This window comes from Musca vetustissima, unplaced genomic scaffold, assembly GCF_032173495.1.
Source record: "Musca vetustissima isolate MV318-11 ecotype Yass unplaced genomic scaffold, APGP_CSIRO_Mvet_v1 utg3682, whole genome shotgun sequence".
NCBI classification, from domain to species: Eukaryota; Metazoa; Arthropoda; class Insecta; order Diptera; family Muscidae; genus Musca; species Musca vetustissima.
In genome coordinates, this window is record NW_026879861.1 from 165,524 (window position 1) to 290,989 (window position 125,466).

Here is a 125,466-nt window from a genome sequence, read left to right on the forward strand (position 1 = left end):
AGGTTTTTGACAAAATAGCTATTTCCATTAATCAATTTGGGAATTACGCATGATTCACTCAAATCGATAAAAAATTTCAAAATGTTCTTCTCAAAAAAATTGAGAAATTTTTATCAGTTCTAGTAAGGAATAGTCAGATATATGTAAAAATAATATATATTCTTGAAAATAACTGTATATGCTGATAATATTGATATAAATAACGTTTACTACGGGTATTATAGCTTTGTGCAGCCCCACCTTTAAGTATACCGATCGTCATATCTCGAACAGATGTGTGCCCGTCCGTCCGTCTGTCTGTCCATTATAATTTAAAAACACGATACAGGCTACAGTTATGGACCAATCTTCACGAAATTTTGCATCTAGGATGGGTTCTGGCCAATGAATACCCATATTTTTGAAAAGATCGGTTAATATTTAGGGGATGAAATGGACCAAAAACTTTATTTTTGTCGGTTTTTCTGGTCGCTCGAGAGGCCGCAATTATGACCCAAACGCGAGTTTTTGCATGGAGAAGGGGATCGGGCCAGAGAATAAGCATGCATGTTTTGATAACGATCGGTCAATATTTAGCCGGTCAAACGGACCCTGACTTTTGTGTGAAAAATGACAAAATTTGTATTCTATTGCGTATATATTTACCCCGGAAGAACAAATACACAAGAAGTTGATAGTTTATCCAAGAGGAGTGGTTGGCCTTTAAATTGATATCAAATATAGTGATGTATCTACTCAGATGTGGGAGTTACACTCAAATATTTACAGGTGCTTACGTATTCAGATATTATTTAGTAACCCATTACCACATTAGAGGGCGGAAATATCTCGCTGATCGCTTTGAAATTTTCCATGAAATTCCAGTTATGGTCAGGGACAACGCCAACAATTTTCGGTGATGATCAAATTAAAATATTGGGATGAAATGGACCGAAAACTTATTTTTTTGTGTGCGTTTCGAGTCGACTATAATCCGAACATTACAAACAAACTGTAATTTTATATTTGAAAATCTTCCTACCAAAAATGATCAATATTGACCCATAGGCATATTTTCAACCGAATTCGCTTTAATTTGATACCCTACACAACTTCCACAAAAAATTAGTTTCTGTAGTTCTATATTCTGAACATGAGCAATATTTCGCAATATTTGCATCCTCTTGACCGACTAGAGGTCAACAAATATTACTATTCAGTACAGCCCTTCTAATTACTTGCCCAGGGACGAACACACATGTCTAGATCGACTCAGCTAGTCGAGATATGACGATTGGTATACTTAAAGGTGGGTCTAATATTTTGCGGCGTTACAAACTCTTGGGACTGCACAAAGCTATAATACCCTGACAACATAGTTGTGTAGGGTATAAAAACAAAAGAAAACATTAATATATACCGCTTGAAAATATATCAACAACAATCTGATAAGCTGTATGCCAGAGATCTAACTCTGATCCTTCAATTGTAGAAGAATATCCAGCCAGCAGATCGTTACCATCAACATTTTACGCACCTTATGGTGAGGGGTAAAAAAGCCCGGTCCGTTTTGTTTTATGTTTTTCATATAATTGGTGCATTTAAGACCCTAGGTTCAATTTTTTCATATTTATGTATTTACACAGCTATACAATAAGATTCCTAGGATTATACCTTGTATATACCTTAAACTGTCTAATGTATCATAAGTAAAGTGCCTTTCGACTTTGGACCATTTCTTCGAGGTCTATTATACAAGACTTTAAAAATACCTTATGTAAAATAGCTGTAGAATATATTTTAGTCTATGGAATACATTTATTAGGTCTTATCTACTTTCGTCGAATTTTGAAGATAGTCTCTTCTATATAGAAAACGTTCTTTACAAAATGTTCTTATGAGTTTTAGATTGTCTTCTATTCTATAAAAGACCTTTAAAGAGTGTTCTATTATGTTGAAGATTTTAAAGACATATATTGTATAAAAGTTCTGTATAAGTTCAATATTACATGGAATTTATGTTTTAATTTATGGTTTTATCTTTAGAATGTCTTCCGTTTTAAAAAAAGTTTGAAAAGTATATTTTTGTAGAATAAATTTAAAATTCGTATATTCTATAGACAACCTTTGGATGGTATTATATTCTAGATTTTATAGCAGAGCTTCTCTTCTATGGAAATTCTTTAGAAACTCTTCTATTATATAAAATACTTTCGGAAGGTGTTCTATTCTATAGATAAGCATAAAAAAGTTTTTTAGTATATAGAATACCTTTTGAAGTCTTTTATAGGGTATTAAAGGACTTACTATAAAGTCTTGCATTATATGGAATACGATAAAATAATTGCCTTTATATATAAGTTCTTGTTTTTTATGCGAAATTATAATAGTCCTTCAAAGCGTTCTTTTCAGTAGCAAATAATATCTTCAACTCTGTATACAGTTTTTAAAAATGCCTTTACTTTTCTATGGAATTCTCTTCTGTTCCATTGAAGGAATTTTTCAATAGTACAAATAATTCAATTAAATCTCGGTCAAATATCACAAAAATATTGTTATTTATCTCTCTGCCTCGTTCTCTCTCTCTCTCTCACTCGTTTGCTCTTTGGAACATTGAGTAATCCATTAGAAGACATTTGTAAACACAATTATTGTCTTAACTCAGCTCAAAATGTAAATGTATGCGTATAGCTGTGTAGATGTGCTAAATATCATAGTCGTCTGGACTCTGTTATTATACCGACATAGGTAAGTAATGCTAGTAGGTGTGTTTGTATGTATATAAAAATTAGCTTCGTTGTTTAATCTTATCACATTTTGTGCTCTTGTTGTTGTTGCTGTTGTTATTATTTTTTTTTCTGCCTGTTCGGTAATGGCTGTTGTTCACTTTTGTTGTTATTCGATATTTGTATAGGTGCTGATATTTTGCTGGTGTTGTTTTTGTTATAGAAATAATTGATCGACTCTTTGGCTAGGAGAAGAAGAAGCAGCCACAACAGCAGAATACTCTGTGCTATACCGACACACAAACAAAAAAAAAAAAAAAACACAATCGAACAAATACAAATACCATTTTACCTAGTCAGCCTGCCACACAGCCGAACATACGAACGAGCGAGCGAGCATTATCGTTATTTGGCCAATTCATTTATAAACGATTGCAGGCAGAAAAATTACTTTCAGTCGTGTCAGCTATTAACTATCAAACAGACGTTACGGATTAACGGAACCGCAAGTGAAACACGGAAAAATATTTATAAATTTGCAGAGCAAAGAAAAAAGTGCCTGAAATAAAAGCTATTATTAAAATTGATATTAATCATACGCATGAGATAGCGAATGAGATAAATTGCCGCAATTAAACCGTAAATCTGAAACAAAAGAAAAAAATATAGAGCAGCCAGTAATAAATCACGCAAACCTCCTATAAACAAAAACAACAGTGATTTTGCTTACAAGTGCCCGGTTTGAAATCCCATAAAAAAAATACAAAAAAAAAGAAAACAACAAAACCGCAAAAAATTAATAGGCACACATCACGCAAAAACCTAAATTTAGTAATGAAAACAAAATATCATTGGGAAAATATTTTCATTTCAAGTGTTATTTGACAAAGAGCGACCATAGTACCCAGCAACACAAAAACAACAGCAGTAAAAAAGAACAGAAAATAAAACACTACCCATTTTATCTGTGTGAAACTCTTGAAAAGCAACAACAGGAAATCCTTTTTTTTAATATATATTACAAACAATAACAGCAACAACAACAAAATCATAAAAAGAAAACAATAGAAACCAGTAAAACGTACCACTTGAAAATATAACAACAACCAAAAAAAAAAAAAACAATAACAATCTGATAAACTGTGTAGCAGAGTTCCAACTCTGATCCCTGGATATTCTTCTACAATCGGAGCAGATCATCACCATCAACATTTTCATCAAAATGAAGTTAGTGTAAGTTCTAATGGGTGGGTTTAACGAAAAAAATATATATTTTGAAGTTTCCTTTATCAAAAAAGAAAATATGAATAGGGATAAATATAGCAATAATAAATTTGAAAGGCATTTTGAAAATTAAATATCCAGTTATGAAAAAATTCTTATCACATTATAATCAGCATAAAAATCCTGCATCATGTTCGACCAATAAATTAGTCACTGCTGCTCTAAACTGCAAAAGCTTGTGATCTTTCAGAATTCTGTTATGACTAAATAAAGAGTAGGAGCCAGATTCTTGAGTTTTTTTTTATAATGTTTTGAAGAAATCATATAAAAATCAAGATCTAATACCCTATAAATATTTAGATTGAATAATTTTAAGAATAATTGACTGACTGCTGAACTAACTCTACATGGCCCTTTACCGCCGAGAAAATCTTGAGATTGTCTTCTTCAAAAGCCTACTTGATTGTCTACTATCCTAAGAAGAACTTTGCCCTATAGGAGATCTCTATAATTATTCTATCCTTGAGCGGACTTCTTTAAATATATTGTTTATGAAATATTATTAAAGACGAAATTTAGAAAGAGTTCTATTTTATGGAAGATCTTTAAAAAACCTCAACGAACTTAGAATGTTTTCGATTCTTTAGAAAACTTTTATGAGAACATCAATTTTATAGACGATTTTTTAGAAGGTCTTCAATTTAGAAGATATTTTATTCAATAGAAAACCTTTGGAAGGCCTTATATTCAAGCGGGTATTCTATTTGATAGTAGACCTTCTATTCTATGGAATATCTTTGGGAACAAAATATCTTTGGAAGGTTTTAATTCTCATAAATACATTTTTTTATGAAATATTTTCAAAGACGAAAAAACCGCTCCTCAAAGAATTTAGAATGTTTTCTATTATATATTCTATAGAAACCCTTTATGAGATCATAAATTTTATAGAAGATTTTTAGAAGGTCTTCAATTTAGAAGATATTTTATTCAATAGAAACCCTTTGGAAGGCCTTATATTCAAACGGGTATTCTATTTGATAGTAGACCTTCTATTCTATGGAATATCTTTGGAAGGTTTTATATCTTATAAATAAATTTTTTATGAAATATGTTTAAAGACGAAATTTGGAAAAGGTTCTATTATATAGAAGATCTTTAAAAATCCTCTCCTCAACGGATTTAGAATGTTTTCTATACTATATTCTATAGAAAACCTTTATGAGATCATAAATTTTATAGAAGATTTTTAGAAGGTCTTCAATTTAGAAGATATGTTATTCAATAGAAAACCTTTGGAAGGCCTTATATTCAAGCGGGTATTCTATCTGATAGTAGACCTTCTATTCTATGGAATATCTTTGCGTACTCTTTTATTCTATAAAATACCTTTGGAAGGTTTTAAATTTCATAAAAATCATATGAAGGTATTCTATAGAAGGACTTCTATCCTGTAGACGATCTTGATATAGTCTATAGGATCCCACATTTCTATAAACACACCTTTGAAGACCTCTCTAGGTCTAGGTCTTCTAGCATACATCAGACCTCTACTGACCTTTCGTTATGAATAATATGTCATCATTTTCGCAAATGCATAAATTGTGAAGAGAGTACGCAAATAGGGTCTCAAAATGTCCATATATTAGCATACAACAGACCTCTGTATTTTTTTTACGTAGAAGAAGGTAACCAATTTCGAAAATTCATAAATTGTGAAGAAAGTCTCCAAATATGCTCCACAAACATAGACAATATCGGATCTTAACATTTAGAAGGTATACAATTTTGAAAATCCCAAATTTGTAGATTTCAATATATACATGAAATCAGAATGTACTGATGATGTAACGGCTTTATTCTAATAGGCGAACATTTAAAGATATTCTATAGAATATTTTGTTCGATTAGTTCATCTACTGGCTTAGAATCCAATTTACAGACGATTCTGAAACACGCAGAGTACAAAATGAGCAAATTACAGCGATTCACTGAAGATAGTAGATCCATAAAATCAGGAGGAACTGTTACTGTAAGTCCATGTCAGTCTATGTCAAAAAATTCTTAAATCAGGATATATCTAAGAACCCAGAATATTTAAATTTATGGTCAATAGGTCTTAGAAAATTATAAATGTACATTAAAAAGCAGACAATAGGGCCTAAATATGGACCTATTCTAAGATTATTCTAAAAGGAGTTGGCCGACACTCCTAAGATATGAAATTCGAATTCAAAATCAATTTGTTGGGAAACGTTGTCAACAATTTGAAAGCGTAAATGCAGGTCTTGAACATCTTCTTTTAAAAAATCCACGGTTAGGCCCTTCGCATATCATGAACAATATTAATAATTTAATAAATCCACGCTTACGGCTGTGGCAGATCTTGACCAACTTCATTTGACAATTAAAAACAATTCACGATTAGTGCTTCGGAAGGTCTTGAACATCTTCATTTAAAAAATCCATGTTAAGGGCTCTGGCAGGTCTATAAATTTATTAATTAAAAATCCAAAAGTCTCATCTGAGGTCTTGAAAATATTCAAAAATCATCCCTTATCCTCAGATGGGTCTTGAAAAATATTAATATAAAATTTTCTGTTTTGGCTCTGATAATCTATGAAAACTCGTATAAAATATCGACACTTTTGACTTAGATAGAAAGGCCTTAAGACTCTCATAGACCACGAAAAACTCGTTTTAAAAATCGATGTCAATGACTCTGAAATGCATTGAAAATAATCTATTTAAAAATCCACTCCTGTAAGTCTTATGAACCATGAAAACCCAAAATTTAAAAATCTACACTTATGACTCTGATAGGTGTAGAAAAAATTTTTAATAAAAAAATCCAGGCTCATTACTAAAATAGGTTTTGAAAAATATAATAATTAAAAGTCGGCAGTAAACCCTATTCAAAAATTTGGACCAATAATGGCAACTATGGTCATACTATACGAAAATGGATGGTGGATATAAAAAAACGGGAAATTTAATTTGAGAATTTTTAGCAAAGAAGCTTTTCAAATCATTTAGAATCCGAAATACCAAATTTCAGCCAATTTGGAAATGTTTCTGAAATGTATGAAAAATATCTGCCATAGCCAAATTTAAGCAATTTAAAAAGCGTTTGAAACTTGCTGGATGTTTCGCTATGCGGAGGGTATAACTAGGATGTACTGTAAATTTATACACACAATGCCCGCAATGACATTTAAGCAATGGGAGTCATGGGCTCTCCATCACGCTGAAGTTCCCATTTATTTTCTTGTATCAATAATTAGGAACACGATTTCAAATTTCGATTTGCATCATATATTTATGAAATATTTTGTACTAGAAAAAATATCGTTCTGTATATGATCAATTTATCTGATTATGATCGAATTCTGTATAATCGAATGTGTCCGATAAATTGCAAAAATACAAAAAATATATTTAAGTGAAAATCAAATTAATACCATTTTACAACAAATATATGGGGATCCAGGTGGTACCATAAGGTATTGTGGGTGTTATTAATTGTTCAAACAAATTCTATAAATACATATATTCTCTTTTTTCAAAATTATCATATATTGTAATGCTAATGTAAAATACCCCATCTCCCCTCCTCCCTAAGACTCTTACACGTGAATATACCCGATTAGTACGAACATTGCTAATTTGGTTCTTTGACACCCACCCACAACTTGTTAATAAGTCATTGGCAATCGAAAAAAAAAACAGAAAAAACACAACAAAAACTAATAGCAATGGAGAATCAAAATTAAAAACTAAATCGAATGATTTCTATAACATTTTGTTGCCAAGTTGTAAAAATTCATAGACATTGGCTACTAGCACCTAATAGTCTACCCTCTTCCGCAACACACTCACACCCCTTTTTCTTCTCCTTCGCATGTAAGTTCATTATTAATAAAATTACGATTTATAACCGGTATTAGGCGATAAAAAATACATCAGCAGAGCAAAGCAGCATTACTATTGAAAAACTATTTTCGTATTGAAGATAGTATTATTTTAATAAAACTAAATAAAAAATGGAAAAAACTAGTAGTTGGTCTAGTTATACTGATAATAATAGGAGATCATATGGAATATTGTTATCTCCAAGGGTGGTGAACAAAAAAGTGCACAGAAATAGACAACTATCATTGACTGCAAATATGAAATAAATCATTGCGAAGAGATTTGAAATTAGTCTATAAGAATAAAATAAATGGAAAAATAATTATCATTGGGGGAAAATATATTTATAATTGGAGCAAAAAAAAAAATGGGCACTGAGGTAAGAAATTGCAAACTATTTCAAGGCAGTTTTCTGAAATTCAATCGAATATAAAATTATTTTATAAGTCAACTATAGATTACCTTCTCAAGGTCATTTATATATAAACGAAATAATCGAAGTCTTCTGCGGTATCTATATAGAACATATAAAAAGAAATGGATAGTACCACATTGGAAATTATTCCTTTAATAATATACGTCTAAAGGTTCCGCAATGTGTCCTGAAAAAATAGGCCATAATTTGAAAAAAAAATTAAGCAATTAAGGTGATAGATCTTAAACCTTGTTTTATATATTGATGTGCCTAAACAAAATCTTCAAAAATTATTTTTAAAATCGAAACATGGCCTACCATTGTAACTCCGCAATACCTTGAAAAATATTCCTTTAAAAAATTCACGCTAACAATTATGATAAGTCATGAAAGTGCTCTTGAAGAACTCCATTTAATAAATTCTCGCTTGAGGCTCTTAAAGTTATGCCTAAACAAAATCTTCAAAAATTATTTTTAAAATCCAAAAACGGGTTAGCCTTTGTAAAACTTTGAAAAATATTCTTTTAAAAACTTCACCCTTGCGGTTGTGATAAGTCATGATATGGCGCTTGAAGAACCCCATTTAATAAATTATCGCTTTATGCTCTTGAATGTCATGAAAAAAACTCTATTTAATAAATCCACACTTAGGGCTCTTGGAGGTCGTGAACAAGTATATTTCAAAAATCCAGGCTTAGGGCTCTTGGAGGTCATGAACAAGTTTATTTCAAAAATCCACGATTAAGGCTCTGACAGGTCTTAAACATCTTAATTCAAAAACTCCAGGCTTAGGGCTCTTGGAGGTCATGAACAAGTTTATTTCAAAAATCCACGATTAAGGCTCTGACAGGTCTTAAACATCTTCATTTAAAAACTCCACGATTAAGGCTCTGGCAGGTCTTAAACATCTTCATTTAAAAAATCCACGCCTGGGCCTCTGGAGGGTCTTGAGCGACATCATTTAAGAAATCCACGTTTTTGGGCTCTTGGAGGTCATGAACAAGCTTCTTTAATAAATCCACGATTAAGGCTCTGACAGGTCTTAAAGATCTTCAGGTCTTAAACATCTTCCTCTGGAGGGTCTTGAGCGACATCATTTGTGAAATCCACGCTTTGGGCTCTGGAGGGTCTTGAGCGACATCATTTGTGAAATCCACGCTTAGGGTTCTGGCAGGTCATGAACAACTTCATTTAAAAAATCCACGCTTAGGGCTATGGCAGATCTTGAAAAACTTTATTTAATAAATACACGCCTTGGGCTCTGGCAGCATTTAAAAATCCACGCTTTGGGATCTAGCAGGTCTTGAAATTTATTAATTAAAAATCCAATCGCATAAATAAAATATACCATGAAAAATATTTATTTAAAAATCTCCTCTTAGGTCTTGAAAATATTCAAATATTATAACTCAGATAGGTCTTGAAAAAAAAATTATCGGGTTTGGCTCTGATAATCCATGAAAACTCATTAAAATTGTTCACGCTCTTGACTCAGATAGAATCTTTAAAAAAAATTCACTTTTATAGCTTTTTTAATTTAAAGCCCATCGCAAATGGCTCTGATGATACTTAAAAATCCATGCTAATGGATTCGATAAGCCTTGCAAAGTATTTATTTAAAAATCGACGCTTATGGATCAGATAGGTCTTACATTTTGTTTTAATCCACATTTGTAACTCAGATATGCCTTAAAAAATAGTACTTTAAAAATCCAGTCTTGCGGCTCTGATGGGCCTAGCAAAATATTACTTAAAAATTCACGCAAATGGATCCAAAAGACCTTGCATTTTTTTTAATATTCAATTTCTGTCTTCGATAAGCCTTAAAAATATTCATTTATAATAGGTCAATAGGTGATGTCATATAATAATATTGCTATAAAAGTCCACTTAAATGACTCTTGGGACCTCTTTCATTTCAAAATCATTCTATAGCTGCGATATAGAATTTTAAATTATTGGACAACAGGACATTATTTTAAATATTTGTGTTCGTAAAATGCGTTCAAATTAATTCTGGTAATTTTCCTCTCTCAATTTCTCTATCTTTCTTCATTGCGTTTGTTTTTTTTTTCTACTCCTAAATAAATTAAAAAAAAAGAATTTAAATGCGATAACTTTATCGAACATATGTTTAGACTAAACACTTAACAAAAAAAAACGATCCCGCTACTTTGATAATAAATTTCTTCGTTTGACAGGGGCTAATCAGAAAAAGATTAACTTTCGTCGGAATGTGCGACGCCGGAGGATAGATTTTTTATTTTCATTTTGAACTTTTCACCCAAAATGCAGTGGAAACGAAAAAAAACACAAAAATCGATGACAGGCAAATCGATTTTTGTTATGATTGATGACAATAATTTGTTATCAAAATGGGAAAAATAATTACATTCAATGTTAAATTTGTTTGTTAATTTTTTTATTAAAAAAATATAGAATTATATTTGTGCAATGATTCACAATATTTTACGCCTTCTTTGGGCTCCTGGGGTCATAAATCAAACCATGAAGTTGGGAAATTTTTTTCTTCAAACTTCCTAAGTCTCTAACTCTTAGAACATATATTAGTGACTCTCTCTCTCTCTCTCTTAAAAAAACAATAATCTTTATGACAGCTAATACATACATATATATAGACAAAGTATAATATTTGGCAATACAAGCTTATTGTTGGTAATGCCTTCCAACAACAACAACCACAATAATAGCACAAACAACACACGAAAATGTCAAAAGAAAAGAATTTATAAGACACACTATTTCTTTGAAACAAAAATTATATACATATATTTTACCGATAGAAGTCCGTATGGGTGTTATCTTTATGACATCGGTAGTTATTGGTTGTGAATATATATGTATGAACAAATATATGTGCCTTGTATATATTGCCACCATATGTGATTAAGAAAAATCACGTGAGAAACTATATACATGGCAGGGGTTATAAAAAAAAATAAAATTGAATATAATTTTGAAATTAATGTAATTTACACGTTTTGTGTATAAACTGATGGGAGGTAATTGGGTTAAATTTAGTTATCGTTGATAAGATCGACAACAGCAGAAAAAATGACCCACTGTGTCTATACACTGAAAAAAAAAAATAATTATGTGTTTCTGTTTCTTACAAAAAAATATATAAACTATGATAGTATTTAAAAAATATATTTTTATGTATCTATATCTTTAAAAAAATATATAAAAATAAATAAAAAAACAGTGAGCAGAGCAGTATAGTCGGACGGGGCCGACCATATGATACCCTACACAACTACCATGAAAAGCACACTTTCGGCGGTTCTATTTTTTATTTTTATTTTACCTATTATAGATCAACAACTCATCTTTCTAAGTCTTGCATATTTTCCAAAATGTTTTTTCTTGAAGTGAATTTTTACGCCATAAAATAAAAAATTGGTCACTTTAGGTTTTGGTTGATTTGACCCTCGCAAAATTGACCGATCATCATCTAAACAGCCGCTCTAAGTATTTGGTCAGATCCCCTTCACCTTGTAAAATATGTGATGTTCTACATATAATAATTGCCTCTAGAGCGACTAGAAAATCTGACAAAAGTAAAGTTTTCGGTTCATTGCACCCCCTGAATGAAATCTCAACTTCACCGAAAACTATAGGCGTCGTCCTTGACCATAATCGGAAGTTCCTGTACAATTTCAAAGCTATCAGCGCGACATTTCCGTCCTCTAATGGAGTTATAGTAATACTATGCACATAGTCACCTTTACTTAATTACGTATAACTCCCACATCAGGGTACATACAGCCATATAATTGGTATCAATTTGAAGGTCAACAACTCCTCTTCGATATACTATCAACTTCTCGGATATATGTCCTTCAGGATTAAATATATACGTCATAAAATACAAATTTTGCAATTTTTCACACAAAAGTCAGGGTCCATTTGAACCGCTAAGTATTGTCCGATCTTTATCAAAACCGGCATGCTTATTCTTAGGCCCGATCCCGATGTTCGGACCATAACTGCGGCCTCTGGAGCGACCAGAAAACTCGACAAAAATGTTAACTAAATATTAACCAAACTTTACCAAAAACAATAGGGGTCTTCATTGGGCCGAAACTATCCTCCATGCAAAATTTGGTGAAAATTGGTCCATAACTGTGGCCTGTATCGTGTTTACAAATTATAATGGACAGGCGGACGGACACACATCTCGGACGGACACACATCTCGATCGACTCAGCTAGTCGAGATATGACGATCGGTATACCTTTAAGTCTAGGACCAATATTTCGCGGCGTTACAAACTCTTGCGGCTGCACAAAGCTATAATACCCTGACAACATAGTTGTGTAGGGTATAAATATAAATTTGGTTTCTGAAAAAAATGTATTTTTTGAAAAAATATTTTTTTAAACATACAAGACTAAATATTCTTAAAAAACCACGACTATATAGGCCTTTGAAAAAATATATTCATTAAAAATACATGTCTAAAATCTTGAAAAAAAAATCTTTAAAAAACATTTTTTTTAAGAAATCCGCGCCTTAATTATCCTGGGAAAAATAGTTTTTTTTTGAGAAATCCACGCCTTAATTGTCCTGGTAAAAAAATATTTTTTTAAGAAATCCACGCCTTAATTGTCCTGGCAAAAAATATTTTTTTAAGAAATACAAACCTTAATTGTCCTGACAAAAAAATATTTTTTTAGGAAATCCACGCCTTAATTGTCCTGGCAAAAAATACTTTTTAAGAAATCCACGCCTTAATTGTCCTGGGAAACAAATATTTTTTTTGAGAAATCCACGCTTTAATTGTCCTGGCAAAAATATTTTTTTAAGAAATCCACGTCTTAATTGTCCTGGCAAAAAAATATTTTTTTAGGAAATCCACGTCTTAATTGTCCTGGCAAAAAATATTTTTTTATGAAATCCACGCCTTAATTGTCCTGGCAAAAAATATTTTTTTTAGGAAATCCACGTCTTAATTGTCCTGGCAAAAAATATTTTTTTAAGAAATCCACAATATTAATATCATGGCCTCAACTATCCTGTGAAAAATATTTTTAAGAAATCCAAGCCTAAATAGTCTTGAAAAAATATATATTTTTTTAAGAAATCCACTCCCCTAAAATAATATTCTTCAAAAAATTGAACCCAATTTTCCCCCTGAAAAATTAAAAAAAAATGCACACAAACAAATTCAAGAAATATAAATTTAACCTTTACAAAAAATTCCGCTTAGATTCCTATTGAAAAAATTATTATTTTGGAAAATTCCGGCTTAAAGAAAATTTATTTAAAAATTCAATGTCCTTAAAAACTGGTATTGGAAAAAATGTTTTTAGAATATCTCTGGTCCTTGAAATAATTTTCTTAAATTCCTCAAAAAATTTGTCTTTAAAAATCAACGATTCGAATTTCCTTTGTAAAATTATCATATCATGTGACAATCTAATGATACATTCTTTTTTATTCCGACTTAAGATCTAAATTCCTAAGTTTGCATTTTTCTAGTTCTTGTTGTTATCATTAAATAAACACGTGTATGCGGTTCAATTACTTCGGCGAAACCATTGGAGAAAAAAAAAAAACAAAAAAGTATTTTTTCTTCTTTTTGAAAAGTCATTGTAATATAATTACATTCCGGTTAAGAATCTCGTTTGCACACACACAATCGCACATTTGCAAAATTACAATAGTTAATTGAGCAAAAAAACCAAAAAAAGAACAAAAACAAATAGTCCAAGATAAATAACAATCGTTTATGAGAAATACGATATCCAAGTCACTGAGCCCCCCGATTCATTATTACAGACAATCGGTTATTGTACTCCTTATTTTCCATATACATACATATGTAGGTATGTATGCGTTTTTTTTTTTCTCCAGATAAGATATCGAACATAGCAATGACTTGCGGAACTTTAAAAATTCCTTTGATTTATTCAAAAGAAGTGCTGTTGTGTAAATGCGACCGCCTTTTTGTTGTCTTTGTAACGGTTATTCTCTTCATTCACTTCGTTGCTAATTGCAAATGCTTCTGGAGGTTATCTTGCGGATCGAGATGATATCACGCCGCTAAATGAATTTCATAACAAAAGCGAAATAATTCACAATTATTTATTGTATAAGGGTTTGTGTTTTTTTGGTTTATTTATTTAGCTTAGATTTATAAACAAGAAAATGCTTGCAAATTTAAAATACGAACAATGACTACAATATTTTGGTTAGCCTTCGACAGAATTAAAGAAATTTCTGTAAATTTTAGAAATAAGAATATTTTTACAAGTCATCCCAAAAAATCCGCGGCATTTTTAAGTCTGCCGGGACAATATAAAAAAATTAAATTAAAATTAAAAAAAATGAAAATATAAAATTAAATTAAAAAATAAATAATTGGATCATCTAATTGTTTATTTTTAAATTTAATTTTTATTGGATCATCCAATTATTTATTTTTAAATTTAATTTTTATATTTTCAATTTTTTTTATTTTCCCTTCGCTCCATCCCAATATATTCTGCATCATATTTTTGCCAGATTACCTTTCCATTCTATTAATAACTACAAATAATACAAAAATATTTAAATTAATCCCACCCCCAACATAAAAAAACCAACGTCAATGATTGCCTGATAAATTGCAGGTCAAAATAATTATCTTTCGTTTTTGTTTTGGGAAGGTTTGAAAATCCAACAACAACACAAAAAATTCAACTAGTCATTGTTTATAAATAATAAATATGACGTGGTTTTTGTAGTTGGTATGTTTAAATATTTTGGCAAAAAAAAAATTTTTTTTTTGAATGAAATTTTCCACTGCCAGAAAAGCATTTACTTTCAATTCAATTTCAAAAACAAAATTAACGAAATGTGTAATAACCCTCATTAAATAAATAAAAACAACAACATTGTTTTTTTTTTTTTTTTGTTTCTGGTTTATGACCATAAAAATGCAATAAATACTTTTTGGGGGTAGGTTTGTGTGTGTGTGTATTGCCAAAAGAACATTCACGATACAAAAAGAGATAAATGAAATATTTATGGAAATTTGCGTAGGGTTTGGGAAAAAGAAAATTTTGAAAGAAAGGCAGTCAATCATTTGAGGCTCACAAGTCATTGGAAATCCATCACAAAATGATGCCAATTTTTTTTTTCTTAGCAAAAGTCAAGGCCATTGAAAAAAATTATGCTTGAAAAAAAAATTAATTGAAAAATTACCTCTTTCACTTTGGGTATATTCAACAGATGAATCCTAACAAAGGACCAGTAAAATGAATTTGAATCATTAAACATGTCATTCAGCAACCTATCTAAACCACTTTGGGTATATTCAACAGATGAATCCTAACAAAGGACCAGTAAAATGAAATTGAATCCATAAACATGTCATTCTGCAACCTATACTAAATTTTTCATTTGGTCAGATATAGAAGCTATATCTAAATCTGAACCGATTTCAACGATTTAGGAAACTTAACACACACCATTCAAGACCTAATTCATTACGCTGTGCCAAATTTCGTGCAAATCGAATCATATGTAGGGGCTTTGGTAGACCATTTACATTAAATCGGACGAAACTATATAGGGGAGCTATATCTAGATCTGAACCGATTTTTTAGGAAACTTAACACACATCATCCTATACCTAATTCATTACGCTGTGCCAAATTTCGCGCAAATCGAAAGATATATAGGGACTTTGGTGCTCCATTTACATTAAATCGGACGAAAATTTATATAGGAGCTATATCTAGATCTGAACCGATGTTCAGGAAACTTAACACACATCATTCTATACCTAATTCATTACCCTGGGCCGAATTTCGTGCTAATCGGAAGATATATAGGGACTTTAGTGCACCATTTACATTAAATCGGACGAAAATTTATATAGGAGCTATATCTAGATCTGAACCGATTTTCAGGAAACTTAACACACATTATTCTGGACCTAATTCAGTGCTCTATACCAAATTTCGTGCAAATCGAAAGATATATAGGGACTTTGGTGCTTCAGCTATATCTAAATCTGATCCGATTTACTTGAAACTTAACACACATCATTCTGGACCTAATATAGTACTCTATGCCAAATTTCGTGCAACTAGAGATATATATAAAGACTTTGGTGCCTATATCGGACGAAAATATATATGGGAGCTATATCTAAATCTGAACAGATTTTCACCAATTTCAATAGCGTTCGTCCTTGGGCCAAATTAGAAATTTGTGCCAAAATTCATCCAAATCGGATCATGAATGCGGCCTGTAATTTATTTACAATTTAACATCTACAGACGGACAGACGGACGGACATGCATAAATCGACTCAGAAAGTAATTCTATGCATATTCTCAAAAGGAACCATGTGTCTATCGCGTTTCCTTTTGCCTGCTACAAACATATGTACAAAGACATAATACCCTGAACCACATTGTGGTGGAGGGTATAAATACGTTGAAAATTACTCTTAAACCCCTTTCTGGTTTTAACTAAAATTATATATAAATATATAATATATTTTTTCAAATTCAGGTTCTACAATTTTTTATACCCTACACAACTATGTTGTCAGGGTATTATAGCTTTGTGCAGCCCCAAAAGTTTGTAACGCCGCGAAATATTGGTAGTAAACCACCTTTAAGTCATAACTCGACTAGCTGAGTCGATCTAGACATGTGTTATGGTCTAATCTTCACGGAATTTTGCATGTAGGATGGCTTCTGGCCAATGAAGACCCCTATTGTTTTTGGAAAAGATCGGTTAATATTTAGGGGATGATATGGACCAAAAACTTTATTTTTGTCGGTTTTTCAGCACACTCCAGAGGCCGCAATTATGGCACAAACACCGCGAATTTTTGCATGGAGAAGGGGATCGGACCAAAGAATAAGTATGCCTGTTTTGATAAAGATCGGTCAATATTTAGCTGGTCAAATAAACCCTGACTTTTGTGTGAAAAATTACAAAATGTGTATTCTATGGGGTATATATTTGCACCTGAAGGTCCAAGACCCGAGAAGTTGATATTATGTTCAAGAGGAGTGGTTGACCTTGAAATTGATACCAATTATATTGTCGTATGTACTCGGATGCAGGACTTACACATAAATATTTACAGGTTCTTACGTATTCATATATTATTTAGTAACCCATTACCATACTAGAGGGTGGAAATATAGCGCTGATCGCTTTGAAATTTTCCATGAGGTTCAAGTTATGGTCACCGACAATGCCTATAATGTTCGGTGATGATCAGATAATAATTTTGGGATGAACCGAAAACTTATTTTTTGATGTTTTGGTGTTTTTTTTTTTTTTTTTTGAGTCGATCTAAAGGCCAAAATTGAAAGCCGAACATCACAACACAACCCACGGTGAAGGGAATCTGGACAAGTGATTAGAAGGGCTGTACTGAATATTTTTAATATTTCTTCACCTCTAGTCTGTCAAGAGGGTGCAAATATCGCGAAATATTTCCCAAGCTCAGAATATAGAACCACAGAAAGTAATAGTTTCGTGGAAGTTGTGTAGGGTATCATATGGTCGGCCCTGTCCGACTATACTGCTCTGCTCACTGGTTTTAATTTGTCGTTAATTATAAACACTTTTGAAAAGATCCACATTTTTTTATTCAGAGATACTGCGGATCCTTGAAATAATAATAATATTTTTTTAACAAAAAATTATCTTTAATAAATCCTGGTTAAAACTACAATTTAACCATGTCGTATACGTTTTGACAATATTTTACGTATTTATCATACGTTACATTGCCCAAATAAATTAATATTACTTATACGCCTCAACGAATTATAATTAAATCACTGTCTACAGGTATTTAAATATTATTATTTAAAAAATCCAAGCTCTGGTTTGGATTTAGAAATATATCTCCAGATTTTGTTAGTCCTAAAAACTTACTTTCAAAAAGACCTGTAAAGACTTTTGATAATCCTTATAATATATATATATCCTCTCTTAACATCTCTAAAAGATTTTGACAAAAAAAAACTCCTTCAAACCCCCACCATTATATTTCCAATAATACAGATAATAAAAATCTGCTTCTGAGCAGATAGAACCAATCACAAAATATCGAGACACAACGTTTCACACGTTTCTTGCATTTAACGATAAATTGTTGTTCTAATAATTGTTCTATTATCGCTCTATCGTAAATAATATTGTAGATAAAAATGACAAAAACATGTTCTATATAGCAAAAGAATATAAAAAAACATTGCAACCTAAAAGGGAAATCACAACAATTCCAAGAAATTTGCCATTTGTCATGCAGCTATTTTCTATACCAAAGATAAAGATTTTGATTTGGAGACTTAAAACAATTTCACAATAGAAGAAGTGCGATAATATTTGAAAAATTCTCTTCCGGAAACCCTAAAACATTTTTGAAATCTCTTTATTTGATTTATCTAAACAAAAAATCACATACAAAAAAAAATCGAATCACACACTTTGTCAAAAGCACGCGCTCGCTGCCTCTCACCAATAGTGTGAATTAATTTCATTCAATTCATATTTTTTTCCAATTCAATGCATACCAATTGAAATCGGATTTTATTAGCAATTCATCAAAAAGCTAAGCATTCTCTGGTAATTTCGTCTTTAAACGTGAACAAATCTTTAGCCAAGCGTAATAATCCAATATATTTTGTTTGTATTTAATATTGCTGCTGTGGTTAATAGCGATTTAACACATTTTTTGCTTGGTTTTATTTGTTTTTTTTTTTTTATTGTTGAAATCACTTTGTTAGGAGTTTGAATTAGTTATTCTGAAAATAAAATAACTTAACTATTTTTTTTTATTTAACTGCATTTAATTGAAATGTGATTGCCATTAGCTGTCACGTTGCGGCGAGATTTCAAATAAAATGTCATATTAAAACACGTTCATTATAAATTAGTTAAGATTTATTCAACCTTTTCGATTTGAAATTCAATTATTTTAATTGCAATTGAAAATAAAAAGTAAAACCCCGTTATGGTAATTTAGTTTAAATTCATCGGGGGTTTCCCAAGGGCTTTTCATTAGAAACTTGAGATAATTGTATTACAAAACATTAATACTAATTCATAAAAGTAGGCATATATATATAATATATAATGTAGGCATATATATATATATATATATATATAATATATATGTATATAATAATAATATGTTTAAGCTTCTACGAATCATTAAAAATACTTTTTTTATTAAGTCCGGTCCAGTATACGTTTTGGCACCATATTCCATATTACTTATACGTCACATTGTCCAAATAATTTAATATCACTTATACGCCTCAATTTAAAAATAATTAAAAAAAATCTCACTGTTCTGACCAATTGTTAAAAAAAAACTTCACTCTTCTGGCCATAGAAAAAAATAAATTTGAAAAAAAAATACTCATTGAAAAAAATATATATAAAAAACGACACCATTGTTTGCAGTTCCTTGAAATAAAAAAACAATATTTAATAAATCCACATGAAGATTAAAATTTGACTATGTCGTATACGTTTTGACAATACTTTACGTATTTCTCATACGTCACCTTGTCCAAATAACTTAATAAAATTTTAAAATTTCCTTAAAAATTTAAAATTTCCTTAAAAATAAAAAATTTCCTTAAAAATAAAAAATATGTTTTAAAATTCAGAGTTTGTCGATCCTTGAAAAAAAAAAAATTGATTAAAAATATAAGCTTTACATGACTTTGAAAAAAATATAGGTCCACAATATGCTGATTATTGTTATATAACATTTTTAATAAATATAAACTCTAATGACTCATTAAAGGGATACTTCCTAAAGAAATCCAAACTCATCTGATTTTTTTAAAAAACGCCTCTCCTTGGATCCTTAAAAATACTTTGTTGATCCTTGCAGTGAAATAAAAAAATATAAGCAGAAAATAATATTCGAGTTTTGAGTTTTATGCCTTTTAGGGCGAAGGATCATTCATGTAAATGTACTTTATTAATTTCTCGAGATGAGCTACATGATCGGCTTTCATTTTCTTTGCAATTCCGATCATGTAGTTCATCTCGAAAGAGAAATTAATAAAAAAAAAAAACATCTACATGAACGATCATTCGCCCTAAAAGGCATAAAACTTAAAACTCAAAAATTCAGCTTGAGCCCGGCTGGGATTTTAACCCTGGTTCCCATGACATATATTGATTGTTGTCCGGCGCCTTAGCGTTCAAAGTCACCACCTTATCTTCCTAAGGTTGCACAATATGCAGCATAGCATTGAAGGAAAAAAATTGTGTTCTGTATGGAAAAAAAAGTCCGTCACTACAAGAAAAATCTGCTCTGAAAAGGAATGTTCTGGTGTGATGCCAAATGTCCGAACCTTGACACGGTTGAATTTAATTCGTAAATGCAATTTCCCAACAATAGTCGACATAAATACAACTTATCAAGTAAAGACATTTGTAAGTCACATTGCCCAATATGCCTGATGAGCCGCTTAACCAACGGCGAAACGCGTCGCATAATGGTGGGAATGTTGTATCTCTCTGGTTTTCCGTTTCATTGCAACTCCGATCATGTAATTCATCTCGAAAGAGAAATTAATGAAAAAAATATTCTTTTATTAATTTTCATTCAGCACGTTCACGGAAAAAAATTATATTTGAAAAATTCTGTGGGTCCTTCAAACAGTTATTTATAAGAAATATTCACTGAAAATATAAAAAATAATATAATAAAATATCTCTATGCCGTATACGTTGTTTCGTATTTATCGTATATATCATACGTCACCTTGTACAAATTCCTATTAGTATTACTTATACGCCACAATAGCTAATAATAAAGCAGTGAGAGGAGCAGTATACTCGTACGGGGCCGACACACAACCTCCACGAAAATCTAACTTTCCGTGGTTCTACTACTCTTGACCGACTAAAGGTCAACAAACATTACTAATATTCAGTACAGTCCTTCAAATTACTTGTCCAGATTCCCTTCACCCCTTGGGTTGTGTTGTGATGTTCGGCTTTCAATTTGGAAAAAAAAAACACAAAAATTTTGTTTTCGCTTCACTTCATCCCAATATTATTACTTGATCATCACCGAAAATTATAGGAGTTGTCCTTGGCCATAACTGGAACATCACGGAACATTTCAAAACGATCATTGCTATATTTCCTCCATTTCCTCCACTGTGGTAATGGGTTACTAAATAATATCTGAATACGTAAGCACCTGTAAATATTTAAGTGTAACTCCCATCTCCGAGTACATACGACAATATAATTGGTATCAATTTAAAGGTCAACCACTCCTCTTGGATCAACAATCAACTTCTCCAGTCTATGTCCTTCAGGAGTAAATATATACGCCATATAATACAAAATTTGTAATTTTTCACACAAAAATCAAATTTGACCGCTAAATATTGACCGATCTTTATCATGCTCATTCTTTGGCCCAATTCCCCTTTCCACGTAAAATTTCACGATGTTCGGGCCATAATTGCGGGCTTTGGAGCGACCAGAAAAACCAAAAAAAATTGTGTATTTGGTCCATTTCATCGCCTAAATATTAAGCGATCTTTTCCAAACACAATAGGGGTCTTCATTGGGCCGAACCCATCCTACATGCAAAATTTCGTGAAGATTGGACCATAACTGTGGCCTGTATCGTTTTTTAAAAATTATAATGGACAGACGGACGGACACACATGTCTAGATCGACTCAGCTAGTCGAGAGATGACGATCGGTATACTTAAAGGTTGGTCTAAGACCAATATTTCGCGGCGTTACAAACTCTTGCGGCTGCACTAAAGCTATAATACCCTGACAACATAGTTGTGTAGGGTATAACAAACTCTTGGGGATGTACAAAGCTATAATACCCTGACAACATAGTTGTGTAGGGTATAAAAAAAACAAGTCCTGCTAGAAAATTCACATCCGAATGTTTCTTTAATTTTTTTTCCTTAAAAAATGCGATTATTTGATGAAAGATGACAATTATTTAAAGGGATAAACATCAGATAGTCCCCGAAAGAATTTCTTTTAAAGATTTCCAAAAATCCATGCTCTTCTAATTATTAAAAAAATATTCTTAAAAAAAATCCACATCTGATGGACCTTAAAAAACTATTCTTTAGAAAACCCAATTTGTGGGATCTTAAAACATATTATTTAATAAAATAAAGCCTCTGCCTTGAAAGAATATTTTCCAAAACAAATGAACACAATTTTGGTGCTTCTGACAGCTGTTTTTGTTTTTCAATAATCATTCGCCATGTTGTCTAAATTAAAATCATGCATACGCCGCAAATGGATTCCATATTAACATTTCGATTTTAAATATATTATTTATTTATTTAAAATTTTTTAATACAAAAAAAATACTCATTAAAATGTATAGGCTAGGCATTTGGCTTTTGAAAAAATAATTCATATTTTAAGAAATCCATGCTCAGTTTGTCCTTGAGAGAATATTCTTTGAAATATTGGCGTATACGTTTTGATAGTTTTTTTAATAATAATTATACGCCACATGGCTTAAATTAATATTATGTATACGCCCTAATGGATTTGTAGTTTAATATTTCGAATTTAAATATATATTTTTTAATTATTAAAATTTTTTAACAATTTATTTTCTTTTTTTTCTGTACTTGCAGAATATTTCGTTGTTTAAGACAATCAAAAAATCATGCAAATGAAAAAAGTGCCACCGACAAGGAGCTGCAACGAAAAATAAGTGCACTTCCAAAAAATTTCCCCGAAGCTGTAAAAATACTCCTTTTGGGGACGGCCGAATCGGGAAAGACGACAATAATTAAACAGATGCGTATCTTACACATCAATGGCTATACAGATGAGTATGTAAAAAAGGAAACACCTACCATAAAAAAATGAAATCGAATTCAATTTTTTATTTTACCTTTTTCCACAGTGAACGCCGTGATAACATACCGGAAATCTATCAGAATATACACGAATCCATCTATCAATTGGTACAACATATGTCCATATTGGGTCTAGAATATCAAAGCTGTGCCAGTAAACACAGTGCCGCCTATATTCTGTCAATGGGCGAAACAGCTCCCGAATATATGAATGAGGTAAGTAAAGTCCATAGACCGGCATATATTTTTTTTTTTTTTGATAAATAATGAGATCATAAAGATAAGCGAGAAATTGAAAAGAATTTTTATTATCTTTGCCAATGAAACAGAAGTAATCTTGAAACACAATGAGATAAAATGTGTGCGTTTGGAAATTCCACATAACGTAAAATAATTTTTCTCAATTAAATAAATTAAATTTAACATATTTCTAAAAATAGAAATTAATTGGCTAGTTATATCTTTTTGTCGGGACATTTCATTCGTTCTTCACATAAATAAGATCTTTTTATATTTCATTAAAAAAATAACTACAAAAAAATAATGTTAACACATTTGAAAACATGCCAGCCTGCAAAATAGATTAAATGTACCGAAACTCTTAAAGTGCGAAAATATGTCAGATATCTGTTATTTTGTTTTTTAAGATTGCTTCTGATATATCTCAAATACAAAAACATCAAATATCATTTATTAAAAAACAAGTTGTCGAAAATAATAGAAAAAAAAATAATTCAATTATATTAATGAAAAGAAGTACTCTCCCCCGTGCCCGAAGCACTTGCCATTGACACTCCCGACAATAAGTACATTGTCAACGATGACATTTGCGTCATACATTGAGCACACGTTCTACACACATTTAAAAACATTTTTTTTTTTTTTTTTTTTTGACAATTGCCCGATCAATTGGTATTTGTTCACCCCCTATTGTTGTGCGATATAGTATCGGGAATAGAAAAATAAAATAACTAAAAAAATAATAAAGGTCGTCATAGACTAGTCTTATCATCAAAGAATATTCCTGTCACACTCAGGCAGAGAGCGAGACCGATGAGAAGCGCCACATAGATAGCCAGCACGTTTGCTGTCGTCATTAAATTTTAGATAATTTCCATAAAATATATTTTTCCACTCACATATGACGATGTTCGTACGATACCGGGGTTCTACTTTTTTATTTTATTTTGCGTTTTTTTTATATTAAAGTCGGTTTGTTTATTCAATACACGTCTCTGTTGGTTTGGTATGCGGATAACTTGGCAGGGGTGCGCAAAAACGTCATCAACATCATTATTGGGATTTTTTGCTGAAAAAAAAAATTAATCAAATTCAAAATTTCTTGTATAAAAAAATTCTGCAGTCCTAAGAAAAAAAGGTTTGATAAACCAAAGCCATGCCTATTCGTTGATCAGATGCTCTTCCCCTACTAAATATTAACCGATCTTGGTGACGTCTTTGGTCAGAAAAGAGCCTACATGAGAAACCATTGTGGCAATTGGTCCATAACTGCAACCTGTACATTTTTATGGCGGAAATACGGACGGACGAATACACATAGCTCGATTTATTCAGCTAGTTGAGATATGGCGATCAGCATAATTAAAAGTGGGTTTAGGACGAATATTTCGTGACGTTACCACACAAACGAGTACTACTCGTACAATAAAAAAAAATTTAAAGGTCTTAGAAAAAATATGAATTAAAAAATCAGAACATGGATAGTTAAAAATAGAATCTGCAAGTCATTTGTTGAGAATTTTTGTTTTTTTTTTTTTTTTTTTTTGTAAAAAATATGGCGTTAAACATTTTTTTTTTTTTCATAAAATTCCAAATTTCCTGCTTTTAAGAAAATTTAAAAATATATATGTATATGTCCTGTAAAAATAAATAATATTTAGAAAATTTCCACACTGCTCGCTGGTCTCTGAAAAAAATGAATTTTTTAAAATTCTGCACGCAATAAAAATATATTTTAAACCAGTAAGGAAAGTAGTAAAGTCGGACGGAGCCAACTATATGATACCCTTCACCACTATGCGTATATTAAACGAATGTATCCTAACAGAAAAAAAACTATATCCAAATATGAACCGATTTATACGAAACTTGTCAAAGATTAGGTTATACTAATTTCGTAATGGCCATATTTTGGGTCCTACTTAAAATCGATCAAACATACATATATAAGAGCTATATCTAAATCTGGACCGATTTTCAAGAAATTTTACACACATCATTCTAGACTCAATCCAGTATGCTATGCCAAAAATCGTGCAAATCAAAAGATATATAGTGAATTTGGCATACCATAAATCGAATGATTTTCAGGGTCTTTGGTGCCCCATTTAGCTAAAATCGGGCGAAACTATATATGGGAGCTATATCTAAATCTGAACCAATTTTCAAGAAATTTTACACACATCATTCCAGACTCAGTTGTGTATAAGCTGCCAAATTTCGTGCAAATCGGAAGATATTTAGAGACTTCAACATACCATTTACCTAAAATCGAGCGAAGCTATATATGTGAGCTATATCTGAACCGATTCCAACAAAATTTCGCATTCATCAGTTCGAACCTAATTCAGTACTCCGTGCAAAATTTTGCTTCAATCGGACCAATATTGGGAGTTTGGTGAACTATTTACATTAAATCGAACGAAACTATATATCTAAATCTGAACCGATTTTCTCCAATTTCAAGTGGGTTCGTCTTTGGGCCAAATAAGTGACATGTGCTAAATTTCATCCAAATCGGATCATAAATGCGATTTGGACGGACGGACATGCATAAACTAAACAACTATGTTGTCAGGGTATTATAGCTTTGTGCAGCTCCAAAAGTTTGTAACGCCGCGAAATATTGGTCCGATCGTCATATCTTGACTAGCTGAGTCGATCTAGACATGTATGTCCGTCTGACCATTATAATTTGTAAACACGATACAGGCCACAGTTATGGACCAATCTTCACGAAATTTTGCCTGTAGAATGGGTTCTGGCCAATGAAGACCCCTATTGTTTTCGGAAAAGATCGGTTAATATTTAGGGGATAAAATGGACCAAAAACTTTATTTTTGTCGGTTTTCCTGGTCGCTCCTGAGGCCGCAATTATGGCCCACACACCGCGAATTTTTACATGGAGAAGGGGATCGGGCCAAAGGATAAGCATGCCTGTTTAGATAAAGATCGGCCAATATTTAGCGGGTCAAATGAACCCTGACTTTTGTGTGAAAAAATTACAAAATGTATATTCTATGGCGTATATATTTGCCCCTGAAGGACCAAGACCCGAGAAGTTTATAGTGTGTTCAAGAGGAGTGGTTGACCTTTAAATTGATACCAATTATGTGGTCATATGTACTCAGATGTGGGAGTTACACTTAAATATTTACAGGTGCTTACGTATTCAGACATTATTTAGTAACCCAATACCACACTAGAGGGCGGAAATATAACTCTGAACGCTTTGAAATTGTCCATGAGGTTCCAGTTATGGCCAAGGACAACGTCTACAATTTTCGGTGATGATTAGTGATGATCAATTCAGATTGAAGTGGACCGAAAACTTTTTAATCGGACAAGAGGATGTAAATATCAAGAAATATTGCCCAAGCTCGGAATAAAAATCCACAGAAAGTTAGAGTAACGTGATAATTGTGTAGGGTATCGTATGGTAGACCTCGTCCGACTATACTGCTCCGCTCACTGGTTATTTAATTATTGTTTATTTACTATATTATTTATTTATTATTATTATTATTTTTTTTTTTTTTTTTGAAAAATGCATGCCCTTGAAAAACACCATTTAAGATTTTACGACTTTCTAAACCTTAAATAAATTGTCTTTAAAAAATCCTCAAGTTCTCTTTATGTACCGCTATGAACTGATAAACATTTAATAATATTAAAATATAAAAATATACATTTTTTTATTTTATGCAGAAAAAAGTCCACCTAGTAATTCTTAAGAATAGAATATCACGTTAATTACACAATGGCTATGATAATAATAAAAAAATATATTAAACCCCCAAGAAATCCTTGACTTCGAAATAGGGATTTTTTTCAATTTGTATAAGATAATACGATTACATAGAACAACGGAATACAGGTTATTGGACAAAAGAAAACATACTGATCATCGTTGCCAAACACTCTCTACAATCGGTTCGATGAACCATAGCCAACCCACTCAAAACAATGAGGGTCACTGGTTAGAAAACTATCAGAAATTATCGGTACTCGATATGTTTAATTGGCCAACAAAATTGTTTATATGCGGATTACCGATCTACAAACAGATAAACGCGTTTTTGGTTTGGTTTACTTTTATTTTTGTTTAATTACGATTTTTATTGCTGTCTATGTTTAGATTTGTTCTGATGCATGTTTTGTTTTTAATTTCAAATGTTTTTATTTTTTTTTAATTAGCCGATAAACAGCAACACATTTTCACTTGTTTAAATTTGTTTAGAATTTATTTTTGTTTTCTTTTGAGTAAATTATACACCAAGTTCTACGTAGAATGCAAATTTTCGGTTGAAGAAAATGTCTTTTTCTTTTGCGTAAATATTTGTTTAAATAAAGGTGGTAAGTTTTTTTTTTGGGGGGGTTTATTACGTTTGAAAGTTTCTAAAAAAAGAAAAGGCCTGTTTAAACAACCTAATTAGGAATAGTTTGGTGTTTGATGTTGAATAACAATGTTGAAATACGTATGCAAAAATATTAAATAACTTTAAATGGTATTGAGGTATAGTATATGGTAAATGTTGTTTTGTCGTGTTGGCTAAGGTGGAGTATTCATATTAAAAAAAAATACCTTTTTGACTTAAGATTCAAAATTATAATAATGCAAACTTTCTGGTCCTTGAACAAATTATCAAAGTCCTTAAAAAAGTATTTCTTAAAAATTCACACAGCTAAAGTCCTTTGAAATATTATTCTTTAAAAAATCAGCATTATATTCATCCGCATTCATTCTGCAACCTATACTAAATTTTTGTCAGATATATTGTTGCTACTTTAAAGTAAAAAATATCGAAATCCACACCGATTTCATCGAAACTTGTCACATGTTAGGTTACACTTATTTCGGCATGTTTTGTGAATTCGGCCACATTTTGAGTTCTTCATTTACTTATAAATCCAAATTTCCTGGAAATCGAAGCATATTTACCTAAATCGGACGAATATATATATATATATATATATATATATATATCTTAACAGATTTTTACGAAATTCAACACACATTTTTCTAGACTTAATTCAGTACGCTATGCCAAATTTCGTGCAAATCGAAGGATTTATAAGGACTTTGGTGCACCATTAACATAAAATCGGAAGAATATATATATATGAGCTATCTCTAAATCTTAACCGATTTTTACGAAATTTAACACACATCTTTCTAGACTTAATTCAGTACGCTATGCCAAATTTCGTGCAAATCGAAGCATATGTAGGGACTTTAATGCGTAATTTACCTAAAATCGGACGAAAATATATATGGGAGCTATATCTAAATCCGAACCGATTTTTATGAAATTTAACATGCATATTTCTAGACTTAATTCAGTACGCTATGCCAAATTTCGTGCCAATCGAAGCATATGTAGAGACTTTAGTGCGCCTTTTACCTAAAATCGGATGAAAATATATATGGGAGCTATATCCAAATCTTAACCGATTTTTACGAAATTTAACACACATCTTTCTAGACTTAATTCAGTACGCTATGCCAAATTTCGTGCAAATCGAAGTATCTACGGGACTTTGGTGTACCATTTACCTAAAATCGGACGAAAATATATGTGGGAGCTATATATAAATCTGAACCGATTTTTATGAAATTTACAACACATCTTTCTAGACTTATTTCAGTACGCTATGCCAAATTTCGTGCAAATCGAAGCATCTACGGGACTTTAGTGCACCATTTACCTAAAATCGGACGAAAATATATATGGGAGCTATATCTAAATCTTAACCGATTTTTATGAAATTTAACATGCATCTTTCTAGACTTAATTCAGTACCCTATGCCAAATTTCGTGCAAATCGAAGTATATATAGAGACTGTGGTGCACCATTTACCTAAAATCGGACGAAAATATATATGGAAGCTATATCTAAATGTGAACCGATTTTTACGAAATTTAACACACATCTTTCTAGACTTAATTCAGTACGCTATGCCAAATTTCGTTCAAATCGAAGGATATATAGGGACTTTGGTGCACCATTTACATAAAATCGGACGAGCAATATCTAAATCTGAACCGTTTTTACGAAATTTAACACACATCTTTCTAGATTTAATTCAGTAGGCTATGCCAAATTTCGTGCAAATCGAAGCATATATAGGGACTTTGGTGCACCACTTATCTAAAATAGGACGAAAATATATGTGGGAGCTATATACAGTATTTTTCGGTTAATTGACCCTACGGTTAATTGGTTTCCACGCTTAATTGAACCACATGATGGGTCAAAAATATTTCATTTCATAGTAAGGGGGTTCGGATAATTGGTTCCTCGGTTACTTGAACAAAAATTTGTGCAAATTTTGATGTGCAATTAACCGAAAAATACTGTATAAATCTGAACCAACTTTTTCCCAATTTCAATAGGGTTTGTCCTTGGACCAAACAAGTGAACTGCGCCATATTTCATGCAAATCAGATCATAAATGCGACTTGTACTTTGTTTACAATTTAACACCAACAGACGGACTGACGGACGGGCGGACATGCATAAATCGACTTAAGAAGTGATTCTATGCATATTCTCAAAAGGAACCATGTGGCTATCTCGTTTTTGCCTGTTATAAACATGTGCACAACGACAATACCCTGTACCACAGTGTGGTGAAGGCTATAAAAATTACGCAGTCAACAGACGTCATAGTCTTTGAAAAAATCTTAAAAAAATCGTACTTTAAAATCCCTTGAAAAAATTATTTTGAGAAAATGTACGTTCTGAGAGTCCTTGGCTATAAGTCAGTGTCAACATTTTTAATATAGGTCCCATAGTCCGTTTTTAGGTATTATATTGTCCGAGGAGTATTTTCCAACCAGCTGGGTCATAAAAAGATATTTCGAGTTTTTCGATGCTAAAATCCCTATTGGCAAAAACTTTTGAATGTATGTTCTGTCATATTAGGTCCCTACTGGTTTTAGGTATCTAGAAAAACAGACCTAATTTAATGGCGTTTTTACATATTTTTAGTAGGGCGATTGGCTACCTAATCAGAAATTCACAATTTAATCTGTAAAAAATGTTGCCTGGTCTTTGACAAAAAAAAAATATTTTTTATAAAAAGAACAAACTGGCATTCAGCCTGACTATTTTGCAAAAACAAAATACAAATGGTATCCCAAATAAACCTGCCAACACTACTGAAAAATATTTTCTTTACAACATCCGCGCTATGATAGACCTTGGAATGTTTTAATCTACGTTTTGATTGACCTGGAAAATGTATTTTACAAAATTGCATGCTCTTAAACCTCTATGAGTCAGTGTCGTCAAACTGGCCGCAACTTTTTTTCCATCGATCCAAATTCGTATTTCGAACATTCTTTATAAAATATGCCAAAATTTTTAATTTAAAACCTGTGAGTCAAATAATTTGACTATGAGTCACCGAATCGGTGTGTAACATATTAATTATTTTTTAAATGGCCCTCATAATTGTATATCCTATGTATATTTACAACTTTAGATTAGATCTACGAATAATTTATTAGGCGTGTCTACACCCACATTACACTAACATGTGTCCTTTACCAAAAATTAACATGGAAATTTGTCAAAGGAATTTCCATATTAAACACACATAATATATGGTGATATTATTGAAAGAAAAAAAAAAAGAAAAAATATCGTTTTTATGTGGCTAAATTCAGGCAGATAAGATTAAAAACAATCATTTTAATGTATATTGGAATGTTATTTTGATTTTGGAAATCAAACAACAAAAACAAGAACATACACAAATACAAGGTTATTATGAATATTCATTATTACAAAGTCAAAAAAAAAAATAATAAAATTAATAGATTACAGTATTTTTCGGTTAATTGACCCTACGGTTAATTGGTTTCCACGCTTAATATGATGGGTCATAGTATCATTTTTAAAAATTGAACAAAAATTTGTGCAAATTTTGATGTGCAATTAACCGAAAAATACTGTATATATTTTTAAAAATTATACTTATATTTTTTCAAATTATTTTATTTTTTATTTTATTATTATTTCAAAAAAAATATTTGTTTTATAGATTATATATTTCTAAAAAGTAAACATATTTTTTTATTTATATTATTATTTTTATTTTATTATAATTATTTATTTTTATATTTTGTATTCTAATTTTATTTATATTTTTATGATTTTGTGTATGATTTATTATTTTATTGTCTATGAAAGCATTATTAATTTCTTTTTTTTTTAATATTTTTCTTCAGGAATATTGCGATCACGTTATGACCTTGTGGAATGATTTTGGCATAAGAACTTGTTATGAACGCTCGAATGAATTTCCATTATCGGATAGTACAAAATAGTAAGTATCTACATAATTTTATATAAATTAATTTAATGTAGCTTTTATTAGAATACGAATAACAATAAATAAACACTCGAAACCGTTCCAGAACTTAACAAAATTAGTAAAACTTTTAAATTGGTAACCAGGTAAATGCCAACTTCTGATTCATGGTACAATAAATAGGTATCCATTTAGCCCAGCTGACTATTCGATTAACTGTCAACTTGAATTCGATGTGCAATGTTGCCAACCATATGAAATATTGCAAGAAAACAAATTGGCAGATGTTCGAGACATAAACCAAAACATCTGTTTTTTATTCGATCATCTGTCAAATTTTATGAATAATTGGCAACATTGTTCATGGAATTCAAGTAGAAACCCATGGTACAATGAATAGGTAGTCCATTTAGCGCAGCTGATGTCTAGATTAACTGTCAAAGTGGGTAATTTCTACTTGAATTCGATGTGCAGTGTTGCCAAGCATTTGAAATATTATATGGAAACATTTGACAGATAATCGAGACAAAAACAAAGGTTTTTGTTTTGATACATTACCTCATTATTGCACGATGTAGAAACCATTATGCAATTATTAGGTGATGTATCAAAACAAAGGTTTTTGTTTTTGTCTCGATTATTTGTCAAATTTTTTCTTATAATATTTCGAATGGTTGGCAACACTGTACATCGAATTCAAGTATAAATTACCCACATTGACAGTTAATCGAGTAGCCAGCTGCCCTAAATTGATTACTTATTTATTGTGCCATGGTTTCTACCAAGGTGTATTTATATAAGGTTAATAGACAATCAGGCTATGTTTTTAATCTTTTGTGAAATAAATTGTCAGAATATATTAGGGTCTCTGCATCAAATAATATTTTCAATAAACTTTTTCCAAATTCGTCCCAAGACATACCAGAAAAATAAGGGATGCATTTCAAATTGTGTCATTTTACCATATGTTTATTTGCGGGGTTTGTGGATATTTTCAAAGAAAAAAATATACGACCAACCCTAATATTCAATTTTAGGCATTGAACATTTATTTTCTATAACAATAATTTTGTTTTTGTAATATAATTGATTTCTACTTGAATTCGACGTGCAATGTTGACAACCATAGAAAATATTACTAAATAAAATTTGACAGATGGTCGAATAAAAAACAGATGTTTTTTTTTGGTTTTGACAACACACCTTATTGTTGCATCATTGCTGTTGACCTGCATTTGAAGTACTGCCATCTAGTTTTGACTTTCACCAGTAAGCCGCTCAAGAACATTTTGTATTATCTTTTACTCTCAAAGTGATTTTGAAAATGTTCTCTTTTACTAACTGTAATATAAAACCAGTGAGCGGAGCAGTATAGTCGGACGGGGCCGACCATATGATACCCTACACAACTTACACCAAAATCTAACATTCTGGGGTTCTATATTCTTATCTTGATAATATTTCGCAATATTTGCACCCTCTTGACCGACTAGAGGTCAACAAATGTTACTAATATTGAGTACAGATTCCCTTGAGTACAGATTCCCTTAGTATCTGATCATCACCGACAATTATAGCCGTAGTAGTTAACCATACCGGAATCCTCGTGGAAAATTTAAAAACGATCAGCGCTATATATCTGCCCTCCAGTGTGGTAATGGGTTACTGAATACTATATCAATACGTAAGCACCTGTAAATATTTAAGTGTATCTCCCACATCCGAGTACATAGGACAATATAATTGGTATCAATTTAAAGGTCAACCACTCCTCTCGGATGTACTATCAACATCTCGGGTCTATGTCCTTCAGGAGTCAAAAAATATGCGCCATAGAATACAAATTTTGTAATTTTTCACACAAAAGTCGGGGTCCATTTGACCCGCTAAATAATAACAGATCTTTATCAAAAACAGGCATGCTTATTCTTTGGCCCGATCCCTTCTCCATGTAAAATTTCGCGATGTTCGGACCATAATTGCGGCCTCTAGAGCGACCAGAAAAACCGACAAAAATTAAGTATTTGGTCCATTTCATCCCCTAAATATTAACCGGTCTTTGCCAAAAACAATAGGGGTCTTCATTGGCCAGAACCCATCCTACATTTCGTGAAAATTGGTGCATAACTGTGGCCTGTATCGTGTTTACAAATTATAATGGACAGACGGGCAGACCGGCGGACGGACGGACACACTTGTCTAGATCGACTCAGCTAGTCGAGATATGATCGGTATACTTAAAGGTGGGTCTAGGACCAATATTTCGCGGTGTTACAAACTTTTGGGACTGCACAAAGCTATAATACCCTGACAACGTAGTTGTGTAGGGTATATCTAAGAACTGGAAGAGAACAATATAATACATTTGAATTTCATGGTCCTACCTCTCCCTCCCTCTCTCTCCCCTCTCTCTCTTTCTTTTTAATATTTTATAATATTTATAAAAAATTTCTGTATAATATTTAACTAACCAATTTTCTCTCTTCTCCTCTTTTTAGTTTCCTCGATAATTTCGAACGGATTTGTCAAGATGATTATATACCCACCACCGAGGATATCCTTCACAGTCGCAAAGTAACTACCGGCATTCACAACATCTCCTTCCGTGTCCAAATACCCAAATATTTGGGTGGTGGTGAACAGATCTTTCACATGTACGATGTTGGTGGTCAACGAGATCAACGCAATAAATGGATACAAGTTTTCGAAGGCATACAAGCGGTACTTTTCCTCATCTCCTGCAGTGATTTCGATCAGACGTTACGGGAAGATCCCACCCAGAATCGCTTGATTGAGGCCCTTAATCTATTTCGTGGCGTTTGGCAAAATCGTTTCCTCTCGTCGGCCGGATTCATTGTCTTCCTCAATAAACAGGATATACTGCGTAGGAAAATTGCTGCCGGCAAGCATATTGTTGATTATTTCCCCGAATTTGAGGATTTCTGTAACAGTCCACAGGCTGAGAGCTGTTTCGATGAATGCGATTGGACGAAGAAATTTATCAAACAAAAACTTATCGATATCACCGAAGAGCCCGTCAAGCGACCATCACGCAATCTCATGAATCACAATGCCAAACGGGAGTGCTACTATCATTTTACCGTGGCCACCGATACCAGTTGCATTCGCAAGGTGTTCAACGATGTCCATCAGATGATATTGCACGACAATATGGCCCAAATGAATCTATTTTGAGGTGACTCAAAGCACAAAACAAAACAGCACCAAAGCTCCATCTCTGTGATGGTTCCTTTCTCACTCCAATAAAATACATGGGACATGGAGAAGGAACTGTCACTCCCATAGACTGTGATGTATTCTTTAAGTTTCTCTTCTGTTTTTTTAAGTTAACCCAAATAGGCCTCGTATCATTTGATAGGGAACGTATTCAATATTCAATTTTTCTACCTAGAATTAGAATTCCAAGTGTCCTCGTTTAATTTAGAATTAAAATTCTAGTTGTAGCCAATCACCATTTGTAATTTATACCAATTAATAACGATTAAGATAGCACGTTTATATGTATTCTAAGTTTCATTTTTATAGATTTTGTATTGGAAATTAAGATATTTGATAACTGATTATGTGCATATGTATGTACGAATATACGCATATGTATTTTAAAGCAATACATTATTAATTTATTCATTTCAATAACATATACAAAATAAAATACATACAAACAATACAAAGAAGAAGACAAAACAAATGTGAAGGAATTTATTATTACGAATGCTAGCGAAAACTGCACATGTCGATAATAATTAAAATGTGAGTACGATTTGGTACCATTGTTCTCTTATATTAAGTATTTATACCCTACACAACTATGTTGTCAGGGTATTATAGCTTTGTGCAGCCCCCAAAGTTTGTAACGCCGCGAAATATTGGTACTAGACCCACCTTTAAGTATACCGATCGTCATATCTCGACTTGCTGAGTCGATCTAGACATGTGTGTCCGTCCGTCCGTCTGTCCATATAATTTAAAAACACGATACAGGCCACAGTTATGGACCAATCTTCACGAAATTTTGCATGTCGGATGGATTCTGGCCAATGAAGATCGGTTAATATTTAGGGGATGAAATGGACCAAATACTATTTTTTTCGGTTTTTCTGGTCGCTCCAGAGGCCGAAATAATGACCCGAACTTCGTGAAATTTTGCATGGAGAAAGGGATCGGGCCAAAGAATAAGTATGCCTGTTTTGATAAACATCGGTCAACATTTAGAGGGTCATATGGACCCTGACTTTTGTGTGAAAAATGACAAAATTTGTATTATTTGGGGTATATATTTGCACCTGATCGTCTTAGACCCGAGAAGTTGATAGTATGTTGTTGAGTTGTTGACCTTTAAATTGATACCAATTATATTATCGTATGTACTCGAATGTGGGAGTTACACCTAAATATTTACAGGTATCTCCGTATTCGTATATTATTTTGTAACCCATTATCACTCTAGAGAGCGGAACTATAGCGCTGATCGCTTTGAAATGTTCCATGAGGTTTCAGGTATGGTCAAGGACAACGCCTATAATTTTCGGTGATGATCAGATAATAATTTTGGAATGAAGTGGACCGAAAAATTATTTTTTTGTGTTATTTTCGAGTCGATGTATAGACCACAAATGAAAGCCGAACATCACAACACAATCCACGGTGAAGGAAATCTGGAAAATAGCTGTACTGAATACTCATAATATTCGGAAAATATGTCAGTGTGAGGAAGGGGTGCTGTTTACCTCTAATCGGGCAAGAGGGTGCAAATATCACGAAATATTGCCCAGGTTCGGAATAAACATCCGCAGAAAATTTAAGTTCCGTGGTAGTTGTGTAGGGTATCGTATGGTCGGCCCCGTTCGACTATACTACTCCGCTCACTGGTTTTGAAACTACTTCCATATCTCAACGCCACACACCCATTCTGATCGCAACAGAAATCTAGCTCTATACTAAATTTGGTAACATTTATTACTTTTCATACTTATTTCCAAATTCCATAATAATTTGGATAAAGCGATAGAGCTGGGATGTACCAAAATAAGTACCATTTAGTACTTTTCGTACACATAAATACAAATTTACAAAATTACCTACATATCCGAATCCTACATTCCTCAAAATTCAAATTGTACCATATTTCGTACTGTTTAGGACTTCTAGTACGAATTCCCTAAAACCCACCCTTATCTTACATTTTTGAACTTTACTCTTTAATTAATATATTTAGTAGACCTGGGAGGGTCAGGGGGCGTCCACAGAGATTTTTCCATATTTTTGAAATATAGAACCCCTATTACGACGATACCAACTCATTTTCCACATTTTGAAGGTTTAATACGGGCATTCCGGGTTCTTGTTAGTGAAAAATATGTTTCCAGCCCATATAACTACATGTTTTGATATATTACCCATATACTGTAGATATCGGATATAATAAACTCAAAAAATGCCGGAGATTTCTTTCTTATATGCGTTTTTTTCTTATATGGCATTATTGGATATAAGAAAGTATAAGCTCGGTGTTTTTGATAATCTTCCTTATATGGTATTTTTTCTTATATGAGATGTGCTTATATCCGATATCTACTGTAAAGTAAATACCCGATTTTGGGCGCATTTTCCATCCCAAGTTATCGTAATTTGACATTTCGTTTTTTGGTGGAAAAAAGTATTTTTTTTTTAATTATTTCTTGGTCTTAGAAGCATTTTCCAACCAACGAAGTTATAAATAGAAATTTCGGATTTTTAGATGACTAAATATCTATTGATTTTTAAGGCATGTTCTAGCATAACCGTCATATAAGGTCTCAACTGATTTCCGATATCTTCAAGAACATACCGAATTTAACGAAGTTTTTACTAATTTTTAATAGGACAATTGTCCGCCTAATCAGAACCCAAAATGTGAAACAATAATCGATGTGGTCGGAAATTCTCTGAAAACTAAAAACAACTGGATTTTATTGATTAGAATAACTCCCTACCTACATTGACTATCAAAGGACTAAGTTTCATGGTAGACTACATATAACGGTAACCCCAGGTATTAGGTATTTCGGCTCTAATAATCTTTTGGGTTCTCATTGGGCGCCAAATGATGCTACCAGAAACTATCAATACCGGTCTGCATATAACGGTACCATATTCTTCAATATGGATGTCTGTAGTTTGGTACATATTTCGTTTTCTCCCAGCAATAATTTACCATGACATAGCTCCCACGAAAAGTTACGATCCATTTTAGGTACTTTGAACATCTACCTCGTGTTTGAGGGTATAAAACGACAACCTACCAATATAACGGCAACCTCTCATTATTCAATATTATAAGAATATTGCCGGCGTTTTTAATCGATTGAGCTCGAATTTGAGATTTTTTTATACCGGTAGCCCACAATTTTCGGTGTTTATGAAATGTATCTACAAGTACGACATCTACATTGAAATGGCAACAACGTAAAAAAATGTATCTAGTAAAGACAAGATCCAAGCGATGGAAATGCAGATGTCGCCATTGTAACAAAAATATTCAGAAATACAGAGTTTAAATTTTCTGACGGGATATTAGTAAAACTTGTCTATCCACCAGGAACCCGAAATGGCAAATTACGACTAAAAAATTGGACATAACTTGTTTTCCACGAACCTGCATATCCGAATAGTTGCGCCTTTTGAAGAAGTGGCGAAAATCGCAAAGGTACTTATAATGGGGTCGGACCTCTGTATGAGATCTATACCTAAACTTCCAACTTACTTTGAAAATGTTATGCAAAACGGTTTATTACCAGACAAGAACTTTGAATACCGTATTACAGCCAATTTGATTGGAAAATAAGCCAAGGACCCGTAAAATACTTAAAATGAAGAGTGGTGGGATCCAGTGGGATCAAAACTTGGACTTATGTTGACACATTTATGACCTTTTTACTTTTTGTAGTTACACAGTCTGAAATCACTATTTGAAAATCCGCCTAGTTCCATAAAAATATGGACATTTTTTAGGGGTATGTCAGAACATATACCTATATTGGACATTTTCGGCAAATAAAAATTTTGAAATGGCAAATCATAGCCTAAAATCATTATTAAAAAATCGTAAATGAAGCGGAACCTTTATATGGAGGCTAGGCCAAAACGAGGACCGATGTTGATAATTTTTGGTACAAACATTTTGGCACACAATGAGAACCCAAAAATACCAATTTACACATAATTCGTTTTGAAAAGCGTGCAAAAAACGAAATAGGGGCAACACCCTTTATGTGAGTCCACCCTGAAACTTCTGCCAATATTGATAATTTTGGAATCTACCCTGAAACTTGGGCCCATATTGATAATTTTTGTAGGGAGATTTTTACGCAATAAAAATCTAAAATAAACCAGTGAGCGGAGCAGTATAGTCGGACGGGGCCGACCATATGATACCCTACACAACTACCACGAAAAGCACACTTTCGACGGTTTTATATTCTGAGCCTGGGCAATATTTCGTGATATTTGCACCTTTTTTACAGATCATAGATAAACAACTCTTATTTCTAAGTCTTGAATATTTTCCAAAATGTTTTTTCTTGAAGAGAATTTTTACGCCATACAATAAAAAATTGGTCACTTTAGGTTTTGGTTGATTTGACCCTCGGGAAATTGACCGATCATCATCTAAACAGCCGCTCTAAGTATTTGGTCAGATCCCCTTCACCTTGTTAAATATATGATGTTCTGTATATAATAATTGCCCCTAAAGCGACTAGAAAATCTGACAAAATTAAAGTTTTCGGTTCATAGCACCCCCTGAATGAAATCTCAACTTCACCGAAAACTATAAGCGTCGTCCTTGACCATAATCGGAACTTCATGTACAATTTCAAAGCGATCAGCGCGACAGACGGACGGACGGACACACATTTCTAGATCGACTCAGCTAGTCGAGATATGACGATCGGTAGACTTAAAGGTGGGTCTAGGACCAATATTTCGCGGCGTTACAAACTTTTGAGGCTGCACAAAGCTATAATACCCTGACAACATAGTTGTGTAGGGTATAAAAATTGCTGTCAAAATCAAATATAAAAAAATGCTGCATGCCCAAAGTACCCCAATATTCCGAAATTTGAGAGGTACCGTGATATGTATCGACTATGTACCAATATTGATAAGTTTTGATAGGAAATTCGACTCAAAATACCACATTTCAGGCAATTTGGATGAAAAAGTTCCCAAGCTCAAAAAATACTGAAATCCGGGAGATACCGTTTTGTGGGAGCATACCTATGCTACCCAATGAAAACTCAAAATACCAAATTGCAGCGAATTCTGTTCAAAAACGTTTCGTTGTATGTGTCTATGCTGAAACATGTGTCGATTTTGATTATTTTCTAGATATTTCTGGAGGTATCGTTATACTGTGGCTATCCTGAAATGTTGCTCAATATTGATAATTTTTGGTAGGGAAATTTTCTACCCAATTAGAATTTAGAATATAAAATTGCAGTCCATTGTGTTAGAAAAGTTCAAAAATATGAAATTTGTAGTATTTTGGTAGATGATGGGTAGAAATATTTGCCACTCAAATGAAAACCCATAATACCCAATTACAACCAGTTCTGTTCAAATCCGTGCTAATAATCCCTATAATGACCGATTATTTGGAGTTACCGCTAAATGGGAGATATACCAAAACATGGACTGATATTTCCCATTTTCTATACTAAACATCCCAGGAGTATTAGCAATGTATGTATGTACAAAGCTCTATCTTAAATATTGCAAGCTTTATCGTGATTTTATGATCAACAAATTAATTATATTTCAATGTGTTGCCCTCTATTTTAAAAACGTCCATATTTTTCATTTAACCACTAGGTTGGCAACACTAAATTAACTAAAAAGAAATATCCCTCATTTTGATAGTGACTGACAAAAGCGCCACCAACAAAATTTCCCATGATACTAACGCGAGAGAGCGGTAAAGAGAGCCACTGCATGCCCACTGTCAATGAATCAACGAATGGATAAAAACCGTTGTAAAATTCAGAGAAGAAAACAGTCGTAAAAAAACCGTGAGAGAACGTGGTTAGGCGGTGTTTTCTATTCGGTGTGTGTGAATTAAACATTTGTTTCTTCTTCTTGTTGTTTTCCAAGAAATAAACATAAAAATCAAATATATTTGAATATTTTTTTTAAAGTGAATTAAAAGAAACATCTAAACACGAAAGAATAGAACGTAAACAACAACAATAAAAAATGTAAATAAATTATTCTCCATTGCTACTTGTTTTTTAAGTGTATTTTCTTTTGGGTGACTTCCTATGTGGAGTTCCCATTTGAGAAAAAATAAAAAGTTCGAATGAAAAAAGTGCAAATCTTATGGATAAACATACTAATGAAAAGTAAAGTTAAATAAAACATGAAAGCAATAGCTACAACAACAACGGCAACGGTAAAACCAGCAAACCACAAAGTATTTTTGACGTGAGAGACGACGGTGGTGTAACCAAACCAGAAGCAAAAAATAAAACTATTTTTGGGGGAATTTTACGAAAATTATGTGGAAAAACATACAACACCAAAGGGACAAGAAAAAAAAAACACCATCATCTGTATTTGTAAGAGGAAGAAGACGAAGAGAACATCTGCCTGTTCTCTCTCCAATGCAACAAAAATAAAATATGTCACCCGCCCGCCAGTCTGCTGTTCATTCTGTTCAGTAGCAAAACCCAACAAAAAAAGAGAAAATATTTTCCAATTGGAAGCATTTTGCAAAAACACACACACACAAACAAGATAAAACAAAAATGTGGAAGAAGAAATTAAGTTTTTTGTTGCTTCCTCTCCAATGGGCAGGACTGTCAATAGAAGAGAACGAATGTAACAATTTTTTGTCGGTACTTTTTTTTTGGTGTGGGAAAGTGGATGTGGCAGTTTTATTTTCTTTCATTTTTTGTTTGAGCGTTCGTCCGTCCGACTAACTAACAAACCGACAGACAACCAACCTACCAACGAAGCAAACTGCTGTCGGAGAGTAGTGTAGTAGACAGCAAAAATGGACATAAAGTTGGGTTCAAAAGAAACTTAGAAACGAATGAACACCGAAAAAAAAAAATACCGAACTCACCAAACACAACTTTCTAAATTGAATAAATAATAAGAATGGTTAGAGACATTTGGCGGCTTCGTCGATGGGCGCAATGTTTATTTAGGGGAGGGTTACAGACAACTCGTACACATGAAAATAAAAGTATTTTTTTTTTGTTTAGAAGTGTGAAATGTTTGCTATTTTAATTTTTAAATAAGCTAAAAAAGGGCGGTAAATTTGTATACCACTCCCCATAAAATAATAGCAAATTTCATGGAAAAACGTGTCTGCAGTCATAAAAAATATCGAAAAGAGGATACCAACCGTGGATCTATTCTTGGTAGAAAGATTTTAGAATTTTTGGAACAACTCTAGTTTAGTAAAAACGATCAAATTTTTCTGAAATTTTTTCCAGAGGTAGGTATTTTTACCCTAATTATGGGGATATCTTTTTTTCTTGGGGGACGTATCCGGTTACCCGGTTATTTGACCCGGAAGTTCGGGTACGGGTACCCGGTTATATCCGGTTCTACGGATCCGGTTAATATAATATGGGTATCATTTTAAAGGTTATAAAAATACCTTTCCATTGAGTGGTAATATGATGGGGGATATAGTCAAAAAAACTTGGTTTTGGTAGCCGATTTTTTTGAAAAACTCCCTAAAAGTCGAACTTGGGTACATTATAGTCCCTCTCCAAACCAGACCCAAATGATAGACCACGATTTGCCCTTTCCAAAATGGTGCGATATGTGGCTGTATCTGTTGTGGATCAAAAGGTATGGGCCTTAGAACCCTATAAAAACCAGGAAAATCTTTCTACATGACAGAATCTCCTTTTAAATAGCATGGTGTTTTTTGGGTGACCGGCCTTCGGCCGGGGATTTAAGACTTTCTTCTATGGACAGATACCAACACCGGCTACGCGACAGAAATTCTTCTAAATAGAATATGTTTATTGTGTAGCCGGTGTTCGGCCGGGAATTTAAGACTTTCTCCTATGGACAGATACCAACACCGGCTACGCGACGGAATCTCTTGTTAAATAGAATACTTATTTTGGGTGACCGGGGATTTAAGACTTTCTCCTATGGACAGATGCCAACACCGGCTACGCGACAGAATCTCTTGTTAAATAGAATATATTTTTTTTTTTGGCGACCGGCCTTCGGCCGGGGATTTAAGGCTTTCTCCTATGGACAGATGCCAACACCGGCTAACGCGGCAGAAACTCCTTCTAAATAGAATGTTTTTTGTGTAGCCGGCCTTCGGCCGGGGATTTAAGACTTTCTTCCATGGACAGATGCCAACACCGGCTAACGCGGCAGAAACTCCTTCTAAATAGAATATTTTTTGTGTAGCCGGCCTTCGGCCGGGTATTTACGACTTTCTTCTATGGACAGATACCAACACCTGCTACGCGAAAGAATTTTCTTGTTTTTGTAGGGTTCTAAGGCCCATATCTTTTGATCCACAACAGATACAGCCACATATCGCATCATTTTGGAAAGGGCAAATTGTGGTCTATCATTTGAGTCTGGGTTAGAGATGGACTATAATGGACCCAAGTTCGACTTTTAGGGAGTTTTTCAAAAAAATCGGGGACCAAAACCCAGTTTTTTTAATATATCTCCAAAATGGTTTGAGATAACCCTATCATGTTACCACTCAATGGAATATAACCTTTAAAATGATACCCATATTATATTAACCGGATCCGTAGAACCGGATATAACCGGGTACCCGTACCCGAACTTCCGGGTCAAATAACCGGGTAACCGGGTACGTCCCCCAAGAAAAAAAGATATCCCCATAATTAGGGTAAAAATACCTACCTCTGGAAAAAATTTCAGAAAAATCTGATCGTTTTTACTAAACTAGAGTTAAGCCGAATTTTTTACCGGCTTAATTTACTTAATGAGGATTTATTTCACATAAATGCAATCGAGTTGACAATTGAAACCCACTGGATTAGCGAAATCCAGTATAATGTAAACGTACTATAATAAGAATCCAAATTATCAGATTAGCGCCAATTCCGTAAAAAACGTCTGCAATATACCGGAAATTTTTGTGTACCGTTATATAAGGGCTACCCAAAAACTATTTTCTAGAAAAACATACCAAAGAAATTTTAAACATTTTTGTTGGAAAAGTCGATACTTCCTAAGATATGGCCTTCCCACAATACACTGGGATCCTTTCCTGAACTTTCACCTATGGACAGATGCTAAAACTAGTTACGCTACAAAATTTTTTAAAACGGATAGGACTTGTAGGGGAGGCAAGACGAAAGCCGCCAAACAACTCTAGTAAATATTATTAGTCGCAGAGGTACTAGCTTCATTTTGAAATAATTGTGTAAAAATTAAAAAAAGAATGCCAAAAAGTTAGCCGAACAATTTGCAATAATGTCGGAAACAGTTGTTCATCCTCGAAACATTCTAATAACTTTGATTGAAAACTGCTTCCACATCCGAACCTCTCGAAAATAAATGTTTTTAATCGGAGAGGTGTCAGCTTCATTTTACAAGAAGTGGATTAAAATCCTGAAGAGTATTTCACAAAGAGAACTGAATAACTTGCAATTATATCGAGAATTGTTATACATCCTTTAAAAAACAACATTTAAACGAAAATATCGTAAATTTCGATTGGAATTCACCAAAAAATATATTGATAACGGAATTGAATTTTGGAAACAAGTTTCGTTTACAGACGAATCGAAGTACAATCTATGGTAGACGTAGTGATGGTAGAATTTAGTTTCGTAAATCGCAAACTTCGATTGGAATTCGCCAAAAATAAATCGAATCCAAGTACAATATATTAGGAAGTGACGGCAGAGCTAAAGTTTTTGCAAAAACGGAATTTAGCTATAAATCCTGAGAATTTAGTTTCGACCTACACGGTGGTCTGAATGAAATTTAATGTCTTTTAGAGGAAAAATTTTAATCGGCACCATTATAAATATATTCTAGAAGAAAATCTGAAACATCTATTAAGTTTTGGTGATCATAGGATTTTCTACCAAGCTAACAACTCCAAAACACACCGCTCATATAGTCCGAAATCGGCTGATTTATTATGCTGCACGACTTGAATATTATTGGGATATCCTGCAAAAGAAAATCCCGAAGCATGTAATAACGAGTTGACAAATGCTCAAAGTGAAGCTACCGGAAATCTGTCGAAATATAAGACCGAATGAAACCGACAATTTGTGTAAATTCAATGCCCATATGTATGTCTACAGACATTTAAAGTCGCTGGAAAAATTTCTTGAAATAATTTGTTTACCTCTCCAGAAACCTAGAATGCCAAATTACAGCCATATTGGGGGAGAAAATTCGATACAAATTAAAAAAAAACAAATTGGAGTTGTTCCTTTATATGGGAGATATACCAAAATATGGACCTATATTAAAACAATTCTACGCGGAAGCTATTTACGTACCAAGAACTAATTAATGCAAAAATTGGGTAGCCTTAACACGGACCTATAATGGACATTTTCTGGAAATAATCGGAATTACCCGGAATAAGTATTTGATACACGAAAAATTTTCCCCCCTACCTGATAGAAAATTCCTGCAGAAAACATTTAGATTTGACATTTGAATTGAAATGCTAAATTTTTTCTCTATCTCGTGTTTTGTTTAAATTATTTTCAAAAAATTAAGATTGGAATGAAAAACAAACCCCTATGATGAGCCCAGTCAGTAATGATGATGATGATTTATTTGTTTGTTTGTTTTATGTATCCGATTGTAATTAAAACCGGTTGTATCCGACAATTCTTTCCCACCCTCTCCGCGTAACAGGAAATAAATGCTGGTATTTATGAATGAATTGGCATCCCTGTATTAAACGAGAGTAGTAGCATTGCTCCCTTACTATACAAAATTAATAGAGAGCGTGAGAGAAGAGAGCAAACGTGTAGTTGGCAAGAGAGTTCTGCTTAAGAGAATACGCAAGGATTCGTAGAAGAATATACAAATGCTTGCAGAAAACAGTGAATGAATTTCAAACTCAAGGATATTTGGCAAATTAAAGACATGTGTATATGTAGATAATGGCGAAGGGGGGTTGGATGAGTGGTGGAAGGGTAGGTAGGTAGAGTGGTGATGTACATAATACCTACAACCATCAATCTAACACGGTATAACAAAAAAGGACGAATTGTTATTTAATCAATGAATCGATTGAGTAACAAAAAGTAAATTTTCGGCAGTCAATATTTATAGAGCTTTGGGAAATGTTAGCTAATAGTTAGGAAAATTATGCGAATTCGTGTTTTATTTTTTTGGATTATTAAAACGAAAAAAAAAATCTAATCGTGTCGGCGACAAAAATAAATCAAATGAATGGCATACCACCGACACGATTCGTTTATTACTTTCAACCCACAACGAGTAGCAGTAATGAGATAGAAACAACAACACATCAAATATGGAACATCATCCAACAACAAACATTTGTATGACACAACTGACATCAGCTATTACACTTGTTAGAGTTATACAGTGGCTCAAGGTGTTTTTTTTTCGTTTTTTGGATACCTCCTAATAACGATACATCATAAATTCCAGTATTTAGGGGAACTTTTTTGATTAGAATATCATACGAAAATTATTAAAAGGGGCCCACTTTTGTTATTTTTAGAAGCTTGTGACCAAATAAGCTGGCATTTTGTATTTTTATTTAATATTTGTCTCTCTTTTTTCGCGTAGCCATCATATTTTGGTACCTCCCAAATTTCAGAATTTTTAGGCGTTTAGACACATTTTTCATCTAAACTGATCTACTATTTACGGTAGTCCCCAAACAAGCTCCCAAATATTGAAAGTGTGTGAACTTTTTTCCGCCCAATTTATTTGTAGCTTAGTATCTTGGATTATTGTTGAGTGGAAAATCGACATTGGATGTGTATGAAATGCCAATTTATACAGGATTATCAGAGACAAACATGATTTTGGACGTCATTCTCCATTATGCTTTTACATTAAACAAAACCAATTAGCAGGTTGACCTCTCTTATGGGTTTCCCCCTTTAGACACTTTTGAAAAAATATATTTTTTATACCCTACACAACTATGTTGTCAGGGTATTATAGCTTTGTGCAGTCTCAAAAGTTTGTAACGCCGCGAAATATTGGTCCTAGACCCACCTTTAAGTATACCGATCGTCATATCTCGACTAGCTGAGTCGATCTAGAAATGTGTGTCCGTCCGTCTGTCCATTATAATTTGTAAACACGATACAGGCCACAGTTATGGACCAATCTTCACAAATTTTGCATGTAGGATGGGTTCTGGAAAATGATACCAATTGTATGGGTGTATGTACTCCGATGCGGGAGTTATACGTAATTAAGTAAAGGTGACTATGTGCATATTATTACTATTACTCCATTAGAGGACGAAAATGTCGCGCTGATCGCTTTGAAATTGTACATGAAGTTCCGATTATGGTCAAGGACGACGCTTATAGTTTTCGGTGAAGTTGAGATTTCATTCAGGGGGTGCTATGAACCGAAAACTTTAATTTTGTCAGATTTTCTAGTCGCTTTAGGGGCAATTATTATATACAGAACATCATATATTTAACAAGGTGAAGGGGATCTGACCAAATACTTAGAGCGGCTGTTTAGATGATGATCGGTCAATTTCCCGAGGGTCTAATCAACCAAAACCTAAAGTGACCAATTTTTTATTGTATGGCGTAAAATTCTCTTCAAGAAAAAACATTTTGGAAAATATTCAAGACTTAGAAATAAGAGTTGTTTATCTATGATCTGTAAAAAAGGTGCAAATATCACGAAATATTGCCCAGGCTCAGAATATAGAACCGCCGAAAGTGTGCTTTTCGTGGTAGTTGTGTAGGGTATCATATGGTCGGCCCCGTCCGACTATACTGCTCCGCTCACTGGTTTTTTAATATCCGGCGATTTCATATACAGAGATGCATTTTCTTTCCAACTTGTCATTTGTGGTATTACATCTGCCCTGTGAGTCACTGTACAACATATTTTAGGTTCATGGGTAAATAGCTGTTAAATTGTCCCCCCCCGTAAAAACCGGAAATAACGTTTATGCCCCACAAACACAAATTATATGCTGAATAAATCAAGAATTACTTCTAAAAATAAATTTTTGTGCATAAACATTTTTTTCTAAAATTTTTTAAAACAATATTTTTACCTATGGAAATTCTAAATTTTTTTAAAGATTTGAAATGTAGTTGGGTGTTAAGAATATCTATGTATGTAAAATTTATTAATTAATTACATACAATCTTCAATTAGATCTTTCAAATTCTGTAATATAACTGTTTACACATTGGAAAAAAAAAACAACTCACTAGGTAGATATTTTTTGCATTTTTGTTATATTAATTAAGTCATTGTTTTTTTTTTTTTAATTTCTCTATTTCATCTATTTTCATTACGTTTTTCATACTTAAGACAGGGTTACCATGGCACAAGAAGTAAGTGAGCATTTAAATGAAATATGCCCTGTGATAACCCTAACAAAATATCGAATTAGACGCCTTTAAAGAGGATCTTGTTGTAGGCAATAATACCGAAGAGGCAGCAACGTACACAGGATTTCATGTTGGGGGGGCCGGTAGTATAAAATGAAAAAAATCGCTGTTGCAAACAAAAATTTACTGTGAAAAAATTTCGGGGGGCGGTCCCCCATGCCGCCCCCCTGATTACGTCCCTGCGAAGAGGCATACTTGGATGTTTCCGTCGAAGAGGCATACTTGGATGTTGACGAATTTTGGATTCGTCGTCCTGGCATTTGACTGGGTTCCATGCAATTTAGGGGCATTATAGAGTATCCAAATCTTAACTATATCAGCTGTAGTCTTGTGGTCATTAAACCCATTTCATTACACCGCCTTATTACGCAATATCACAAAAAATCTCCTAAGACCACCGGCGCTAATAAGAAACACTTTTTACTTACAACGTGGTAGTGCTCACTCCCAGTTAATCTTCCTATCATAATATTCTACTTCCAGTTGCCTGGGTTTTTTTGAAATCAAACTGGCATTAATTTTGAAATCTAGAAAAAACAAATTATTAATATTGGTCCATATATAATGGTAGCCCCCCATTTATCGGTATCCCATCCTTTGGTATTTTGAAGATTTTATAGAAAACTTTTTTCCAGAAATGACAATAAAGTTTGGTTCACATTCCTTGGTAGCTGTAATTTGAAATTTTGTGTTCTCATGCGGTAGAAAATATCCCTTGCAGAAACGTTGACATTTCGTGGTAGCCCCTTTTTTAAAGGTACGCCCCCATTTTCGTATTTTTTGGATTTTGATACATATTTTTCAAATGAATTGGCTGATGTTTTGGATTATCTAGGGGTAGAAAATATCCCAAATAAAATTATCATTATTTTAAGTGATTATTTATATACTTTCGAGTCGAGCTTGATGATCTAAGTTTTGCAATGAAAAGGAAAGCCAGGAGACTAACCTACGTACCCACCATTATGCGACGCGTTTCGCCGTTGGTTAAGCGGCTCATAAGGCATATTGGGCTATGTGGCTTTGCAAAGGTCGTACGTTGATAACTTGTATTTATTCCGCCCTGATGCGAAACTTGCATATGCGAATTAAATTCAAATTTGTCAAAGTTCGATATTTGTCTTCGTTGTAGGAACAGTCCTTTTCAAAGCAGATTTTTGTTGTAGCGATTAATCCACACACCTACAATTGCTTCCATTGTATACACATGTTTTTGCGCAACCGTTTTGGAAGTGTGTTGATGGCTTAGAACGTTAAGTGGTCTGGCAACATTTGTGTTGCTCCGAGAACCTAGGTTCGAGCCCTAGCCGTACTCAGCTAAAATAAATTTTTTGTTATTTGAATTTTGCCTTGTAAGGGCAGTGATCATTTGAAAGTAATTTTAAGTGATTATTTATACTCTTTCGTTAGTTATCAACGTGCGACCTTTGTAAAGCCACATAGCCCAATATGCCTGATGAGCCGCTTAACCAACGGCGAAAGGCGTCGCATAATGATTGGTACGTAGGTTATTCTCCTGGCTTTCCTTTTCATTGTAAAACTTAGATCATCAAGCTCGACTCGAAAGGGTATAAATAATCACTTAAAATTACTTTCAAATGATCACTGCCCTTACAAGGCAAAATTCAAATAACAAAAAATTATCATTATGGATACTGGAATGAATGTAATAAACGTTCTTTCCTAAATAAAATATATAATCAAATCAAAATCAAAAATGTATCCTTCGACCAAATATTTAAAAAAAATTCCTTTATGATAATAAAATAAACCCGGCAACACTACTTACTGTCACATTGTCGAAAAAAAAACACTCTCAGTCTCCAACACACCCCTTTCAATGGAGACACACAGAACACACACACACACACATACCAATTAGAATGCAAACGAACAAACCCGGCATGCTTTCTTCTCCAACTGTGTTCAGCACTCTAATCCACATGCCTATGTACACTCATCTCTTGGTATCCACGTTGTTATTCTTGTTGTTGTTGTTGCGTTTGTTGTGATATACGAGAAGAAGAATAAAATTACGAGTTGGTTTTTTTTTGCATTCACGAATTCGTAGAACTAGCACGAGACTTTTTCATGTGCTTGCAGCAAGCACACTCTCGCGCACACACACACATACACATAATATACAATGCCGACAGATTAGAAATTATCGTTGGGCAGACGACAGGTTTTTGTGATTTTTTTTTGTCTGACAAAAAGGCGGTCTGTCAAACAGACAGTCAGCCAGCCTGTATGACAACAAAACGGTACACAAATTTACAAACAAACAAAAATCTTCCTGCTTTTTGTGCTTGGTGGTGTTGGGTATACGTTGACTGAGCCAACTGCTGTCGCCGCCACTCTTCCTAGCTCCGACGAGCTTTGCTCTCACAACTCAACTACATCAATGATGTCATTTCCACATGTTTTTTTTTATTGTTTTGCAAAAAGCAACAAAAAAAGTAATATGTAGTTAATTAAAATTGTTAGTAGTAATGTGTAAAATTTTAAACGTGTAAATCGAGTTGTTATAATCAATTAATTCAGTAGACGAAGATTGATGTGAGAAATGTAAACTTTTATTAAATTAAATTTATTCTCCGCGTGTGGGAGAGCACAGGAGTTGTAGTCAGAAAAAATGTGGTTAAATAATATCATCACCACTTGAAAGTATTTTAGGTAAAAGATCCTTGTACGAGTGAGGTACTGAAAAAATGTTTGTATTTTGGGAGGGGCTACTTCAAAATGTTTTTTTTTTTTTTTTTTGGAAAATATATATTTTTTTAATTATTTTTATAGATAAAAAATTAAACTATTTTTCAAATTAAAAACAATATTTTTCAAATAACTAATAAATAGTTGTTTTTTTTTTATAAAAACAACAAAATGGGATTCAGCCTGACTATTTTGCAAAAACAAAAAAAAAATGGTATTCCAAATAACCCGTCAACACTACTAAAGTAAAAAAATTTATTTTATTTTTTCAAAATTAAAATTGATTTTTTTTAATATAATATTTTACAATATTATCACAGCGTGAATTTATTTGAAACGTTTTTTTAATTAAATGTTTATATATATATATATATATATTTTATTATTAATTTTTTTTTTTTAAATTTTCAGATTTAATTAATTTATTAAAAAAATATAATATTATAATTAACTCTTAAAGTTATAAAAATATTTTGTTTAATTATGATTATTTTCAATTTAAAAAAAATATTTTTTTTAGATTTTTTGAAAAATATTTAATTTTTTTAAGTTTCAAAAAGTACTTTTTAATATTTCAAAAAATATATTTTTAATTTAAAAACATATATTTTTTTTAATTTTGAAAAAAACAATAAATAAGATTTTTGTTAAAAATCGAGCATATTTTTTAACACAAATATATTTTATAACATTTTGGAAAAACATTCTTTAGATTTATAAATTATTTATTGGAATATTAATAATGTATTTTTCGAAAATTTTTTAAAATAAAAAAAATATTTATATATTTTATTTTTCAAAATTAAAAATAAAATATTTTTTTAACATATTTCAGAGTGATTTAAAAAATAATTTTTTCTTTAAAACGTTTTTGATAAAGACATTTTAAGTATTTCTCTATTCGGGTTTGTTACGAATACTTATTCAAAATTGATATTTTTTTGAATAAAAAATATATAAATGTTACAAAAAATATATTTTTATTTTAAAAACATATATTCTTTTTAATTTTGAAAAAAAAATATATAATAAGTTTTTTTCTCACGCTGAATTTTCTTAAACCAATTTAGAGTTTCTGTTTTTAAATATAAAAATTTAATTTTAAAAGAATATTTTTTTAATTAGCACTTTTTATTTTTTAATAAATACATTTATACCGGAATCTGTTAATATTTTTCAACACAATTTTTTATTAATTAAAAAATATATTTTCTCAAAAATTAAAAAAAAAATGTTTTAAACTTTTTGAGTTACTTACAAAGAAATTCCAACGAGATTTTTTGAAATTTCTAACACTGTGAGTATTTGAAGAGAAATTTCTTCGTGATGTACAGTGTGAATGAATATAATTTTTCGTTACAATTCGTAATTATTTAATTTTTATGGAAAATTATTAAAGCGTATTTTTTCTTTCTTAAAAATTAACACTAGATGTGATTGTATTCGTTTTGTCTACAGAGAATAGCCGATAAAGTTTCTAAGGTCGATGGGCTTACAACCATTTATTTTACTCATAATTTCTTTCTTTTTGTTTGTATTGTTGATTCATAACGACCACCACCAATGCCATGTTCGAGTTGTGAATTAGCCCCTTCATTAGTTTTTGGTTTTGTTGTTGGACAATAGATAACTACAGTTATATAAAAAAAAACAATTCTATACATATGTACATACATGGCTAATATCGATATTGACTGAATGAATAACGAAACTTCTTGTATATGTTCCAATGTAATTGGTAATGGATATGCAAACAAACGAAGACGAATACACACACTCACATTCACATTTTCCCCTTCAGGGCTGAAAAGGGCTTCAGACTTTATCACAACAAAAACTCTACTTTTCCCCTTTGTTGATGTTTTCCTGTTGTTGCCATGTAACTTAACGTACTTATTGGTCATTTACATTACGATATAGGTACTCACTGACGTACTTTCAGCTCAACACCAATTGTTAGATATTCCGTATTTCGAGTGAGGAACCCAACTCAAACAATCAACCAAAAAATCAGTTAAAAAAAAAATTAATTGAAATTTGTTGTTGATTTGGCATAAAAAATATTAAAACTTACAGCTAATAGCCAACCAACAATGTTATCTATTTGATTCGGCAGGCAAATTGTCTATATACATATGTTGTTAACATGCAAACATGTATATAATCTATACATATATATTTTTGTACATACATATATACATACTTTAATATTATATGTCTGTTTATATCTAGATAAGATTTTCAAATGTTTTTTGCACGTTATGACATTCTCTTTCATTCATTTGTTATTAGTAATTGTTTGCTTTTCCGATTTTTGTTTTTTAACTTTTCTCTATAATATTACAAATCTCTTACTCTCGTATTTACACTAGCTCTCACTCTCTCTGATATATACCCCCTTAGTTGCTTTATTTCCTTATTGTTGTTGCTGGATGGATGGCTGACTGGCAAGGCAGCACATGATGTGCGATGTTGACGATGATGGCAGCATGGCTTTTCATGTACGATATAGGTGTCTGTCTGTTTGCTAGCTTGCTTATATTGTTGATTCTTGTCTATCGTTGTTGTTGTGGTTGTTGTTACAGATGAGCTTTAAAGTAATTCTCATATTATTTTTCCGTTTTTTTTTTCTATAACAATTTTCTTAACTGGTCATGCTGGCGACAGGTTTCTTGGCCGCTGCCAATAAATGAGATGGGAAATGATTGGAAATGCTACCGGTATTTACAACAACAACGAAAATAACATAAAGAACAATAACAACAAATGACTACGTGTACTAAGGTCTGGTACTAAGCAGTACCAAGCCCTGGGTTTTTTAAATAGATATTATTTTTAAAAAGCGTGATTTTTTTAAATCATGTTCCAACGTAGTTGGTTTTTGAAAGAACATTGATGTTTTCGAAAAAAAATTCTCATCTAAAAAGGGACTTTTTTGAAGCACATTTATGGAATTTTAAAGAAACAATTTCTGAGGAGACCTCCAAAAAATGTTTTCCAAATCGTGCAAATCGATAATTTTTTTAGGAATATTTTTTGAGATTCTCCATAGCGTGGACCAACAATCCGTGAATTTGTAAAAGAACGTTTTTACAAGTACCAACAGACCACCAAAATACATGTATTTTCCAAGGACTATCGAAGCGTGGATTTTTAAAGAATATTTTTCCAAGGACTATCGAAAGACAGATTTTTTAAAGAAATGTTTTCCAAAGGCCATCGAATCGTGGATTTTTTGAGTTTAAAAGAATATTTTTCCACGCTCTATCGAAGGGTGGATTTTTATTTAAGAATAGTTTTCCAAAAAGTATCGAAGCATAGATTTTTTTAGGAATATTCTTCAAGGACTACGGATTTTTTTAAAAGAATTTTTCTTAAGGACTATCGAAGTGTGGATTTTATTAAGAATTTATTTTCCAAGGACTATCGAACATGCATTTTTTTAATAATATTTTTCCAACAGCTATCATATCGTGTAATTTTTAAGAACAATTTTTACAAGGACAAGGACATGGATATTTTTGGAATGTGTTTTTTTTCGGACCAGCAGAGCATGGATTTTTAAGACTATTTTCCAGAATCCTGAAAGACGAGGATTTTTTTCAAGGACAAATACCAATATATAGTTAAATTCTTTATTCATGTATATTTTATGAATATCCTCCATTTTGAAATTTCATAATAGATTTTGTATTACTGCATTTTAAGAAACATCTCTTTTTATACCCTTCACCACACTGTGGTACAGGGTATTATGTCTTTGTGCATATGTTTGTAACAGGCAAAAGGAAACGAGATAGACACATGGTTCCTTTTGAGAATATGCATCAGAGATGGTCCGTCAGAAACAGTGACGTAAATGACATACATTTCCGACGTATAATACGTACGTCAGAAACGTCGGAAACCCCCCAAAACCATTAGGTTTTTGACAAGATAGCTATTCCCATTAATCAATTCGAAAATTACGCACGCTTTACTCAAATCCATATAAAATGTCAAAATTTTCTTCTCAAAAAAGTTCAGAATTTTTTATCAGCATTAGTAAGGAATAGTCAGATGTACGTAAAAATAATATATATTCTTGAAAATAACTGTATATGGTTATAATATTGAAATAAATGACGTTTACTACATTTTATACAAGTATATGACGTTTTCGACGTTTACAACTTTTTGACAGTCGAAAACCTAAAAATTCGTCAAACGGACCATCCCTGATATGCATAGAATCACTCGATTTATGCATGTCCGTCCGTCCGTCTGTCCATGTTAAATTGTAAACAAAGTACAGATCGCATTTATAATCCGAATTGCATGAAATTTGGCATAGGTCACTTATTTGGCCCAAGGACGAATCCTATTGAAATTGGGAAAAATCGGTTCAGATTTAGATATAGCTCCCATATATAGTTTCGTCCGATTTAATGTAAACGGTCCCTATATATCCTTCGATTTGCACGAAATTAGGCACATCGTACTGAATTAGGTCTAGAATGATGTGTTTTGAGTTTCCTGAAAATCGGTCCATATTTAGATATAGCTCCCATATATATTTTCGTCCGATTTAAGGTAAATGGTGTACCAAAGGTCCTATATATCTTTCGATTTGCACGAAATTTTGGATAGCGTACTGAATAAAGTCTAGAATGATGTGTGTTAAGTTTCCTGAAAATCGGTTCAGATTTAGGTATTGCTCATATATATATATATATATATATATATATTCGTCCGATTTAATGTAAATGGTACACAAAAGTCCCTATATAACTTTCAATTTACACGAAATTTGGAATAGTGTACTGAATAAAGTCTAGAATGATGTGTGTTAAGTTTCCTGAAATCGGTTCATATTTAGATATTGCTCCCATATATATATATATATATATTCGTCCGATTTAATGTAAATGGTACACCAAAGTCCCTATATAACTTTCGATTTACACGAAATTTGGCATAGTGTACTGAATTAGGTCTTAAATCAAGTGTGTTAAGTTTCCTGAACATCGGTCAAGATTTAGCTATAGCTCCCATATTTATTTTCGTCCGATTTTACATATCATTGACACAAAATTTTGCAAAACGTTTTGAAGTTAGTATAACCTGGAAAAATGATATAAATTCTGCACCGAATTCCCCAGGTGGGTCCGATTGGCACAAAATTTTGCACAACGTACGGAAAATAATATTGCCTAACGTTTGCCAATTTTTGTAGGAATCTGTTCCAATTTAGATATAATAAATCGGTTCAGATTTACATATAGCTCCCATATATAGTTTCGTCCGATTTAATGTAAACGGCCCCTATATATACTTCGATTTGAGTTTCATGAAAATGGGTCCAGATTTAGATATAGCTCCCATATATATACTTCGATTTAAGTTTCATGAAAATGGGTCCAGATTTAGATATAGCTCCCATATATATATTTTCGTCCGATTTAATGTAAATGGTACACCAAAGTCCCTATATAACTTTCGATTTGCACGAAATTTGGCATAGTGTACTGAATTAGGTCTTAAATGACGTGTGTTAAGTTTCCTGAACATCGGTCAAGATTTAGCTATAGCTCCCATATTTATTTTCGTCCGATTTTACACAGCATTGACACAAAATTGTGCACAATGTTTTGAAGTTAGTATAACATAGAAATAAGATATACGCCCATGTGCTGCATTTCGAGTTTGCTCGAATGTGAAACATTTTCCCAAATTTGGTGTGCTCCATTCCCAATTCCCAAAAAATATTGGGAATATAATTCGAGCACATATAGCTTTGTGGATTGAAAACGAAATGAGATCGTACGTGTTTTTCTGAGCACGTACCCATTAAAAAAGAACGCTGAAGTAAAATTTAACGTGTTTTTACAATATTTATTTAAACAATACAATACTTTCATTAGTTTTATAGTAAAATTAAAGAAAATAAAAAAGGGCTCATTTTATCAAAAACAGCGCGTAACATTTTTGAGATCAATCTGGCAACTCAACCACCATATGATCAAAATAAAAATAGAATCTATAAAAAATCTACTTTTAAGATAGTTCTTTTAATAATGTTTCTTGCAGATGTGTGCCCTTTATTATATCGATGTTGACAAGATCCATGCTCCACTTGTTTATAGGGCGTCATCAAAAATGTTTCTAAAGCGTAACCACTGTCTCCTAGAAGCCAACTATTTTGCATACCATTTCCTCTTCTGCCTACCTGCACTCATATGCCAAATAAAAGCACCATGGCTGGATCTTGGTCTGCAGCTGTCCACAGCTTGCACACACTTTGTCAGCTTGCACACACTTTTGTCTTCCAGGATTTTCATTACTCTCCACAATATTTTACACATTGTTCTGCAATCAACACCTATGTTTAAATCATTTGCCACCACCCTCTGAAACCCACCAACAGCCAGAAATCTTAAGGTAGCTGCTAACTGCAGGCTTTCGGGAATGGTACCCTTGTGTATGAAAGGACCAACTTCTCTCAAAATATCCATAAATGCTTATTTTAACACGTTCCAGTATCATTAGACTTTTTCTGGTAGAAACCAGGACAATTAATAAGCCAGCAGCCATATTTTTTCTTAATTTTGTTGTTAAACAAATTGCAAATTCCAATGAAACATATGTTTTTTTTATTGAACACATTTCGTAACATATTGAACACAGCTATGCTTTCGAGCCGCACTTTCGCTCGAAATTGAGCACACCATTTTGCACAATATGGGGATTTAAAAAAGTATGGGAATTCAAAAACTCTCGGAACATGTCACATGGGCGATAAATTCTGCACCGAATTCCCCAGGTGGAACCGATTGGCACAAAATTTTGCACAACGTACTGAAATTAATATTGTCTAACGTTTGTCAAGTTTTGTAGGCATCTGTTACAATTTAGATATAGCTCCCATATATAGTTTCGTCCGATTTTGTTAGATGGTACACCAAAGACCAACATTAGGTCGATTGACACAAAATTTTGCACAACGTAGGGTGTCCAATTGATATTTGCTTTAAATTGATTTTCATAATTTTATCCCATTGTAAGAAGCAACTCTATATCTGACCAAATGAAAAATTTAGTATAGGTTGCAGAATGACATGTTTATGGATCCACTGGTCCTTCAAAAATGCGACGTCTGTTAGGATTCATTTGTTGAATATACCCAAAGTGGTGAAGAATCATATAGTCGGCCCCGTCCAACTTTACTACTTTCCTTACTGGTTTTAATTGTTTTTTCCAAGACCAACAAAAATTCGATTTTTTTAAGACAATCAAATATTAAATTCTTTAGAGGAACATTTTTAGAAGTCGATTATAAACTTAATTAGAGAAATATTTTTTTTTTACCAAAACTCAAGCCGTGAAATTAAAAAAAAAACAGTGAGCGGAGCAGTATAGTCGGACGGGCCGACCATATTATACCCTACACAACTACCATGAAAAGCTAACTTCCTGCGGTTCTATATTCTGAGCCTGGGCAATATTTCATGATATTTGCACCCCTAGCATATTTTCGATTTTTTTTTTTTAAGTGAATTTTTACGCCATAAAATAAAAAATTGATCACTTTAGGTTTTGGTTGATTTGACCCTTGGAATATTGACCGGTCATCATCTAACCAGACGCTCTAAATATTTGGTCAGATTCCCTTCACCATGTAAAATATGTGATGTTCTGCATATAATAATTGCCTCTAGAGCGACTAGAAAATCTGCCAAAATTAAAGTTTTCGGTTCATTGTACCCCCTGAATGAAATCTCAATATCACCGAAAACTATAGGCGTCGTCCTTGACCATCATCGGAACTTCATGTACAATTTCTGTCCTCTAATGGAGTAATAGCAATACTAAGCACATAGTCACCTTTACCTAATTGCGTATAATTCCCACATCAGAGTACATACATCACTTAAAAGTCTGGGTCCATTTGACCCGCTAAATATTGACCTATCTTTATCAAAACAGGCATGCTTATTCTTTGGCCCGATCCCCATCTCTTTGTAAAATCCACGACGTTCGGACCATAACTGCAGCCTCTGCAGCGATCAGAAAAACAGACACAAATTAAGTATTTGGTCCATTTCATCCCCTAAATATAATCCGATCTTTACCAAAAACAATAGGGGTCTTCATTGGCCAGAACCCATCCTACATGGATTTCATGGAGATTGGTCAATAACTGTGGCCTTTATCATGTTTACAAATTATAATGGACAGACGGACGAACACACATGTCTAGATCGACTCAGCTAGTCGAGATATGACGATCGGTATACTTAAAGGTGGATCTATGACCGATATTTCGCGGCGTTACAAACTTTTGGGGCTGCACAAAGCTATAACACCCTGACAACACAGTTGTGTAGGGTATAATAAGACTGTTGTATAATGTCGATGGCTATCAGAACCTGAATTAAAATAAATAAATAAATAAATTTTCAACCCAATATGAAACCTTAATTGAATCAGGATTTGCACTTTTTCATTCAACAAACTTATTAATTAACAGAAAAATATATGTATTTAAAAATATTTATACATACTTATTTTTTTATTAATATTTAAATTTTTTCTTCATTCCAGTGTTCTTCCCCTCCTCGCCCAAAATTTGTTTTATCTTAGCCTTGAAATTGTTTGTGTAAATCGCACAAAAGATTACAAAAATAAGGCTTGAAGAAGAAGAAGAAACCTTGCTAAACACACATCGCTGAAAAAGACTATTTCAATTTGAATTCAGTTAATTAGTTTTAAGTTTTCAAAGCAAAACACAAAAAACCGAAACGAATCACTGCACAAACATGATTAACATGGACATAAGTGTGACACCCAATTATTCGTATATTTTCGATTTCGAAAATGATTTCATTCATCAGCGCACGCGCAAATGGATGGTGGAGAACTGGACATGGGTCTTCTACTATTGTGGCATCTATATGCTGGTCATATTTGGTGGGCAACATTTTATGCAGAATCGTCCCAGGTAAGTTAAAAAAAAATAGGAATAAAAAAATCTGAACAAAAATGTAATTTTCAGATATTTTATTCAATGGTTTACGTTTTCAGATTAGAAAATTAAATCGCATAAATTTCCGTTTCCAATATTATGTCAATCAAATAAATACCAAAGCTATAAGCTTGAATTTGAATTCCATTCCAATGAAATGACCTCCATAGCAAAAAAAAAAACAACAAAATATTTAAATTATTTGAAATAAATAAAACACCTTGCAATAGATTCTTCAAAGTCCACATAATTAAATAAATTTTGCAATAGTTCCCTGCACATCAAGACCTTCCTGAACTTATGTAAAAATCCCTCCATTCATATGAGGTTCAAAATTCTATTTCGTTTCGTTTTTTTTTTGTATTCTAATTCAGACAGACAAGAATTATTTAATATTAATTGTTTGTTAAACGCAAATGATGTGTGTATGTATGTGCATGCGTGTGTGTGTGCGAATTATTAAGCAGACAATTAGGGTCACAATAGGGAATTTTACCACAGCATATTTTAGGAAAATTGTTATACGAAAAAATATAGGAAAAATTTCATTATACGGATAATATGAAAAAAAAAATGTTAAAAAAATTCCGTATACGAAAAAATATAGGAAAAATTTCATTATACGGATAATATGAAAAAAATGTTATCCGGATAATATTTTCCTTATGGGAACATATTATTCCCATATAGGACAAATGGTATCCGAAAAATAATTTTTCCGAATGGGAAAAAAACTATTATCCGTATAATAATATTTCCGCAATGGTAAAATTTTGCTCATATGTTTTCCGTATAGGAAAATTATTATCCGGATAATATGTTTTCCACATAGGGAAAATATTATCCGGATAATATATTTTCCGTATAGGAAAAATATAATCCGGATAATATGTTTTCCGTATAGATAATAGGAATTATTAACCGATTAATAATTGTGTTGTGATGTTCACCTTTCAATTATGGCTTATAGATCGACTCGAAAAAAAAAACACAAAAAATTAAATTTTCCACTTCAGGAAAAAACGTTGTCATTGAATATATGGATACTCAAAAAAATTTATCCGCCCTCTAGTGTAAAATTTTACTAAATAGTAAAAAATAAGCACCTGTAAATATTTCAGTAAAAATGATTATCGACAATATGATTGGTATAAAATTTGTCCTCTTGCATATAAATAACTTCTATGTCCTTCAGGATTAAGTATATACGCTATAGAATACAAATTTCGTAATTTTTCACACAAAAGTCAGGGTCCATTTGACCCGATAAATATTGACCGATCTTTATCAAAAAGGCATGCTTATTCTTTGGCTCTATCCCCTTCTCCATGTAAGTTTGGGCCATAAGTGCGGCCTCTGGAGCGACCAGAAAATCAGACAAAGTTTCAGTTTTTGGTCCATTTCATAAATATTTTTTACCAAAAACAATATCTTCATTCCGGACAACAATCTCTCATAAATGAAAGAAACAATAACCCGGATAATATTTTTTTCGTATAGGAAATATTGTTATCCGTGTAATATTTTTTATGTATTGGAATAAATGTTATCCGCGTTACAATATTTATGACAAATGTTATACCCTGACCACATTTTTGTGTAGGGTATAATAACCTATAGAAAACCCAATTATTATTCGGATAATTGGAAAAAAATATCCGAATAATAGTTCGTATAGGATAATTTTTCTCATATAGAACAAATGTTAACCGGATATTGTTTTTCGTATAGGACCAGTTATTATTCAGATAATTGGAAAAAAGTATCATCCGGATAATAATTTTTTCTTATATATAGGACAAATGTTATCCTGATAATAATTTTTTTTGCGCTTATAGGAAAAAATATTCGGATAATTGGAAAAAATATTATCCAGATAATAATTTTTCCGTATCGGTAAAAATATTATTCGGATAATAATCTTTCGTATAAAAAACAATAATCCGGATAATATTTTTTCCGTGCAAGTAAAAAATATATTATGCGGATAGAAATTCTTTATCCGGATATTTTTACCATTTGAAAACATATTATCCGGATAATTATTTATACGGGAAAAATCTCTCATATATGAAAAAAAACCTATTATCCGAATATTATTGTCAGCATAGGTAAAATTTTATCCGGATAATATTTTTCCGTATAGGAAAAAATATTATTCGGATAATAATCTTTCCGTAAGGGTGAAATATATTATCCGGATATGAAATATTATTTGTGTAATATTTTTTAAGTATTAGATGAAATGTTATCCGGATAGTTTTTTTCCATATAGGAAATATTTTATCCGGATATTTTTCCCATTTAGGATAAATATAAATATTTTTTTCCTATACGAAAAATATTCGGATAATATTTCTTTCCTATACGGAAAATATTATCCATATAATAATTTGTTGTATTTTTTTCCATATTAGACAAAATTCCCCCTACTATTTTCCATCTGAAAAATCTTCATAACTTTCTTAATAGAATTCCAAAGAAATGGAAATTTTTCCATTTTTCAAGAAATTGCATAATTTATTGAGAAAAAAAGCAAATAACACACCCACCCAGAGATGGATGACACGTGCACTTCTGACTAATGCTTCAAAAAATAACAACAACAACAAAAACAAAAGAAAAACTTGGACACTTTTCTGGCTGGCGAACCTGGACCTTGAACTGTTAATAGTGGTAGGTAGGTGGGTAGCTGGGTTGGTTGGTTGGTTGTATGGTGGATGCTGTCTGGGGAGGTGGTCTTTTTGTTGGTTTGGAAATCATCATCAGCCACATTACCTTCTTCATATTTCCACATTGCTTCTTTTTGCTAGGAAATCAACAGCAACACACACTTGGTATAAGGATTCCAGAGCTTATGTCGTTGTGCTGTCACAGAAACAACAGCAACAAAGTTCAATTAGATTTTTTTTTGTTTTTCTTTCTCAGACCGACCAGCATCAGTTTTTTTTTTTTGATATTCTATGGATATATATCTTTGTCATCACTGTGACACCAAATTGCAACGTGTGTGTGTGCGTGTGTGTACACTTGTATTCCTTGTGCATGCGGATGAACTAGCCAACCTTCCGCCACAGAATTGATTTTTCTTTTTTATCAAACTACGAACAAAAATTCACTTTCCTTTACCAAGTTTAGTTTCTTGGGTTTTCCATTGAAATACATAGATACATACATACATATTATGTATAATATACGTATGTATAAATGTACCTAAATTGCACCTAAATGCAACATATGTATGTACATATATAGCTTTTAATATGTGGTTAAGGCAAATATCCTTCGTATCCTTCTTCTGTCACAGTAGATTGAACAATTTAATGATATTTGCCATTCGGTTGGATTTATTAACAAAAGAATTACATAATATATTTACTATGTGTATTATGTATGTATATATGTACACAAATATTCATATGTGTATGTGATATAGAATACGATTTGAATACCATGCAAGAGCTCTGCCGAATACATTGGGCCCAATATTAATATTGTGCTACTGCGTTCACTAAATCGGAAATGTTCAACCACAACAATTAACCACAGATATAAATCCCAATCCCATATGATACTTTACAGAACTTCGTATATATGAAGGTGATGCTCTTAGGATTTATATTTTAGCCTCTGAGAAGCTCAGACTAAAATATCTGCAAAATACTGGCTAACCTAAAAACTGGGCCTATTTTTGGTATGGAAATTTGTTACCCAATATTGAAGCTACATCCAAAAGTGGGCCGATATACTAATTTCAAACTTCACCTGCCTGCATACTATTTTATGCAAACTTTTAACGGTCTGTCTCTATACGTTTAGAGTGATTAGATTTTTTTAAATATAGTTTCGGAAATGATGTTTTTGAATACGTAAAATCGTAATGTACCTTTAGCTAGATCGAAGTTAATTATTTTTCGTAGGGAGAAATTCTATTACCCCATGAAAACTGAGAATTTTATATTACAGGCCAAATTGGCTAGAAAACGTATAAAAACATTGAAAATGTCGAAAATCGGAATGTATCTTAGCGGGATCAATATTATTATTTATTATTTTTTTTCTTCTTTTTTTTTGTAAAAATATATTGTAATATCCCATGAGAATCCACAATTTGAAACTAGAGCAAAATAGTCTGGAAAACATCTTCAAAATTTTCTTAATATTGAACTTTGAAAATATGGAGGTTATACTTAAATGTACATCCATACCTTTTTTAAAATCTTATTCATGGAAGAGCTAGAGGTTTCATCTTCGAAGACCTAGAGATATTTATCTCCGAAGAGCTAGAATTCTTCTCCATAGAACAGCTGCAGGTCATCTTCATAGAAGAGCTGCAGATCTTCTTCATAGAAGAGTTGCAGATCTTCTTCATAGAAGAGCTGCAGATCTTCTTCATAGAAAATCTGGAGGTCTTTGAACAGCTAGAGATCTTCACAGAAGAGCTGGAGGTCTTCTTCTTCATAGAAGAGCTGGAGGTCTTCTTCTTCATAGAAGAATTGGAGGTCTTCTTCTTCATAGAAGAGCTGGAGGTCTTCTTCTTCATAGAAGAGCTGGAGGTCTTCTTCTTAATAGAAGAGCTGGAGGTCTTCTTCTTAATAGAAGAGCTGGAGGTCTACTTCATAGAAGAGCTGGAGGTCTTCTTCATAGAAGAGCTGGAGGTCTTCTTCATAGAAGAGCTGGAGGTCTTCTTCATAGAAGGGCTGGAAGTCTTCTTCATAGAAGAGCTGGAGGTCTTATTCATAGAAGAGCTGGAGGTCGTCTTCTTCATAGAAGAGCTGGAGGTCTACTTCATATAAGAGCTGGAGGTCTTCTTCATAGAAGAGCTGGAGGTCTTCTTCATAGAAGAGCTGGAAGTCTTCTTCATAGAAGAGCTGGAGGTCGTCTTCTTCATAGAAGAGCTGGAGGTCTACTTCATATAAGAGCTGGAGGTCTTCTTCATAGAAGAGCTGGAGGTCTTCTTCATAGAAGAGCTGGAGGTCTTCTTCATAGAAGAGCTGGAGGTCTTCTTCTTCTTCGAAGAGCTGGAGGTCTTCATCTTCTTCGAAGAGCTGGAGGTCTTCTTCTTCTTCGAAGAGCTGGAGGTCTTCTTCTTCTTCGAAGAGCTGGAGGTCTTCTTCTTCTTCGAAGAGCTGGAGGTCTTCTTCTTCTTCTTCGAAGAGCTGGAGGTCTTCTTCTTCTTCGAAGAGCTGAAAGTCTTCTTCTTCGAAGAGCTGGAGGTCTTCTTCTGCGAAGAGCTGGAGGTCTTCTTCTGCGAAGAGCTGGAGGTCTTATTCTTCGAAGAGCTGGAGGTCTTCTTCTGCGAAGAGCTGGAGGTCTTCTTCATAGAAGAGCTGGAGGTCTTCTTCATAGAAGAGCTGGAGGTCTTCTTCATAGAAGAGCTGGAGGTCTTCTTCTTAGAAGAGCTGGAGGTCTTCTTCTTAGAAGAGCTGGAGGTCTTCTTCATAGAAGAGGTTTCATCTTCGAAGAACTTGGATCTACATTTCATCGATGAACTGCAGATGCTATTCATAGAAGCCTCTAGTGCTTATTCTTCGAAGAGTTAGAGTTCTTCTCCATAGACAGCTAAAGGTTTTTTTCATATAAGAGCGGGGGATCTTCTTTGAAGAACTGGTGATCTTCTTCATAGAGCAACCAAATGCATTTTCCATAGAAAACCATTATTAGCCATAATAGAGCAATAAAACCTCCTTCTGCATTTAACATTTTAAAGATTTCCAATGAGCTTGTAAATGAATACTAATGCCTGTTAAGGTCTGTTAAAAGAACCAAAAAATAATTTTCAAAATTTTTGTTATTTGCTTTATTGACTTATCAAAATGGCGAACATTTGAATATATATATATATATATATATATTTAATAAGTTAAAAAATCAGATTGATCTTTAGGGATTGGTTTTATCCCATTTCATACGATAGTTATATATATATATATATACATATGTATATATATACATATAATATGTATATTATTTTTTTAGCTCCTATATTCTTTGTTTTTACCTTTAATAATTTCATGTTGAAAATCTCAGTACATCATCATTCATTATTTTCAGCTCAATTAACTTAAATGTATCAATTTCATCGAGTAATGAGTTCTGATGACACATAAAACGTCAATTATTTGACATTTGTTTTTGATTTTCAAAATTATTAGAAAAAAATCAGTTATCACGCGCTGGGCTGGCTGGCTGTGCATAACAAATCTCTCTGACTGTCATGTAAAATAATTTTAGCCGACAGACGAACTGACTGATTGACCGACCATATCATTTATTCGATTCGATTATTATTTGAACAGAGCGTTTATTTGTTTACAAACATTTTTGTTATTGTTGCTGCTGTTGTTTTTGTTAAATGTTACTTTATTTGTTTACCTTTATTTGTTTACTATGGTTGTTGTTGTGGTTGTTTTTTGTCATTAGAATAAATTAGTTAGTTACTTTTACTGTTGTTGTTGTCGTTTTTTTTTAATTTTTGATTTTTGATGATGTCGTCAATTAGAGACACACCGTTATTGACAATTCTATGTAAACACTCGTACGGTGAATAAATGAAGATTTGTAAATGTACGACCAATACAAAACTAATTTTTAAAACAAAAATTTGTACAAAGAAAAAAGTGTTGGCGTTTTCTTTCGAATTCTCAATCTATGTAAATATATACATATGTATATATATATTTTATATATATGTATATATATATATTTTATATATATGTATATATATTTTATTTTATGTATACATATTAAAAAAACACCAAAGGAACTGGAAAATTCCCCTTCTAATAAAATTTTATTTAACAATAGAAAATAAATATGCGGTTTGAAGTGATCTCATAGAAAGTATCAGAATCAGGTTTGCAATATGAAATGACAATTTGTAGTATATGGGAGAAATATTATTCAGATTATTGTATGTAAAAGGTAGTTTATGGAAGAAATATTATTCACATTATAGTATGGAAAAGTTAGTAACCAGATGAAAAAAGTTATTACTTTTTTTCTTTGGAGGTTAATATTCTTTTCGGTATAAGAGAATTTATTATATCCTCGCCCATAAGGTAGAGATTATATTAACCTAGACACACCTGGAAATATTCACCCGATAACCCCATGTTGAAAACACAATAGAGCCTGCAATGTTTTAAGATAGAGCTTTGACATTTTGTACGTACATTCCTATTGTTTGGTATAAAACACTGGGATATATCGGTCCAAGTTTTGATATAGGCCCCCATACAACGATACACCATAATATTCAAAATTTTCGAGCTTTTTTTCATAATTATACCCTACACAACTATGTTGTCAGGGTATTATAGCTTTGTGCAGCCCCAAAAGTTTGTAACGCCGCGAAATATTGGACCTCGACCCACCTTTAAGTATACCGATCGTCATATCTCGACTAGCAGAGTCGATCTAGACATGTGTGTCGCTCCGTCTGTCCATTATAATTTGTAAACACGATACAGGCCACAGTTATGGACCAATGAAGAGTCCTATTGTTTTTGGTCCTATTGTTTAAGATCGGTTAATATTTGGGGGATGAAATGGACCTAATACTAAATTTTTGTTTTTCTGGTCGCTCTAGAGGCCGCAATAATGGCCCCAACATAGTGAAATTTTGCATGGAGAAGCGGATCGGGCCAAAAAATAAGCATGCCTGTTTGGATAAAGATCGGTCAATATTTAGCGGGTCAAATGGACCCTGACTTTTGTGTGAAAAATGACAAAATTTGTATTCTATGGCGTATATATTTACCCCTGAAGGACATATACCCGAGAAGTTGATATTATATCCAAGAGGAGTGGTTGACCTTTAAATTAAGACCAATTATATTGTTGTATGTGCTCGGATGTGAGAGTTACACCTAAATATTTACAGGTATCCATTATCACTCTGGAGAGCGGAACTATAGCGCTGATCGCTTTGAAATGTTCCATGAGGTTCCAGCTATGGTCAAGGACAACGCCTATAATTTTCGGTAATGATCAGATAATAATTTTGGAATGAAGTGGACCGAAAACTTAATTTTTTGTGTTATTTTCAAGTCGATCTATAGACCACAAATGAAAGCCGAACATCACAACACAACCCACGGTGAAGGCAATCTGGACAATAGCTGTACTGAATACTCGTAATATTCGGAAAATATGTCAGTGTGAGGAAGAGGTGCTGTTTACTTCTAGTCGGGATAGAGGGTGCAAATATCACGAAATATTGCCAGGCTCGGAATAAACATGCGCAGAAAATTTCAGTTCCGTGGTAGTTGTGTAGGGTATCGTATGGTCGGCCCCGTCAGACTATACTGCTCCGCTCACTGGAGCAGAAAACCTTGTTACAAAAATAGTCAATATAGGCCCTCTTTATAGGGTAGACCCACCAATCATGTCCCTCTATCCGTCGGTTGAAATCACAATAGAGCTTACAATATTTTAAAATAGAACTTTGAAATTTTGAACATATATTGGTAGTACTTCTATGTCGATACCACGCGAATTTTGGGTACCTCCGGAATTTCAGCCAAATTGAGTTGAACATTTCCGGGCTAAGAGTTATCAGTATTGGGTCCACATTTTAGGGCAGTTCCCATTTTCCGATTTCGGTGTTTTGAAGATCTTGGGTAAGTTTTCCAATCGAATTGATTGTAATTTGGACTTTTGGGTTCTCATTAGATAAAAAATCATAATATTCAAAAATTGTCAAAATTGGTCCAATTTTTAGGGTAGCTCCCATAGAACGGTACCTCCCGAAAATCGGTATTTTAGGGCGTTGGGGACGTTTCTTCAACCAAATTGCCTGTAATTTTGGGTTCACATTTAATTTGAAAATCTCCCTGCCAAGAATTATCAATATTGGTCCACTTTAAATCCCAAATGTCGATATTTTAAAGATCATGAATAAGTTTTTCAACCGAATTGTTTTTAATTTAGTATTTTGGGTTATCATTGGGTAGCATATATCTCCCTGTCAAAAATTACGAATATTGTCTTAAGTTTTGGAGTGGGTTCCATGAAACGGTACCTCCAAATATTCCGTATTTAGGGGATCTTGGGTACGTTATTCACCCAAAATGACTCTAATTTGATATTTTACATTCGAATTGGGTAGAAAATGACAAAATGACTCTAATTTGATATTTTACATTCTAATTGGGTAGAAAATCTGCATGTCCAATAACTATCATTATTGGTCCACATTTTATGGTAGCCCATATGCAACGGTACCTTTTCAATTTTCATATTTTAGGGAAATTGGGAACGTTTTTTTTTTTACAAATGGGATGTAATTTCGTATTTCGGCTACCCAATGGTTCATAAATCATCCCTATAATATTGATCAATATTGGTCTACTTTTTAGGATAGTCCCCATATAATAATACCTTCCAAATTTCGGAATTTTTTGGAGTTCGAACAAGCTTTTCAACTGAATTACCTGTGATTTGGTATTTTCGGTTGTCCTTGTGTAGAAAACCTCTCGGCCAAAAATTATCAAGGGTAGTCCCCATATAACGATACCTCCCAAATTTTAGTATTTTGGAGAGTTTATACAAGTTTTTCAAATTTTCAAAAAAGTTGGCTCTAATTTGGTGTTCTATGTTCCCATTGGGTGGTAAATTTTCCTACCAAATAATATTAATATCGGTCGATGTTTGAATATAGCCATATATAAATGTCCAGCCCTTATATACGTATTTACATGGTGTTAAGGGGACCCCCCCCCTCCTTCTCGGGATCAAAAATTTTTTTTTGATTTAATTCGAATCTACACTAATTTAAGAATGTCCCTACAAAATTTCAAGTGAAAATCTCAAGAACTCTTGAAGATATAGCCGATTTATTGTGTCAGCATCAAGTGACGGCTAAAGGGCTTCTCAAACTTTAAACGCGTTTTTCTCTTTTGTGAATGGCGGGCACGATAACTTAAAAACTAATGACCCAATCGATTCCAAATTTTTACACATTTCTCTGTGAGTGTATAGCTATCGTATGAACTAGGATAAAACCAATCGGTGAAGATCTTCCTTATTTTTTAACTTGGTTTTTGTTAAAAAATCGACGATTTTCCAAAAATATTTTTTTAAAGGTCCGCCATTTTGTTAATTTTAGAGCGAAGTCAATAATCCTAGTTCATACGAGAGACAGACATGTGCTCTTTCTAACACCGTTGGAATTTTCGGATTCCGATGTTCCAGTGGGGAGTTATCATGCCCGCCATCAAAAATAAGGACTTTTATTTAATTATAAAAAACAACAACAAAACAATAACAACAATTTTTTGTAAATTATTTTTCTTCTCTTTTAAATCTTCAAATATATATTTGCAAAGTTACAAACATTAACAAGCTTTGGTGTTGAATTACCAGCCCATTGAAAATCTTGAAAAATTAAAATCGAGAATGGGGGGGTCCCTTAAATGTAATATTATATCATTGCATAGTGACTGTAATTTTTTATTCCGGGATCTTGGTGGGTTTACAACTTCTTGCTAAAACATTTTCAATATAAGTCGCGTTTCCTAGATAATAACAATCGAAAGGTTCTGCATTTCAGTTCATGTACAGCATCAATGTTCTGTTGGCATGTCAACCGTTTTTGGGCGATCTTCCTCTTTGAACGAGAAAAATTTAACCATTGATTTTTCAAGTCATTGTAAACTAAAGAGCGCATAACCTATTGAGTATGTTTATCCTAAAAAATTAGTTTATTTATATATATAACTATATACGTACTTGCGGCCCACATATTAACCAAAAAATATTACCGTTTTTATTTTAAAGTCGTATCTGACCCACAAATGATTATGGTCAAATTATCTAACAAATTATATTCGACGAAGCTCAATGAAAACTGTGAATGACATAATAGGAACAAATCAAAACTAAAAAAATTAAAAAAAAAAAACTTAAATATCATATTAAAATACAATATATTTGGCCATAAGATATCAATATCAATCAGTCAGTCAGCAGTAGGTCTGAGCTCAGACAATGGCACACTCCAAACAAATGCGTACAAACACACACACTCACACACTCTTCAAAAGATGTGCATTTTGCGATCACATAAAATTGCAAAATTTGAAAACCAAAAACAACAAAAATAAAAAAATTAATATTTGTTGCAAACCGTTTTTTTCGCGGTACTGCGAGTTCAAGGTAATTGTTGGTATAGCAAACAGCGATCGACACCAAAAACAACAATAACAATGTTAAAACTCAAAATGAATGGCAAAAAAAAAAAAATTAAAATCAACACAACAAAGTCTGATTTGGCTCTTCTTCTTTGGCATGTTATTATTTTCTTCGCATTTTTATTTTTTTTTTCAATTTTTTTGTCATTGTAATGCTTGTTGACCGTCATTCGAATACAACAATAACAAGGGTGATGACGACGACAACAACCAACGACACACATAATACAAAATTTGCCAAAAGCCAAGCCTACACCACACCACGCTTCTTGGCAAAACAACTGTTTTGCAATTGTTCGCCAAAGGTGCGAACGAATTTTTAGTGACCGATCTTGTTTTGAAAATATTTTGTGTTCGCACGGATTTTATAATATTGATAGCAATACTTCTGGTTTTGAGTGTCCATTGGAAAGTTTTACAGGCCATAGCATCATCCATTGAAAAAAAAAACTCATTGGACCCACCAAAACCTTGAACTCATCAATTAAATACGACCGAATTCAAATGTGAAAAACTAATTCCATTTTGAACTAGCACACTTAGAATTACTATTTCAATTAATGCTTGCCATAAGCAAGAATTATCGTGGCTCGTGGCTTTCGTTTTTTTTTTTTAATTTAATTGAAATATAAAGTAAAAGTTCAAACCAAAACCCCAAATGACTGACACCTGCTTAAATAATGTAAAATAAACTAAATTTAATTAATTATTCATTTTATATAATTTATCTATAAACCAGTGAGCGGAGCAGTATAGTCGGACAAGGCCGACCATATGATACCCTTACAACTTCTACGAACATCTAACTTTCTGTGGTACTACATTTTAAGCTAGGACAATATTTCGCGATATTTGCACACTCTTGACCGACTAGAGGTCAGCAAATGTTACTAATATTCAGTACAGCTCTTCTAATTACTTGTCCAGATTCCCTTCATCATGGGTTGTGTTGTGATGTTCGGCTTTAAATTGTGGCCTATAGATCAACTCTAACAAAAAATCAAGTTTTCGGTCCACTTCATCTCAAAATTATTATCTGATCATCACCATCATCCTTGACCGTAAGTGGATCCTCATGGAACATTTCAAAGCGATCATCGCTATATTTGCGCCCTCCACTAGATAATATCTAAATACGTAAGCACCTCTAAATATTTAAGTGCAACTCCCACATCCGAGTACATACGACAATATAATTGGTATCAATTTATGGGGACCCAGTGAGGAGTTATCATGCCCGCCATCAAAAATAAGGACTTTTCTTTAATTACATAAAACAACAACAAAACAATAACAAAAATTGTTTGTAAATTATTGTTCTTCTCTTTAATTATATATGTGCGAAGTTACAAACCTTAACAAGCATTGGTATTGATTTACCAGTCCATTGAAAATCTTTGAAAAATTAAAATCGAGAATGGGAGGGGGGTTCCCATTAAAGGCCAACCACTCCTCTTGGATATACTATCAACTTCTCGGGTCTATGTCCTTCAGAAGTAAATATATACGCCATAGAATACAAATTTTGTAATTTTTCACACAGAAATCAGGGTCTATTTGACCCGCTAAATATTGACCGATCTTTATAAAAACAGGCATGGTTATTCTTTGGACCATGTAAAAATTCGCGAAGTTTGGGCTACAATTTCGGCCTCTAGAGCAACCACAAAAACCGACAAAAATTGTGTATTTGGTCCATTTCATCCCCTAAATATTAACCGATCTTTACCAAAAACAATAGGGGTCTTCATTGGCCAGAACCCATCCTACATTAAAACTTTCGTGAAGATCGGTCCGTAACTGTGGCCTGTATCGTATTTACAAATTATAATGGACAGATGGACGCGCAGACACACATGTCTAGATCGACTCAGCTAGTCGAGATATTATGATCGGTATGCCTAGAGGTGGGTCTAGAACCAATATTTCGCGACGTTACAAACTCTAGGAGCTGCACAAAGCTATAATACCCTGACAACATAGTTTTGTAGGGTATAAACATTTTTTATTCAGAATATTGATTCTGACATACCGTGAGATAGTGGAATTCTCGAGCAATGACAAGTGACAAGAGCCATCTGAAAATTGGTAAAAAGATAATGTGCAAAAAAAAAAATCGGAGCGCTTCAAAATGCGTTTAAAAGATCATTTTTAAAGGACCAGTAAACTGAAATTGGATCAATAAACATGTCATTCTGCAACCTATACTAAATTTTTCATTTGGTCAGATATAGAAGCTATATCTAAATCTGAACCGATTTCTGGGAACTTAACACTCATCATTCTAGACCTAATTCATTACGCTGCACTATGTCGCGAGTTCATATAAACATCGGCCAAAAATAGAAAGAGTTATCGTAAGTTAATGAAATTTGGTACATGTGCTTATTATTGGCCTAAAGAGCAACTGACAAAAAATTGGATAGGTCGGACCAAGATTTGGTATAACTCCCATATAATGGGTCTTGAGAATGTCACCCTTTTTCGCCTATAAAATCTTTAATATTCAAACAAATTCAATGAAAATTTGCAATTTACATTTAATTGGACCTATAAAGCAACTGACCAAAAACTGGGTAGAGCGGACCAAGATTTGATATACCTCCCATACAAAGGGTCTTGAAAATTTTACTACTTTGGGCTATAAAATCTTTAATATTCAACCAAATTCAATGAAGATTGGCAATTTACATTTACTTATGCCTATAAAGCAACGGACCCAAAAACTGGGTAGACCGGACCAAGATTTGATATGCCTCCCAAACAAAGGGTCTTGATAAATCCGATATTTGGACCTAAAAATTGTTTATATTCATCCAAATTCCACGAAAATTTTCATGTCTTGGTCCAAATTACATCAAATTTGGGCGAAGACAGTAATACGTGTTGTAATTTAGTTGTTGGCCCATATTTCAGGTACCTACCATACCAAAAGTCCCTAAAAATTTAACTTTCTGTACTATAAAATCGTTATATGCAGCTAAATTAAGTATAGTAGTTTTATTTTTGTTATTTTTATTATAATATAAAAAATAAACTAAAATAAACTAATAAATTATTTTTTATCATTCACAACATTTTGAAAACACACATCAGATATATATATATATATATATATATAATATTGTCTTCCCAAATGTACGATTTAGTATCATCCACATTATAATCTCGGGCCTTTACTTTATGGCTGTTTAAGGATATAACAAGGTCGGATTGTAATATAAAATACTAAATAAAATCCTTATTTAACTCGGCTTTAACAAAAAAAACTAATTATTTGTTGGCATGACTTGTTAGCATCTTGTGAAAGTCGCTCAAAAGGTATTGTACTGCACTTTGCGTATCCCATGAACTAATATTTTTCTGTATGAACCTTCCACAAAGGTAATTCATGTGCGACCTCTAAATTAAGATTATAAGATTATGTCTAAAATGATCTGATAATTAAGTATAATCTTCAAACTGACTGAAAATTTATTTAAAAGCTATATTTTAAAACCAATTCTCCCATATCTCCGCTTGGAATAACGTTTTTACCACTTAATTGCATATTTTATGTAAAATATTGTATTATTACTATGTTCTGAATCCATTTTCTCCTTCCTATTTGACCCTCAATAACTTATTTAATTGTATACATAACATATTTGACCATTCGCTTCTAACCATTTCGTGAATATGCCATATTTTTTCATAAGGTGGTCACCAAAAAAGTTAAATAACTCTTAGGACCGCAGGACTCCGCAGCTATTTTTTTTTATTCCTTAAATAGCACACTTTTCACCACTCAAATAAAAAAAAATTAGAGCTTACCTTTTTTAAACTTTTTTTTTTCTGCTCCACTAATTTCAAAATTTGTTTTACAAATTTTATGAACTAAGTACTACAAGTGTGGACGACTGTATACACCATATGATATCTATATACATACAAACTAAAGCGAATCCTAGTTTTTACATCCACAGCAACCAAAATAAACACTTTTATAGTAACCGTTAATTTGAATATTCAAATATTTGAGCCTCAGAAAAACACACCCATTTTTCGAAAATATGGTAAAAAATCAGTTTATAAATAATTATCAGATTTGAACCTTTGTAGAGACAAAACTACTCGACATATCGATGTAAAATTTCATATTTATTCTAATTGGAGTATTTTCTATCAATCCTCATCAAAAAATTTGTCCTCCGTGGTACTTGGTTTTGACCATTTTTGGCCGCGGTCGTGACACTGTGCGCTGTGCCAAATTTCGTGCAAATCGAAAGATATATAGAACTTTGGTGGACCATTTACATTAAATCGGACGAAAATATATATGGGAGCTATATCTAAATCTGAACAGATTTTCAGGAAACTTAACACACATCATACTAGACCTAATTCATTACGCTGTGCCAAATTTCGTGCAAATCGAGATATATATATATATATATAGAGAGACTTTGGTGCACCATTTACATTAAATCGGACGAAAATATATATATGGAAGCTATATTTAAATCTGAACCGATTTTTCCCAATTTCAATAGATTTTGTCCTTGGGCCAAATAAGTGACCTATGCCAAATTTCATCTAAATCGGATCATAAATTTGACCTGTAATTTGTTCACAAAAATACATGGACAGACGGACCTGCGTAAATCGACTCAGAAAGTGATGCTATGCATATTCTCAAAAGGAACCATGTGTCTATCTCGTTTCCTTTTGTCTGTTACAAACATATGCACAAAGACATAATATCCTGTACCACAGTGTGGTGAAGGGTATAAATAGTATGGCTGGAATTTCCATCTGTGAAGCCTTGGCCAAAGGGAATGAGATAAACACATTTCTTAAACGGATGGTGACTGGAGATGAGAAATGTATCATATACGATAACCCTAAGCAAAAACGATAGTGGCCAAAGAGGGGTGAAGCACCTCAAACGATGGCCAGGAAGGTTCTGCTATTCATTTGGTGGGATTGAAAGGGGATTATTTAGTATGATTTGATTCCATATGGCCAAACGCTAAATTCTGATCTCTACTGTCAACAACTGGACCGTTTGACCAGAAACGGCCAGAATTGGACAACAGGAGAGGAGGTGTCGTGTTCCACCAGGACAACGCTAGGCCACACACATCTGCAGTGACTCGCCAGAAACTTCGGGAGCTTGGTTGGGAAGTTTTAATGCATCCGTCATACAGTCCGGACTTGGCACCATGCGATTATCATATATTAGTTTTTTTTTGCATAGTAAAATTTCTTTAATAATAAAAAATTGGTATCTAGGGAGGATTGTGAAAGTCGCAAATCGATTGCAAATAGAAAGTAGGACTTCTATGAGAGAGGTATTATGAAGTTACCTTTAAAATGGCAACAAATCATACAACAAAACGGTGCATATTTGGCCCAAATCGGAAATTCCGAAGCTTGTTAAATAAAGTTCTATAGTTCAACCTAATCTCTTACGATTTGTCGTGAGTTACTAGATGTATTGGACCGATGGATCTAATCTTTGGACGAAATCTAGGATTGGTGAAAATATTACGATGTGCTAAGTTTGGATTTTTGAGATTGGATTTACAGTTAGAGTTATCCTGCGCACCAACCGGTATAGACAGGCAGATGGATATTTGTGATGTATTGGACCGATGTATCTAATCTTTGGACTAAATCTAGGCTTAGTGAAAATATTACGATGTGCTAAGTTTGGATCTTTGAGTTTGGATTTACAGTTAGAGATAGATAGATATTTGTCTGAAAGGGATTTGATCCAAAGACACTAGACCCCTACGATGAGGCACATTTCCATCGTATTACACTGTAAATAACATCATTAGCCATAAGGATGAGGGTAGAAAAAAGTTTGTACCCTTAACACACAGGACAACAAATTTTGACGCTGACAGTATATTCTAGTGTTGTTGACCTCTATTCTATATGGTCGACATCTGAGAGAATTTACTGTGTCAAATCAAAGCTTAGATCATTCGACGATGTGTCATATCTTATAAATAGGTTAAATTTCATACAAATGTAGTTGGTCATAAATGCAGGTAATTAATACCAGCTTCCATTTCCATTCCCACAACACTTTCAATTTCGAAAAACTTCAATTCCCAGCCGCATCAAAAATTACCACCAACAACAAAACAAATTGATGGTCCGTCCATTGTGTTTCAATGTATTGGTTTAATTGTTTATATGTATGTATGTCACAATTTACCAACAGTTATGTATACAGGTATTTGACACGATTTTCTCGCTCACATCATTTTGATGAAAGACATTTTTTTGAAAATTGTTAAAATAAATACCACCATAATTGATCGATTTTGATTGGACGACAGTAGCAATAACAATATGAAAGTGTAACAAAACAAAACGGAAAATTCAATATTATGCGACAAAATCCGACATGCCTGTATCGTTAGGTATTACATGTTTTGGGGAAGTACTCTTAACAAAAAATGCGCAATGGCCAATAAAAGGGTCAATACACACGTATCAAAATACCTGTCGCTCCATCATTTAATCGTCATCATATTATGCTCGCACATACATCAAAACATGCATACATACACACTGTCTATAACAGTAATTTTCATTATTCAAAAACAAATTTTTAATGGAATTTCATCGAAGTCAATATTTATTTGACACACTTTTGTTCGTTGTGCGTACGCGCACATTCATGCATGTATTTGTATGTGAGTATGTGCGTGTTTATTGTTGACCATTTGGGTTGTGATTGTTGTAACTGTGTTGTATTATATGGTCATGTTGCTATGTTTGTTTGTCTGTCTGCCACTTACTGTCGATTTCGATGACAGCTTGACGAAAGATGACTTATTCTCCAAATCCGACGAATAATGAGGTGCTAAACCCAGACGGCTTAAACATGTTGGCATAACCAATCGAAATGATTGTTACTTTTTTGTTGTTGTTCTTTTTTTTTTGGGAAAGTAAAAGTATGAAATGAGAGAGTGAGAATGAGCCACAAAAAGAGAGTGGGTAAATTAGCCCTGTTCAACCATGGGCATTGGTGCCCTTGTTTACATGTATAAAAAAGTTCGTTCTCTGGCGGTTTCTCATTCATAGAAACTATTTACATTGTAATTTTCAGTTCAATTGAAAAACCTCCCTAAAATACTAATATTTGGGACGTACCATTAAATGAGGGCTACTCGAAGACCTGGGCCGATATATCCCATTTTCAATACATCCTAATGGTATTAACATTCATGATTCCAACAGACAGACGGATATATTTAAATCAACTTCGAATTTTATTCTGAACAATAATATACATATTTGATCCCCCTAAAACTGGACCAAGCATCATCAAAGCGATCAGAATAATTTCATGGTCATATATACTTCTCTATGGACAATTGTAAAATGTTCGGGCCATGGTTGTGCGACGAGAAGGACATACAAAAAATAATGTTTATCGTCCATTTAAAACCCAAAATTTATCATACATGTCCCAAACCATACCAAATAGTCACACCTTTTTAAGGTTTCCGAGCCTCAAATGCAAGAATTAAATCGGAATCATTATCAAGAACTCAATCAGCAAAGACAGTCAGTCGACTTGTGTTAAGTGGACTTTTTAAGTATTTAAGCTTGATCTGTACGCAAAATACGATGTAATGACTTTTATACCCAATTAAAAAATCAGTAAGGAAAACTCAAAAGTCGGACGGGGCCAGCAGATATATACTCTTTAGAGGACCATTGAAATAGAATCGGGCGAAACTAAATGTATGATCTACATAGATACTTGAACCAATTAAAAAACTCATACACATACCATTCTGAAATCTATGAAAGATGGCATGTAAATCGGATTCCTTTGTGGACCATTTGTATGAAATGGAACAAAATAATGTATGTGGAGCTATATGTAAATCCGGACCTAATATAGCAACCGTGGCATATACGGCATATTTGATATGCTGCAGCACAGTGCGCTGTCCACAATTTTATCTCGTGTATATCGAACAGACGTACGCTCATCGGTGCACAATTTCAATAAAAGCAGACGAAAATATATATATATATATATGAGATATATCTGAATCTAAACCCAACTTTAATACACATCACTCAAAATTCACCTCTACCAAATGTCGTGTAAATCGAATGCACGCAGGCTTACCGGTGCACCATTTACATAAAATCGCACACTGCGCAAGATTTTGTCTCAATCGGACAAATATTGGGAGGTTAGTGCACCATTAACCTAAAATCGGAAGAAGCTATATACGGGAGTTATCTAAATCTGAACAGATTTAAAAAAAAACACTACACAGACATTAAACTGGACTTTATTTCAACAAAATTTTACAGAAATCACAATAATTTTGTTTGAATCGGCCAAATATTGGGAGTTTGGAAACTATATCTAAAACTGAACCAATTTCCAAAAAACTTCGTATACATCAATATGGACATATTTCAATACGCTGTACAAAATTTTGTATCAATCATAAAATAAAATACATAAAATCGGACAAAACTATATATGGGAGTTATATTTAAATCTGAAACGATTCCGACAAAACTTCGAATATATCAATTAGGACCGAATTCAGTACTCTGTGAAAAACATTGTCTCAATCGGACCAATATTGGGAGTTTGGTGCACAATTTACATAAAATCGTACTAAACTATATATCTAAATCTGAACCGATTTCAACAAAACTTCACAGACATTCAGTACGCTGGGCAAAATTTTGTCTTCATCGGAGCAATATTGGGAGTTTGGTGCACCATTGGGTCCGCCCTTGGGCCAAATAAGTCACCTGTGCAAATATCATCCAAATCGGATCATAAATGCGACTTGTACATTTTTAACAAAAATATATGGACGGACAGTGTTTTTATGCATATTCTCAAATGGAACCAATGGTCTATCTCGATTCCTTTTGCCACATATTCACAAATACATAATACCCTGTACCACAGTGAGATGAAGGGTATAAATATACGAACTTGGATTTTCTTCGACACTTTGGGCTTACACCACCATTTTCTGTATTTTGATTCGATATAGTGCTTCACGACGACCCAAAAAAGAATTGACTGTAATTTCGTATTTTAGTTTCTTCCACTTTCCATTTAAAAGTACCTCCCAAATTTCGATGTTCTGGGGAATTTTAGTACTTTTGTCAACCAAATTGACAGTGATTTTTTTATTTTGCATTCTCATTGAGTAGAAAATCTCCCCACAAATAATTAAAAAAATTAGGCAAAGTTTCAGTGTTCCCCTTATTTATCCGGTTGTATCCGGTTTGTTATATCGGTATTTTAACCCAATTCTCCAACCATTGATTGTATAGTTTCCTTATAAAAATCACGATTTATTTTATGGATCGTATAAAAGTTCAGCCCGGCTGAAATTAACGACTGTTTCACTTGCAAAATTTTTTAAAGGATGTGTCATGTTTGCTGTAATCGATTCCAATTTAAATTTAGCTTTCATTTATATCTCCTATTATATCCTGAATTTCGCTTTTAATATTAAATAATGCTTTATTTTTTAACCGATAATCGTTATTTTTATCGCCTTTGTTATTTTTTCACGTTCCCTCAAAAAATCCCCTTTTAGATTCTGCTTCAATGTCATCAAAGAAGGCACTTCAATCAACATTTAGTGAATGATAAATTTCGCAACGCAAACCAAACACAGATGGATGAGATACTTCTCACAAAAGAAATTGGGATGCTCTTGCCTGCCTACTAATCTCAAAATCCAGCTTAGTGGGTATTTTGGCCAAACGCCGATATCCAACTTGTTTCATAGAAAATGTTTAATTTTTGCATTTTCCTATGATTTATATAAATCTCTGTGTGTGCGCGCGCTTGTTTTCAGTTTCAGTTATGGCGGCGGTCTATTTGAAAAAAGAAGAGCTTTCATCACAAGTAGCCGAGTCGCATCGTATCGTTCGCGCTCATTCACCTATATAGGCACTTGTAAACAAAACAAAAACCAAAAAAGGAAAATGAAAACAGAAAAAGACAACTACAGTTAACAGTTAACTGAATTTTTGTTATTTTTGTTGTTGTTTTTTTTTTGCAATCAGCAGCTCTGCCCGATTATTAATATTATGTCAGAGATAGCTTCGGCTGGGGGGTAATTGGTTGTTGTTTGCCAAGCGAAAAGAAAATGTTGTTATTGTTGTTGTTGCTGCTGCTGGTCAAAGTTTTTATTTTGTTGATGCTGTCGGGCTATCCACCTGATGATGATGGTTTATTTTGCAAACTGGTTCACTGCAACAACAACAACAACAACCACGATTGATTTCGAAACAGTTCCCAGTTATTCACCAAAAAAAAAACAGTAAAACAGGTTTTATTGCAAAAAAAAGTTAATTCAAAAAAATATTTAAAGAAGAGAAAATCAAATTACAGATGTGGACTTTGTAACGTTTAACATATTCGGCATGGCAAAGCGGATAGGAACTAGTCCACAGATTATTGATGAGTGCTGAATTCGAAATTTTTGTTCAAAGTCCAGGATCGAAAACATGTGTATTCTAATTGGGAGTGTAATATTGCCAAATTTCAAAGCAAATTAATTTTAATTATTTTTTGGAGGGAAATATTTAAATGAAATTTAAATATTGAATATTAGATATAGGTATACATACATACAAATTTATAACAGACAATTTTTGAAGAGGATCCCCCCTATCGCGATATATTGATGGGGGTCAATGCATCTTTTTGGATGTTTTTATACCCTCCACCATAGTATGGAGGGTATAATCATTTCCGACCCTTTAAAGTATTTTCTTGATCAGCGTAAAATTCTATGACGATGTAGCCATGTCCGTCTGTCGTAATCACTCTAGCGTCTAAACGAATTGTGATAGATCGCCAAAATGTTGCATAGAGTCGTCTTTTGTCTGCAGGCAGGTCAAGTTCGAAGATGGACTTTATCGGTCCACATTTAGGCATAGCTCCCATATAAGGGTACCCCCGAATTTTCGGTATTTTGGGGTTCTTGAGGGCGTTTTTCAACCGAATTCGCTAAAATTTGCTACATTGGGTTCTTATGGGGTACTAAGTGTCTCCACAAATTTATAAATATAGGTCCACTTTTTCTGGTAGCCCCCATATAACGGTACCTCCTAATTTTCAGTATTTTGAGGGTTTTGATCGTATTTTTCCGCCGAATCAGCGGTAATTTTGTATTTTGAATTCTTAATAGGTACCAAATCTCTCAACAATAAATTATGAATTTGAAATAATGATTTTGAACTAATTTTGGAAGAAATCATAAGAGGGGCAAAGTTTGGATGGAATCTAAATTTTCTGAAACGGATTTGGTCCAAAGAAACATGGGGTTCGATTTTCGGGGTTTCAACCGTATGGACTGCCATTTGATTCTCTGGATTTCCGTTGGGTAACAAACCTTTCTAGGAAAAATAATTTCAGGCACGTTTTTCAACCGATTTGTCTGCAATTCGTTATTATGGGTTCTCATTGGATGGCAAATCTTGTTACCAAAAATGAGCAATATCGGTTGCCTTTTAAGTTAAGGTATAGCCTGCATATAATGTTCCCCTCGATTTTTGACATTTTTGAGGATTAAGGTCCGGTTTTTCAACCGAATGGACTGCAAATACAATCTTGGATATCTCATTGGATACCAAATATACCTACTAAAAATTATCATATAAGGTACCTGTAGATTTTCGATATATTGAGGATTCTGGGTGTTTTTAACGGAAATTTGATATTTTGAGTTCTCATTACATGGCAAATATTCCTACTAAAAATTGTTAATATCGGTACACTTTTAATTATAGCTCCATGGAAAATCTTCTTACCAAAATGTATTAATATCGGTCAACTTTTAGTTTTATTTCCCATCTGAAGTACCTTCCGATTTTCGGTATTTTGAGGATTTAGGTCCTGTTTTTCAACCGAATGGACTACAATTGCATATCTAGGGTTCTCATTGGATACCAAATATACCTACTAAAAATTATCAATATCGGTTCAATTTTTGGTATAGTCCCTATATAAGGATACCTATAGATTTTCGATATATTAAGATTTAAGACATGTTTTCGAACAGAATGGGCTGACATTTGATATTTTGGGATCTCATTGAGTTACAAATAAACCCACTGAAAATTATTAATATCGGTCTACTTTTAGTTATAGCTCCCATATGCGTTACCTCCGGATTTTCGGTATTTTGAGGATTTTTAATATTTTTTCAATCGAATTGGCTATAATTTGAAGATTTTTAAATAATTTTCTCAATTCAATGGGCTGTAATTTGATATTTAAACTTCTCACTAGGTTGAAAATGTTCCTACCTTAAACTATCTATATCGATCCATTTGTACCCTCCGATTTTTGGTATTTTGAGGATTTAGAGGAAGTTTTTGAACAGAATGAACTGTAATTTAATATTTTGTGTTCTCATTGGGTGGAAAAATCTTCTTCTTTGGTTTCTATTTGGGTGGAAAATCTTCTTACAAAAATTATGTATATCGGCCTACTTTTAATTATAGCTCCCATCTGAGGTACCCTCCAATTTTCGGTATTTTGAGTATTTTGAGCAAGTTTTTGAACCGAAAGGGCTGTAATTTAGCATTTTCGGTTCCCTTTGTGTGACAGATCTACCTATCAAAAATTAACAATATCGATCAACTTTAAGTTAAAGCGTCCATATAAGGTTATACTCCGATTTTTGATAATTTAAGGATTTTTTAATCATTTTTTTAACCGAATGGGCCATAAATTGATATTTAAAGTTTTCACCAAGTAGAAAATCTTCCGACCAAAAATTATTAATATCGGCCCACTTTCATTTATAATCTCCCCATATGAGACCCCTTCCGATTTTCGATATTTTGAGGATTTAGGTACAAATTTTTAACCCAATGGGCTGAAAGTTGATATTTAAGGTTCTCGCTAAAAACAATTCTTCCTACTAATAATTATCAATATCGATCTACCTTTAGATATCGCCTCCATATAAGGGGTACCTTCAGATTTTCGATATTTCGGCAACATTTTTCAACCGGTTTGTGTGTAATTTCATATCTTAGGTTATCATTAGGTTGAAAATCAGATTTTCGATATTTTGAGGATTTAGGTACAAATTTTTAACCCAATGGGCTAAAAAAAAATTCTTCATACCAAAAAATTATCAATATCTATCTACCTTTAGATATCGCCTCCATATAAGGGGTACCTTCAGATTTTCGATATTTCGGCAACATTTTTCAACCGGTTTGTGTGTAATTTCATATCTTAGGTTATCATTAGGTTGAAAATCAGATTTTCGATATTTTGAGGATTTAGGTACAAATTTTTAACCCAATGGGCTAAAAAAAAATTCTTCATACCAAAAAATTAGATATCGCCTCCATATAAGGGGTACCTTCAGATTTTCGATATTTCGGCAACATTTTTCAACCGGTTTGTGTGTAATTGCATATCTTAGGTTATCATTAGGTTGAAAATCGTTTGAACATAAATACGTTGACTACTAAACGATTTTACATATTTTCAGAATTTTACCTATGTTTTTATTTTTTCTCAAATCTAAGTTTTTATTTTTCTCTAACGCAAAAAATACATTTTAATAGTTATTAAATTTAATTGTTTTCTTCTTCTCTTTTCAGGTAAGAATTAAATAAAAATTAAAATTGCTATACGAGTCCTAACTTTCGAAGTGTGTAAATGGGTAAGAAAATAATCCGAATATTGTATTGTATTGTTTGCTCGACATTTGGCATTAGTCATTTCGGAATTGTTGCTTCATATAAAAATTTGGACCAGAATGTATTGATCGAATGCCTAGGAAGAACATTGTTTTGTTTGATTGCGAATTCTTGCATTGGTTTTTTTCATAGATCCCTGATTCGTAAAAGTTTTCCGAAGCATCGGAATTTTTGCGGCTTCATCGATGCCTCCAGTCGTGATAATCAACATAGAATGCTGGGAAAATGATTGCACGAAAGTGCTTATTTTATTTTATTATTATTATTATTTTCAAACTAATTTTCGTACGTCAAACCGTACTGTGAACATTTATGCTAAAAATGTCCAACTTGTTAAAAGAAATGTCCGTTGGCGCGAAGCAAAATTTAATGCTGCATTGGTCATATAGTATTCCAGGCATTCCCTTTAGCCTTTAAACTGAGACTATAATTATTCATACACATCGTTTAATCATACCGGTTTTATAACCCTGACACTACTAGCCTTTTTATATTAAATAAAATCTGAACTAGAAAGTGTTTCATTTGACATTTATTTAATTTCTATTTAAATATATGAATACGTATAATATTCTTGTTAGCATTTTATATATCTTATTGTTTTTGTTTTTTTTTTTTTTTTATTTTTTACTATTATATTCAACCTGTATGCCGATCATTAACCAAGATTCATTAACAACAATTCCCACAGATTGCGTCATGAATTGACTAACTAACCAACACAAAGATGCGCTCACACACACACACACCATCTTATCTTAACCAACATTTATGGTCTTGTCTTCTTGCCATATTGTCTGTCTGTCTGCCTGTTCCACTGAGACGCAAAACAATACCCAAAAAAAAAATAGAAAGTTATTTGCAAATTAATATTAAATCTTATAATCAGCAACAGAGTTTTGGCATCCAACATGACCGCCAACAAACCACGCATTGTCATGATGATGACAATTCCGAGTACAAACCTATTATTTAATTTTTCTTTTCTTTTTTGTCAAAGCGATTATGTAAACATATATAATTATTATTTATTTTCTCCGTTTTTTTTTTTTTTTTTTGTAAATTTAGTTTTCTCTTCTTTGTTTTTGCATAAGATTGTCAGTATGTATTATCTTGAGATTACCTTGACAGAGTGTGGAGATTTGTATTTATATATGGTACTCTGTAGATTCTTTGAAAAAAAAAATAACTACGAAAGATTAAAAAAACATGGTTAACTATAGAAAAAAATCTCCCTCAGAAGCTGAGTAATTTTTCCTATAGGATAAAGACTTCCTTAAGAATTTGTTCTAATTGGAAAAAATATTTCTCAGTAGCTGAGGAATTTTTTCATATATTTTTCTTATAAGAAAAAGTCTTTCCCAATAGCAGAGGAATTTTTTTCTGTCGTAAAAAGTCTTCCTTAGTAGTTGAGAAATTTTTTTCTATAAGAAAAACGCTTTCTCAGTAGCTGAGGATTCTTTTTACAATCGAAAAAAGTCTTCGTCAATAGCTAATGAATTTTTTCCTATAGGAAAAAATCTTCCTCGCAAGCTGAGGATTTTTTTCTTATTGGAAAAAATCTTCCTCAGTAGCTGAGGAATTAGTTCCTATAAAAAAGTCTCTCTCATTAGCTAAGGATATTTTCCTAGAGAAAAAACAACTTCCTCAGTAGCAGAGGATTTATTTTTCCTATTGGAAAAAGTCTTTTCTAATAGCTAAAGAATATATAGAAAAAAATCTCCCTCTGAAACTGAGTAATTTTTCCTATAGGAAAAAGACTTCTAATTGGAAAACATATTCATCAGTAGCTGAGGTATTTTTCCATATATTTTTCATATAAGAAAAAGTCTTTCCCAATAGCAGAGAGAATTTTTTCTATCGGAAATAGTATTCCTTCGTAGCTGAGAAAAATTTTCCTTTAAGAAAAACGCTTTCTCAGTAGCTGAGGATTTTTTTTACAATCGAAAAAAAATATTCGTCAATAGCTGAGGAATTTTTTCCTATAGGAAAAAATCTTCCTCGGTAGCTGAGGATTTTTTTCTTATTGGAAAAGCTGAGGATTTTTTTACAATCGAAAAAAATCTTCGTCAATAGCTGAGGAATTTTTTTCCTATAGGAAAAATCTTCCTCGGTAGCTGAGGATTTTTTTCTTATTGGAGAAAATCTTCCTCAGTAGCTGAGGAATTAGTTCCTATAGAAAAAAGTCTCTCTCATTAGCTAAGGATATTTTCCTAGAGGAAAAAAACCTTCCTCAGTAGCAGAGGATTTATTTTTCCTATTGGAAAAAGTCTTTTCCAATAGCTAAAGAATTTTTCCTGGAGAAAAAAGTCTTCCTCAGTAGCACAGGATCTCATTCCTATAGGAAAACGTCTCCTCTGTACCTTAGCATTAGCTAAGGAGATTTTCCTATAGTAAAAAGTCTTCCTTAGTATAGAGAATTTTTTTCCTATATTTGAAATTTAGTTTCCAAAGGCAAAAGTCTGCCTCAGTTGCTGAGGATTTTTTTCCTATCGGAAAAAGTCTTCCCCAATAGCTGAGGATTTTTTCTATCGGAAATAAGTCTTTCTCAGTAGCTGAGGATTTTTTGCTATAGAAAAAAGTCTTTTTCGATAGCTGAGGATACTTCTCCCACTGAGGAAAATCCTCCTTCCATTAGGAAAATGTATTTCTGAGTAGCAGAGGCATTTTTCCTATAAGAACAAGTCTTTCTCAGTAACTGAGGATTTTTTGCTATAGAAAAAAGTCGTTTTCGATAGCTGAGGATACTTTTCCCACTGAGGAAAATCCTCCTTTCCATTAGGAAAATTTATTCCTCAGTAGCAGAGGCATTTTTCCTTTAAGAACAAGTCTTTCCAAGTATTTGAATACTTCTTAGCATAGGAAAAAGTCTTCCCAGCCACTGAGAAAAATTGTTTCTAGTGTCTAAGGACTTTTTCTAGAGAAAAAATTCTTTCCAGGACTAAGGAAGATTTTCTTCCTATAGAGAAAAATATCCTCAGCTGCTGAGAATTTTTTCTAATAGGAAAAAAGTCTTTCCAATTAGTTGAACATTTATTCCCAAAGAAAAAGTATTGCCAATCACTGAGTATTTTTTTCCAATTAGAAGGAAAGTCTTTGATAATTTGTTGCTATTGGAAATTTTCTTTCTGAGTGTCTAAAGGAACAGTTATTTTTTTATTGTAAATTATAATTTTCTTATAGCTGAGCCACTTTTTTCGTATTAAGTTTGTTTTGTCTATTGGATAAATTTCTCCCCAGCAAAAATTTTCTTTTTGGAAAATGGGTTTCCTTTGTGAAATAAGTCTTCCTAACTAGCTATCCATTTTTTGGGACTGGAAAACCACTTCCCGAGTATCTGAGAATTATTCTCCATTTATAGGACACCTCTGGAAGGTCATTTTATCAAAATTTCAAATTTCCAATCACCTCCTTTCCATTCTTCTCCTTGTTCCACCAACGTCAATCATTTCATCTACAGGGCAGATCGCTTCACCCAAAAAACCAAAGAAAACCCCAGCTATCTAATACTGCGACCCGAAAAGTAATGGGACAAACAGCACCACAACCGAAGTATCTTATGGTTGCAAAATGGGGACGACCTTCGCCCACTCAAAAATTGTGCTTCATGTGAAACGCCGCATAGCATTTCACACTGCCTAGAAGCAACTAGTCAAGCGATCAGCAAGACTAAATATTCTTTCACAGTATTTAAGATTAGGCACAATCTATCTAGGTGCAATTATGAACATTTTAGGGATACTTTTCGGTCATGTCAATGGGAATTATTTCCTTCATAAAATATGGAGATGTTCACCGCCGTAAATAAAAGCAAACAAAAGTGGCATATAAATGGCCTATAAAGCTTTTTTGAAAGCTTTCACACCATACGTGTGTAGCTGTGTTAGTTTTACATAAAAGATGCACTCTGTTGTGTCTTTGGGTGGCACAGTGTTTGGAAGTCGTACAAATATTTTGTTTAAAAGTAATATTACTGAAGAATAGTTGGGTTTCAGAGTTAACTAAAAATACAGTAGATATCGGATATAAGCACATCTTATATAAGAAAAAATCGCATATAAGAAAGATTATCAAAAACACCGAGCCTTTTTACATCTTATCAGTGTAAAAATTGCTTCATATAAGAAAAACGCGTATAAGAAAAACACTGATATAAGACATGTTTGTCAAACACCAAAGCTGACAAGGTATCAGAAAACGTTTCATATAAGAAAATATGTAAGATTGTTGGCCAATTTATTAACATTGAAAATGTTTTTAAAAAAATAAAATACTTTTTAATGGTATTTGAAAGAATATTATTTATATGAATAGAAACATATGCAAACTTTCAAACTCTGAAACTTTCTTATATCCGATAATTCCATATAAGAAAAAAACCCATATAAGAAAGAAATCGCCAGTTTTTGGAAATTTTTTATATCCGATATCTACTGTAGTCCATAGTTCAAATGTCGTATAGAAGAAGATCTGTAGATCTCATACATAAAATATCTTGCAAATAATTGCTTCTATAGATGATGAAGTCTTCCTCAGTGGTTGAGAATTTTTTCTTACTGGAAAACGACTTCCTGATGATTTTTTTTTTTTTTTTTTTTTTTTTTTGGAAAACGACATTCTGCCTGGTTAATTATTTTTTCCTATTGGATAAAGTCTTTTTTCAGTGGCTAAGGATTTTTTTCCTATTGGAAAAAGTCTCAATGACGGAGGATTTTTTCATATTCGATGACCAATGGTCAGAGGATGACGCATTTTTTTCCTATTGGGAAAAGTCTTCCTCAGTGACTGAGGATTTTTTCCTATTGGAAAAAGTCACCCTTGCTGATTTTCTATTGGAAAAAGACATCCTCAATTGTTGAGGAATATTTGGCTATAGAAAAAATTGCTTCCTCAGTATCTGAGTAATTATTTCCTGTAGGAAAAAGCTGTCTCCAGTGACTGGGGAATTGTTTCCGATAGGAAAAAGTTTTCCTCAGAGACTGAGCTATTTTTTTATTGGAAAAAGTCTTGATCAGTGACTGAGGATTTTTTCTATTCGAAAAAAATCTTTCTTGGTGGATGTGGAATATTTTCTATTGGAAAAATCTTCCTCATTTGCTGCGGAATATTTACCTATCGGAAAACGCCATAATCAATAGTTGAAGAATATTTTTGACTAAAAATGTTTTCCTATAGGAAAAAGTTTTTCCCGATAGCTGGAAATTTGTTTTCTTATAGGAAAAAGTCGTCATAAAAAAACAAAGATTTTTTCTTATAAGAAAAAGAAAAAAGTTTTCCTCGGTAGCAGGAAATTTGTTTTCTTATAGGAAAAAGTCTTCCTTTTTAACTGGGAGTTTTTTTTTCTTATAAGAAAATAATTTCATATTTTCCTATAGGTTTTTTTGATAGCCGAGGAATTTTTTCCCAGGAGCTAGGTAAGACTTTTCCAATAGAGGCAATTTTTCCAGTACTGAAGGAAATGTTTCCAGTACAAATTCCTCAAAGAGTTTTTTCATAGAGAAAAATTTTTCCCAGTAGCTGAGATATTATTTTACATATATGTAGCTTTGGGTATTCATATGGAAAAAATCTGTACGAGCGGCTTAAGAATTATATAATTTTATTTATGGAAAACCTCTAAATGTTCTCTATATGAAAGAGTATTCTACAAATCTTATGGATTCCACTCCACCTTGCGATAAGCAATAATTGTAATAATCAAAAGGACTACTATAGAGAAGTTCCGAATAGTGATAAATAAGTTCATCCGAAAGGTCTTCTATAGATAGAATATATCTTCCAAAAAGTCTCCATTGTTCTATTCTGGGATGCAGAAAATAGTCTTGGGCAATCTCGTTCAGTTCAGTGATCGAACGAACTAGATCATTTTTTGCTTATATCGTTCAATGAAGGTCTGGCAGTTCATGAATTAATGATTACCTTTCACAATCATTTGAAAGACTTTCCTATCTATTTTCTCCACTTTGTTAATGGGTAGTGGTCGATGGCATAACTCCGTTATATTCGGCAGCACACTTGTTTGCGCTGCAGTTGTTGTTCCGAACACCTTTGATATTTTCCGTGGTTTCCAGCTCCACGGTTGTCTATGAGGGTGCTTTGGTTTTAAATGTCGCTTTATATTATTTACTGACCCTCCAGCTATACGTAAAACACTACTGCAGCATTGGATCTTTTAAGCACCGCATTCCATGAAATGGGACAACAATATATTACACGTACCTTCATTCAATTTAACAGATATTTTTATGAAATTGTTCTTATTTGACGCTGTTCAGTGGACCTGTGAACAACACTCAAGGTGTAGAAGAAAATACAATGTCGTTCAGTGATCGACGGCGTTCATTGAGCAAAGTCTTTAGTATTACTAATAAAATTCATCCCTTGGTTTCCTTCCCAATTTAAATATGTATTTTCCTTCATCGGGCAGATCGCTTCACCCAAACCGTTGTGTGCGCCAAAGTCCGAAAAGTAGTCGAACTCCAGCGCACTTCAGTTCAAAGGGACGACCTGTGCCCATGCAAAAATTTGTGCTTCATGTGAAACTTCTATTACGAAATTCCACACTGCCTAGAAGCGCTCTGTCAAGCGATTAGCAAGACATTATGGTTTTCCTTACTCGTTAAATTTAGGCACGAGTATGACAGTGGCGAACTTGAACTATAAACGAACAGCGTTATATGAAGTCATTAAGAATTATGGCCATAGAAAATAAAAGTAACAACTGAACAGCAACTTTGACGTCTGCCGTTGAGTGCTACACAAGCCATGCTTGTTTGAAATGAAAAAAAGCTTTTTTGTCTGCCCTTTTGTCATGTACTTTGTGAAAGCTTTATTTGTTTTTTTTTTACTCGTTGAGATGGAATGTCTAGGCTCCGTTGTGTGTGTATGAGAGTGCTTGTGTTTGAAAAGCTTGTTGTTTGTGTGCTGTATGAAAGGCAAATATACAAAAAACAATGTTGGTTCTGATTACAGTGCTGCCACTGGCATGCAATGCTACTGTTTACCAAATAAGGGAACATTGGGAGAATATTTGGCTAATATTTCTGGGCTAAAGGGTTAAATATAGGCATGCTGTATGTAGCCTTCTATGCCATTTCGTCTATTTAAACTAACAAATTAACCCTTTCAGTGTTTTTGTCGAATATATTCGACATTTAAAAGTACTCTCTTTCTTTGCGATTTTTCGGTTATCCTATGTACCGTTACTATTGATGTTTTTGTTTTTGCTTAAAGATAGACGAAACTGTCCGAGGATTAAAATGACATTTGCAATTTTTTTCTCAACTATGTCCCTTTATATGATTTTAAATACAAAATCATCGATTTTTTATTCCGACAAACATTTTTTTGACACTGAAAGGGTTAAGAAATAAAATCGAATAAATAATAACTTTTTATTAAAAAAATAATAATTATGTCCTTTTATTTTTGAAGGGTATAAATATTTTTTTCTTTTAAATATTTAATCTAAATTAAAAGAAGTCCCTTTATGTCCAACTTGGATCGTTAAAAATCCCCAAAAAATCACTTCCATTCCTCAATAATTGTCATTATTTTATTTGATAAGAAACTCATAAAAAAACTATAAAACTACTTTTGCAAACCTCATTAGTGGTGTCTATTTCTTTCTTATCGAAAAAAATAATAAAAAAAACCGATAAATATCCTCTACGCTGATAAAAACAAACCAAAATGAATGACTAATGCGATTTCTTCGCAAAATTCGACGAATTTATTACAGCTGTCAACATTCGATTTAGATAATTTACGGACGTATGGTTACCCTTCGATTTCCCACAATAAATCGGAACTATACAATATCTCTACTCGTATGTATATACATTTCATTTCATATCATTTATTTTATTGTTATTGTTACTGGATTGTTGATAAAGACGAATTGAAATTAGTAATTAGTTTTTTTTTCAACAGACACATGACTAAAATTTTGGTCAAAATTTTGATAGCTTCGGCTTTATGACTAATGCGGGTATATGACCTTTGTTACATCAAAAATGTGACCTATCGAAATATGTATTGGTTTTCGATCTGCAGGTGTCTTTCTGAACCAAAATCTTTTTAGACAAAAGTAGATTTACAAAATCTGACTGTCCAGGTCAGGTCGTTAACATTGAAGAATGTAATCCATTGCATCCAAATTTTGCACATCGTACTATTTTTTCCAAACTTTCTTAAATCAGGTTTAAAGCTTGAGACTATCGTTGCAGTTCTTCGGGTACCTCCCCCCACAAAATTGTCAACATTTGAATGAAAACTTTTTAGAATATAATGTGGAGATATTATCCGGTTGGAACCAAACTTTGTACAAAATAATATTTGTACCAAGCCTGTACAATATGTAAATATGGGATTGTCGATATATTCCTTCTAGTACCTGTCACACAAAGTGTCAACATTTTTAAAATTTAAAATAGAATTCCAATTATTGAAAAATTTATTTTTCTACAAATATAAAAATTTTTCGATCAATTTAAAAATATTTTCATCCATTTTCGCCGTTTTCAATTGGCACAGATGCAAATAAAGTCCTTACGTATTTGGGTAATACGGACATCTTACAAACCCTATAAAGCTGAAAAGGTGAGTATTTCTGTACGGAGCGCAATAAATTAGATACGACCCTAAAGTCAATGAAATATACAATATCATTCAAACTTACAATATTGAATTATTTTAACCAAACCTAGAACGTGTCCAAAGATGGTATCCATTCGTTCTCCTTCTGCTACCTCCCCCACTCAGCGTCAACATACTAAAATTTGGAAATTTTTTAGACCACTCCATCTCTGATGGAAAATGTACACATCGTATTTTTATACCTTCCACCATAGTATGGAGGGTATATTAATTTTGTTTTTCCCTTTGAAACTCATCGAAGTAATCATTTCCGACCCTATAATATATATATATATATTATCAGCGTAAAATTCTATGTCCGTCTGTCTGTTGTAATCACTCTAGCCTCAAAACGAATTTAGATAGATCACCAAAATTTTGCATAGAGTCGTTGTTTGTCTGTAGGCAGGACAAGTTCGAAGATGGGCTTGATCGGTCATCCACCATCCACCTTTATATCTATGATGGAGGGTATCCATAGTTCGTCCCGGCCGAACTTATCGCTTTTCCACTTCTTTTTACTAAAATCTATATCAAGTCCAAAGATGGGACCAACCAGTCACCACAAAGTGCAATATTTTTTTTCAAAAATTGAACTTCGCATATAGATCGAATAGAGAGTATCCAATTTCATCTAAACTTTGCAAAACGTAATATTTTTAGCAAAAAGCTAGATAAAATCCATCCGCGTCTATATCCTCTACCAGAAAATGTCAATATTTTCAAAATTTGTTAATCTCATATGATATGAAACGGGCCAAAGATGAAATCCATCGGTCCACTCCTTCTCGTGTCTTCTCCACTAAGGCTCAAAATATTGAAAAAAAATCAATAAATGCAACAATAGCAGGAGAATCGAGTATACGTTTATCGTAATAATTTTTCCCAAACTTAGATCGAATCCGACGAGAAAACCCATCGGTTACACTTTTTTTGTTATCTCCTTTCACATTTGTATAGCCAATATCTAGCGAATTGAGTGTTCGATTAGATTCAAGCTGTGTTCATTATAATTGTTACCAAATCTGTGCCAAGTATGAAGATGAGACCCATTGGTACATCCTTTCTGATATTCACTCCTCAAGGTGAAAAAAGTTATATCGAAGTCCGCAGATATGATCCATTGGTCCTCTGCTACTGGTATGATCCGCCTCAAATTAAAATTTTTAAATAAAATATCATCCGATTGATGTGTCCTATTTTATCCACACTTTATACATCATTAAATTTAGACCATGTCCGAAGAGGGTCACTCCTTTTGGTACCTCCTTCACAAGAGGTCACAATTTTGAAAAACATTTAACTTAAACGCTCTTCACAATATTTTTTTCGATATATAGATGAAATATGAAGATGGTAACCATCGATCGCTTCCTTATGGTGGCGCATACCCAAAAAAATGGGGTAAATATTAAAAAAAACAAAACAGTAAGGAAAGTAGTAAAGTCGGACTGGGCAGACTATAAGATACCCTTCACCACATTGGGTATGTTGTACATATGTATCCTCATAATTGCATGTCACTGTTCCCTCGAAGGAACATGCTCATGTCTTTCTGCAACCTATGATAAATTTAATTTCATTCGGGCAGATTTGGAGTAGTCTGCGTACCATGGGACAAATTTATGGAAAACGATTTATAGCAAAATTGATACACGTTATTCAGTACGACAACCGTTCGATACATATGGAAGCTATGGCTGCATCTGCACCAATTTCAACGAAACGAAATAACGTCATTCAAGCCTCGATTTGATACATTGCACAAAATATCGTGTTAATCGAACAAACATTAGGAGTTTGGTGCACCATTTTTGTAGAATCGGACGAATACATATCCATATGATGGACCCATATCGAAATCTGAACCGATTTTCCCGAAACATCATTCTAGAATGATTCTAGACTCAATTCATTACTCTATGCCACATTTCGTGCAAATCGAAGGATATATAAGAACTTTGGTCCACCATTTACATAAAATCGGACAAAAATATATATGGGAGCTATATCCAACTCTGAACCGATTTTCTCGAAACTTAACACAAATCACTCTAGACTTCATTCGGTACGCAATGCCAAATTTCGTGCAAATCCAAGGATATACAGGGACTTTGGACCACTTACATAAAATCGAACGAAAATATATATGGGAGCTATATCCAAATTTGCACCGATATTCCCGAAACTTTGCACACATCATTCTATGCTCAATTCAGTACGCTATGCCAAATTTCGAGCAAATCGAATGATATATAGGGACATTGGTGCACCATTTACTGAAAATCGGACGAAAATTTATATGGGGGCTATATCTAAATCTGAACCGATTTTTCCCAATTTCAATTGGGTTCGTCCTTGGGCCAAATAGATAAGCTGTGCCAAATTTCAAGGGTATAATAAAAATTCATTTGAAGCAAATGGACAATTTTTCCTAAACATGGAAGATCTTAATATTTATACGAATCGTAGATTTAATGCTAGTAACGGCTATATAGGTCCAACATCCCCTGTACTGCCTCTCCAAAAAACCGTCACAATTAAAAAAAAAAAAAAACTATAAACCTTGATACATACTAGGCATTGGATAGTGTTCGCCAAATAGCATTTTTATACCCTTCACCACACTGTGGTACAGGGTATTATGTCTTTGTGCATATGTTTGTAACAGGCAAAAATAATCGAGATAGACCCATGGTTCCTTTTGAGAATATGCATAGAATCACTTTCTGAGTCGATTTAAGCATGTCCGTCCGTCTGTCTGTGCATGTTAAATTGTAAACAAAGTACATGTCGCATTTATGATCCGAATTGGATGAAATTTGGCACAGGTCATTTATTTGGTAAATGATTTAAGGTAAATGAGGTACCAAAGTCCCTAAATATCATTCGATTTGCACGAAATTTGGTACAGCCTACTGAGTTAGGTCTAGAATGATGTGTGCCAAGTTTCGTGAAAATCGGTTCAGATTTAGATATAGCTCCCATATATAGTTTCAGCCGATTTTAGGTAAATGGTGCACCAAAGTCCCTGAAAATCATTTGTTTTACACGAATTTTGGCATAGCGTATTGAATTAAGTCTAGAATGACGTGTGCTAAGTTTCGTGAAAATCGGTTCATATTTACATATAGTTCGCATATATAGTTTCACCCGATTTAAGGTAAATGGTGTACCCAAGTTCCTATATATCTTTCGATTTGCACGGAATTTGATAGAGCCTAATGAATAAGGTCTAGAATGATATGTGCTAAGTTTCGTGAAAATCTGTTCAGATTCAGATATAGCTCCCATATATATTTTCGTCCGATTTAAGGTAATGGGGTACCAAAGTCCCTATATATCTTTCGATTTGCACGAAATTTGGTATAGCCTACTGAATTAGGTCTAGAATGATGTGTGCTAAGTTTCGTGAAAATCGGTTCAAATTTATATATAGCTCCCATATATATTTTCGTCCGATTTAAGGTAAATGGGGTACTAAAGTCCCTATATATCTTTCGATTTGCACGAAATTTGGCATAGCGTACTGAAATGAGTCTAGAATGATGTGTGTAAAATTTCTTTAAAATCGGTCCAGATTTAGATATAGCTCTCATATATATGTTCGCCCGATTTAATGTAAAGGGTATACCAATGTCCCTATATATCCGCCCATTTGGGCGAAATTTGGCACAGTGTACTAAATTGGGTCTAGAATGATGTATGTAAAATTTCTTGAAAATCGGTTCAGATTTAGATATAGCTCCCGTATATATTTTCGTCCGATTTAATGTAAATGATGCACCAAAGTCCCTTAATATCTCTCGATTTGCACGAAATTTAGCACACATCATTCTAGACCTAATTCGTGCAAATCGAAAGATATATAGGGACTTTGGTACCCCATTTACCTTAAATCGGACGAAAAGGGTTCATCTGTAGGGTTCATCTATTGAATATACCCAAAGTGGTGAAGGGTATCATATAGTCGGCCCCGTCCGACTTTACTACTTTCCTTACTGGTTTTAATAAGTGGATATTTAGAAGAAAGATAATAAAACAATTTCTTCACCATAAAAAATTAAATATTTATTTTTGTATTTTTATATTCCTAATTTTTCAAATTTTTTTCAAATATACAGAAATATAATACGCAATTTCGTCATATTTTGATGTGGTTTCCCACCCTACTTAGTATTCATATTAGGTTTTGGGGAAGAATTTCTGATATTATTTCAAATATATAAAACGACATAAAAATAATAATCGAAATCGAAAATAAAAAAATGTTATCCAGTTTTTTTTGTTTATTATTTTAGAAATGTAATCAAATTCAATCTTAATGTTGCCATTTATGTAGCTATAAAACATGTTGCCATTATTCACCATTATTTATTTTTTGGACAAATCTTGATTTGGTTAAGTAAAATAAATTTTAGGTGTAAACGAGAAGATGTGTGATGAAGATTTTCAATTTTGTATGCAAAAACACACACATGCACGCAGCCACACCATATACAAATTAATGATGCGAATATTCAAATATCATAATATAGATTAAGAGATTAGAAAAATTGTCCTCGCGTTGTGATGAGCTGGGGGGTGTTAACCATTGATCCATTTCGAATTCAAAAATTAACCAATGGAAATCTTAATAACTCAGATTTAATTCGGAAGAAAAAAGTTGCCGTAATGTAAACAGAAGAAGAAAAAATTTGACGTAGTGTAAACAGAATTAGATTAGATTTGTTGTATTCCATGCCCAGTTAAATACCTTTCATTCATAATTAGTAGATTTGAAGATAATAGCCCGGCTTTGTTTGTAATTAGAATTATTTGATTTTTTTACTTGTTTTATTGCCACTGTTGTGGCAATTACAATTAAAACACATAAAAAAATACAAATGCATTTTTAAGAAGGCATTTTATTTGCGCCATAAATTTACGACGCCTCAAATCAAATAATTAAAATAATCGCCAGTTATATAATTAAATTTGCACTTAAATAATTATATATAGGAAATTGTTTCGATTAAAATTCAAATGTAGAATATAGGCAAATACACATTGATATGATTATTCCGTTTGTAACACTTTGAAATATTCACAATAGGATAGTTCCCATTTCACGCTACCTACCACATCTTAGGTCAATCAATGTTGGGTCATGTTTCAAGGTAGCCTCCATAGAGCGTTATCCTCCCCCATTTATCGTTATTTAGATTACTTTTGCACGTTTTCAACCGAATTGTCTCCAATTTAATATATTTTTTTATTTTTGTCATTTGATAGAAAATTACTCTACTAAAAGTAATAATTATTGGGCCATGTTTTGAGGTAGCCCCCCATAGAGTGTTACCATCCATTATTCGGTGTTTAGGAAACTTTAGGCACGTTTTTCAACCGAATTGACTGTAAATATATTTATTTAGGATCCTCATGGACTATCAAATCTTCCCACTAAAAGATTTGATTTGATATAGCTCCATTTTAACGGCCTAACTACATATTCGATGTTTTTTAAGGTCTTAGAAGCATTTTCCCACCGAAGTGGCTATCATTTGAAAAAACAAATATTTGCTGAAAATATATATTTAGGATTTTAATGGGCTATTAAATCTTCCCACTAAAGGGTGTAATTACCGATCCACGCTTTGATATACCTCAACGGCTCAATTAGATTTCGGTATTTTTTTTAATAATATATAATTTAAAACCAGTGAGCGGAGCAGTATAGTCGGACGGGCCGACCATACGATACCCTACACAACTACCACGGAACTCGAACTTTCTGCGGATGTTTATTCCGAGTCTGGGTAATATTTCGTGATATTTGTCACCTCTTACCCGGTTTTGTAATTTTTCACACATTTTTTTCCATTTCCATTTGACCCGCTAGATATAGACCGATCTTTATCAAAACAGCTATGCTTATTCTTTGGGTTGGGCCAAAGAATAAGCATAGCTGTTTCGCGATGTTCGGGCCATAATTGCGGTCTATGGAGCGACCAGAAAAACCGATAAAAATTAAGGATTTTGTCCATTTCATCCCCTAAATATTAACCGATCTTTACCAAAAAATAATAGCGTTCTTCATTGGGCAAAACCCATCCTACATGCAAAATTTCATGAAGATTGGTCCATAACTGTGGCCTATATCGTGTTTACAAATTATAATGGACACACGGACGGACGGACGAACACACATGTCTAGATCGACTCAGCTAGTCGATATATGACGATCGGTATACTTAAAGGTCGGTCTAGGACCAATATTTCGCGGCGTTACAAACTCAACATAGTTGTGTAGGGTATAAATATATTTGCTAAAATTTTTATATGTAGGTTCATGTGTTAGCACAACCCAGATATGACGATCGGTATACTTAAAGGTGGGTCTAGGATCAATATTTCGCGACGTTACAAACTCTTGGGGCTGCACAAAGCTATAATACCCTGACAACATATTTGTGTATGGTATAAATATAGTGTTGGCACAACCCACATATACAAAGAATCACGACCCATTTTCGGTTCATGATTTTTAGATCGCTTCCATACAAAGGCCCCGCATAATTTTGTCTGCAATTTACAATGTCACAATCACCATATAAAGTTCTCGAACTTTTCAAGTAATTTTAGAAGGTAAGAAAAGTTCGGCACGGTCGAATTTAACAAGTTTGATTTTTTGCTGTGATTTTATATTTGACATTCTACAAATATATCAGATGCTTAGGGACGCATTTCAATCAAATTTTCAGCAGTTATAAATATTGGATCATGATTCGGATCATACGGCAATATGGAGATTTTCAATAACTTGTTTTTAACAGAATTCGGTATTTTGGCTTCTTTTTTCAGATTAGGCCCAAAGATAGGGTCTTAATCCATAGACCTGGTATAAATCCGTTGGCTAGAGCGACTAAAACTTTACAATTAGTTAAGAACATTTTGCCAAAATTAACAGTTCAGATAGAGAATTCGCAATTTGATATATAAATGATGCAAATAAAATTATATTTATGAACTACGTCCCGAGGTTGCCGTGTCCCTTCGATATAAGGTTATTACCGACTATGATATTAATGAAGTCCTCAAAATTATTTTGAATGGTAATTTTAATCAAATATCAGTCAGTCGTCTGCCTATAGCAGACCTCTATGAAGACTTTTGATCACGAAAGTTCTTCGACGGTTTCCTTAACCTATTATATATGAAGAGATTATTTAATATCTTGATTTGCAGCCATTGTATTTATTTTTTTTAGAAATTACTTTCTTCAATAGAATCGAATGAGGAATTTGTTTGTAGAATATTTATTGAACCGGAGACCATATATCACAGGATGTCATTTTTTTCATTCTGGAAATGTTCTACAAAAATGTTGCTCATAAAATTTTAGGTGCGGTCTTCAAAGTATTTATTTCAATATATACTCAGTAAAAAGTCTTTATAATGAATAAATGTCGGATTATTTAACAAAAACATATATAGTTAGGTCAAATAAGCCAAAAAACCCCCCTAATTTCAAGGAAGAAAGAACCGGATTCCAAAATTGTTGAACCGGTTTTAATACCTTATGTGCATTGCATTAGAAAAGTAATAAACAAACGCGCCAAATTTATTGAACCGGGCTATTATCAGTTTTATTTTCTGAATGTTCAAATCTTCAGAAAATCGGTTCTTTCCTTGACGACCCCATATAAAATCTTATGAGCAACATTTTTGTAGAACATTGCGAAGATGAAAAATTAGATTTTTTGATAATAGGAGTCCCGATTAATAAATCGAGTACAAAAAGAGTAAGTACATACTGAAGAAAATATATACAATTTCTATAAATCAAGATATGTATTGAGAAATCACTCCATGTATAATAGGGTCGCCAGCCAAAAAATAGTCGCGACATATCTTCGAACTTTGACCTATGGTGAATTTTTTCTTCTGCGTAGGAAATTTCCATTTCGCACAGTGCTATAGAAGATCTCTCTATCTATATCATCAGACCTTATTCAAGTCCTCTGTCTATAGGCCGGAGTATTCGATTTAGGTCATGATGATCTCTCGGGTCATTAGAAAATAATTTAATTTATGACAAATTTTTTTTAAATATTTAAATGTATGTAAAAGCTCTTCATGCCTGTATTAAACAATTCTCGGCATGAATCTATATTGAAAAAAAAATTCAATTAGACTTGCAAGGTTTACAACCTCACGACTAATAAAAAAATCTACTACGTCAATGTACTCTCTGAGGTATTTGACGTATTTTTGTACCTTCTAATTTGGTATTGTTGTGTTGACTTATTTTTATTTTTAATTTGTATTAATTATTAACTGGAAAGCATAGAACTTGTATTTCACGTAATGCAAATGTGTAATTTTAACAACGATAATCTTCCTAATTATCATAAATATTGGAAATATCCCAGAAAACTGGATTTTTTCATTTGTTGATTGCGAAATTGTAACTGTTTTGGTGGGGTCATCGGGAGGTCTACGAAATCGTTGCCTAGTGTAGAAGTAGAGCATTTCTTATATTAAATTTAGAATTATAAACTCCACAGTATTGTTATTCCGTTTGCAAAACCTGCATACTGAATTTATTGAAATGCATATAGGGTTTTAATGGCAAGAAGCGGGTAAAATTTAGAATAGAATAGATTACGTTAAAATTAAAATATCGAAAATTAAAATATCGATTTCTCTCCTCAAAGGCGAGTAATCGATATTTTAAATTCTAATGAGCAAAATTTTTGTAGAATATTGCGAGGATAAAAAATCTTATCTTGTGATAATTGGAATCCGGCTCAATAAATTAAGGACGAAAAGGACGCACAAGGAATCAAACTAGAGGGAGGAAATGTTCTACACAAAATTCCTCATTCTCAAAATCTTGTCGCACAGTGTTATCAGATGTATTCATGGGTTAATTCAAATTGGCAAATTAATTTTTCCGAATGTTAAAGAGCACAATACATTGTTCTACTAGGGATAACTAAATCGACTTTCGACTAATCGATTAGTCGACTTTTTGTATTGAAGAGTCTAAAAGTCGAAGGCAACAAAATGTTTCAGAGCTTATATTTTATATGCAACTAGTAGATATATATATTATATGGATTTCATATATCAAGGCCTGACTATGGACGACACATATAAAAACCAGTGAGCGGGGCAGTATAGTCGGACGGGGCCGACCATACGATACCCTACACAACTACCACGGAACTCTAACTTTCTGCGGATGTTTATTCCGAGCCTGGGCAATATTTCGTGATTTTTGCACCCTCCTGCCCGATTAGAGGTCAACAGCATCTCTTCTTACACTGCCATATTTGCCGAATATTACTAATATACAGTACAGCCCTTCTAATTACTTCTCCAGATTCCCATCACCGTGTGTTGTGATGTTCCGCTTATAATTGTGGCCTATAGATCGACTCGAAAAAATAAGTTTTCGGTCCACTTCATCCCAAAATTATTATCTGATCATCACCGAACAGTATAGGCGTTGTCCTTTTAGTCAAAGTCAAAAATCGAAAAGTTTAAATATCGGCAAAAAATCAAAAAGTCTAAAACGGCTTTTACATTAGAGCTGTTTACCGGGTTAGCCTACCCTGTGAGGATTTATTTAACATGTATACAATGGAATTGACAATTGAAACCCACTGGTTTAACGAAATCCAGTATAATGTAAAACTACTATAAAGAAGGTCGACTTTTGCGCCCATCTACGTATCTCTAGGTCCCACGTCAAACCGTACTGAATATTTTTATGCTAAAACATTTCCAATGGAAATTTAACATATATATTACATATTCGAGAGCTAGAATACTCTGTCGTTTGAGTTCTATATTTTTCCTTAGTCAAATGCAAAACACATTTATATAAAAAAATAAACCAAAACAATGCGAAGAAATTATAAAGTACAAGGGAAGGCATAAATTAGCTCTCACATAGCCTACGTCAAAAACAATCTTGCATATTTTCGAATTAAAACAGAAAATACCGTTTGCGCTTTAATATTTTTTTTCCTTGATTTTTTTTTTGCAGCTTTCGTGTTACGTTCAACGCCAGTTGGACTTAGTACATAACTAAATTAATTTTAATTAATACGAATTTATTTTTATAATTTATATATTATTATTGCTGATGTTGTTGTATAAAAAATATTTGAATTAAAACAATTTTTTTTAATATTTTTGTGTTTATACTAATACATCATCCCTTTCATTTTATTTCTCTTTTCTTCTGTTAATTTACAGATTTCAGTTACGTGGTCCATTAATTATCTGGAATACCATGCTGGCCATGTTTAGTATTATGGGTGCATTCCGTACAGCTCCAGAACTTTTGCATGTTTTACGTCACTATGGATTATTCCATTCCGTTTGTGTTCCTAGGTGAGTTCCATTATTAAATTATATTACAAATTAATGCATTCATTATTCAATTATATGCGTATGTATGTATGTCTGAACGTATAACATGCATGTGCAATTATTTGCAAAAAAAAATAGAAATCAAAATTCAATGAAACGAAAATCAATAACAATTGGCCTGTTCTTCCAGTACTGCAAGAATCTACTAGATTTTACTATTATCTTCGATTACATAAGTTTACTTGCGGCAAGTCTCTGTTTGCAGGAGAGAGAGGCATGGGAATAGAAATTGAAAAAAATTGCTCGTACCGGCAATTTTCTGGCAATTCGTTTTGTGTATTTTGTTTGCAGTGTCAGTAATTTGAAATACCAATCCAGAACATGATCACAAAATGTAAAAAAAAAAAACAGTGAGCGTAGCGGACGGGGCCGACCATATGATACCCCACACAACTACCACGAAAAGCAAACTTTATGCGGTTCTATATTTTGAGCGTGGGCAATATTTCGTGATATTTTCACACTCTTAAGCGATTATAGATCAACAACTCCACTTTCTAAGCCTGGCAAATTTTCCAAAATGTTTTTCTTGAAGTGAATTTTTACGCCATAAAATAAAATAATTGGTCACTTTAGGTTTTGGGTTGATTTGACCCTCAGAATATTGATCGATCATCATATAAACAGCCGCTCTAAGTATTTGGTCAGATCCCCTTCACCTTGTAAAATATGTGATGTTCTGCATATAATAATTGCCTCTAGAGCGATTAGAAAATCGGACAAAAATTAAAGTTTTCGGTTCATTGCGCCCCCTGAATGAAATCGTAACTTCACCGAAAACTATAGGCGTCGTTCTTGACCATAATCGGAACTTCATGTACAATTTCAAAGCGATCAGCGCGACATTTCCGTCCTCTAATGGTGTAACAGTAATGCTATGTACAAAAACCCAAACCAAATTACGTATAATTCCTACACCAGAGTACATACAGCCATACAATTGTTATTAATTTGAAGGTCAACAACTCTTCTTGGATATACTATCAACTTCTCGGGTATATGGCAAGTATATACACCACAGAATACAAATTTCGTAATTTTTCACACAAAAGTCAGGGTCCATTTGACCCGCTAAATAATGACCGATCTTTATCAAAACAGACATGCTTATTCTTTGACTCGATCCCCTTCTCCATGTAAAATTTCACGATGTTCGGACCATAACTGCGGCCTCTGGAACGCCCAGAAAAACCGACAAAAATTAAGTATTTGGTCAATTTCATCCCCTAAATATTAACCGATCTTTACCAAAAACAATAGGGATCTTCTTCGGCCAGATCCCATCCTACATTCAAAATTTCGCAGAGATTGGTCTATAACTGTGGCCTGTATCGTGTTTACAAATTATAAATGGACAGACGGACGGACACATGTCTAAATCGACTCAGTTAGTCGAAATATGACGATCGGTATACTTAAAGGTGGGTCTAGGACCAATATTTCGCGGCGTTACAAACTTTTGGGGCTGCACAAAGCTATAACACCCTGACAACATAGTTGTGTAGGGTATAAATATTTTTGAAACCGAATTGCTTTGTATAGACGCCTGAAGCATGTCCAAAAGAGAACGATACGAATTGCCGCAAGTAATCTCGCCTAATCTAAATCAGGACTGAGGACTAAAAAAAGGGACGTTTTTCTGTGTTTTTTTTTTTTAATCCTATCCAAGGTATATACGTTGAAATCAGACAAAGATATCACTTTTGCACATACTCACACCTCACTGCTAGGATGTTTGGTATTGCAAATGGGATATATCGGTCGCCGGGATATATAGCTCCTATATAAATTATCTTATTTTCGGCATTTATATTATATTTATGGTATGTTCCCTTACTGCAAGAATCTACTATTTTTTACTAGATTCATGCTGTACGGGAACAGACCATTAATTGCGAGTTATTGGAGGATGATATATACCTTCTTTAGAAAATGTTCGATATCGGTCCATATTTTAACCTAGCCCACATATAAATTTTCCGCCTCATATTCGGTATTTTAAAGTTTTTTTTTTTTGCGCATTCAACCGAAATGGATGTAATTTGGCATTCTGTGTTCTTTGATGACGATAAATATCTTTTGAAAAAAGCTTACCTTTACAGCTCCAATAAGGTCCTGTCTAATTTGCGGCATTTTGAAAACGATTTTCCCTATTTAAAAGGTTTTCGAAACTCCCATAATAGATGTCTGTTTAATTTTCGGTATATTGATGTTCCTAGTCATGCAGGATGTTTATAATTAACTCAAAGCTTAAAGAACTTGCTAGCCGACGATTGAAATTTCGTCGTTGAAAAAAATATATATTAGATAATAATAGTCTATTCAAAAATATTTAAACAATTTATATATCTTTAATATTTATTTTGATTTTGAGTGAGAGTACGAAAAAAATGTTACGCAAATACATAAATGTACAAAAGATCAATGAACTTTTTTAATTTCTATTTCTATAAAAACAAGTTTTGAAATTTAATTTTCTACTCGAATAAATTTATTAGTAATTATTACAAAAAAAATTGTATGACTAATTGCGTATTCGATCGTCAGACCATCGTGTTTTAAAATCACGTTTGAGCTCACTATAGAAATAGAGCTCTGATTTGGCATTTTGAGGTGTTCGGGCATGTTTTTCAGCTTACTTGACTGTTGGATTTTATATTTTGGATTCTCATCGCGTAAAAATCCCTTTAGCAAAAATTATCAATATTAACCCAAACTTTTGTATGGTACTCCCTATTATTCAGTAATTTGAGGTTATTTTTTTTTTTTTTTTTTTTTTTGAGTTATTATTTTGGATTTTTCCCACAGTATGTATATTTACGTATTTCAATTCCAGGAATACAATAAAAAAGGAACTTATAAAGATTGACCTCCAAAAATATCGTCAATACACAGATCTTGTGATTCACACCCTTACGTATTTCTTAATTAAGTAATTTTATTCAATTTTAAATGTTAATACTTGTTTTTGGTTAAAATAAAAATATTATGGCATCCTTTTAATGCGGCTTATAAATATTAAGTATTTTTTTTTTAAATTTCTAAACTGGATACAAATTTAAAAATAAAACAGTAAAAAATTTCAAAGTGAAAATACCATTAAACAATTAAAAATTAATTACACTGTGCAACAAGATTTTAGAACGGATTATAAAGCAACAGAAATCTAGCTCTGTTTGGTATCATTTATTACATTTTGTACAATTGTAGTACTTAGTTCCAAAACTAATTTCAAATTTCATGATTTGAACTTTATGGTTCACATAAATACAAATTGTATCAAATTTAGTACCATTTAATGCGCATTAATATAAATTTCCGTAACTCTTTACATCAACAATCCAATAGACATCTTATTTTCCAATTTCAGGATTACAGCCCTATCGGTTAAAACAAATCCAAATTGTACCAAAATTAGTACACTTCAGTGCAACTACCAAAAACATCCTACATACACCAACACTGATCCAAATTTCACAATTCCAGTTCCATTGGTTCACCTAAAATTCAAATTGTAACAATTTTAGTACCACATATGGGACGAATTTCTAAAATTACATACAAACCTCAATTCTAAAATACAGAAATAATTTTATTTCGGTTCAACCAAATCCAAATGGTACCAAATAAAACACCATTTAGTGTTTTTTTCTTACATATAAGTACAAACTTCGAAAACTAACCAATGTTACACTTCGCTAGTAATGTTAATTTCAAATTTCAGGATTCAAGCTCCATCCGTTTCTCCAAATTCAAATTGTACCAAATTTAGTAACGTTTAGTACTTTTCGTACATATGAGTACACACTTCCGAAAGCACTTCCTTATATCGACCATATTTCTTAACCTTGATTCGCATTCCAGATTCCAAGTTTTTAGCTCTATCCGTTCACATGCTACCATGACCCAATAATATCGTCGCCCGATAAGGCCAGATGATTTCACCCGAGCTGTCAAAATGCTTTCGATTTCGACTAAATTGTGTGAAAACGTAAACAAAACATTTGACAGTATGGGGTATTTTACTCCAAAATTGTCGATAACGATTGCTTCTGACACAACCTACTTATTGGACCATGCATGCTACGAAATTTTAACAAATTTAGTACATTTTTCCTTATCTGACACCTTCGGACTAGGGATAAATAAATCGATTAATCGACTTTTTGTATAGAAAAGTGGAAGTCGACTTTAGATATATGAGGAAATTGCAAAGTCGGCTTTCGATATTCTTCAAAAATAAATTTATTATCACAAAGCTCAAATTGCCCAAAAATTATTCATTCAAGAACTTTGAACGGCATATACATTAAAATTTTTTACCGTGTTAACCTACTCTATGAGGATTTATTTGACATGTATACAATGGAATTGACAATTGAAACCCATTGGGTTAACGAAATCCGGTACAATGTAAACGTACTATTATTTTGTCTGTTGTCAACAGACTATTGGTCTGTTCCCCTACTGCAAGAATCTACTAGTTTTACTATTTTGTTCGATTTCATAAAGGAAAAATGTGTTATCGTAGTAAAAAGTAGTAGATTCTTGCAGTACGGGAACAGGCCAAAAGTCTGTTGAAAACAAATCGGTAAAAGTCGAAAATCGATTTTGAACAGGTATAACAAAATCGAAAGATCGAAAAGTCAAATATTAAGGGCTAAACAGAATGTTCGCGTTGAGCGTTAAAATATATTTAACTCCGAAGCACAGCGCACATCAACATCGAGCGTTTTTGTTATCGTTTCCTTGTGGTTGTTGTATTTTCGATAACACATAACGCAACGGATGGCTCAACGCGAGCATTCTCCTTAGCCCTTTAGTCAACGGCAAAAAACGAAAAGTCTAAAAGTAGTCTTTTGCGCTCGATTTGCGTATACCTACTTCGGACTACGAGTGACCCTCACCCCAAATTTCAAGATTCTAGCTTCATCCATTTTCTCTGGGCGGTCATAAATCGTTGAGTCGAATTATTATGCAGTTTCGGAGCAATATTTCGAATTATTACAACTGCAATGACAATTTTAATATACACCCTACCACCTTATGACGGAGGGTACAACAAAAAGTTCTTAATGGAATTTCCCAATTCGAGATTCTTCTCTGCGTTTAAAAACAAAGGCGCTACATGATTACATTAAATTACCATGACCTTGATTCTTCAATCCTTTCACGTCATATTTTTGTATTTCCCTTTTTCTGTTTTATTCCGGACATTCAGTCAGTTAGTTTCATCAAAGTAAAACCAAAAAAAACTTTTCCATGATGCGCGCTGAAAAGTTTCCACTGTGAACGGGTGATATATAATTACGAAAGCAATCGTTGCATTACAAAAATTTTTTTATTTTGTTTTGCTAAAATCGCACTAAATCATCGGAACAGGTTTTTTATTTCAGCCACCGGCATTCTGGCAGTGTTGTTTATTCTTTTTCTCGAACTTTTGTTTTGAACGACTTTCCGTTTTGTTCTTTTTGAGTGGGCTACAACTGGCTGGCTTTACGACTGCGCGCCATACAAGCAGAATTTACAAATTCACCCGGCAAACTGTTAATGAACTTGAGATTAAAGTTGTTTGTCGCTTTTTGGCTATTTTTATGATCTCTCAAATTAATGTTTTGTTTTTTTTTTTTGGTTTGTTTTTAATTTGAAGTTAATGCCCGCTTGTATTTGGAGATTTATTTCTATTGGAATTGTGTTCCATTTGATTATAATGGCGATGATGATTATTTTTATTTATTTTATTTATACGATAATAGCCTAGACAGACGACAGCCTTAATTTGAATTAACAGCCTTAATTCAAATTAACTTGAACATTATCCTCAATTTTATGTGTTGTAAATGCACAAAATGAAACTGAATTTATATGAATTAAGCAATTTCAATATGGCAATGCTGTAGAAAATAAATTGATTATTGTCAAATTTGTTTACGTTTATGAAAATAAAAATTAGAAATAAAGGCAAAATACAACATTCCCTCGAGCTTGTTTTATCATATACAGCTGTTATTCGCCCTGTCTGTCGTGTATCGTTTTCATAAAGATGTAATCCTAAAAAATATTGTAAAAAATGTCATATTTTCTTCCTACACACAGACAAACAATAGTTTTGAAACAAAAAAACTGGCTCATAAATGCAGAAACTCTCGTCTGTCAGGGGTAAATATTAATTCAAATTAAGAACTATTTAATGCAAATTAAGGCTGTCGTCTGTCTTTGGTATAAGATTTGGAATTGTATATTGACATTCAAAACATGTAACAAAGAAAACATTTTTTATTTTCAAAACATTTTAAAAAACGGTATCAAACAAAAAAAAAACTTCCAAATTGCAAGGATTTTGGATTTCGAAAACAATGAATAATATCATTAACTTCCACTGGGCTAATCTTTGAAATTTTGTTTCACTATGAAGAAAGCCAAACATTAGTAATTTTCAAATCCCTTACACGAAATTTCCACAAATGATGGTCATTATTTGAGGGTTCGAAATGTTTTAGATTTATTATAGAAATTGGCCCCTATATCATGATTTGTTATATGTCCCATATAACAGTTCCAACCGATTCAAGGCAATTTGTTAATATTACCCACATTGCTTTTCATTTTCAAAACACTGTATTGTTATTTATTAACCCCTCAAATATTATTAGATAACAACAACAACAAACAATTTTGCAATAATAGGGGTTACGCAGAAAATTATATTATAACACAAATGAAAATAATTAATCATCATTTATAAATAGTTAATAACCCATATTTAAACTGGCAAACGTTCGATATAATTATATTGAAAAATTGAAATGCATTTGGTAACACCCACACTGGAAAAAATTGTATTGATCATATTAGATTGATGAAAAATATGTACTAAACCCACAAAAAAAATAATTGATTTTATATGTAGGGTGATTTGGTACCTAATAAAAATTCAAATTACAGCCACATTACTGCCGATTCGGTTAAACACCCTACCAAAATACTGAATATTTGGCCTGCAGTTATATGGGGGCTATTACTAAAATTGGTCCGATAAGAATATTTATTAACAGACCATCTGTCAAATTTTATCTATACTAATAAAAGAGTAAAGTGATTGACTGACTGATTGACTGACTGATTTAACGATTCATCAAACGAATCAAGACGAAACGGCTGAAGCTAGAATCATGAAATTTTGGGTGAGGGTCACTCTTGGTCCAAAGGTGACGGATAAGGCTGGGTTTTTGGAAATTCGTACTAGAACGGTACGAAAAGTACTAAATGTGATAACATTTGTATTTGGCGAACCGGTGGAGCTAGAACTCTGAAATTTGGGTTGGTGGTCGTTGATTGACTGTAGGATAGATGTACTAAAGGGTTTTTGGAAATTCGAACTATAACTATCCGAAAAGTACGAAAATGTACTAAATTTGGTACAATTTCGTAGCATGTGAATGGATTGAGTTAAAAACTTGAAATTTGGAATGTAAAATAACGTTGAGGGGTAGGGTCGATATGGAAGAGTTTGGAAAGCGTGTACTCATGTGTACGAAAAGTACTATATTTGGTACAAATTCGATTTGGAGGTACAAATCGAGCTGGGATCCTGAAAATTGAAATTAACATTACCGTCGGAGTGTAGGATTGGGATATGTATGTAGTTTTGGAAATTTTTACTTATGTGTACAAAAAGTACTAAATCGTACTATAATTGGTACAATTTGGATTAGGGTGAAGCGATAGAGCTGGAACAATGAAGTTTGGAGTTAGGATCATTGTAGGGATGTAGGATTAGGGTCAGGATTCAGTTTAAGAAAATAATACTTATGGGTCCTAATGGTACTAAATTTGAATTTTAGGTAAACCAATAGAGCTAGAATCACGAAATTTGGAGTCAGGATCACTGTTGAGGTGTAAGCTTGAGATATGTAGTAGGTTTTAGAAATTTGTACTACTGTGTACTAACTTTAGTACAATTTGAATTGTGGGTCAACCGATAAAGTTGGAATCCTGAAACATGGATTTAGGATGACTGTGGGGGTGTAGGAAGTTTTGGACATTGGTACAACTATGTACTAAATTTGCTACAATTTGAATTGTGGATGAACCAATAGAGTTGGAATCCTGAAACTTGGATTTAGGATCCCTGTGGGAGTGTTTGTTTGGGTTAAGTAGGAAGTTTTGGAAATTCGTACTACTGTGTACTAAATTTGATACTATTTGGATTATAATTAAGATTTTATCTAATTCATGATTTCAATTTTAATGCATGATGTAGGTAGTAATGGAAATTTTTACTTATGTGTTCTAAGTGGTACTAAATGTGATACAAATTGGATTTAAATGAACCGATAGAATCCTGAAATTTGGAATTAAGATTGGGGTATGTGGGAAGTGTTGGAAATTCGTACTTATCATTGCTAAAGTAGGTAGTTATGGAACTTTATATTAATGTGCACTAACTGATACTCAATTTGGATTTGAGTGATTTTTTTTTTTTCAAAATAAGTATAACAAGAGTACAAATGGTAAAAAATTACACCAAATACAGATACAGAGGTATATTTGAGAACATACTATGGTACTAAATGGTTCTAAAATTTTAATAATGGTCGATATAGGGTGGTTTTAAATACATCCCACATTCGCTAATATATTTCTCATGCTTGGCAATATTGCACATCGAATTCAATTCAAGTAGAAGCTAAGCAGCATGGTACAATAAATAGGCTGATGACTCGATTAACTGTCAAAGTGCGTAATTTCTACTTGAATTCGAAGTGCAATGTTGCCAACCATTTGAAATATTATAAGGAAAAATTTGATAGATAGCCGAGACATCTGTCATCACCTTATCATTGCATCATGCTATGCACTTTGAATTTAACCCTTTCAGTGTCAACAAAAATTTTTGTCGGAATAAAAATCTAAAATTTTTAATTTAAAATCATATAAAGGGACATAGTTTAGAAAAAAATAGCAATTGTCATTTTAACCCTCGGTCAGTTTCGTCTGTCTTTCAGCAAAAACAAAAACATCAATAGTAACGGTACACAGGATAAAGAAAGAGAGTACATTTAAATGTCGAATATATTCGACAAAAACACTGAAAGCATAATCCAATAAACAGGTCGTGTCAGAAGCAATCGTTATCGACTATTTTGTAGTAAAATCCCTCCCCCATACTGTCAAATATTTTGTTTACGTTTTCACACAATTTAGTCAGAATCGAAAGCATTTTGACAGCTCGGGTGAAATCATCTGGCCTTATCGGACGACCTTATTATTGGATCGTGACCATGGCCTATAAATAAGGTCACCCAGGGAGACCAGCTGATAATCGATACCTCTCAAGTTTGCTGTCAAAATGCATTATTGTGAATTGACTTCCATTATGAAAACGTAAACAAAGTCGAAATTTTTGACATTAGACTTGAGAAAAAACATCTGCTTTCCGATTTCGATTGCTACCTTGGTGACCTTATTAATAGATCTTGATCATGACTAAAAGGGTTAATCGGATTAATTAATTTGTACCATGGCCTATAAATAAGGTCACCCAGGGAGACCAGCTGATAATCGATATCTCTGAAGTTTGCTGTCAAAATGCATTATTGTGAATTGTTTTCCATTATGAAAACGTAAACAAAGTCGAAATTTTTGACATTAGACTTGAGAAAAAACAGCTGTTTTCCGATTTCGATTGCTATCTTGGTGACCTTATTAATAGATCTTGATTTGTACCATGGCCTATAAATAAGGTCACCAAGGGAGACCAGCTGATTATCGATACCTCTCAAGTTTGCTGTCAAAATGCATTATTGTGAATTGACTTCCATTATGAAAACGTAAACAAAGTCGAAATTTTTGACATTAGACTTGAGAAAAAACAGCTGTTTCCCGATTTCGATTGCTATCTTGGTGACCTTATTAATAGATCTTGATTTGTATCGTGGCCTATAAATAAGGTCACCAAGAGAGACCAGCTGATTATCGATACCTCTCAAGTTTGCTGTCAAAATGCATTATTGTGAATTGACGTCCATTATGAAAACGTTGGCATTAGACTTGAGAAAAAACAGCTGTTTTCCGATTTCGATTGCTATCTTGGTGACCTTATTTATAGGCCATGATTTGTACTAAATCACAATCGGTTATTATTTATATTATTTATTTATTTATTCCATTCCGTTATAAAATGACACATTATCGCACTATAGATCCCTCATCATCTACTTAATAATTATTCCATTTAAATTTATCATATTTCAATGAAGCCCATCAGTATACTTTAAAGTAGCTGCCTACTCACACGCATTGTTATGCTCTTTCAGTCAGTCGTTGTTTGACAGCCAACGAATGAACACATGCAAGGGTGCGCGCACGACGGCGTGTCCGCACAACTAGAAAATCAACGAAATAACACTTAGGGATAAAAGTGTTCAGTATATTTTGGATTTTTATTTCATTATTAAAAATGCGTTTTGTATGTTTAAAAACAACAGAACAATTCCTGTTTTTTTTAAAGAAATAAATATTTGATAATTATCGTAATATTTAATATTAATATTTAATATTATAATATGATTATTATCTCAGTATATGTTAATTTATAAACTTTATTTGATTTTCGTGACATATACAATTTGTTATTCATATACAAACATGTTCAATAATGCTTTTAATTTATATAATAAAAAAATTAAATTCATCAATAATTTTTTCCGACCACAAAAATGTACACACAATTTTGTTCAGTACTGTTCTGTTTTCTCTCACACATACTAACGCATTTTAATTTTGGGCACCTATGTCATATTTACATATTTCTTTCTTTACAGTTACATAGAACAAGATCGTGTCTGCGGCTTCTGGACATGGTTATTTGTACTCTCCAAATTACCCGAATTAGGCGATACCATATTCATTGTGTTGCGTAAACAGCCGCTGATCTTCTTGCACTGGTACCACCACATTACTGTGCTGATCTATTCATGGTTCTCATACACCGAATATACCTCATCGGCCCGCTGGTTTATTGTCATGAACTATTGTGTACATTCCGTGATGTACTCCTACTATGCCCTGAAGGCGGCCCGTTTCAATCCACCACGATTCATTGCCATGATCATCACCTCACTGCAGCTGACCCAAATGATAATTGGCTGTGCCATAAATGTGTGGGCCCATGGTTTCCTGAAGACACACGGACCCCAATCCTGCAATATTTCACAGACCAATATTAATCTATCGATTGCCATGTATTTCAGCTATTTTGTATTGTTTGCCCGTTTCTTCTATAAGGCATATTTGTCACCCGACGGCAAGAGCCGGCGTATGGCTGCATCGTTGGTTGCCCAAAATTCGGCAAAATTGAGGCCCACAACTATGCCCACTAGTAGCAGCAGCAAACCTTTGACATCAACGAACGCCGAAAATGATATTCATTTGCGTAAAACAAAAGACCAATAAATGACCCAACAAACCAGAAAATATACCTAACCTATTTAATCAGGGGATATTGTTTTTATTTTATTTAAAATATGTATTTTTAATTTAATTTTCATTTAACATTAATTATTTAGAAATCCTAAACAAAAATGAACAAATTGAACAAAAAACAACCAAAAAATCACTATAAAATTACAGTCGATTTCTGCTCTAAATGGAAAAATTTGAAAAACAAAACGATAGAAAGTTTAATTCCAACTTGTCGACAAAACAAAAACAATTACCTATTACAGCTATTTATAAGAAAAGAAAATAGTTGTTTTATATATATTTGAATTATATACAAGTCTATATTTTACTATAAACTATTCTTCACAAAAACAAAAGGAACAACATGAACAAAATAAAATGACAAAAATTAAAGAAAATAAATTCCGATTACAAATTGCAAAACAATTTACTGTATGAAGGACACTTTTAAAAAAGGGGTTATATTGGAGGAGTCTCATAAACACATTTTATTATATAAATAATATATATAATGTGTACGAGATTATTATGGAATAATAAGTGTTTTTTGTTAAAAAAAAGAGATGGAATGTTCACCATAGAACAAAAAAAAATCCAATATAAATGTCCTTCATATAATAAATTTTGTTTTTGCTAAAACAACAAAAGTAAAATATTGTAACAATTGAAAAAAAAAACAAACAAACAGAACAACAACTGAAAGAAATAATTTAATATATTTTTTATTAAAACACAACAATACAAATTTGTATGAAGAAATGAAGATACCAAAACTAATGTGTAATGTTAAAAAAAGAGAACAACAACAATATTTTGAAATAGATAAAAAACAAAAACAATTTCCACATGCCAGGGTTATATTCAAAATAAGAAAACAAACAATGACCCGACAAAAATGAGTAAATATTTTTTAAATGAACAAATTTGAATATATATTTTTTGCAATTGTTTGCTTTGCATTAGCAAACAACTAAGTAAATAGAATTGCAACTAAGTAAATAGAATTGTCAATGTAAATTACAATACACAAAATAATAACCACCTCTAAAAAAACAAAAATAACTAGCCTCAACCACACCATCTCTACAAAAATTTTGGCATGTTTGAAAATGATTGCCGTTCTTTTTGTGCATCAACACGATTCTTAATAAGATCTAGTCATATTTTGGCATTATTTGAAAGTACAAAATAGAATCAAATTTTACAAAGAAAAGAAAGGCAAACAAAGGAGAATAACAACAATGATGACAAAAAATAATGTTTCTTTTTAGATGCCAACAGAAGGTCTAGCATTTTTTTTTTTTTAATCAAAGCTGCTGTCATATTGACAGTTTCCAAATATGAGACTTCGAAAAATAATTATTTTGGTGTTGACATTTTTATCAGGATATTTTTCTAAAAAAAACTGTTATTCGAATAATCCGATTAATATTTTCCATTAGAAAATATTAAACTACTTATGATTATTATTTCAAAATCTTTAAATTATGATCTTATTAAATAACATTTTTTATTCACAAAACTTCCCTTCACAATATAACAAAATACAATAAATGTAGATCATGTTGGCAGTTGGAAAATGTGGGAACGAAACCAATTTTAAAATGCACAATTACCAGAGATGGTTGGTGGCGTTATAAAATACAATTACCAATTCGATTCGAATCGAATTACAAAAAAAACATATTTTTTGTTTGCTCTTTTATTTTTGGATTTTAATTCAAATTGCAAGAATTCAAAAACCACAATGAAAAAAGAACTCAAAATTGTTACATTTATAGAAAACAAAAACCAAACGCAATATCTAGGCATTTGATGAAGAAAAGACAAAATATTAAAATTAAGAAAATGCTTAACTATATATTGTGTATATGAATTTTTTTTTTGTAAAAAAAAAATAATTGAGACAAAAAATACTATTTAATATTCATTTTATAAAACAGTATATAAAAACAATTTGTTAAAGTAAACAAACAAAAAATAGTAAAAATAGGAAACGGAAACTGTTCAAAAAAAATCTATAAATTTGCTTTTACTTATTCCTCAGATATTGTCTCAAGAACTAACAAATTCAGAGAAATATATTGCTATGGCTTATTACAATATTCCAAAAATACCTATTTTTAAACCCTTACCACAAACAACAAACAGTAATCACAATTAACATATTATTCAATTCCTTATATTTGGTTTGGTATAGTTATTATTTTTTTCTTAATTTTTGTTAACATATTTTTAATCTCCTTGTTTTATTCCCTATTCTTCTTTCTATAAACACACACACACATGTAAATGGAAATGCATTTTCTCTTTTATCCATCTTCTTTACTATTATTATTTATGTCAAGGTATTTTTCTTGCTATGTATTTATTTTATATACAATGCTATATTCCATATACTATATATAAATAATATTTTATTTCCTTCTCTTTGTGCTATTTTCCATCACCGACATAAGTGTTTTTAGGGCAAAGGTTCCAATTCGTTAATAAGGATAAAATAACAAATAAAATGTATGGTGTTTCTGCTTCTTATTCGAAAAAATAAGAAAAATATTAATTTTAATTGAAAAAAAGAATAACGCAAACATACAAATCTAATTTATAATTATAGTTTTTAAGCATATAATCTGTATATTTTTTATTTAATTACTTGTTGAATGAAATGCGCAAATATTTTATATTGTTTTTTTCCTTTTCTTCTCCGGATCAATGAAATAAATGAAGAAAAACTTACAAAATATACAAAAGTTTATAAAACATGTGTTTTTTTAATACGGACAATGAAATGAAGGGTTCCCTCGGTACCTGCTACTTTATGGAAGGTGAAAGGGGATATTTGGTGGACCACTACACCAAATCCGAGGATTTGGTTGTGAAATCCTTTTCAAGCTTAAAGTATGTCATATGTATATTCATTTTAAAGGTTACATATGTACCTATTAGTTAAAATTTATAAGGAACCAAAAATAATAAAATAAAAAATTTAATAAGGCTTGAAAAGAAAAATGGGTCAGGCACCCAGTTGTAATGCAACTCCACACCGAGCCACAGCTCAACCCGCGATATGGGTATAAATCACATCCAGCACGATGCTCCCCGAGGGGCCAACACCAACTGCCAGGCTAGATCCGCAGACCTAGGGGCCCTGACACACGTGCTACCGAAACCTTTGGTCAGGTTCATAGCCTAAGCTCTTACCAGTAGAACCCCAAACAGTTCGAGACTGGCCACTCACAGACTATAGCCTGTGCCCAGCTTCATAGCCAAAGCTACTACCATTAGGACTAACACTCAGGCTCTCTACAATGAAACAATCGCTGAAAGGGGATACAATGCAAAAGTGACCACCAACATCACACGATATTGGTAGCCACCATGCATCTCACCCCTCCCAACAATTGCTCCACAAGCCTGCTAGTCCGGGAATGGTCCCCCACATACTAACCTCTGCAAAACTACATACTTGGGATTTTTGCGCGGAAAAAAAGGTAAACAAAAAAGGAACAAGAAGTTGGTGAAAATGTAAGTAGTATTTACTTTGAAAAAATAAATTTAAGAAAAATAAAAAATGAAACGCTCAGTTCAAGCAAAATTAAAGAGGCAAAATTTGTGGTGCGAATTGACAACAAAACTAAATTCCTTATTAATTTTTAACACACAAAAACGATATAAATTTCTAAGAAATAACATATTTTGATCACAAAAACTTATTTTGATATTCTCTATCGCTTCCAATTTCTTATCACCATATCGCTCATTTGCTGTAAGACCGACATAAATAAAAAAATCGATTTTGCAGAAAATGCTCGCACTTTATTTGGAACAGAGGACCTTCTACAATTTCTCAATTAGAGTGTGTATGATATAATCATCTGATTTTTTTTACACAATATGAAGTCTGATATAGGGAACAATTCTGCATTATTAACTCAAAAATAACGATTTTTTTTATTTATGTCGGTATTGCAGCTAATGAGCGATATGCAATGTAAAAAAGTAGTAGACAAAATAAATTACTATCGAATGCAGTGATCCAAAAAATTACAAAGATCGAAATGTTTCTCTATACAAAACAGAACTCGATGACGAATTCGGTGATTTGGCTCCAGACTGACACTTGTTTCTTTAGAATTATAAATTTACATTGCCTCAAACTTCTTAACGAATTCCTCTATTAACACAAATAAGGTGTCATATTAATGGGCTAAATGTCTTTATTATAGTATCGACAACTTTTATTATAAAAAAACCTCTAAATGGTTTAATTTTTAAAAATATACTTTAAACAAAATTTCGTATATAAATTTTCATATTTATAAATTTATTATCAGATATCGAAATTATTATTAACAGATATCGAAATTATTATTAACATACTACATCAAAAGATGACGCACAATAGGCAGAGCGTAACAAAAAATCAAGACTTTGATAAAAATTAAATAATTTGAAAACGTGTTGAGATATTTCGAACCAATCCAATGAATTTTGAATGTAATTTTCCACACAGACAATCACTGGGTTTGAACCTTTTAAATTCTCCAAAAATCGCAATTAGGTCAATAGTTATTTCAATTTTATGAATGTCAATTTGAGACCGCAATGCTATTGATAATAGAGTCGATGTAAATAGCGAAAGGGAAAAATTTATGTTCTGACATTTGCCCCTGTTGTATATGTTAATAGTTTTAAGTAACATGAATTACCCTGTTTGTAATTACTTACCACTATGTATGATAATAATCACAACATAGTTATAGTTTATATAAAACATAATAAATGGATTCACTTTGGTTGTGCATACAAATGGAAGAAGACGTATTTTCTTAACATGGTGTCAGGTGTGCTTAATTCAATTATAACCTAAAAAAAACACTAAAGAGCAGAATGGAGGAAAAACACCAAATTGCGGCCGCTTTGCCAATGATGGATTTTAAGGCTACAAATTTAGCAAAAGAGTGGAAGACATGGCACACAAAGTTTAAAATATTTTTAAGAGCGTCAAATCTTGAAACAGAGCCTGACAAACGAAAGGTTGCGTTGCTATTACATCATCTTGGAAGTCAGTCGCTGGAAATTTTTAATTCCTTTGATATGGATATTGATACAGTTACGTATGAAGACTTAGTGCGAATGTTGGGATCCCATTTTACGCCAAAAGCAAATATTGTAATGGAACGGCACAGGTTCTTCACTTGTAAACAACAAGACAACCAAACAATTGATGAATATGTAACAATTTTAAGAAACTTGAGTTTAAATTGTGAATTTGGAGACTTGAAAAATGATTTGGTCCGTGATATATTTATATGTGGATTATCACAAAAACATTATAATATAAAAGAGCGGCTTTTAACAGAGGATAAAATTAACCTAGAAAAATCAATTGAAATAGCTAACAATATAGTTTTGGCAAAATCAAATGCGGCTATGTTACAAGAGGATGGTTTTATGGAAGGAAGTATTAATGCCATGAGTAAAAAATCAGGAATAATGTACGGCTACAATTCCAACAATACCAAAAGTGAGAGCGGGAAATGTAAAAAATGCGGCCAAAGTCATAAATATAATTGCCCAGCCGAAGGAGCTAAATGTTTTAAATGCGGAAAATTGAATCACTTCGCTCGAGTGTGTATTAATCGGAGAAAATTTGTTAAGCAGATGCAGGCAGAAGAAGAGGCGAATGATGGTGATGATGATGATCAAAATAGCGATTTATTTGTTGGAGTGCTGAATAAAAGGGGCAAGTCATCTACTGAGTGGAACGTTAATGCAGTGATAAACGATAAAATGATACAATGTCAGGTAGATACGGGTGCGCAGGCGAACATAATGTCGGTGGATACGGCTGGTATGCTGAAAATCAAAGATAAGCTGAAGAAAAGTGCGACAAGGCTATTCACTTTTAGTGGAGAGAGAATACCAATTCTTGGAGTAATTGAGGTTAAGCTTTGTTATAAAGAACAGGTATTAAATTCAAAATTTTATGTAGTTAATATTTCATGCAAATGTATTATTGGTATAGAGACCGCTATGGATTTAAAATTAATTAGGGAAGTGAATAATATTACTATGAAAAATAAATTAGTTGAAAAATACCTAGATGTTTTTGAAGGCCTAGGTCTTTTACAAAATAGTTGTAATTTGAAACTTAGGGATGGCATAGAGCCGGTGGTGGAGCCCCCTCGTAGAATTCCATTCAAAATGTATAAAGGCTTAAAAGAAGAATTAGATCGTATGGGGAAAATGGGGGTAATAACCCCGATAAGTGAGCCAACAGAGTGGGTGAGTTCTATTGTTCTGGTGAGCAAGCCCAATGGCACTATAAGAGTTTGTTTGGATCCGAGACATTTAAATAAGGCAATTATGAGACCACACCATTCATTTCCAACCATAGATGATTGCAAGGCCAAATTAAGTGGAGCAACAATTTTTACAGCATTGGATGCCAAAAGTGGATTTTGGATGGTGCCCTTAGACGAGCAGTCCTCCAAGCTATTGTCATGTGCGTACTCACGCCATCTATACGCCACATACAGAAACTCATATAAAATTTGTCTGTCACACCAAGTGACATATGGTTTGTTTATCCTGTCATTTCAAAAAGGGAAATTTTAAATGTGGAAAACATATTGGAAATAGGGAGACAATAAGCCATGTAAAATATTCAAGGTTCTTTCTTTTTATTTCTGGAGTTCTTGGCAGCAGGAAGTGGATCGGGCAATAAGAAAATAGTAAAAGTTTTTACCAACGTTAAATACAATCGGTGTAATAATACCCGCATATCACAAAACAAAATTTTAAAACTATTTATTGCCTTTATTGCATTAAAAAAAAAAACCTCAATAACTGTTGAACAAAAGGAAGTAATACAGCACCAAACACTTTTGCCAGCATCGCTAACGATATTTGGACCACCGATCCCGACTCCTCTGCTCATCGTTGGATCCGCTGTTGAGCACCAGGCATTCCGCGGTGCTGAGGTACCTAAAAATAAAAGAATATAAAACTGATATGGTGTAAAACGAGCTATTGACTTTAACTCATTACTTACCTCCAAACTTATCGATAATTACTTTCGACGGACGGACAGCCCATAAACCTGGAATAAAAGGGTATAGAAAACACGTGGCCTTAAGGGTAGACATTTCCTTTTGTTTTCATTATTATTCGAATTTTTTTTATTCTCATATCCTCTCCGAATAGATAGAGCTCTCTCTAGGCAGGTAGGACAGGTAATTTATCACCAGGAGTTAGTTGCTCCCATTCACAAAAGCTTAATGTTGTCCCTTTGTTTTTACTCCACTTAAAATAGAAGAAAACTTTTTTATTCAGGGTTTGAACTATAAAACAAAAATACAACACCCATACTTACGAGATTAACTGACGATAATAAGCTCAATTGCCAGCAAACACCGCTATCATAGGACCTCTGTTCAGCATCCCTGGGAAAAAAAGAAGAGCAGCCATCTTACATTAAATTTTATTAAATAAATCCCCAAAAGTGGTACTTACCTAAGTTTCGTTATTATGTACAACGCTCAAAATTATAATACTTACGATTTTCGAATATTTTACACTAGTAAAAACTCTTTGCACTAGTAAAAACCTTTTTAACCATGTGAATCTCAAAGTTAAAATGATCCACGATTTATTGTATTTAAAATTAAGAAACTTGAATTAAAAATAAAATTATAACGATGGATATAAATTAAAATGTCGTCTCCATAAGGAAATTTAATTGAAGGTTAGGAGGGTGACGTGCCAAAGAAGAGGTAGGTATGGGGACAATATGAACATGTTTTGATTGCCAAGGTGGAACAAGTGTTCCAGTGGGAGGGAAGAGCTCGGTTTAACACCTGCCGAGTACTTTCATGATTTTTTTTTTCATATAACTGGTTGCTTTTTCTTATTTATGCTGTGGTAAAAGTCATTAATAGTTTACTATTTCTCTCGGGCTCGGAATACCTTTTTTTTTAAATTTTGATCAGTCTGGCATGATAATTTTTTTGTTCAACGTATTGCCAACCTAGTCAATGTCGTCAAGAACCACCCCCATCCGGCGAGCACTAGCCGTGCAAAAAGCCAGCATGCCAGCAATGACGATGCTTGCTAGGAAATAGGAATTATGTGAAATCAACTGACGGTAGTACGTGACAAAAATGGCGCCCAACGTGGGGCCCGAGATGAAAGCAAAATATAATTGTAGCCATATATTATTTAAAGCAAGTAGGTCCCGTTTGAGTAGCTCATAGAGTCCTCACGGCTGCCACTAGGATTAAATAGTATACATTTTGAACGATATGTCTTCATTTTCAATATCACGGTCCAATGTTAAAATCTCAGTCCCGACCTAAAGTTTTCTAAATCGGGGTCGTGAGGTGGAGATTTAATATTGAATCACCAAACCTTTATACTACATATAATCGTAGGTCTTATCGCCAGTGTTAGTAACACAACGCATTTAATTGCCACGATTGTGTGGAGTTTTTGGGTCACATCCAATTAGTTTTTCATTGCAATAGTAATTTTTAACAATCATTTTGTATTCGAAAGGAATTTTGTTGTCCGGAGTCAATTCTTAGACAGAAACACTCATAGTATAGTCAACGAGATTTCTTTCGATGTCACTAGGTTGTTAAACCACATTTTCCATATCCACAGTATAAAAAGTTAAAGCACAGGATTGCAGGAGGTAATTATGTTGTTTACCTTCTTTCTTTTAAATCTGAAAGTAACATCTACTCTTCTAATGGCCGTCACCTAAAATCCTACCTTATTTTATATTGAAAGACTTTTTGATATTATTTAATACATCATTATTTTCCTACTTCGACAGAAGTAGAAGCATTACTACTAGTATATATGTTTTCGTGATTTTTAGTTTTTGTTTTTAATATTTCTTAGGAACACTGTTATTAGTTTTCTATAAATTTTGGAATGGTTTTGACTAGAAGTGGGAGTAAGCTACAGCAAAATAATATGGAAAACAACGAAGAAGCAGTTAATTCCGAGCCAAGGGTAGGGGCACAGAACACGCAAACTCAAGTTCCTACGACCAACCCACCAACTTTGCAAACCAACACTGGAACGGGAGGCATTGTCAGATCGTCAAGCGCTCCGTCGATTGGCAGCGATGCATCGATCAGTCCGGATGAACTGAATAATACTATACTTTCTCCAGCATTTTCAAGTTTGACCGCTCAGAACGTAAGGCGAGAATTTCGACAGGGGAATGGAGACGATAGATCGGAATTCAACCAGGCTAATAATCTGCAGGAAATGATGGCATCCATTGGGTTAGCACAAGCTCAACTGATGCGCAGTGTTGAAGTGATTCGACAGGTTCAGCGTGATCTACAGCAAGCACGGCCAACCGTGAGAAATTCCACCGAGGAAGGTTTTTCGGCTGAACACGCAGCGGGGATACAGACTCCAGCTATAGCTCCAGTAACGCGTGCGCCACCACCACTAACACGTTATCCGACATCTGTAGAAAACACTCAATCAAGGCACGGAATTAGGGAACCTCCTCCATCGCAGGCAGTCCGAAATGAGGCATCAGGAGCCGAGAATAACAATCCTATCATTGCAGTGGATACCAGAGGTCAAGAATATACGGGGAATACAACAGAAATGAGGCCTCAGAAGCCGTCAAATGCATCATCCTATCACGGAAATGTAGCTCAACCAAGTAGCAATCGAAAATACAAAGTTAAAGATTGGGGAATGCGCTTCAATGGCAGTGAGAAAAACGCAGATGCTGAACATTTTATATTCTGTTTGGAGTCTACGAGGCAAGACTATGGTTATCCATTTGACGAACTTCTCAGAGAGTTCCCACAGTTACTTGAGGGTAGTGCCGAAAGTTGGTACTGGCAGCAACGACGAATTGCCCCGTTTAGGCACTGGAATGAGTTGAGGGGAGGCATTTTTAGCCCAATT

General features: G+C 32.9%; 2 protein-coding genes and 1 non-coding gene across 3 annotated transcripts; 2 read left to right on the top strand and 1 right to left on the bottom strand.

The window, feature by feature from the left end:
• The first annotated feature begins 3,913 nt into the window (after nucleotides 1-3,913).
• LOC133324978 (guanine nucleotide-binding protein G(f) subunit alpha) lies at nucleotides 3,914-34,900 on the top strand. The gene is made up of 5 exons (XM_061533803.1): nucleotides 3,914-3,938; nucleotides 22,912-23,112; nucleotides 23,187-23,355; nucleotides 31,620-31,717; nucleotides 34,201-34,900. The coding sequence occupies exons 1-5, from the start codon at nucleotides 3,928-3,930 to the stop codon at nucleotides 34,895-34,897; spliced, it is 1,176 nt and encodes a 391-aa protein (XP_061389787.1). The 5' UTR covers nucleotides 3,914-3,927; the 3' UTR covers nucleotides 34,898-34,900.
• A 24,877-nt stretch (nucleotides 34,901-59,777) lies between these two features.
• Nucleotides 59,778-115,515, top strand: LOC133324984 (elongation of very long chain fatty acids protein 6). The gene is made up of 3 exons (XM_061533809.1): nucleotides 59,778-60,025; nucleotides 103,876-104,013; nucleotides 114,879-115,515. The coding sequence occupies exons 1-3, from the start codon at nucleotides 59,844-59,846 to the stop codon at nucleotides 115,507-115,509; spliced, it is 951 nt and encodes a 316-aa protein (XP_061389793.1). The 5' UTR covers nucleotides 59,778-59,843; the 3' UTR covers nucleotides 115,510-115,515.
• Nucleotides 91,408-91,620, bottom strand: LOC133324985 (U12 minor spliceosomal RNA). The gene has a single exon (XR_009754146.1). It is a non-coding gene; the product is annotated as a U12 minor spliceosomal RNA (small nuclear RNA).
• Nucleotides 115,516-125,466: the final 9,951 nt, after the last annotated feature.

Coding starts and splice junctions, on each gene's coding strand:
- LOC133324978 (XM_061533803.1), top strand. Junction 23,113..23,186: donor ATCAATGGCTATACAGATGA/GTATGTAAAAAA, acceptor CTTTTTCCACAG/TGAACGCCGTGATAACATAC. Junction 23,356..31,619: donor CTCCCGAATATATGAATGAG/GTAAGTAAAGTC, acceptor ATTTTTCTTCAG/GAATATTGCGATCACGTTAT.
- LOC133324984 (XM_061533809.1), top strand. CDS start 59,844: ATGATTAACATGGACATAAGTGTGACACCCAATTATTCGTATATTTTC. Junction 60,026..103,875: donor TTTATGCAGAATCGTCCCAG/GTAAGTTAAAAA, acceptor GTTAATTTACAG/ATTTCAGTTACGTGGTCCAT. Junction 104,014..114,878: donor CATTCCGTTTGTGTTCCTAG/GTGAGTTCCATT, acceptor CTTTCTTTACAG/TTACATAGAACAAGATCGTG.